General features: G+C 38.0%; 1 protein-coding gene across 1 annotated transcript; it reads right to left on the bottom strand.

The window, feature by feature from the left end:
• Positions 1 to 6,962: 6,962 nt before the first annotated feature.
• On the bottom strand, positions 6,963 to 82,659 carry grin2da (glutamate receptor, ionotropic, N-methyl D-aspartate 2D, a). Its single transcript, XM_073821476.1, has 14 exons — positions 82,465 to 82,659; positions 82,096 to 82,356; positions 70,686 to 70,952; positions 59,014 to 59,342; positions 35,632 to 35,746; positions 34,274 to 34,479; positions 30,963 to 31,131; positions 30,539 to 30,692; positions 27,697 to 27,822; positions 27,068 to 27,297; positions 24,940 to 25,100; positions 17,451 to 17,638; positions 15,922 to 16,154; positions 6,963 to 14,484 (listed from the first exon to the last, which is right to left on the bottom strand). The coding sequence occupies exons 1-14, from the start codon at positions 82,657 to 82,659 to the stop codon at positions 11,461 to 11,463; spliced, it is 5,658 nt and encodes a 1,885-aa protein (XP_073677577.1). The 3' UTR covers positions 6,963 to 11,460.
• Between the last annotated feature and the right edge of the window lie 45,440 nt (positions 82,660 to 128,099).

Here is a 128,099-nt window from a genome sequence, read left to right as displayed (position 1 = left end):
AGTGACATGTTACTAGTTTTTTTTAGCGATGCAAATTAAATTCCACCTCGTCATCATTACGTATCCAGCATAAGGGTAAAGAGATTCCACCGTCAAGCTGCCCCAGTTCAGCCTGAGAGCGCCCCGATGCTGTCAGCTGTGGCACAAGCGCAGGATAAATTTATCCACCACTCTGGAGTTTATTGGTATATTTAATGCGTCAAGACAGGCGGGCCATATTTTCTTTGTATGTTGTCTGCCACGGAGGTTCTTGCCCTAAATATGGCTGTAGTGGATTTAATAGGCGGAAGACTGTGTAATTGGTTGTCATTCCGATTTATGGGCTATGCTGTTAAACGTGTCCGTTTGGGAATTTCCTGTATGGAAGTATGGAAATGCTGTCCTCTTGTGGCATGGTATGAGAATACCATGATATATGGGCCTTTATGTATTCGTAGTTATTTAATGTCATTGATATAACAACACTGAACATACAGCGGGATCCAGACGTCTGAGACCACATTGAAAATCTGACATTTCTTTCTATTTAACATAATAATAAAGTTTTATTTAAATAATAAAAATAATGTAAAATAAATGTTTCAGAATGTGCACTTATCAGACGGTCAACCGTTCTCGTTTATGTTGAGGCTCAAAATGGATAATCGTTGGATTATTATCAAATCATGCTGGAGAGCATAGGTTTTACATGTTACTTTTTTACTCAGATTATGTCAATAAACTATTTTAGTCAATCATATTGCAAGAAATTTGAGCTCTTTCATTAGTGATCTCACTGTATACCAGCACAAATGATCATTTTGCTTATCCACCTTATTTTCTAACGCCGTTTTCTGTCAATGTGCGAGACTAATAATGGTAATAATAACAAAGTGCAGTAAACGGTAAAACTGTTTGCACTACAAACCAGTGTGTTCGTAATTAAGATAATACATTAAAATAATATGGTAAGATACACCAGTTTGCAATACTGAGAAGCAAAACGAGCTGTTTTGTACAGCTTAAGATAGTGTTTACTGACGGCACAAAATGTAAACAATGCCACTAAACCGAACGAAACTTGCATATTTTGCTGATTATTGCTGCTGAAAGTGGACAATTATTGTCATGTTTTGGGCTGTACTATTCGATTGGACTGGGAAAAACATTTGGAGCAATATAGACAATAGTAATATAGCCAAAAGTTAAAACAAATCATTGAGAAGAGTGCAAAAAACTACCTTGAGGCGCAAAAGACGTTTGTGGTTGGCCAGACTGAACCAGGATTTCCAGAACAAGAATCTTGACAATGACATTTGTGTTTGTTCTCATCGTTTCCAGTCAGGTAGGTGAAATATTAGACTAATCCCTGCTGAAAAAACAGCTAAAACCAGCCTAGGCTGGTTGACTGGTCGTAGCTGGTTTTAGCTGGTCTCCCAGCCTGGCCAGGCTCGTCAGACTGGTTTTAGCTGGTGGTTTCCCAGCCTGACCAGCCTGACCAGGCTGGGAAAGTGGCCAAAACCAGGAATCACCAGGAATATCGTAATTAATACTGCTCGTACGTAGCTTTGCCGCCTATTAACTTTAATTTAGTCTATCTCTATATGATTTAGCAGCTTTAGACAGCATAAATTAGCGGAACAACATATTCAGTAGTACATCAACCGTGCAATCCATGCTGTTGTTTACATCCGAGTATCTCCAATATGTGCAGTAAATGGTAAAACTGTTTGCACTACAAACCAGTGTGTTCATAATTAAGATAATACATTAAAATTATATATTGAGACACCAGTTTGCGATATCAAGCAGCAAAACACGCTGTTTCTTACAGTTAAAAAGCTGGAAGCGATGACACCAGAAGCCAGACACAGGTGGTGGATAGGCAAAACATTAATTAAATGTGTCAAACAACCTAGAAGATAAAAGAAGCTAATTTCTTGATAAACTTTTAAAGATGCCATTTGAACACAAATTAAACATTGCTACAAAAAATATCCTTGATACACCATTTGGGCTCGGATTTCCACGCTGTAAGAAACCTCTGGAGAACCTGTAAAATGGAAGTTCCTCTAAAAGACACTCGAGGCACTTGAAATACCTATTTGAAGTTCTGTCAGTGAGGAATAGGTATTAGAGGTACCTTCAAACGAAAGCCTAGATGTTCTCCAGAGGCTCCTGACAGCGTGATGATCTGAGGAACCCCAAATGGCGCCTAAAGTATCTTTTAATTTCCACCGTGATTAGCAAGCTCCTGCCCTCCACCTCTCATGGATTGCAGTCGGATAATCTCACTGCAGGCATCTATTTCCTGTGATGCTGTAATCCAGCTTCCACACAATAGCAGGAGCTCTATCAAGATAGAAAATTTCCTGAGTGCATTTCACCAGAGGCGGCAGTTTATCAGCGCATTTTCTCAAATCACACCGCTAAATTAATTTCAAATTAACGTTGATCATTTTATCTGACTTTCCCAGTTCCCCTAATCCCAGATTTCTCTCTTTTGTCTATACATCTGTCCTTTTCCCAATCTTTCTCAAACCTTCCTGCATGATTTCTTCATCTCTTATCTTCTTTCTCCTTGGCCTGATTTCTGCTCTACATTCTAGAGAAAAGGAGGCGGGAGAGAAAAATCTTTCGAAGTCTGGAGCTCTGGCACAACATCAAATAGAATTGGTTTGGTGATAAGGCATAATTGAAAAGCCAAACGTCACTCTTTGAATAACCTTCTGATCCTACAATGCAGTTCAGATGCAAATAAAGTTCGATGTATACTAATCAATACTGTATATAATCTTACAAAGTAACAAGCCTTTCTCAACAACATTCTGTTTCTTCACGCTCTCCAACTAAAGCTCTTAAAGGTAAAGATTTTCTTACAGCCTGTCTCTTATTTCCTCCATTAATCTCCAGTAAATGGCCCCCATCGGTTAATTATATTCCCTCTGTGGTGGCATGGAAACAGTGTGGTTACATAAATCATGCATTTGTAACTAATTAAAAAATGGGAGAGAGAGTTCACGGACTTATGATACCAAACAAAAAGGGAGAGAGATAGAAGTGAGGAGTGAAAAAAAAAAAATTGCGGCAGAAGTCTGTTCAAAATATCTGATGCTTGATAAATGCTCAATCTATTACTTAGGTAACCCACAGTAACCTCTCATTCTCACTTTTCTCTTTCTGGAAAATGAGTAATACTAGTTGCCTTCACCTCGGCGTCTGCTGAGACGAGGAGGCAATGCTTTCGGCAAACTTGCTGTCACCTGCATTTTACATGCTTATATTTCTCTTGGGTTGTACAATCTCTAATGTTCCTGCATACCCACAGCTTGCGTCCAATAGCTCTCTTATCTGCTATTTCCAATATTACCCACAGAATTTACTCACTCGCACAGAGCACACATGCTGAACTCGCTGCAGACGCTGACATATTTGGAATCGAAGAATAAATGGTAGATTCATCTGAAATCCTTTGCTGAGGATAGTGAATAGATAGCAATGCTGCTGGAAAGCCAACACCTGTGGACTTCATGCAATTCAATACGACCAAGGAGGTAGTGAGATAGATTTTCCTGCAAGATACGAATCACAAATTTGTGGTATTTACATGCCTCAATGTTCTGTAAAAGTAGGCTACTGTGAAGTCTGAATCAAATTTATCTAGAAGAACATTTCATACTTCAATAGACTTAATAGAGCCCAGACTTTGTAATGTTTCTCCTAAAAGAAACAAAGGCCTAATAAAAAAATGCCTAACATTTGAGGAGAAACATCTGAAACATAACTAGATAAAAGTAAACCAAATTGTATGTGTTTATACACACTGCAGTTTTGTTATTGTTAACTATAAACTGTTTTCGATGAATAAATTAAAAATATTTGACCTAAGTGCTGCCTTAGTATTTAAAAAATAAATAAATAAGTGTACATATTGAAGTATTATTCTTTTCAAGCTGATGAAAGATATTAGAAAATTTGAATTATTATTATAAAAAGAATTACATAAGTACATAAATTACTAAATGTAAAATTAGAAAACTAAAAGTACAAAATGTAATTTCTTATTTAAAAATAAAGAAATAATTTAAAGTATTAATAAATACTATACTATATAAATATTATACATACACACAAAATTAAAACAAAATAAAAATATAAAATAAGAAACCAAAAATTAAAATGAAATAAACAAAAGTGTTTTATTGTTAACTATTAAACCAATTTTGTTAAATAAAATAGCTGAAATAAAATTAAATAAGTGTAAATATTTTACATAATTATATATAATATAATTAAAAACATTAATAAATAATATGCTATATAAATATTATTATTACACACACACACACACACACACACACACACACACACAAATAAAAAAACTATGAAATAATAAGAAACCAAAAATTACAACGAAATAAACACTGCCATTGTATTAACAATTAAAACGTTTGTTAAATAAAATAAAGCTGAAATAAAATTGAACTTAGAAAAAGTTAAAATTTTAAAGTGTAAATGTTAAGTATTAATGAGTAGACTTAATAAAAAGTTACAAAAGGACATAAAAATACTAAATGTAAAATTAGAAAAAAACTAAAAACACAATGTAATTTCTTAATTAAAAACTAAAAACACAAATTAATGTAATTTCTGAAATAAAAATAAAATATAATTAAAAACATTAATGAATATTATGCTATATAAATACTATACATAAATACACACACAATTAAATAAAGCTGAAATAAAATATAAATATTAGACAAAAAACTTAAGCTTACAATTTGAAACGTCCCCTTAGTATTTAAATGGAATTAAATAAGTTTAAATGTTGAAGTATTAATATGAGTAAACCTAATACTGAAATTAGTTAAATAAAGCTGAATAGAAATATTAGACAATTATTATTACAAAATAACAAATAAAATTACTACACGTAAAATTAGAAAACTAAAAATACAAAATTATTTCTTAATTAAAAATAAAAATAATTCAAAATATTAATAAATACTATACAATATAAATATCACACAAACACAAATAAAGAAAGAAACAAAAAATGTAGGTGTGTGTATACACACCACAACTTGTTAACTATTAACCATTTTTATGTCAAATAAATCAGAAATAAATATACATATTCGATTTAAAAATTTCGATTTAAAAAATGCATCATTATTTTTTGAAGTATTAATGAGTAAACGCAATACTAAACACTGTCAAATAAAGCTGAATAGAAGTCTTAGTAAATTAGAATTACTATAAAATGTACAAAAGCACTTACAATTATTAAATGTAGAATTAGAAAAATAAAAATACAAAATAATGTAATTATAAATTAAAAGTAAAAAAACTAATTAAAATATTGAATTCTATACTATATAAATATCACACATAATGTATATATATATATATATATATATATATATATATATATATATGTATACAGTAGTCAACATTCGAAGTGGATCAAAAAAGTTCACCAAAAGTTGTCCTAAGATAAGAACGGGTATTCTTTTTGGTTTTAGAATAAATTTGATGAAAGGTTTTGATCCACTTCGAATGTTGACTACTGTATATATATATAAATAATATTAATATTATATATATATATATATATATATATATATATATATATATATATATAATATATACACACACAAAACTAAAAACCAAAATACTTAAAATGCAAATATTAATAAATACTACAATAAACAAATATTTAAAAAACACTATGTAAGGGAGAGTGGGGACGGTTGCAACAAGGGGCAGTTGCAACATTGCTTATTTCTTCAAGCAGGAATAAGATACAGAGATGATATTCATACTGCACATGCTTTATTGGCCCCTCATACTTCCTGGAAGAAATCAGCCACATGTGATCAGTCCTTCTACCAAAAATCATTTTCTTGGTAAAAAAAAGTCATTTTTTTTAAAGATGAGATTTTTGGTCATAGTGTCTAAGTTGTTTGTGTGACGCATTGTAAAAACATAACATTTTAATCAGTGCGTTCTTAGCTTCTAATAGGCATAGCTAGCATGTGTCAATGATATGTTGTCAAGCTAATATACCAATTTTTATCATGGCTATCACTGTAGGGACAGCTGCAACACACTGTTGAAATCGTCCCAAAATGCTGTCCCTTACCACAATATTGATTTAAAAGCTTGCCATAAAATTACATAATTGTAATTTTATAATGATAATACTAATGAACCCCTTTAATAGTTAGGTATCTCTACTTTTTTTTTTTAAGTAAATAGGTAAAAAATCTACTTGTTACTTAATGTTTCTCATTTACTATTCTGTTTTTTTTTTTTACAGCCAATTTACCTTATTAAAGACCCTGACTGTGCACAAATAAAATAAAGAAATTGCGTAATTAGATTTAAGAATGATTTAATTACATTTTATTGAATGTTGCAACTGTCCCCTATTGTGGGGACGGTTGCAGCATTTCACTTTGTCTATTTAAGTGTAAATTGTATGTATATTTTCATATGTACACATTTTAGCAATATGGGTGAGTAGCTGACAGATGTGGCTTTATTGCATTAAAATTTCGGCTTTCTAATACAAACAGTTTCTGAGAAACTAAAGGAAATGCAAAAAGTGTTGCAACTGCCCCCACTCTCCCCTATATTATTGTTAAAGAGCTCAGACAATTTTATCTATGCAGAGTTTGTGTTGAGGAAGTAGTGTTGGCCCTGTCTAGAAGAAACATCTGATTTGTGATTATAGCATTATAAAAGGGCTCTCCAAACTCTATTAAAACTTCTTTAAAATTCTCTGCATTAATCAAGGTAAAACGTAGGTGTCCTCACCAGTGCTTTCAAAAGGCTTTTCACTCTTTCTTTTCAAGTCCTCGCTCTCCCCAGAAACCTAGAAAACAAAGACTTACACAATTATTCACCGCGTTCGCTGTCAATCACAACCGTTCTTTGTTGAACACGCTGAAAACAACAAAACAGACCAAACACCGTTGTATTAAAAGTCTTTTATTCTGTTCTGCTCGCAGCACAGCATAGTATAGTCTCCCATGGTCGAGCGGCTCAGCGAGTGGCCCCCCTGTGAGGCTCCCCTACTGAGAGGAGTATGGCACAAGAACCTAACACAGTGGTACCGGGGGGGCACTACCTTCCTGGCACAGAGTGGCATAAAACATAACTGGCTCTGCTCAGCTACATTATCATAAAGTGTTACAGAGCAGCATCGCATGTGTTCGAATGTGTTTTCAGCATAACACACTGCAGCTTGGCACAGACACAGCGCACACACACACCGTTTCCAAAGCCAGACCTGTGTGACACACGTGGAGACTTCAAAAGATTTCGACGGAGCGAGGTCAAATCTGTTTAGATAGACGCTCGTAGTGTGGAGCCTACAGCTGTGCATCACCATGTCCCAAAACTTTCACCACAGTGACACATACACACCTCAATCACAGCGTTGGTTATTTGCAACATAAATTCACCGTGGTCGATGGTCGGCCATGTTATTCATAAAAACACAGTTGAAAACTGGTCTCTGATGTCAGCTGTTATGAGACGAGAGAGGACAAAGAGACAAAAGAAGACCAATTCAAAGATAATAAATTTAGTAGATAAACATTATATGTATATATATATCTATATATATATGCATGTTATTCATTGAAATATATAATTTATATCTATGTATATATTTAGATGCTGCTGCTTTGACTTATTCTTAGAGTAATAAACAAATAAACAAACAAACAAACGAAACATTTACAGTCAAAGACACTATCAACACAACAAGACACATGTCTAGAGAAAGGCCATTTTGAGATTCTCGGTGGCATTGGCTCCTACTGAAACTTGTGCAATATGCCTGATATTTTATCGTTTGAAAATGAAAAGAAAAAGACATTACCTTAAGGTCCTTGCTGTTTCAGCCCAAATGTTTGATCAAAGCTGTCTACTGACTTCAATGTGCACAATGGAACGGAAAGAGAATCGGAAATTATTTTTCGCACCTAATACATGAAACATCTTAAGTATCAAGTCTGCCGACAGAAATGTTTGAAAACAATACTCTTGTCTTCAGCTATACTGCTTTGCTGAACAGCTATTTCTCTATTGCTATCTAAACGTCACAAACACATATATGAGGTACATCTATATATAAAGTAATCCAGACACGTATTACACAAAGTTGGAGTCAAAAGGATATACATACATAAGCTGCCAAATATTCTAAATGTTAATGTCAAACTACTCAGAATTACTTGGAAAATCTGTGACAGTGAGGCAGAGTGTTATGATTCTGGTCAGAGTTGACAAGATTTGTGTTACTGCCCTTCCGATTTCGTCGTTGTTTAAAAATAAATAAATAAAAAGAATCACCACCCATTATGTTTCTAGTACTCCAAAGTCTCTTGACATTACTGTTTAGCCCACTGACAACAAAATATACCCCAATTAATTAGTACTACTTGTAAAAAGCTCAGCATACAACAAATAAGCTTAATATGGCTCAGATGCAGTTACAAGCACGCACAAAAAACAATTAGCCTGTTGGACTGTGCGTGGTTCTGTGTCAAATATGCACTTAAATAAATACATACATATATAAAAAACAACATACAGTGCTTCAAACTAAATTTAAATAGTCAAACTTTGCTGCTGGCTTGACAAAGCCCTGCCTGAAAGTTTACAAAGCCTTCAGTTTGAATACTTAAAAACATACACAGAATTGAGTTATTTCATTTTGGTCAATATTCTGTAGGGGAAAAAACGCAAACCTGATTAATCTGGAAAGCATAAAACATAGCATGAACCAGGGTCGAAAAATGAACAAGGGCTTGTGGGAAAAATTCCACCAAAGTGAACAAAAATGCCCCATAAATTCAAAAGAAAGGGGCAAAAATGCCCCTGCACTATTAAACGATGTATGCTGCTGTGATTATAATAAAATGTGAAAATAAATAAAAAGTGTCAATTTACGGAATTACATTTAGAACCGATTGCTTTATGCGCTGTTTTGTGCAGAGATGAGCCTTATAACCAATCAAACGCATTTCTGTTGAACTTAGGAACGCATTGGCTAATCAGAGGCGCTTAAATTAGTCAGCAATGAAAATGCCGGAGCTGTGTCTAATGCGCACGCTCACGAATTCCCTCATAATAAACAAGAGTGCAGATACAATGTAAAAAAATGATAAATTTTTCGTAGCTTCAGTAGCTGCGTTACCATTACCGCAAATTGAAAATATGCAATGGAAACGCATCAATTTAGCATATATCGCATACAAGTTTTTATACTTGCATGAGGTGGTTTTTCAGGCAATTCGAAAAAGTAATATTTCACAAAACTGCAATTTTTTAACATTAAACATATATACATAATACATTTTTAAGATGAAACAAGAATGTAGCATGTCCAAAATGCAGTCACAAAATCAAAAAGTTTTTAGATGTTTTCTTATATCGATATTACAATATAAAGAGCAATAATCTACCATAATGATTTTTGTAATAATATTGCAGCCCTATGAGTTCCCGTTTTTTACAAGTATAATTTAGATACACCATTTTAAACAGTCTGTTGTTATTGACAACAGTTTAAAATATTCATTGAAGTAATTGGGTAAATATAAGTATTTGAAATTGCCCTGGAAATCAATTCCAGTGGGCAAATATTGCCCCTTAATGAAAATGTTAATTTTCTTACACTGGTTCATCCTTGATTAGTTCAGATTTTTTAAAATCCTAACATAAATTCTTTGCAGTTATAGTAAGCTGGCTTTGTCAAGGCAACATAATTACAAAATTCATTCATATGAAACAAAAGAAACTCAGACAATGCTGACAGACATTTGAAATACTGTATAAACAAAATAAATAAAATGAAACATAGTTGACTCAGACCTGCTGCCAACACGCATTGCCCTTAGCAATATTCACAGTCAATTATAGCAATCACTTTAAAGATGCTAGCATTTGGCTAATGGTCAAAGCTAAATTAAACAAAAGATCTACCTGACTGGTTTGCTAATCAGTCTTTTCCTCACAGTTAACTTAAATCTTGATCTGGCTTTTTTTTTTTCTCTTTTTTTTCTTTTTTAACTTAACAGATATGTCTAGTAAAAGCATAAAACTGCAACTCTATTTTGCTCTCATTTGACCAGTTTATTTTTGCTGCTACTTGTACAGCTTAAGCAAACTTGCTAAGCAAGTATGAATATCATGTCCGAAGCTAATAAATGGCAGAGCAGAGCAGCTTGTAAAAAAAGGTGTAAAAACACAGTGTTAAACTGTAAACAGTGCTCTCCTTCGCTTATCGCTCTCCGAATGATGGCATGTCTTTCATCACGGTTGGTGAGTACAGTGCTGCAGTATGGCTAGCCCTGTCATCCTGGCACTCTCAACATCAGCGTTCAAAGCTATCCTAACTGGCTCCGATGAGAAGGTCTCCCCCGAGAAAGCTACGATCTTAAAAGTGTCTTGGTTGCAGCACACTGTGTTGTCATGGCAACATGTACATTCAGTCAAGAGGGGAAGGGCTGCCACCGATTATAGGTAGTTGAAACATTGCATGTGCCCTACGGTAATACAGCACAGTGCTTATATTCTTTTAATAACTCAACACAACTGTTTTGAACCAGATCACAAAACATATATATTATATATAATAAAATAACTTTTAAATATAAAATATATGTATTGAACGCTGTTTGTAGTTAATTATGTATTGCTCAAGGGACGAGAATGAAACATGAGGACCTGTGAAATGGTTTTTAACGGAACAGGACTGTACATCAGCTCTACTTTAGTTTGGCATTCAGCTTCAGTAAGCCAATATGTGATCAGTCATGGCTAACTTACCCTGTTGCTAGGAATACAAACACTGACAACAACACACAGAATGCTAGATGTCAGTTTGCAGAAGGTGGAGGTCAAAAAAAATGCTCTGAGAGGAGGAAAATGGTTTGCTACTTTCCTTTGTGAATGCTTCCCTTGAGATATTTTGAACAAATATACACAACAATTAGATCATGATTCAGAGCTCTGAGAGCAAGAGAGAAAAAGAAAAAAAACGATAGGTGTGGGGCGTTAGGGCTGTATTTGACCTTAGAATCTCCCTTCGAAAAATCGTTCCTGAGCCATCGAGCAGCAAAACACTCCAAGAGAAATCGCATTTACCCACATTATTGACGCTCCACCTTCAAGCCCCCAAGAAGTAAGAAAAGCAAAGCCAATCCCATACAAACAGCCTCGCTAACATCGACAAGATTTGTCAGCATGGCAGTATTCCATTCTTACACAAGTAAAGAGTAAGGGCTACAATTTATGTGACATCCCAATCCAGGTTTGTCTCTGAGCATTAGAGCTTTGTGCAAGAGATGGGTGCCAGCGAAAAAACAACCCAACTCGACTGCTATGAACAGTTAACAGTTTGTGGCATGAGCAGGTGATTCGATCGACTTGCTGATGTTCCTCGTTTATTCATGTTCCTCAGACCTCACTCTCCACACTGGAGAAGTGGGCAGAACCTCGACGGGAGCACAGGCTCTTGGTTTTGAGGGGAAGATGTGGGGATTGATACCTTTGGGGTTGGGGAACCGATCGCAGTTTCTGGTACTGGAGCTTAGCACTAGAGGAGGACAAAGAGGAGGGCTGTGGGGCGCCAGGTGTAGATGAGACAACCGAAGGGGAGGAAACTGACGAAGAGGAGGTAGGTGGAGGTACATGTATATGGTGTGAGGAAGAGGGTGGGGCTGGGAGTGCAGGGACCATTGGAGAGGGTAAAGATGGCGGGAGACTCTGAGGAGGGGATGGTGGTTGTCGGGACCGGTCTGAGCGCTGTGGTCTTTGTGCACTGAGGTTGGACTGGCTTCCAGATTTCACCTGGCTCTGAGCCCGATCCGGTTTGGATGATTGCCGTTTGGGTCTTACGCTGCTGCTGAAACTGTGGCAGTGTGGGAGTAGCTCCTCCTGGCTCCTAGAAGTCACCCGATTCCATTTGGAGTGAGTGCTGGCAGAGTGATGTGGCGACTGGCAGGAACAGGATGTGTGGGCTCGGCTCTTCTCTTGAGACCTGCTTTTAGATTTCTTTTCAGTCTTCACTGGTAATTTATCAACAGACCAGTATCTTCGAGGAGGTGGGGGAGTCAATGGAGTTGGAGGCCACTGGTTTGATCCTAAGCCTCCTGATCCCCACCCTGCTCCTGCTCCGAAACCCAAGCTACCCTCTCCACCACCCCACGCCAAAAAGGTGTCATCTCTACTGTTTATGCTGCCTCCTCTTTCTCTGGCAGGGTAGGTGCCAAAGAACCATCCTCCTCCTCCAATGCCTCCAACTGCCCTTCCTTCGTGACCCTCCCAGTATCTCTCAAACTTACCAAACTCTCCTGAGGAACCTTCATCATCTGTGTATATCTCAACAGTTTTTTCTCTGTCCCTTTCAGATTCAGAGTCCATTCCTCTGCTTTCTCGCCGTCGCCCCTGTTCTTCTGGCCTACTTCTTTCCACTTCAGACTCCTCGTCTTCTTCCTCGGAATCCCACTCGTGAAATGACAAGCCTTCTCTCGAGCAAGGCTTAAGTCTCTTGTCTTTTCCCAAAAGGGGCCGACTCTCTCCACCTCTTCCTCGCTCATCTCTCTCGGTTCCTACAGACTTTCGTCTTTTAGATATGGGAAGCAAGGGTACAAAAGATGATGGCGAATCGGAAGTTGGGTTCCCACTGCTCCAAAATTTGACGGTTGAAGGAGGTTTGTTTGAGCTAGAAAAATTCTTGTTGTTGGACCTTGGCCTGGACTGGCGTTGCGATTTTGGGCTTCTCTGATGTCTTTCCTTTCCTCTACTGCCTTCTTCATCTTCTCCGCCTTGATCATCCCTATCTCTCTTAACTCCATCTCTGATAACATCCCACTCATAACTCCTTGTAGAGCTTTCACTCTTTTTACGGAAAGAACTTCGCCTCAGTGCAGGATAAGAAGAGTATTCCTGTCCTATTCCTTTTTCAAAGACATCTTTTCTGTCCATATCTACCTCCTCTTGTTCAGATCGTTTTCCCCTCTCCCTTCTTCTTGATTTCTCCTCTTTTTTCTTTTTCTTTTTTACCTTACGTCTTTTACGCTCCCTCTCTCTTTCACGCTCTTCTCTCTTCTTTTTCTTTCTACCCTTCTTCCTCCGCTTTCTCTCTCTTTCCCTTTCTTTATGATGCCGCTTCTCCTCCTTAACATCTCTATCTCCTGCTGCTCTTCTATTCTTTTCTTTCTCTCCCCAAGAGGCCCACCACTCTTGGAGCTGTGCAATCTGGCTGCCTGCTCTGTCTCTCACCTGTGCCCTCTGTCCACAAGGTTTGCGAGGAGGTATAGGTGGTGGCGGAGGACTGCTGGGCAGGGATCGAGAGGACATTCGTGATCGACTTTTTCTCCTTCCCAAAAGCAAGCTTGACTCCTCTGTAAGCTCATCTGTGTCGTAGTCCTCGTACACATCTCGTACATCTGCCCGGTATCTAAAGCTCTGTGATGATGTGTACGATGATGAAGAAGAAGGAGAATTGGATCGGGAGACTGATTCTGAAGAGGAGGATGAACTGGAGGTGCTAGAGCTGCTGGAGGAAGTGGATGTGTAGCAAATAGATGGAGAAGGTGAGGGCGGAGTCTGTGTTGGGGAAGAGAGGGGCACAGGTATAGGCAGGGGAAGGGGAGGAGGACGACGTCCTCTTCTCCCACCGCCATCTCTCATTCCATATCTGCCACCACCTCTCCTTCCGAGCGGAAGGATGTTTTCGTAGAGTGGCCCCCCTGAGCCCTTCCTTTTTGAGAAGCTGCTTCTCCTCCACATAGATTGCTGAGGTGGAGAGGGATGTTGCAAAGCAGGGTTAATTGGTAAGTGACCAGAGGCTTGACCTTTAGGAGGTAACCGCGGGTTTCCAGAGGGTTTCGTCCCTCGATGTTTAGTTTTGGGAGTTTGGGTGCCTATGTTTTGAGGTTCAGCAGAGACCCCTAAACCTTCTGGATCAATTGGCCCATAGTATCTCTTGTACTCATCCAGACCCCCCTCTCCTCCACTTATACCTACACCCCAGTGAGGGGGCATGCCTTGGAATTGTGATAAGTCCGTTATCCCACTGCTCACACCGCCAGGCTTCTCAGGGCCCATTTTTGGACGTGTCCACCGATCCACCACAGCTAATCGACGATCATGCCGTGGCAGGAATGTAGAGCAAGGCATGGGTGCTCCAAGAATGGGACTGTTTGATGGCCCTAGAGCCATTCCAGAATGTACACCTGAAGGAGGGGAGCCAGGAAGAAGAGCATTGTATACCGGTGGCTGCTGGTGGTGTTGCTTTTGTTGTTGCTGCTGTTGTTGTTGTTGTGCCATAGCAATGGGGGGATTGGCCACGGCTGTAGAGATCACATGAGGCGGTGGAGGAGGAGGAATTGTGGAGACATGATGATACTGAGGAAGTGTGCTTTGGGAACCTCCAGGAGCTGTTTCATCCTCAAAATTGCAGCAGCTGTACATTCCCTGTAAGAGATAACAAGCAAAAGATTTATTTAGCAAACAGTTCAGAATATCATAATATTCCCCTTGGTGACATACAAACCGTTTTAGGCTCTTGGAAAATGTCTTGGTAAATACATGAAACATTACCATAATAATGAAATTGTGAAGCTCCCAGTGCTTTGATGATGCAAGAGTACACACTGTAAGCTCAGCTAACCTTTCTCTGAGGTAAAGGCAATGCTGACCTCACTGTTTGAGTGTCCCATCTAACCTAACCGCCTGACAATCCTCTCATAGAAAGTCTGGTTGCTTGCAAGGGGGATTTAAGGTTCTTCTTATTCTTTCTACAATGCAAGCAAAGACAGAGAGTGATAATACAGAATGAATAAATGATCCATCTTCTGTCATCCTCTTCCTCCCCTATTCATTACTATGAGAGAAGTTATGGGCTTTCATAAAATCCCCCTGTGTGTGCAGTGGAAATGCTGGATGTACCATCACATTTCAGAAATGACAGGAATTAAAGGAGTGTGCTGCAAAGTCCCCTTCAAAGGATTTAACGCCTGATTGCGAGAGATTACTGTGTGTCAGTCTTTGTTCTTGTTGCAAGTAACAACAATTGCAAAAAGGGTAATCTTTCTTTTTACTTGCAAATAAATTGAAATGATTCCAGTTTTGCTTCTTAGGTTTATTTTTACATTTCCTGGGCTACTGATTTCAGCTCGCAGAGCTGAAATAAAGTGATCACTATGACACAATTACTGTTTCTTAATGTATTTTATCACCTTCTGTAAAATTTCAGCACAGCATAAGAAATATTCATAAAATTTGTATATTTATAAGGACTGTGAAAATTAACATGTTATCGCTTGTGATTAATTAAATATGTAATAACTGAGAATAACACATTTACTCAGTTTAATATTAAATTTAATCCGTTTTAAATGATTTCTAAAAATGAACGGGAAGCTTTCAGAACGGACCGAAAAGGTTTGGAGCCACAGCACAAGTCTCTCTCACACACACATGCACAAAATTCCCTACGGAAGCTCCCGTTTATCACTGGCCTAAACGACTGAGAAAACCATTATTCTACAAATTATTTATTTATAAATCAAACCCATGTGGGACTTTTAACAATGGTGAAGTCATTTGCAGCCTTTATATAATGAAATTTAATTATCATCGAAGCTCAAAAAGTGAAACATCATCCACAAGTGGAACGGCGTCATTCATAAAAATGTTAATGCAATCACCAGCAGAGATGACTGTGGGTCAGTGGCAGTGGGGGGGCGTATGTACATATATTTTGAGTGCTATTAACATAAATTGAAGAACAAAAATTACATATATTATATCATTCTTTCCTTAAAAATGAACTGGATGAATGAACTTTAAACAAAATCAATTGACAGCCCTACTGTTTTTATTATAATGGCTTTTTTTTGGGTCACTCACCCGACTAAAAGCCAGTAGGAAGTCCAGTCCTCCAGAGCGGCCCAAACAATGGCGGAGCTTCCAATAGACAAGATGCTCCCATGCGAACACCAGCAGACTTAGGCCCATGGCAACCAAAAGCATATAGAAGACTCCTGCCATATTGTCTATGTCCAGTTTGGAACTCATCACCTCAATCTTATCATTATGGCAGATCCCAGACAGCCAGAGTCGTTCAAGCATGTCAATCTCATCTGAAAAGAAGAAAAAGATGCGCACAATGACAGGAGATAAGAAGAATGGAAGATAAGCAGGCCTACAAACAGGGAGCAAGACAGATGGACAGAAGGAAGAGAATGAAAGGCTTAAGAAAGCACTAGATTCGAACCCTATTGTTGCGAAAAGTGAGTCTTTAATTCAAATCTCCAGACAGTGGAGATCTTGGTTTAGCTTCGGTTATTATTACACTGTGTTCACAAAAAGGTGAAAATGGAAAAGAAAAAACAGAGGAAAAGAATCATGAAAGGCAAGGAGGAGGAAAGAGAGAAGCAGAGAAAGAGAGACTGAAGGATAATAACAGCTTTGATGGAGGTCTGAAATGGCCTGGTTTCGAGGCTCTTGTGATAAGACAGGCCCAGAGTAGTTTGGAGATGAAAGCTCTAGACTGATGGGCCTACCTCCCAACAATAGCCATTAGTGCATTTATCAGAGTGAAAATGTCACTGTGGAAAAAATAAAGGCATGACAAGGGCATGTTTCTGCCAGAAAAACGACATATGCATTTAGATGCTGGCTTTATATCGAGGATTATTTTCACTACGAAGGAGGGAGAGAGATAAGTCTAAATCCTCCTTTCAGAGGAAACAAAGAATAAAAACAAAACCCGCAGGTTAATTACGTGTTTCGATTTATGACAGCATGGCCTTGAACTATGGCTTAGGTAACTGGAAATGTAATCACTGGAACTGAAATCCTAATATTTTTCATTACGTTTATTTATTCAAACAAGCAAAAATCAGCCCAGAGAATTTCAATCCAAATTGGAATGCGGCAAAATTAAAAATCGAGGGGTTCGACTACCGCACTGTTTACTGAAGTGACCCTTTGGCTATTCTTAATTGTGTTCATTTACTGTGACATGCTTTCTAATATCATTTATAATATTTCAGCGAGACTCTTCCAGCTCCCTTTCACATTTATTCTTTAATCATTATGGGGCAACTCACTAGGTTCCTCATCAGCGAGTCTCATCAAAGAGAAACAAGCATTGCGGAAGAAAAGCATGTGAATGTATGTGTATGCCAGACGGAGAAAGGGGTAAGTACCTCAGGGAATCAGAATAACAAGTGTAACACCAATCAAAAAGGTTTAATTTCCAAAAAATTCTGCTCAGTCACTATGCAAACAAAACACTAGGAATGTATGTTTGTCATACTGAAAATCAGGGGTTGGAAACAACTGTTAGTATAGGAGAAACACCAAAAACTATTAGCAAGGGGTTAACATGTAAATGTGGGACCTAGGGTGTCCCTAGGTAGAAATTTCTTTACCGTCTCCAACTAACTGCAGGAGGGCGAGGTCCAGCGGCCGCTTCCAGCGTGAGTTTTTGTGTAAGGCAATGCCATATCCCGTTGTAGCGAATACTTTGCCAGAGCCGATGGTCATTACTTTACAGCCTTCGTCCTTACGAGCCATGTAGTTTAGGACAGCTGCATCATATATGAATGCATCCAGTTTTCTGCAGGGAGAAAAAGAAAATGGGAAACGAAACAAGGAAATTACTTTACGAGACCAATTATCATTTTATTGATTGTTAAATGTAAAGACGAAAACATTGATAATCTTCAGGGAAATCCTATTTCTAAGCTAAACAGTGTGTAATGGGTTATCAGTGAAGTCAGCCAAGCACCCTCACCAAGTCTACACCATGCATTTGTTTGAAAATCCTTTTCAGGATATGGATTTTTTTCCCCCTCTCAAAAAGTTCTTCATTGCTGCTGGCAGCTGCCTTAAAAGACCAGCGAATTTCCATGATTTTCCCATTACCTTTCTATGAGTTTTCCGGTTGGATTACTGTGTAATTTAAAAAAAAAAAAAAGTTTTATAGAGTTTCACTCAAGAATATTACAGTGCAGAGAATAACCAGAAAAATCTCCACTACTGTTTGAAAGTTTGGGGTCATTGTTATGTATTTTATTTTAAATACAAATTATGTATTTTAAATAAATTCTGTTCTTTTGGTTCTTTTTATTCAGTAAAAATCTTGAAACAGTTCCCACAAAAACAATTGTTTTCAACACTGATTATAATAAAAAATGTTTTTTTGAGCATCAAATGAGCATATTAGTAGAAAACGTACCATGTGTTATACTCGCAGGGACAGTATGCTTGGAAGTAATATTTGACATGTTCGATTGCATTCATTGCATCTGTAGTGCACCAACCACCCAACAATAGCAATAAGCTTTGTGCTTTTAATATAAAACAGTCTCATCTTTCAAAATCTGTCAGTTTTATGGAGAAATACAAACAATGCGTCTTGCAATAATGTGTTTTTCATGCTCTTTAATGTGGCGGGACAGATCGCTGTATTCATGTGAATCAATCGTCTTTTCGATTACAATGAGACATTTGTTTCATTAAATTATACTGTTTTCTTCGTGAAAATTCCACCACCTACTCTGCAAAAACGTCTGTGGCTTCCAATCTTTCATTCCTCACATGTATTTAATTAAGAAACAACAATAAAACGTCCTAAAGTTTGAAGTGGACTCCAACTCCTTAACATAAGCAATATTGTTGTCTTTTCTGACGTATATAATTGACTATTCACAAGCTGTTTCATTCATGATATAATACAGTAAATGATTGGAAATAATATTTAACGCCTTCCATTCATTATTTATAGTGCGCCAGCTGGAAAATCGCAATCAACTTGTGCTTTGTTGCTTTCATTATAACAAATTCTGTCAGTTTTATCACAATATACAAATTATAAATGTGTTTTTCCTCTTTATTTCAAGTTTATAGTGCAATATAAACGTGAAGGAACATCAGAAGGAATAAAAAAAAACAAAAACAGAATAGCCTAATTTAATAAAATGAACGTCTCATTGTAATCAGAAAGATGACTGATTCACATGCCGCTTAAACTGAGGCGAATACAGCGATCTGTCACGCCACATTAAAGAGCGTGAAAAACATGATTGTAATAGACATTTTTATTTTGCTATAAAACTGACAGATTTTGAAAGTTAAGACTTTGGAATATCTTCTGATGCTCCTAATCCAGGTAATTTGCATGCGCAATAGGCTAGAATATACTCTTAAAATATTATAAATTTAATCTCGTAATTGCTACAAATTAATTTTCATATTTTTGACTTCATTCTCAAAATATTTCGACTTTATTCTAGAAACACTTAAACTTTATTCTCATAATTTTTACATTATTCTCAAAACCTTTTGACTTCATTCATTCATAATTTGACGTTATTTTCGAAATATTTTGACTTTATTCTCTGAATATTATGACTGTAATCTCATAATCAATTTTTTTTTTTTACATGACACTAAAACACTGTCATATATTAGAACGATTTTTGAAGAATTAAATTTTTTTCCCCCTTTTCCCCATGTGCAAGATAAAATAAATAAAGTCCTGAATTTCGAGTGTGAATTTCGAACAGCTGAATTAATGATTTCTTAAGGATCATGTAAACTGAAGACTGGAGTAAGGTTTTCTGAAAATTCACAGGATTCTTTGCATCACAGGAATAAATCACATTCAAAAATATATTCAGATAGAAAGGTGGTTTAAATTTGTAATTTTATTTCACAACGTCTTAAATTAATAATAACTGCACCTAAACTTTTGATAGTGTACATCCACTGCAGAAATTTCCATTACTTTTTTGGATTTTTTTTAATGTCAGTTTTTAAATTAAGAATTTAAGGTCACCTTTATCTATGATTTGCATTAAAATCAAGTTTTTGGAGGCTGTTCAAAACAGAAACTTTCATGGTCAGGTGCACTTACAACCATTTCAATAACTGTAACAGGTTTTTTTTAACAGTCTTTTCACTACACTGGCTATCACTTCACTCTTTTAAATTTACAAAACTACAATGTTTCCTTAAAATCATACATAAAATACAGTGCGAAAACTGTAGAAAGTGAGAAAAAAAGGAAATTATAAATTATTAGGGTAGCATGAATAAGCCTACAGTAAACAACTACTTCATGCATGCATACCGTTTTCATATGCAGGTGGATAATCAAATACCTCAAGAGTTTTCTGGGACACGACTTGTTACTTTGCCATAAATGTGATAATATATGCGCACAGGCACTTTGCAGAATAGCTCCAAAGAACGCTGATATTGTCTGGCTGCTCGCTTTGCTGAAATGAGCAGCGCATAATAGAAGGGCTAATTTGTGCAGACACTGGTCTTCAAATAACCCCATGTAAAAAAGAAAAAGAAATACCACTTGAAATTGGGACCGGATTGGCTAGCAGCAGGTTTCCTGCGACGTCTGTGCCGTCACACATACACATTTCCTCCATGGTGGAGACTGTTGAGTAATAGTTTGAAATGTGATGCTCGGAATACAGCATTTTGCGCAATTACGTTTCTAAGCAATCAGACTGAAAACTTTCACTTGCCGCATGATAAAACAGGCACTCACGTTTTTCAAATGCTGCAGAAATCCACTTTAATCTTGTTACTCCATATTCACAGTGCTAAATAATTCATCAGGTGAGTCTCTTACAGTAAAGACATAAAAGTAAGTAGCTTTCAGAAGTCAAGGAAGCTTTGTGCCTTATCAGAGTCAGGTGCACCGGTATGCCTCCTTTCTTTGATCATATTTTACCCACCTTGTAACATGCCAACGTCTTTGCAGCAAAAACCCAAATTGACAGCTTATTACTGGCCACTCCTCAACCTCCTGCTTAGCACACCTTGAGGTTATTAACAAGCTCAACTTGGCCCTCCAAGACCAGCGAGCACCACATTAGCATTCAAGGTGGCTGCTTTTGTCAGAAGTGTTGTATCCAACAAAACACAGCCCTCGGGGGAAAATGAGTCACACATTTCAGTAAGGGTGAAACCAAACGAACAGAACACACACAGACAGGTGTTTGATAGCACAGCACACCGCCCCACAGTGAAGCCTGACTGAAATAGGAAGGCAGTAAAAGCAGTAGGTAGGCTGTTGAGGTACACAAGTGCCTTTGAGAATCAGCTAGAGCCTAGTTGGAGACCTGACTTGTTGACTTATGGGCCGACGGGCCTGCCTCGTATTGCGCGGCTTGAAATCGAAAGTCTCACTCTGCAGGCTACGACTATTACACAAACCAAGTGCTTCTGAATGACAGATGAAATCTTCACGAGAAATTGCAAAGCCTGAACACTGCGATTACACATTCTAGCCTGCAAACATAACCTTTTTTGCGATGGGATGCATATTCATGCCCTTTGTATGCATAATGCAGGGACTGGAGCTTTAGATAGGACGGCCGCAGACACACACTCTCGTGCACACAGATCCGAGGGCAGTGAGGCAGTGTTAGCGATACCACATTGCTATTTAATAATTCTGGAACGATCATGGCATCTTATGATGCAGAGCAGCGAATGAATAATACACAAGTGCAGAATTGCTCTTTTCGGTGATTAAACGCTACCAGATGAAAATGGAATGACATCAAATGCTCTTTGTATAACAAAGTCTGGCAAAGCTTTTTAAAAAGTTTTGTTTTCTAAACCAGCAACGTGCAGAGTGGTGTCAACTGGCTCGGCACATAAAAACATCATTATAGGAAAACTCCATGCTTGACCGAACAACTATAATACCACCATGCCTCTACATTAAGGCTGCCACGGCTGTGGTCACAATGTGGTACGAATAAAAACACATTCTGCTACTACAGTATAAAGCAGGCATCACTGTTTGCCTTCTATGTGAATACATTATAGATAATGACATCTCTGTCTAGATTTGCATTTCCAGAAAGAGGTATCTTTTAAGTACACAACTAGCCAACGATATGATTTGTTTTTAGAGCATGATTTCATTAGGTCATTCGAAGCAGTTTTTAAACAGCAAAGGTTGTATTCAGTGTGACAGCATTAAACTTGAACAGATACATTTACACAAAATACTAGGGCTGAATTTTGACACAAATGTCAAGATTCTAGTCGTTTCTGATTCACAGTTCAAAATGATTTCCGATTCTATGTTGATTATTTTGGAAATATATCAGGTACAGTACATGGCAAATTTTCTCAAGGAAAAAAAAATCTCTCAACTAATGCTGTAAAATATACATGAGACTCAGTTGGTACTACGATTGCTATAATATTGAAGGTTAAAATTAACTGATTTGTATACAAATGCTTAAATTACTCTCAGTTATGTTTTTATAATAAAGTTACAATTACACAATTATATTTCTATTTCAATTTGTTTTTTGAAATATAAACATTTAATTGTGGCTGTCATAAAAACATGACATTTATTTAAGCAATTATTTAAAAATAAATGCAATAAAACTAATAAACAATAAAAATTATAATGAATATGTTATATGGTGCATATGTTTAGCAAAATGCTCATCTCAACAGTTTATTTTTCTAGCTGTCTAATGAGTTTATGGTCATCGAATATGTTTTTCTGAGTTAAATGTGACAAGCTGTTATACTGACATCTTTCTTGCGGTTGAAACACTGATTGAGCGAACATATGAGACAGGATACGGATTTTGAAGTTGTACTCTTTCTTTTAACATACCTTTGGATGTTCATTTATGATTATTTAATGCTATAACTGGTTAAGGCAGAGAAGAGGATCAGTTCACGTGTGCTTCGCACTGCTGCTTCTCTTGAACTGAGGTGCTACAGCAATCTGTCACTCCACATGAAACAGCGGCAAAACAGCATTTATTGTTTGAATACTGTAATAAAATGAATTGTTTCATATCAAAAGTACCAAACCACAAAGGTTACTGTGATTTATTGTATCTTTCTTGTGGTTGAAACTGATTGAGCGAATATATGAGACAGGATAACAAACCAGAAAGGTTACTGCAATTTATTGGATGGGGAGTGCGCTACAATGATTCGTTCATTAACTGAAAACAAGCTAGAGTAATCCATTCTTGGGATTTAATAATCAATATCATTTCGTAAAAATGAGAAATCAATATTTTTTTTACCCAGCCCTACTAAATACAACTACCAAAAGCAGAGAGCGCCTGACTAATTAAAAAACTGAGCTGAACAGTGGCATTTAACTAAACATTACAACACAAACAACATAAAATGTTTTAATAAGCTTAACATAAGTCAGAGTAAGTCAAAAGGAGATTTTAAAATGTATTGTATTTTTTTGTATTTTTAGTCAATGTTTTTCTTGCTTTCAAAGAAATCTTTATTTGATAAAAACTGTATATTGATACAATAGAAACAGTAATATTGTGAAAATGTTTTAAAGAAAATGTTTTATCATGTAATATATATATATTTTTTTGGAATTTTAATTCCAAAGCTGAATTTTCAGCATCATTACTCCAGTCTTCTGCATCACATTATCTTTCAAAAATTATTCTAATATGCTGATCTGCTGCTCAAGAAACATTTCTTATTACTTTCAATGTTAAACACAGTTGTTAAAACTTTTGTGGAAAGTGTTTGTTCCATTTCAGCAGCGAAAATAATTCCAAAGAAAGACACGGCAGAACTACAGCGGATCTCACAGCAACCAATTGATTCATTGCTGAATGATTCAGTGTTTTGAACGAATCAGCTGAGTAAAAGTTTCATTAGCCCATGCAAAAACATCTGATGAATCAGAACAAATCATTTGTATGAACGACTCAATGACTCACTCATTAGATGCTCACTTGCCGTCACCTACTGCCGTTTTAATTTAATTTAAAAGTATAATTTTCCCACATCATTTCTTATTTGTCTATTCAAAAATCTCATATTATTTAATGCAGTTGTATTTTTTCAGCGTAAAGGATTTAAATTGATAATGTATAGATAACAACCACCACATTATGGTAATTCAATTTATAGATCAAATGTAAGAATTTGAAATAAAAATTGAAGTATTAATGAGGTTAGGGGGAAAATGCCCTCTATATAGGTAAAAAAAAAAAGCCCTTGGATTAAATATAAAAACATGAAGATTTATGTCACAGCTGAAAACTCATTCAGAGTAAATCATGGAGAGCTTTCTTAACTTTATAGATTATATTTTACAGCTGATCAATTGATAAGATTTTGTAGGCTTTGCATACACATGTGCACCCCTTAAAAGCCACACGCCATAGAGCAAGTTAACCTCCAAGTATAACTAGTACACACTGTACTTGTATGCTGTATATTTTTTCAAAAACTGCCCGTTATGAAAAATTGCTTGTGATGCTCCTCATTTATAAGTCACTTTGGATAAAAGTGAGTGCTAGATGAATATATGTCAAATCTAAATAAAATAAATGAAGTTTGACTGCTGTACATCAAGTGAGAGATATCAACGCCATGCTTGCACTGCAAGCACAAATCCAGTTAAAATAGTAGTATCATGTGGAAGAAGTAATGCCCGCTGAGTGGTTGGTCCTTCCAGTGACATAGCACCAAGAAGGAAAGTCAATCTTCACACCCTCCTTCAAAATGGAGACGAAAAGCGACAGCCAACAAAATAATTAACGCCTCTGTTGTGATCCATCATGTCACCCATATCAGTCAATTACTTGTGTGCACATCTGTTTTCCCCCCACTGCTTAAGAGAACATCTTGATTCACTGGGACGTAACAGTTTTGTGGTCTGATTTAGGGCCAGGATTAAAGCTAGAGTTTCAAGTTGGCTACTACTAAAACACTTCATTATACATACAGCTTATGCATATGGATTAACCTATTGATTCGTCCAAGGAAATGCGTACACCTTTAAACCTGGCTCACTCAATCAGATTTCAGTCATTTGCATCCTTTTAACATTGTCTTTCACAATATTCGTCATTCACTCACCCAGTTTTAAGGTTGTCGATGGCTTCTTCCACTCCTCTCTGATTGTTCCGCACCATGTACTGATGCATGTTGGGGTAATTGCTCCGTATATTTTCCTCCGTACTCCCGTTTGGAACGGTGCCGAAGCGTAAGGGAGGATACTGCTCTGTGGGGTGCTGAAACTAAAGACAACAGCAGGAGATACTTCATTAGGTTTCTGAAATATGAGATTACAGTTTAGGCCACTGAAATTCACGTAATTAATCATTCAGCTAACTATGACCGGAAACGCTAAAGTGTGTGGTGGGAGTAAAAAGAATGAAAATGAAATCATTGTTTCATATCATTATAGGCACATGATTTATTTGCATAATTTGGCCCCAACTTCCCCACACAAACAAATATCTGGTTCAAATACAAGCGAGACCCATTTAAAGAGATTAATAGCATGTATCAATATTACTGCAATGTCAGTTATTGTTATAAAGCCACAATTTCGAATTATAGAAAATTTTGCTCCAGCTCAGTTTAGTTTACATCAGGTCTAATAAATAGGAATGCACTGATATTAAAATTGAACAAAATAAAATAAAACAATAAATATACTAGATGTAAACTTAAACTAGAACGAAAATTTTCTAAATGTTGTCTTAACAACTAATGTAAATAAGTTTATGTACTAAAATGACATGACTTTAAATTAAGAGATTTATAGCATGCATCAATATCTCTGCAATGTCAGTTATTGTTATAAAACCACAATTTTGAATTATAGAACATTTTACTACAGCTCAATTTAATTTACATCAGGTCCAATAAATAGGAATGCACTATTATTAAAATTGACCAAAATAAAATAAAACAATAAATATACTAGATGTAAACTTAAACTAGAACGAACATTTGCAAAATGTTGTCTCAACATAATTTAATAATCTTAACTTAATTTAATTTAATTGATAATTGATAAGCTGTACTGATATTAAAATTGAACAAAATAAAATAAAATGATAAATACACTAGATGTAAACTTAACAACGAATGGAAATAAGATTAAGTACTAAAATTAAATAAAATTAAATAAAATAAAAAAGAAAAATTAAATTAAATTAAGAGATTTATAGCGTGTATTAATATATCTGCAATGTCAGTTATTGTTATAAAAACACAATTTCGAATGATAGAAAATTTCACTACAGCTCAGTTTAGTTTACATCAGGTCCAATAAAAAGAAAAGCCCTAATAATAATAAAATAAAACAAAATAAAATGAAATAAATAAATATATATATATATATATATATATATATATATATATATATATATATATATAAAAATAAAATAATATAATGAAAATTAGCAAAATGTTGTCTTAACAATAAAATAAGTTTATATTATTATAAAAAGATAAAGGAAAAAAATATGAAGAAAAAAAAAAATACATTTTAAATACAAACTAACAAAAATGACTAGCACAAATTTACTAAAAAAAAGGGTAAAAACTAATTTAAAAATGAATAAATACTAAAGAGTACTAAAATCAGCAATTAATGTGCAGAATGAATAATGAATAAATGAATCAACATTTTTCCTAAATACTTGCTTTAAGAAAAATGTGTTTTTAGGGTCCTGTTTGTACTATAATCTCTGAATATCCCTTTAAGTTAGTGATAAATGGTTATTGGTAAACACATTAAAACACACAAACTTAAAACAGGCCTAAACAATTAAATATCCAATAGTGTGATAATACTAATATAATTATTAGAAATTATGGTAACAATTTACAATAAGGTTACATTAGTTAATGAACAAACAATGAACAATACATGTATTACATTATTTATGAATCTTTGTTAATCTTAGTTAATAAAAATACAGTCGATCATTGTTTGTTCATGTTCACAGTGCATAACTAATGTTAACAAACACAACATGTGATTTTAATAAAGCATTAGTAAATGCTGAAATTAACAAATAATAAATGCTGTAGAAGTATTGTTTCTTCTTAGTTCATGTTAACTAATGTAGTTGACTAATATGAACTAATGAACCTTATTGTAATGTGTTACTGAAATGATAAAGCTCAACAAAGAAGCTCAAAAAAGGGCAATTTGTTACAAAGTAAAATCACTTGTATCATTGTCTACCTTCTTATCACTGAGGCCAGACACTGTATCGATGTACTCTTCTTGGATCATGAAAGCAGCCAAGTTAGCAGTGTAGCTGGCCAGGAAGATGACAGCGAAGAAAGCCCAGACCAGCACCATTATCTTACTGGTGGTGCCTCTTGGGTTTTCAACCGGAACGGAATTATTAAACACCAGAGCCCACAGCAGCCAGATAGACTTCCCTATGGTGAACTTTGAACCTCCTGCCTCTGAGAGAAGAATAACACAGGAAGGCCAAATAAGACATGTCTTATTATGACACAGACGTTGATAACAGCAAGTGTAAAGGGAGACAACAAAAAGAGACATGAGAAAAGAAAGAACACAGCTCGAGGTGAACTGTTGAACATGCTTACAATGATAATAAGTCCTTCATGATGATGATGATATCACTGAATTCATTGATGAACTGCCTTTAACTAAAATTTATTATCTTCAATAATGCGTTACTTACACACTATTGTTCTGTTTAAATACTGTGCAGTTGCTTTGACACAATCTGTATTGTTACAAGCGCTATATAAATAAAGGTGACTTGACTTGACTTCATTGTTGATTGCATTCATGAAAGTGCCTAGAGCAAAATCTTAAATATATAAACAACATACTCTTCCCGCTCTGTAAGCTTCGGTTATATCCGACAGGGCTGAAGAACTCGAATATGAAGACGGTCACAGCTACCACAGACAGGCACATGACGAACATCATCACCCACACAGCTGGGCTGTACGGCTCTACGACAGTGGAAAAATATAAAAATGAATAGATGGCAATCCAACAATTTTGCCCTGAGCTACATTTTCCACCCTAGAATTAAACAGCCTAATTATCAGCCTCTTTACGGATCCTGCAAAAACGTGCCACACAAACTGTTAAAAGCAAATGAGAAATGATCAGGGAACTTATTTAGCTGAACTTAATTCAGCTTTTGTTTTTAGATAGGATCCTTCACAGGCATTTGCAGAGGTGAAGGTGCTACACATAGCCAGGAACAATCTGATTAGCCAATACATGTCAATGACATGCCAAAATTCGTAATTTGTTGATGCATTAATCTCTGTACAGAATGGGTCATCTTTGTGATTTAGTTTGAAGGGTTAGTTCACTCAAAAATGACAATTCTGCCATTAATTCTCATGTTGTTCCAAAGCCGCAAGACCTTTCTACTGTTTAATAAAAAAAGTCGAGTGGTGAACCCGCTCTGAAGTCACGAGCTGAACAAATATGCTCCAAAGTTCTGATCTGAATTAAACTATTTATGAACCAGCCCTGAAGTTCCGTTCTGAATCAAAAGATTTGTGAACACGCTCCTAAGTCCCAAAGCGAAACAAATGATTTGGGTTCCGAAGTTCCAATCTGAATCAAAAGATTCGCAAGCCCACACCGAAGTCTTGATCTGAATCAAAAGATTTGCGATCCACGCTTCAAAGTGCCGATCTAAATCCAATGATTCGCGATCCCAATTTGAATGAGGATTTACAAGCCATCATTTCAAATCAGGACTCGGAATGTGGATTGTGAATCATTCAATCCACAAAATGTTTCACAAACCAGCTCTGAAGTCTTGATATGAATCAAAAGATTTGTGATCCACGTTTTGAAGTTCCGATCTGAATCAAAATATTTGTGAACCCGCTCCTAAGTCCCAAAGCGAATCAAATGATTTGGGTTCCGAAGTTCCAATCTGAGTCAAAAGATTGGCAAACCCACACCGAAGTCTTGATCTGAATCAAATCAGATTTGCGATCCACACTTTGAAGTTCCGATCTGAATCAAAATATTTGTGAACCAGCCCTAAAGTTCCGATCTGAATCCAATGATTCGCGATCCCAATTTGAATGAGGATTTACAAGCCATTATTTCAGATCAGGACTCGGAGTGTGGATTGCAAATCATTCAATCCACGAAATGATTCACAAACCCACTTCTGAAGTCTTGATCTGAATCAAATCAGATTTGCGATCCACACTTTGAAGTTCCGATCTGAATCAAAATATTTGTGAACCAGCCCTAAAGTTCCGATCTGAATCCAATGATTCGCGATCCCAATTTGAATGAGGATTTACAAGCCATTATTTCAGATCAGGACTCGGAGTGTGGATTGAAAATCATTCAATCCACAAAATGATTCACAAACCCACTTCTGAAGTCTTGATCTGAATCAAAAGATTTGCGATCCACGCTTCGAAGTTCCGATCTGAATCAAATGATTTGCGATCCGAAGCCCCGATCTCAATAAGGATTCACAAGCCATCATTTCAGATCAGGTCTTGGAGTGCGGATCGAAATTCATTCAATCCGTGAAATGATTCATAAACCCACTCTGAACTTCCGATCTAAATTAAATGATTCACATAACGCAAAGTTACAATTTAAATCAAATCATTCGCAATAAGCTAAGTTCCGGTCTAAATCAAAAGATATGTGCTTAACGAAAAAAGTAAACACTTACTTCACAGATACATTGTCTTTTTTAATAATTCAAGCACTTTTCAAGTACCTCTTCAGGAATATTGCTATTTTCAAGGGTTTTCCAGGCCTTAAAAAAAATTTAATTCAAGTACTTAAAGCACCTTGTACGAACCCTGTAGTAAGGACATAGTTAAAATAGTGACATGTGACATCAGTGGTTTAACCTTAATTTTATAAAGCTACGAGAATACTTTTTGTGCACAAAGAAAACAAAAATAATGACTTTATTCAACATTTCTTCTCTTCCGTGTCAGTCTTTGACATGCATCTCTCTTAGTTCATCGTCTGTATATTTTGGTTTGGACACGTAAGGTACAAGTATTCTTGTAGCTTCATAAAATTAAGGCCGAACCACTGGACTATTTTAGTGTGTCATTACTACCTTTCTGGGCCCTTGAACGTGTCAGTTGCGTTACTGTCTATGCAGAGTCAGAAAGCTCTCGGATTTCATCAAAAATATCTTAATTTGTGTTCCGAAGATGAACGAAAGTCTTATGGGTTTGGAAAGACATGAGAGTGAGTTTATTCAATTAATGACAGAATTTTCATTTTTGGGTGAACTATCCCTTTAAATAAATCGTCTTTTTAGACTGGGAAGGATGTTTATAGTATGTTTGTAGTATGTTATAAATCAAGGAAGTTTGATGATGACCAGACATCTTAATTAAAAAATGTTCATTATTCAATGTCAAGTACAAGATTGTTAAAGATCCTTAAAACACTATCATTTGACAGTGTGTATAAAAAGCATTTTTTTTTAAATAATCTGAATAGTTACAAATGCAACATTTAACATAAATATGATATATAACACTGAATCTGAAGTAATATGAAGCCTGTAGCTCAAAAGGTGCAGCATGGTCAAGGTCTTGATTCTCAAGGAAAGGTACATACTGATAAATTGTATTACTTTGCATAAGTGTCTGCCAAATGCCTAAAAGTAAAAATGAAGTTTGGTGCTCCCTCCTGTTCCCTTACCGAGGAAAGCAGATGGTGACACCGTGCCATTGCTACGAGAGACCATGACACTGATGCCAGTCTCCACAAACGGAACAGAGAACTCCACAACCTCCGACCTCTCTTCATTAATAGTCAGGGAGCCGATCGCCATGTCGGCCCGCTTGGACACCACCTGGTGGGGAAAGAGGCTAACAACATTACGAACAGAGAAAGTGTATATAAAAAGTGAAACAGTTACTTAGAAGTACTTAGTCTACTTGAATGTTGCTTAGTTGTTTATGATTTATATTCAAGAACATTAGCTTGCATATTACGACCTGGTGCTTTGTTGGTGCTACAATTCAACAGAAAAAGAAAAAAACTGCTGCACCTGAATTCAGTGGACTTTGTGATAATAAAATCAAGGTGAACAAACAGTCGAGAGATAAAATGAGGGCCTGACCTCCCCGACCATTCCATTCCACTCTCCATCTATGTTCTTTCCATGCCTGCCATTGGTCACCAGATAGAGGTCATAGGTGAAGCCCACTATTTTAGCCAGGCGCTTGAGAACATCAATACAGAAGCCTTTGCAGCAGTGCTTCATGGATTGAATGCCCTCAACAACCATGCTGTAATTGAAAAGAAGAAGAGGAGAAAGACATAGAAAAGGAAAAAGAAACAGAAAGGGGACATTGACAAAAGAAAGAAATAATGTAGAGAAACCAAGCAAAAGAAACTAGATGAACATCCCTGCTTAGAATTCAGTGCTTTGTCACCTAAGGCAAACACTTATAATCCGAGGTCTATCAGCATAAAGCATAACATCCTTTAAAGGAAATGGTCTGCTGTTTTAAAGACAAGGATTACTCAATAGAAACTGGAGCAGTGATTAAACGACAAAAGGTCATTATTTATCTAAAGGCTGCTAAAGCCATACATCACCCCAAAACATAATTGAAGCCATTGATTAATATTTTTCACATTATGACTGGATTGTCATGACAATTAAGCACATTTCCCTTTATTCTCATGTTCTTTTCTATCATAACCCATAATTATGATAAAATATACACTAGTGGCCAAAAGTTTCAAATAATTAAGATTTTTAAATAGTTGTTTATGCAATAAATATTTTCCAATAGGGATGCACCGATCCGTATCGGCCGATCACTTGAGCGTTTTGTCAGTAAAGCCGGTTCTGTAATCAGCGGTAAATGCCATCAGGTGCGTGATTTCACGTTGAGCCGTATATACTACACACAGCCGTTGTTCACTGACGAGCTGCGCACTTTCACACTGATAATGAACATTGATTTGCGCAGCTCGTCGGTAAACAACGGCTGTGTGTAGTATATACGGCTCAACGTGAAATCACGCACCTGATGGCATTTACCGCTGATTACAGAACCGGCTTTACTGACAAAACGCGCAAGCATGATCGGCCGATTCATATCGGTGCATCCCTATTTTCCAAGGATGCATTTATCTGATTAAAAATACAGTAAAACAGTAATATGTAATGTGAAATATTACTACAATTTAAAATAACAGTTTTTACTTAAAGCACTACTTTTTTTATTTTAAGGACTACAATTAGACAACTCACTTATCAAGCAATGTCTTATCATACAAATTCTAAAAACGATAAATAGATAAATACAAATATACTAATAAAAATGGCAAAAATAAAGTGAAGCACATGCAAAGTATCACTTAGTATTACAAAAGTATACTACACTTCCACTTTAGTAAAACCACGGTTAATTTTCTTAAGGGATTTGTATACTTTTGTTCTTTTTTCTTTGTTTTGTTTTTATAACTGGTTTGATTTTTTCTACTGTTGAAAAAAAAAAAAAAGATTCTCAAAATCGCTCCAAACTTGAACTTGAATGAAATGATTTGCAAAATTGCTCCGAAGTTCTAATCTAAAGCAAAAGATTCGCGAACCCACTCCAAAGTTCTGTTCTAAACCAAATGACTCGCAATCCACGCTCTGAAGTCCCGATCTAAATAATGATTCGCAAACCATCATTTCAGAGTGTGGATTACGAGTCATTTGCCTTTGACTTAGTTTGGAACTTTGCATATAGTGAATCATTTGATTTAGATCGGACTTCAGAGCGGATTTGTGAATCATTCGACTTAGATTGGAACTTCAAATCATGTATCATGAATCATTTGAATTAGATCAGAACTTCAAATCGTGTATCGCGAATAATTTAAAGTGGATCGGACTTCGGAGCAGATTCGCGAATCAGTAGACTTAGATCGGGACTTCAAATTGTGTATCGTGAATCATTTGAATTAGATCAGAACTTCAAATCGTGTATCGCGAATCATTTGATGTAGATCGGACTTCGGATACACAATTTGAAGTCCCAATTTAAGTCTAATGATTCGCGAATCTGCTCTGAAGTCCTGATTCTAAATCAAATGATTCGCAATACATGATTTGAAGTCCTGATCTAATACAAATGATTCATGATACACAATTTGAAGTCCCGATTTAAGTCTAATGATTCATGAATCTGCTCCGAAGTCCCGATCTAAATCAAAAGATTCGCAAATCTGATCTGAAGTCCCAATCTGAATCAAATGATTCGCAATACTCGATTTGAAGTCTCGAACTGAAACAAATGTTTGCTGACACTCAATTCGATTAGAATCATTTTGCAACGCAATGGTTTAACTAATTCAGGTTTTGAAAAGCTGTTTCACGCATCACTATGTGCTTTTTTAATATAATTACAAGAGATGTCAAAATTCGAAAATGAATATTTCTTTTAACTTGTTCTGGTTTTTGCTAGTGAATCGCTTGAAATGAAGTCACGAGTTTGAATCAATCGGAACGGTTCCAGAATAAATGACTCACTCAATTGATTTGGTTAATCTATTCCTCTTTTTGTGTCTTCGGCCATGTTTACACAACATTGTCAGTACTGACATCATTTCTGACATTAACTGAAATAATTGGAAAAGGTGTTTTTTGAACCGTGTGAAAAGAAGTGCTTATTAAAAACACTTATTTCATAGATAAATTGTCTTTCAATAACTCAAGCAGTTGTCACATATCTCATCAGAAATATTGCTATTTTCAAGGGCTTTCCAGGCCTTAAATGTCAAAAAGTCAAATTCAAGTACTTCAAGCACTTTAAGCACCTTGTACGAACCCTGCATTACTATATATAGCAGCCGTTTTTATATTGGTTTTCATTTAAAAAAAATTCTAAATGTAATATAATCAATGTAGATTTATTTAATTTTTTTTATATTATTATATTATTTTTTCTGGTAATGAGAATACGTGGGATATGTGTTTAATTATAATAAAAATGTCATGCAATTTTTTTTATGCAAAATGCTAGTTGGTTAAACAAAATCAAAATGCATCTAATCAAATAAAGCTAATTTCCACTATCTTGCTTTTGATTTTCGTAGTTAAATGACCTGGGCATGTTCTTGCTTTAGTGAGGTTCGCCCAGGCGCTGTACGCTAGACCAGAAAGAATTCTGAGACATTCTGCATTTAAAAAAAGTAAATGAAGTAAAGTGCTCTAACACAGAACTATCATTGATCAACCTCTTCCATTTCTACGTGCATTTCTAATTTATTTAAATTCCATCAGTGCTAGTGACAGGATGGGGAATGAATGCCCCTAGGGTAATGTGAATATAATTTGCAACATCTGCATATTCGCTGCCACATTTGCCAAAGTGATAACCTCAAAGGTTGAACATTTCCAGACTAAAAATCCACAGACTGAACCTTGACCTGTTGTTGAGCGGCAGACGGCACGGCACAGAGTCTCTGATGCAGGAGCCCGTTCCAGGATCAGCAGGCTCTACGATGACGAACGGCCTCTCCTCCAGAGTAACCACACGCAAGTGCTGGGAGTCATCCAGAGGTTTGAGGAACGGGCCATAGCGGGACCAGGGCGGGTAACGCAGGCGCAGCACTCCATTTTCCCACCAACCTACCTACAACAATAACAAGATGCCATTAAAATATTACAAAAACATTTCTGAGAGATTCAGAACGGTACTTTGAAGATTCAAATTGGTTCATTAGTGTTGGCATTGGCTTCCTATCTAACATTCTCAAGACAGACTGTGGACGTAGTGCCAACTGTTTTAAGCAAGAACTGAAGCTGAAGAACACATAAAATGCCTGTCTTCCCAAGTGACAGCTATTTTACCTTTAAAAAAGGCACATTATAAACCCAATCCTTTCAAAGCTACTGCAGCATGGCACCATTTTAACTTCACATGATTTCCCATCTTAAGTGTTAACCATCTGTCAGTGAACATGACAATTAAATATAATAAAAAAGACTTGTTCTAGCTCGAGAATGAATGATTTAATATTTCTGCAGCTCCACTGGCACAGGTCTGAAACCAGCCATTTCCAACTGTCAAAAAGTGCATGAATATCCAATACCAAAAACGTTCCAGCAAAAGTCTATTATTTCCCATGGCTTATTGACATTTGCCAAAATGCTGTATGTGCAATCATTTGCAATTGCCGCTCAATTGCATTCAAGTGCACTGCCCCGTAAACAATTTCCCTTTTGAGAACCATTTAAAATAACAGACTTGTTATTGGACAAACAGTAACGTCGTGAATTATACAGTAAAACATAAGCATATACAAACATAAGGAGTGAAAGTCATTTTCAGAATTCATTTTTTCAGATAGATTCAGATATTATAAAACTCTCAGTGCACAGTAAGTAATAATTTAGTAAACATAGTACTGAATCCAAAAATCAAGGTTAGTTAATAAACACCAAAAAAAGTTATCAAACAGAATAATCATTGCGGCCTTGATTTTCAAAACAAAGTTTGTACATTTTAATAGAATTTGAAGAATTGTGCCAATGCAAATTTTGGGCTTTGCAGAAAATGTACTGTAATGTAATGCGAATGTGCATATATTTATTCTTTGATGCACTTCGGTCTCTTCTGTATGCGACACACGGTTCATTTGGAATGCATTCTTCACATTTCATTTATATTGAATTTAAATGGCAAGGCAAAATGTGAACTCACTTGGGAGCAGCATTTAAAACAGTTCAATGATATCCATGAATATCCAAACACATTTAAGCATACTAATGGCTCCACCCCTACCTCCTCCCAGCCTCTTCCTGGAGTGTAGGAGATAACATCCAGGAGCGGATTTGCCAGATAACCGTCATTATTAAAGGAATAGTCCCGTCCGGATAGAGTTATGTTACTGAAGAACCTGCAGGAGGAGAAGAGGGCAAAAAAAAGAGCAGGGTGATAAAGGAGGAGTCTGAGTGAAAGTGATAAAGAGAAGGAGAGAGAGAGCAGCGAGAGATAAAGAGTGATAGATGGGAGTTCCATTAGTCACCTCTCCACTTGGGGTGGTGTGTGTGATTTGTGCTTAATGCTTAAGGGACTCTTAAGCAAACCTTCTCTGCTGAACATTAAACAGAAATGACAACACTGAATCTCAATGAACATAAAAAAGAAATTCATTTACAGAATGACCCAAAACTCAGGGTAAAACTGCCTAACCGAATGAATGAACCGATCAATTAATACAGAGGAGAATTAACTGTATCAAGGGATTAAGAAAACAAATGGACAAAGTAAAGCTGAACGAATAGGCAATTTTTTTAATGAAATACAAAAAAAAGTTGATGAATGAATGGCTAGGGTGAATTTACTGTATTTGTGAATCAATAAAACATATATATTAGATGACAAAGTAGATGGAGGTATAGCTGACTAAAAAATGAAGATAAACTTCACGAATGGATAAATTATTGAATTAATAAATAAAGGAAAAACTGTATGGACATTAAACAGAAATTACAACACTGTATCTCAATGAACATGAAAAAATACATTTATAGAACAACCAAAAAACAAAGTATGACTGAATGAACGAACAAACATATAAACAAACAAAACAAACAAGCTGTCACAACCCTGTCTGTCATTGGTTTCACCCATTGTCTCCCCCTGCCATTCTGTTGTGATTTGGTTTAGCCCTATGATTAGTCTTCGTTAGTGTCATCTGTATCACCTGTGTTTTCTTGATTAGTTTGCCTTTATAAGTCTGTCTTTGAGTTTAGTCTTTTGTCGGTCTTTAACGTTTCCTGGATGTGTGTGAAAGCCCTCTGTGTTCCTGCCTGTTCCTGCCTTGTTCATCTTGGAGATTTCTATTAAATTTATTGTTGATTGTAAATCTCGTCTATCGTCTCGTCTCGTCCTGCACACCCGCGTGACAGAAAGACCGACCCAAAAAAAAAAAATTCACGGCGTCTTCCCCTGCGTTTATTTTCCGTTTTTTTTGTATCAGTGTTTAGTTAATTTTTTTTCCCCCCCGTCATGAATGATCCCGCCGTCCTCATCCTCCTCCTGAAGCAGGGGAACCGCTCTCTCGAGGACCACACCAGAGACTTTATATTCCTCGCCCCGTTCACGCACTACCCGGACAGTTGCCTATGCACGTTCTACCGCGTGGGACTTAATGATAACATCCAGAGGCAGCTGTCCGGGGAGGGTCCTCGAGAGAGCCTCGCCGACTACATCGAGTGGGTGCTGGTGTCCAGCAGAGCTTCGTTGACCGCGAAGGATGACACCAGCCCCACTCCAGACCCAGAACCCAGCCCAACATCACCCCGACAAGCGGAGTTGCAGCCCGAGCCCACCGACGATGGAGAGCCCGAGCCGAGAGCGACAGAGCCAGAGCCGGACCCATCGGACCAGGTGCGAGAGCCGACTGCTACATCCGCGACGGTGGAGTACGACGTGGAGCAAGAGAGGGCTACAGAGAGCCCTGCCCACTGCACCACCACTGGGGGTGAGAATGAGCAACACTCTGGGGACTTAATAGACTTTTCCACAGAACCACTGGCCTGCCTGAACTTCCCACCCACCCGCCCTCTTCTGCCTATGCCTGAGTCTCCGCTGGTCCCGTCCAGCCATCCTGAGTCTCCGCTGGTCCCGTCCAGCCATCCTGAATCTCCGCTGGTCCCGTCCAGCCGTCCTGAATCTCCGCTGGTTCCGTCCAGTCGTCCAGAGTCATCGCTGATTTCGCCCAGCCTTCCTGAATCTCCGCTATCACCTGTCAGTCCCCCTGCTCACCCTCAGTCATCCACCTGTGCAGTGGGCTCGCCGCGGGACTGCCAGCTTCCATCGGCGTCTCGGCTGGAGGATTCCTCAGCTCCGCCTCCAGCCTCCGAGTCCTGGACTCCGCCTCGGCCCTTCGACCCCGCGGTTCCACCACGGCTCTCGACGCCCTCCTCTCCACCGTCGCCCGTCGATCCACCAGCTCCACCGGGCTCCATCGTCTTTCCGGCTCCGCCCTGGTCAGTCGTCACCCCATCGGCTCCTCAGGACTCTGCTCCTCCGGCTGTGCCTCGTCGCGCCGTCCCACCGGCTCCTTGGGACTCCTCCTTCCTGCGGGCACAGCCTCCATCCTCTGTCGCTCCGGCTCCGCCGCGGATCTCCGGGACTCCGCCTCCGCCTCGGGCGCCAGAGCCTGTTCCACCTTGGCCCTCCGGATCCTCGGCGTCACCCCGGATCATCGGCTCTCCGTCTCCGCCTCGGGCTCCTCCACCATCTGCTCCGCCTCTGTCGGTCGGCCCCATGGAGTCGGCACGCCTTCCTCCACCATGGTTCCTCCCTCCGTCGGCTCCACCGTGGGCCGTCATCATGGCTGTGGTCTGGGTCAGTTCCTCCTGCTTCAGATCCCTCCTGTTTCCTCCCTGGCTCCTCCCACCTTCGTCGCCCCCCTGGACTCTAACGACTTTGTTTGTTGTCCCCCTCCAGGGGTACCGTCCTCCGCCCAAGCCTCCTCCCTTATGTACTCTGTTGTTCCGCCCCTCTCGTTTTTTCCACGGCGCGAGGACGCGCCTTTCCGGAGGGGGGCGTGATGTCACAACCCTGTCTGTCATTGGTTTCACCCATTGTCTCCCCCTGCCATTCTGTTGTGATTTGGTTTAGCCCTATGATTAGTCTTCGTTAGTGTCATCTGTATCACCTGTGTTTTCTTGATTAGTTTGCCTTTATAAGTCTGTCTTTGAGTTTAGTCTTTTGTCGGTCTTTAACGTTTCCTGGATGTGTGTGAAAGCCCTCTGTGTTCCTGCCTGTTCCTGCCTTGTTCATCTTGGAGATTTCTATTAAATTTATTGTTGATTGTAAATCTCGTCTATCGTCTCGTCTCGTCCTGCACACCCGCGTGACACAAGCAGAATTTTGAATCAATAAATACAAAAAAGTTATTGAATGAATGGCTAGGGTGAATGTTATGTATTTGTGAATCTATAAAAAATATATTGGAAGAAAAGGTAGATGGATGTATAGCTATATAAAAAATGAAGGCTACTGAAAGATGAACTTCACGAATGGCTGAATTAGGGAAGGAATAAGTAGAGAGGAAAAGATGGATGAACGGACAGATAAAATATGAACGAGAGTAAAACGGATCAACTTCATGAATAAATGAACAAATCAGAAAGAAAAATCGGATGAATGGATAAAAAAATTAATAGTTTAAAGGGTAAAAATAATGAATGAATGAAGCAGAGGGAAAATTATATGAACATTAAACAGAAATGACAACACTGGATCTCAATGAACATAAAAAAGAAATAAATTTACAGAATGAATGAAAACTCAGGGTAAAACTGCCTAACCTAATGAATGAATCAATTAATTAATACAGAGGAAAATAGACTATGGAAGGATTAAGAAAACAAATGAAGAACGTGCAGGTAAATGAATGAGCTAAATTTTGAATGAAATACAAAAAAGCTGATGAATGAATGGCTAGGGTGAATGTACTGTATTTGTGAATCAATACAAAATATAGTGGATGAAAAAGTAGATGGATGTATAGCTGAATAAAAAATGAAGGGTACTGATGGATGAACTTCACAAATGGATAAATTAGGGAACTAATGGGCAGGGAGGATAAGATGGATGAACGGACAGATAAAATATAAACAAGTAAAAAACAAATTGTTTATTTTAAAGGGTAAAAATAATGAACGAATGAAATGGAGGAAAAATTGTATAGACATTAAACAGAGATGACAACACTGTATCTCAATGAAAATAAAAAAGAAATACATTTACAGAACAAGTAAAAACTCAGGGTAAGACTGCCTAACCTAATGAATGAATCAATGAACTAATACAGAGGAAAATAGACTATGGAAGGATTAAGAAAACAAATGAAGAAAGTGCAGGTAAATGAATGAGCTAAATTTTGAATGAAATACAAAAAAGCTGATGAATGAATGGCTAGGGTGAATGTACTGTATATTAGAAGAAGGGGTAGATGGATGGATAAAAAATTAAGGGTACTGAAAGATGAACTTCACGAATTAGGGGAGGAATAAGTAGAGAGGAAAAGATGGATGAATGGACAGATAAAATATGAACGAGAGTAAAACGGATCAACTTCATGAATAAATGAACAAATCAGTAAGAAAAATCGGATGAATGGATAAAAATATGAATAGTTTAAAGGGTAAAAATAATGAATGAATGAAATAGAGGGAAAATTACACGGCCATTAAACAGAAATGACAACACTGGATCTCAATGAACATAAAAAAGAAATACATTTACAGTATGAATGAAAACTCAGGGTAAAACTGCCTAACCAAATGAATGAATCAATGAATTAATGAAGAGGAAAATAGACTGTATGGAAGGATTAAAAAACAAAACAAATGGAGAAAGAACAGCTGAATGAATAAACAAACAAAAATAAGCTACATTTTGAATCAATAAATACAAAAAAGTAAATTAATAAATAGCTAAGGTGAATGCACTGTTTTTCTGAATAAATAAAAAATATATCAGAAGAAAGTGTAGATGGATGAATAGATTCATAAAAATTAAGATACTGAAAGATGAACTTGTCAAATGTATAAATTAGAAAACAAGTTGAGAGGAAAAGAAACAGAAATGACAACACTGAATCTTAATGAACATAGATTAATTTAGAGAACAGCCGAAAACTCATGGTAAAAAAAAAAAAAAAACGAAGGGAGAAAGTACAGCTGAATGAACGAACAAACAAACAAGCTAAATTTTGAATGAATAAATACAAAATAGTTGATGAATAAATGAATGGTTAAGGTGAATGTAATGCATTTGTGAATTGATAAAAATATATTGGAAGAAAGGTTTGACAGACTATTAGTATAGATTAATAAAAATTGAAGGGTACTGAAAGATGAACTTCACGAAATGTATGAAATAGAGAAAAGATTGTATAAACATTAAAGAGAAATGACAACACTGAATCTCAATGAATATAAAAAGAAATTCATTTACAGAACAACTGAAAACTAATGGAAAAACTGCCTAACCAAATGAATGAATCAATGACTTAAAACAGAAGAAAATAGAGAGTATGACAGAAGTAAAAAACAAAAAACAAAAAAACAAAAACAAAGGGAGAAAGTATTGCTGGATGAACGAACAAACAAACAAACAAACAAACAAACAAGCAACATTTTCAATCAATAAATACAAGAAAAGTTAGGGAATGGATGAATAAACAGATACAATATGAAATAGGAATATGAAGAGTAAAAAGGATTAATGAATGGATAAAACTGAAGGGATTAATTTAAAAGGTAAAATAATGAATGAATGAACAATAAACAGAAATGACAACACTGAATCTCAATAAACAAAAACAGAATGACCAAAAACTCAAACTCAAAAACACAAATGAATGAAACAGTTAATTAATACTGAGAAAAATACAGTGTGAAAAGATTAAAAAAAAACATGAAAGCAGAAATTAAGATGAAAAATAAATAAATGACAAGCAAACCTTTGAATGAATGAAAAAGAATGAATGAACAAATGGCTAGGATAATGGATGCATATAATATATATATATATATATATATATATATATATATATATATATCGTTTTTCTTTATATATATATATATATATATATATATATATATGTCAAATGATAAAAAATTTTAATCAGATTAATCAGACTTTTCAGTGGATTAATCATGATTAATCACTATTTGCAACGACACCTGAATCCTAACCATTTTTTTTTCTGAAATGCATACCAAAATATAAATAACAGGACACAGATACATAATTTTCACATTTTCATATTATGCCAGGGCCCGCATCGGGCCTGTTTTAGGCTACTCCTTATTTTTTATATTTTAGACATCCATCAATTATGTCGCGCTGGTGGAAACAACACGAGACTTTCGCTTTTACTTTCGACAACGGCTCGGATGGCGCAACTGGAAGAGATCCGCGTTCAATCGCACGCAGTAGGCTGAAACTTGCCACAAAATACCGGCAAAAATAAATAATAAATGTGTCGGGGAAAGAGTAAAGACATATCTGAATTATTTATTAATAAAGTGTATTCAATGTGAGTCAATGTCGCAAAGATCCTGCAATCTCATTTTTGGACGCGCCTTGAGAGAGAAATTTATCGTTAAGGATTACATATTAAACAAGTTTTTGTTTTCGATTTGTTTTATTTCGTTAAGTAATAATTTAAAACTTTCTATAGATATGTTTATCATGTCTGTGAGGCATGCATTTAGCTTTATTTTTGTTAAGCACTCCTGTTCAAGAACGAGACGACTGAAAGCGCATCATTTTTGTTTTCTTTATTTTATAAAAACACTGCAACGTTTTTTGGTGTATTACTTTTTCCTTTGTGAGCAAAAATGACGGATAATTTCAAATTGCTTCCACTGAAAAAACGCAAATGATTGAGCTGGTGCCTCGATGACCTGCAAAGCGGCTTTATGTATCTTCCACTCTCCACTCTGTCACTGTGTCAGTCACCGCTCTTTCGAGAATGAACCCAGCACAACTATGCAGATTTAATTCCCAAAACATAAGAAAAACGAAAGTTTCATACAAATTCTGAATGGATTATGGCATGGAAAGTGCAAAGCGCGCTCCCTTTATTATCACTAAAAGCGTCACAAATCTTAGTTCATAGAGATCTCACAACGTTCCGTTATAATCAATAAAGCTTTCTAAACTACACAATGAATCTTTTATTTACATCGCGTCTACACTTAGTCAGGAGATGAACAAGGCTGGATTGTTTGCCAGATCTTCAATTGGTTTGCTTTCGTTTGAGGGTATATAGCACCGTCTACCCCAGTAGAACCGGGCCTAAGCTTGGCTAACCACTCCAGTTGCAGAGGGGCTGTCGCCCAGCCAGGCTTGTACTTGTTAACTGTACCATCATCATTCTTTTTATATTTGAATCCGTCCATAGGCTCACCTTGCTCCATCTCGCCTCTAGCTCCCCAACCACTTTCCTGACAAATAATTCGTCACTCTGCGCATGAGTGAAATGCGTTAAAAAATTTGACGTAATTAACAACAACAAAATAATTAACGCCGTTAACGCGTTATTTTTGACAGCCCATATATATATATATATATATATACATAATATGTATAATTATATATTTGTTATATGTGACCGTGGACCACAAAAAAATTCTTAAGTAGCATGGGTATATTTAAGCAATAGCCAAAAATACACTGCATGGTTCAAAATTATTGATTTTTCTTTTAAGCAAAAAATCATTAGCATATTAAGTAAAGATCATGTTCCATGAAGATATTTAGTAAATTCCCTACCATAAATATATTTTTTGATTAGTAATATGCATTGCTAAGAACATTTGGACAACTTTAAGGCAATTTTATCAGTATTTTTATTTTTTGAACTCAGATTCCAGATTTTCATTTTGTATCCAAATATTGTCCTATCCTAACAAACCATACATCAATGGAAAGCTTATTTATTTAGATTTCAGATGATGTATAAATCTTAATTTTGAAAATCTGACATTTATGGTTTTGTGGTCCAGAGTCTATATTTATCTAAATTAGAAAATAAATAGGGATACTTTAGGAAGAAAGGGTTGATTCACAGATGCATGAAAAAGAGGGATAATGAAAGATAACCTACACGAATGTACAAATTAGCTAATTGATAAGTAGACAGGAAAAGATGAATGAATGGACAGATAAAATGTAAGAAAGTACAAAATATCAACTTCATGAATAAATGAAGAAACGAGAGAAAAATGGAAGGAATGGATGATAAAAATGAAGAACAGTTTAAAGGGTAAAAATAATCAATCAATCAATCAATCAATAAAAGTGTGAACGAATGAATATTAAGTGGGAAAAAAAGTGTATGAATAGATAAGTGACTAAAATGAACGTATTCATGGAATAAATTATGGGAAAAAAATCTGGATAAATTGATGAAATTTGTATTGTTCATTTTTTATGAAGAAAAATAGTGATGGATAGATCAAAAACGGTTGCGTAAAGGATAACCTTCACAGAGGAATAAATCGATGAATCTAAGGAGGAGGAACTGGGTGGATGGAGGATGAATGACATGCCCTAAGGCACTGCAGCCACGGCTCCGATTGCGCTTTTATCGCACTTCCAGATCGACGGCAGGACACGGCAGTCATCTCGCCAGTGGCTTGTTTTCAATATTCAGTGTTTGGAGCTCTTAGGATGCTGCCGAGATGCTCTTGTTAGTCACCATGACAACTAGGAGCACGAGAGTAGCACTGAAACTCTGGAACAGACGCCAAACGCGAACATCACGACGGAGTGTCTTTCTCTCGCTGGGCATTTGTCAGCAGTTTTCTTTTCACTGCTGATGTGGTAATGGCCAGAGAGAAAGACTCTTTCAACACGCTCGTTTTTCATTTTTTATTTTAGCCCGTCACTGCACGGGACGCTCTGATCGTTTTTATGACACATGTCTTATAAGTCTTTCCACTTCTGTCTTTGGGAGAAATTGTATTTGGTATCTGATCCATAATTTATGTCAGGCTCTATATAAGAGATTATGTTCAATCCAAAGTGTTGGTTGCAATGATGAGCACGGCGGGGTTTTGGTTTAATGTCCCGTTTAATAGAATGCGAGCGGTACTGCCTAGCCAAACTTCATTCTTCCATTGTGAAACAGCACACTAACCACTTTTAGAAATATGAAATGGACTCATTTTTTCATGCACACTCAGAAGGGAATCCTAATTGAGTTTACAAATCGTTCTTAAACTTCTTCGATCCGTCACACACGATATCTGCTGTGGATCGCCAATTAAAGAAAAGCGTCCGATCCGGCGTAATTAATTTATCTCGCACTCATTTCGAGAGTGCAATGGAGAGCGTGACAATCTTAACAACCTCGAGTCGGCAATGCCAGCACTCACACTTCCCTCGTTCCCTCGCTCTAGACCCCTGCAAGGTTGTCATAGCGACACAGCCATTGACATTACATGTGTTCCGCTAATGCCTTACATTGTGGGGTGAACAAACAACCTAAAGCACAGCACGCAGCGGAATACAGATGTCACTTGTGTCATCACAATGAAGACGAGAAAGAGAGAGGCAGGAAAAAGGGAGCGTGAGCCTGACACAAAATGGAAACGTAGCAGTGATGTACTGTCACACGGAATGTGAAATGAAAAAGCCTGGAGACACAAGGAAGAAGAGGCAGGAGGGGAAAAAGTGCAAGACGCACACACCAGGACAGGATAAGGAGAGATGCGGAATGTTTAAACATCAGAGGGGTGTTTAAACATCAGAAACATTTGAGGGGTTTTAATGTGTCCATTAAAGCAGCATTAGTATGGTGATGAGCAGAGGCACTGCCCTCTGCAGCTGTGTGTGTGTGTGTGTGTGTGTGTTTGTTTGAAAGAAAGAATGAATATCTTAAAGCAATATGGTTGGATACACTGGCAATATGGTTACCCTATGAGCAAAAGTCATAGAGAGAGACTGTTCCAATCTAAAGAGATTTAGACAGCATTTTCAGGGTTCAAAAGTTAATTGAAATGGCCAAAAATGCTCTGTAATAAAGTTCGAGCTCACCCAAGATGCCCAAAAATGAAAGCAGGGACATTCAAAACGCCTACTAAATTCCGAAAATGCTGTCGGAAGGAATGTTCAAGCTCATGTGCTATGCCCAAAAATGCTTTCTAGGCCCATTTAACATGCCTATGATGCTCAAAAAGGGCTGCTAAGGTTATCTAGACATGAGCGTATTAAAGGAAATGTGTACTGAACTAGGGCTGCACGATAAATCGGAATAAAATCGCAATCGCGATTGAGCAAAAGCTATGATTGTCATGCACATCTTGTCACATCTTCTCGTGCGGAAACTCCAAATACGTCCCGAAGAAGAAACCCAGGAAATTACGATCGCTGCAGCTGAATAAACATATTTAACTGCTTTCATTGATTTAACATGACTAATAAACACACGACTACAGCAACATTTTATCTGAGTTCTTCTTTTTATAATTTTCCTTATAATAAAGTAAATAATAACGCAATACCTTTATCACTGTGAAATATGTTGCGTGCCTTCTGTGTAAGAAGCCACATCATCTCACAGTAGGATTTGTGACACTTGACTGAAATTATGTGGTATTTTCACATGCTTTCGGATGTAGCAGCATTTATTATACAGAGCCATAGTTCACTGAGAAGCTACACAAACACCTGTCATTATTGTGTGATTAAATCGTCTGTGATCATGAATGCGATATAGCGTAGCTTGCCAGTAAACTACGGCTCTGTGTAGTAAATGCTGCTCCATCTGAAAGCATGTGCTGGAGATTTACTACTGATTACAGAACTGGCTTTACTGACAATAGCATTCAATCACCTGTGATGTACAAAAATGCTTTCTAGACACATTTAACATGGCTATGATGCTCAAAAAGGGCCTCTGGGGATATCTAGACAGGAACGTATTAAAGGGTCAACAGATGCAAGACATGAGTTTGCACAAGTTTCTTAAACATTAAGCAGTTAAAACACACTCAGCAGTGAAAAAAAACCTCATTTTGCTATGTGGGCGCTGTTTGAGAGACTGTTTCTGTCAGAGAGGCATGCACACGTGAAGACGGTGCTCAGTGCGGGAGTATTGAACTTGAGATATTTTCGCTGCTTTAAAGGCCTCCAACTGTTAAATACACAGACTTGTATTTGTCTAAATGCCTGTCTTTGCACAGTAAACATAGTAATTTAGGTCTTTAGTAAAAGCAAACCTCTAAAAAAGAAAACATGTTTAACAGTGGCTGCATCTGAAAGCCTAGGTAGCTTACTTGTTGCCTCACTGCCCTATCAGGCAATGACTTTGAAGGGTGTGAAGGCATCAAAAATATTGATAAAATAAAGACCTTAACCATAATCATAAAGACATTAGCCTAACCCCTAAAAATAACATGCATATGATCCCCAAAAATATTGGCTAAGTACAACTAATGTGCCCAAGCTGCCCAAAAAATGCAGTTTGTAGGAACTGTCTAGGTTGGAGTCTTCAAATGCTTAATGCTAAAAAAAATCTGTCAAGTTAAAAGAATTCAAATGTGCCTATAAAAAAAAGGCCTGTAAGGTTATCTAAAGCTATCTAGGCAGGAACATTTTAACAATGCCTAAAACTGCTGTCTTGAACATTCAAAACTCAACTATTATGGCCAAAAATGTTCTACATATGAATGTTAAAACACACCCATGATGCAGTTTGACAGCAATCACAATGCCCCAAAAAAACTCTGTAAAAATGTTGAATGTACCAAAATGATATTTGAGTATTTTGATACAAAAAATGAAGCCTATGCAGGAATTCACACACATTAATAATGCTACAAAAGTAGGAATATTTTAATGCACCCATATGCCAATATAGGAAAGTTCCAATGTGCTTGTTATGTCCAAAAATGTAGTTTGTAGTAACAGTCTAGGTTGGAGTCTTAAAGCTAAAAAAGCAGTCAAGTTAGAAGCATTCAAATGTGCCTATAATGGCAAAAAAGGCCTGTAAGGTTACCTAAAGCTATCTTGGCAGGAACATTTTAACAATGCCCAAAACTGCTGTCTATGAACATTCAACATACCGTGCTGCTCTAAACTGCTGCTTAATGAAATGGAATAGGTCAGAGCCTTCAAATATATCTATAATTCCCAAAAAAGGTCAATTTAGGAATGTTTGAAGCACACATAAAAGAACATTTGAATGTGCCTAATGACAAAAATATAATTTCGAAACATTTTAACATGTCCATGATATCCAAAAACTGGGATCCTTCAAATGAATCTATAACATAGAGGCCGAAAAATGGTCTATGTTGAAATATTTCAAGGTAGAAATGTTCAAATATGCCCATAATGGCCAAATTGCAGTCGCCTGTTGACACCAAAGACAATAACTATAAAGATAATGATATAGTTCTATTGTTTTCAATATTAAAGAATAGCAGAGGCCACACCACAGCTATAACAATAAAAGCACAGAGAAACAACATCATTGGAAACACTTTCAGAACGATTTTTTTTTTTTGCAGCTGATGAACAATGAAAACATTGGCACCTAATCAAAATCAATTCTGCTATAATGACCTTGATAATTCTACACTAGTGGACGCTAAAATAGTTATGTATAAAGTTATCCTTCTTGGTGTGAATGGGCCTTAAGAATGTGCAGCAGTCCAAAAATATTCTTTGTAGAAACAACCTAGGTAGGATTCTTCAAACTCATCTATTATGGCCAAAGATGTTCTACATATGAATGTTAAAACACATCCATGATGCAGTTTGAATGCAGTCACCATGGCCCAAAAAATGCTGAATGTACCAATGATATTTGAGTAATTTGATACAAAAAAATGAAGCCTACGCAGAAAAATTCACACGCGCACACACACACACACACACACACACACACACACACACGTTGGGTTTACATGTTTTATGGGGACATTCCATAGGCGTAATGGTTTTCATACTGTACAAACCGTATTTTCGCCTATCGCCCTACACCTAAACCTAGCCCTCACAGGAGATTGTGCACACTTTTACTTCCTCAAAAAAAACTCATTGTGCATGATTTATAAGCCTGTTTCCTCATGGGGACCTAAGAAATGTCCCCACAAGGTCAAAATCTACTGGTATTACTATCCTTGTGGGGACATTTGGTCCCCACAACGTGATGAATACCAGGTACACACACACACACACACACACACACACACACACACACACACACACACACACACACACACACACACACACACACACACACACACACAAATAATGCTACAAAAGTTGGAATAGCACCCATATTGCCCATATAGAAAAGTTCCAATGTGCTTGTGATGTCCACAAAATGCAGTTTGTAGTAACTGTCTAGGTTGGAGTCTTCACACACTTGATGCTAAAAAAGCAGTCAAGTTAGAAGCATTCAAATATGCCTATAATGGCAAAAAAAGGCCTGTAAGGTTACCTAAAGCTATCTTGGCAAGAACATTTTAACAATGCCCAAAACTGCTGTCTATGAACATTCAACATACTGTGCCGCTCTAAACTGCTGCTTAAAGGAGTAGTCCACTTTCAGAACTACAATTTACAGATAATTTACTCACCCCCCTGTCATCCAAGATATTTATGTCTTTTTGTCTTCAGTCGTTAAGAAATTATGTTTTTTGAGATAAACATTTCTGGAAATTTCTCCATATAATGGACTTAAATGGTGCCCCGATTTTTTAATCTTCAAAATGCCGTTTAAATGCAGCTTCAAATGGCTGTAAACAATCCCAGCCGACGAAGAAGGGTCTTGTCTACCGAAACGTTTGGTCATTTTCTTAGAAAAATATATTTTTACATACCTTTTAAGCACTGAAACTCGTCCAGCACTAGGGCTTGTAGTGCGCGTTCCCGACTTTACGTACTGCGTCCACCGTGCTCTGCAACGCAGCGAATGCTTGAAGCAGTCCCATCACTTTACTCGCCGATTGTTTGTAACAGTGGAACAGATGTGGTCCAGTCGTGACAGCACTGAGATTCCTGCTCCGCTGGAAATGGCTGGCATTTTCCACACTTGCACCACCATCTCGTCTCGTTTGAACGCGGTCTGTTCGAGGCTTGCGTCGCCGCCGCGGCTGTCGCAGTTCATCGTCTGTGTAATCCGGCTCAAAAAGGTAAGAAACGGTGAAAAACTCCATCTCATGTGCTCCTCCAGCTTCAAAGTCGTCCGACATTGTTGTACTTTATGTTGTACTTTGTTGTTAAAGAGTATTTGATTGCGTTGCATTTCTCTCTTCTCAAGTTCGCTTTGTAAACACTGGGTCTGTAGTTAAAGTCGGGAACGCGCACTACAAGCCCTAGTGCTAGACGAGTTTCAGTGCTTAAAAGGTATATAAAAATATAGAAAATAGAAAATGACCGAACGTTTCGGAAGACAAGACCCTTTTTCGTCGGCTGGAATCGTTTACAGCCATTTGAAGCTGCATTTAAACGGCATTTTGAAGATTCAAAAATTGGGGCACCATTTAAGTCAATTATATGGAGAAATTTCCAGAAATGTTTATCTCAAAAAACATAATTTCTTGACGACTGAAGAAAAAAAGACATAAACATCTTGGATGACAAGGGGGTGAGTAAATTATCTGTAAATTGTTGTTCTGAAAGTGAACTATTCCTTTAATGAAATGGAATAGGTCAGAGCCTTCACATATATCTATAATTCCCAAAAAAGGTCAATTTAGGAATGTTTGAAAGCACACATGACGGAACATTTGCATGTGCCTAATGACTAAAAATGCATTTCGAAACATTTTAACATGTCCATGATACCCAAAAACTGTGTGATCCTTCAAATGCATCTATCACATAGCGCCCAAAAAATGGTCTATTTTGAAATATTTGAAAGTAGAAATGTTCAAATATGCCCATAATGGCCAAAATTGCAGTCTAAAGGCCTATTGACACCAAAGACAATAACTATAAAGATAATGATATAGTTCTATTGTTTTCAATATTAAAGAATAGCAGAGGCCACACCACAGCTATAACAATAAAAGCACAGAGAAACAACATCATTGGAATCACTTTCAGAACGATTTTTTCCAGCTGATGAATGATGAAAACATTGGCACCCAATCAAAATCAATCCTGCTATCATGACCTTGAGAATTGGACACTAGTGGACGCTAAAATAGTTATGTTTATAGTTCTTTTTATAGATATCGTTTTTGGTGTGAATGGGCCTTAGGAATGTGCAGCAGTCCAAAAATATTCTTTGTAGAAACAGCCTAGGTAGGATTCTTCAAACTCAACTATTATGGCCAAAAATATTCTACATATGAATGTTAAAACACATTCATGATGCAGTTTAAATGCAGCCACTATGCCGCAAAAAAATTGTTGATTGTACCAATGATATTGAAGTAATTTGATGAAAAATGAAGCATGCAGAAAAATTCACACACACTATTTAATAATGCTACAAAAGTAGGAATATTTCAATGCACATATGCCCATATGGAAAAGTTCCAATGTGCTTTAATGTCCAAAAAAATGTCTAGATAAGCAGCTCGCTAGATTTTGAAACACACCCAGAGAGAGAGAAAGAGAGAGGAAGTTGGCGAAGTTGGCTGAAGACGTCAATACTGCTGCGACATCCTGCACAGACAGCATGAGTTAATAGAAGGAAGTGGGCGTAAGAGTGAGCGAATGAGGGATGGAGCAGACCTTGAGTGAGTGAATGAGTGAGAGTAAGATTAAGTTTGAGTGTGCGTGTGGGTGAACCCGAGTGGCTGCGAGATCAATTCCATTGGTGACAGTCTGTGATATTTCCCCCTGCATTCGGCGCACCATAACCAATTATCCTATTTACATGCAAAACGACACCGCATGCGTGCCTCTTTAGAGCCGCCCGCAGGGGCAAGACGAGAGCGGAGAGGAAAAATGAAGGGATGAGACAGTGGGGGCCAACAAAAGGATGGGAGAAAAAGAGGGGGAAAGGAAAGAATGAGTGCTAGAGAGAGCGAAGAGTATGAGATAAAGAGATGAAATTAGAGTGGGGACAATAATGTCGACATGATGAGAGAGGAGAGTTATTATAAAAGTGGGCAAGTGTTGAGAAATGCATGGGCATGAAAGAGTAAGAGGACTGGAAAAAGAGGCAGAAAGAATGACAGAAAAATAAGTAGGGGGGTTCGAGAGACTAAAAGAAACCAAAACAATGAGAAACGAGAAAGAACCTGGCTTAAAAAGAGGGTGAAAAGGTTGAAAGGAGAAAGGCGATGAAGAGTGAATAACAGTGGGCAGGAGCGCAGGTGAGCATTCATCACACTCCATTAACTTAAGCAGTAACAAAAAGTTAGCAGTAGGGGGCAACAGGTCTGTTGCAGTATGCTTACTCATGGTAACACCAGCACTCTTGTTTCCTGCACCAGCCTGTAATGACTGATTTAGGAACAGCTCTCGGCACATCTGCTTCCATATTTAATCTAGAGTGACTACATTATACTGTTCGCAGAGCAGGCGGTCATATGGCGCGGCGGTCAGAGACGAATCTGTATAATATACAGCAACCATACGAAGTGTATTCTGTGAAATAGTGCCATTGATTGAACTGCAGATAACGCTGGGGTATAATGAGGACAAAGAAATATAAATCAAAGCGATATTTTATTATTTCATCAACTCAGAAGTGGATCGTAGATGAATCTTATTCATACTAGAAGCTGTATTGTAACTTTCCATTATCCAGCTGACCACCATTATAATAATCAATTCAACTTCGCTAATACAAGACCACAAGCTCAAATATCAAGGATGGGTGGTTCATAGCTTAGAAAGCTTGATCAATATCAATCAAAATAAGCCAAGAGACCACATGAATCTCAGCATACTTAGAATAAAACATTTTCAGGTCCACCATGTTAAATTGCAATTTATTAATCTTTTTTTTTTTTTTGGTATGGAAGTGCAATAATGACATCAAGACTATGAAGAATTCGCTGTTGGTTCCTTCAAGATTTTCCTATAGGATTTTATAATGAAATAAAGCCTGTGGTAAACATAATATTATGTAAACTGTCTTAGGTTACCTATTAGAAAGAAATACCTATTTTCAAAAATAAACATAACAGCTTCAAAATGTGCGTTTTCAGTTAAAGTAGTTATCCAAGATGTTCATGTCTTTCTTTCTTCAGTCGTAAATAAATTATGTTTTTTTGAGGAAAACATTTTAGGATTTCTCTCCATTTAGTGGACTTCTATGGTGCCCCCGAGTTCCAAAATGCAATTTAAATGCAGCTTCAAAGGGCTCTATACAATCCCAGCTGAGGAAGAAGGGTCTTATCTAGCAAAACGTATGGTTATTTTCTAAAAAAAAACAAAAAAACAATTATATACTTTTTAACATCAAATGCTCGTCTTGTCTAGCTCTGCGTGAACTTTGTGTATTCTGTCTCATTTTCTCCTCCAACTTCAAAATTGTCCTACATCGCTGCAGAAGTACCGACCCAGTGTTTACAAAGTGAAAATCAGATTGCCCTTCACAAAAAAAGGTAAAACAGCGAAGTAGGATGATTTCGAAGTTGGAGAAGAAAATAAGATGGGATTTTTACCACAACTTTCATGAAGCGGAATACACAGAGTTCACGCAGAGCTAGACAAAACAAGCATTAGAGGTTAAAAAGTATATAAATTGTAATTTTTTAAAAGAAAACATCGCTTCGCTAGATAAGACTCTCATTCCTTGGCTGGGATTGTGTGGAGCCGTTTGAAGCTGCATCTAAACTGCATTTTGGATGTTTAAACTCGGGGGCACCACAGAAGTCCACATCCTAAAATGTTTTCCTCAAAAATCAAATTCTTTACGACTGAAGAGAGAAAGACATGAACATCTTGGATGACAAGGGGGTCAGTAATTATCTGTAACTTTTTTGCTCTGGAAGTGAACTTTTCCTTTAAGTTACAGTAGGTAGTCAACCAAAATGCCTATTACTGCCGCGCTTATCGTCATGGTAGTGCCGTAGCAGCAAATACAAATCAGTCAGATGTGAAACTCGTTTGTGAAATCACCACCAGGTGATGCAAAGGAACAGTTGACACCATGCAAACGTGATGTTTTTACTTGTGAATAAAGATAAAAATAATGAAATAAATTAATAGTTTAATAACAATAATAAATGTAGCACACACTTTATTTTACTCATAAATTAAAAAACTCTATTATAAAATCCCACAGGAAAATTTTGAAGGAATCAGTGGCAAATTAGACTTCCAGGTTCAGATACCTGCACCACTCTATAGTGAGATAAGTCACAATTACCTTTATTATTTTATTACATAGTGGAACCAGGCTTTCATATATGTGACCCTGGACCACAAAACCAGTCTTAAGTCGCTGGGGTATATTTGTAGCAATAGCCAAAAATACATTGCACGGGTCAAAATTTTTGATTTTTCTTTTATGCCAAAAATCATCAAGAAATTAAGTAAAGTTCATGTTCCATGAAGATTTTTTGTAAAATTCCTACTGTAAACATATCAAAATGTAATTTTTGATTTGTAATATGCATTGTTAAGAACCTAATTTGGACAACTTTAAAGGTGATTTTCTCAGTCTTTTCGATTTTTTTGCATCCTCAGATTTCTGATTTCAAATAGATGTATCTCGGCCAAATATTGTCCTATCCTAACAAACCATACATCAATAGAAAGCTTATTTATTGAGCTTTCATATGATGTATAAATCTCAGTTTTGTCAAATTTAACCTTATGACTGGTTTTGTGGTCCAGGGTCACATATTTATTTTGTACTGTTACGCCCACTTATAAGATTTTTACATCCAAAAAAATCTGAATTTAGCCATAATAGGCTGTGTCGGGGGTAACACATTAAAAGAAACTCGAGTTACTTAATCAGATTACTTTTTTCAAGTAACTAGTAAAGTAACGCATTACTTTTTCATTTATAGGAAAATATTTGCGTTACTTTTTGTTTCCTTTATGTATTTAATCCCATTTTATTAACCAATGTCTTTGCTGCTGACCTTTGTTGATCCAATTCAACCATACTAATAAGCAAAACCTACTTTAGATTAACTAACATTTGTGCTTCATTTTTCTCATTGCTGAAAAGTGTTGAACTTCCTTTTCCTATAGTTCTACTGTACAATGGTGAATTTACTTTTTCTGCAGCCTTAGGCTTATTTCACTTTTTGCTGTGAAAGGGCTTTTACATTTGCTAAAAATCAAGCTTTTTATATTAAAAAAACAAACAAGCAAGCCCTTCCCAGATTTAAAAAGTAACGCAAAACTGATGTAATGCATTACTTTCTATAAAAAGTAACTAAGTGACGTAATTAGTTACTTTTTTTAGCGAGTAACGCAATATTGTAATGCATTACTTTTAAAGGTACCTTTTCCCAACACTGGTAATAGGCTAGTTTTATGGAAGCCAGTTTCCACCACTGAATAAAAAAGGTAATTGCGGCTTTTTATCTCACAATTTGAAAGTTTACAACTGGCAATTGTAACTTTTTTTTCAGAATCGCGAGATACAAACTCGCAGTTGCGAGTTATAAAGTCAGAATTGTGAGATATAAACTCGCAATTCTGAGAAAGTTGCAATTCTGAGAAATTAAGTCAAATTTGAGAAACAATTCAGAGAAATAAAAATCAGAATTGCAAGATACAAACTTTTACAAAAGCATACAAAGCATTTGCGAAAAATAAGTCAGAATTGGGAGTTTTTTTGTGAATTCATATCTCGTAATTGCGAGTTTATATCAAGCAATTCTGACTTTGTAACTCACAACTGTGAGTTTACATCTTACAATTCTGAGAAAAAAAGTCAGCATTGTGAGTTTCTATCACACAATCCTGAGAAAGAATGTCAGAATTGCAAGACACAAACTTGCATTTGCGGAAAAAAGTCAGAATTGCAAGTTTTGTTGTAAATTCATATCTCGTAATTTCGAGTTTATATCACGCAATTCTGACTTTATAACTGACAATTGTACACAATTATATCTCTTAAATCTTTCTAGAAAAAAAGTCAGAATTGCGAGTTTGTATCATGCAATCCCGAGAAAAAAAAGGCAGAATTATGAGATAAAAAGTCACAATAACCTTTTTTTATTTTTTTATTCAGTGGCAGAAATGGGCTTTCATAATTTTCTGTCATTTTTGACCCTTCTCATCAGAACGCTCTGTTTAAATAGGCAAGGCGGATTGTAGACTCAGTAGAAAACACCCATTGTAAGATTAACAGTTTTGCATTTTTTCATAGATTTACTCTGCTGTGATTTAGGTTAAAAATCACATAAATACTCAGTACATATCAAACAATCTGTAATAACAAAGCAATAGTGACCATGTAATAAAAACTTAAGCGGTGGGACATTACTGTTGGCTCCAATATATTTGACAGCATCGTCTTTTAGTTTCCATCTTTTTGCATCGAATTGTGCCTTGGTTGTAAATGAATCCGTGGTTAAATGTGAACAAAGAACAGTCAGAAGGAAGTGTGCAAAGACTTTGGCTTTAGACTTGACTAGTTTGGCTTCTGCATAGACCTGCGTTCACCTCTCGTAGGGCTGGACAATATATCGAACGATATTGTGAGGCGCGTTTAGTCAATGAAGCCGGTGCTTTGATTAGTAGTAAATCTCCATCACGTGCGTTCCGCTCAGCATTCGATATTAAGATGGTGATGGAGATTTACTACTAATCAAAGCACCGGCTTCATTGACTAAACGCGCCTCATAATATGGTTAAATATATTGTCCAGCCCTAACCTCTCGTTATTTAAACCATGTGTGCGAATCAGTGCGTGAGGCTAAATAGGCAGCGATGTATAAGCAGGCGTTGATCTTCTGTGAAGGCAGTGTTTAGCCACATTCTACAACATTGGCATTTTGGCGGATTGGCTTCAATATAAGCTGTTTTTAGACTAAGGAGAATGTTTTGAGTTCTCAACTTGCAGGATGTTTTATAGTACAGAGTCCTCTTATATGTCAAAAGATCAAGGGGATTTTGATTCCTCAGTTCATGACCCCTTTAAAGAAAATGCAGACTATTTGTTAGACTATTGAATGGATAGTTCCGCCATCATCTACTCACCCTCATGTTGTTTCAAACCTGTATGACTTTCATTTCTTTTTGTCCACACAATTAAAGCTGATGGAGTCCAAATGAACATTGTTCTTGCGTTGTGACATTATTTTCATGACAATTTCCCCCAAATTCTCATTATCACAACGTGGCAAAAACCTCTCATTACCGTCCTTTACATAAAAAAAAACCTAATGAGAATCACCATTGAAAGAAATGAGAATTACAAATAAACACAAAAGTAAAATATCCTGATATATTGCTGTAATGAGAATGTGGAAGGAAAATATGCTTATTTGTCATGAAAATAATCTTAATGGTTCTAAAAATAGAAAATATGCAAACTATAATTTCTTATTTTTTGTTTTGATTTTAAAACTGAAATAAGACCCAAACATGGCGCATCCAGACTCACACATCCATTTTAAAAAATGAATTAGAGAACAAAAATTGTACTCTGTGACTATCCAATAAAAAGCTATGCAGAATGTGCTAATGGCATCGTATTCCCCCTCTGCTTAAATCAATATGAGAGCATGAAGATCGGATATGAGTTTGTTCAAATGCAGTTTGCAATAATTTCAAAATAAGGAAAAAAACATTTGGAAACAGTGGAAAAAGGCTGTACGAAAACACTCGTAAAGGATCTATAGACGTGATCCCGTGCTCAGCGCTAATGAATAGAGATCAATGGGAAAACCTTGAGCAAAATATAGCAGCAACTCAAAGTGTACAGGCTGTCCGTTGGCTCCCTGAAGGAATAGATGTTGCAATACTTTGAGGAAGAGACGCAAATCCCTCTTCAGGCGAAGAGTAGACACATTAATTTTAAAATATGGATCATTTTGGTTACACCTAGTATGCAGATGTCACATCAAACAAAATCTGATGATTGAGAACACTGCTTGTGAAGTGGCCTTGAGAGAATGCTCAATATGAAAATGAACTGGCCGGGTCAGCTAACCAAACCTGATGGCATGTTTAAGTGATTGACTTTTGAAGGTGGTTAAAAGATTTATGATTCTCTCAGTTCATGGCTGAGTGACACGAACACTTCCGAAAGCGCTCCCCCCACCATAAAAGACAAGTCGACGGTGCTGTTTGAGGCCACAGTTTTTTGGAGATTGAGTGATTTGTGAGAAGCATGACTGACAGGCAGCAAATCCCTGCAGTATGGGCTGTCAAACACAAATCAAACGCAGGTTAAGGGCGTGTGTGTGTGACTGAACACATGTGGCCTCATTGGGGTGATGGGTGAAAAGAGACCCAGGAAACCGACAATACGCGTTTTTGATACAGTCATCACAGTCGCACTGTTTGGCACCGCACTTTGAATTTTGTGCTGCAAGAGATGAAACAGGAACTCGTTAGACTTTTTTTTTTTTTTTTGCCGTTCATGATGCACCCGGTTTAGGGCCATTTCCTCTAACACTACAAAGTCAATGTAGTGTTCAAACATAATTAACATGATGCACGGCCTGAAATAAAGATTTCGTTTTGTGTTAGGAGTCTGTGGGGAGATATATTACAACCAAAATGTAATAAATATTTATTAGCAAATGAATGCTTTAACAAATTTGAGAAGAATGAGTCAGAACTGCATTTGGGTCAGTACTTTCATTCTTTTTTCAAATGCAGCTGGACATTTTTCTCCCTGCACAATTGTGAGGATCATGGTTAAAAATAAATAAACACTTGTTAATGATTATCTAAAGACCTCATAAAATTAAAATACATGTTTGTGGATCAGAGTTTCAGCTTACACTGAAAATGATTTAGTGGTAAAAGTGTTTTCACTTAGAGGCTGCTAGTAAATTAAATATTTAATGTTTTTAAAATAGTCTCTTCTGCTCACCAAGCCTGCATTTATTTGATCCAAAGTGCAGAAAAAAACAGTAACATTTTTATATATTTTTACTATTTAAAATAACCATTTACATCATTTATATATTAAAAATATTTCAAAATTGTACTGTTTTTGCTGTACTTTATATCAAATAAATGCAGACTTGGTGAGCAAAAAACACTTCTTAAAAAAAAAAAAAAAAAATCTTACTGTTCAAAAACTTTTGACTGGTAGTATACTTCAAGAATTTATTTTTAATTTTAAAAAATAACATTTACTTAAAAGGTTGTAATTAAAAATGATGTATTAGGCCTTTAAAAAAATTAGGTTCTTTCAAAAGTTCGTGGTCAGTAAGATTTCCATACAACTGTTCAACAATAAGACATGTTTTTGAGCAGCAAATCAGCATTAGAATGATTTCTGAAGGATCATGTGACACTGAAAACTGGAGTAATGATGCTTTGCCATCACAAGAATAAATTATATTTTAAAATAGATTTAAATATTAAAGTTATTTTAAATTGCAATAATATTCTACAATATTACTGTTTTTATTGTATTTCATTAAGAGACTTCTTTAAAAAAAAAAAACATCAAAAAAACTTACTGACCCTTCTTTCTTCTTTTCGTTTTTTTGGATAAGACTGTGATGCACATACAAAGCCATACATTTATTTTAAAAATTAAGTAGATTTTCTCACCTGATTCTATCTGGTACCCTCTGTGTTTGATTTCCATCCATCACGCAATTCCCAGCGAAGCTCGTCCCTCGGGCCCCGCCATACTCCCTACGTAAAGCCATAGCACCGTGCGTCAGTACTGACACACCTTTTGCAATCCGCCGCCTCGGCTCGTCTCTCCATCCCTGGGGTCGCACAGCGAACAGAGCCTTAGGTAAACCCTCAAGACCAAGTCCAGAAAGACCCGGGCCCACCGCGAACCACATATGTGAGGGAGTAGCCTGCCCTGATGCCCATGCAGCCCTAAAAATGTGCTCCGCCTCTTCCTGTGAGCAATACAGCAGTCGCACCTGTAAAGAGTAGCAGAGCAAGAAAGGAATAAGTAAGGGACCTCTTTTTCAATTTAAAGTCCACATAAAATCAAAACTTAATGCATTTACTTAATGCTCATTCCTTTTTTATTGCGCATGATGATAATTGGTGTAAATTACTGCGAAGAAAATTCTTTTTAATGTTTAATGAAAATGAAATAACTTAATCTACTTCTTTCTCATTAAATGATTAGTTCACTTCCAGAATAAAAATCACCCTCGTGTCATCCAAGATGTTCACGTCTTTCTTTCTTCAGTAGAAAATAAGTTAAGGTTTTTGAGGAAAACATTCCAGGATTTTTCTCCACTTCAATGGGAGACAATGGGTTGAAGGTCCAAACCGCTGTTTTAGTGCAGCTTCAAAGGGCTCTACATGATCCCAGGCAAGCAATAAGGGTTTGATCAAGTAGCAACCTCCCGCTCTCTGTATTGAAACCAACACGGAAGTGACCTACACTGCAATTCATCGACTGGCCGCTAGAGACTGTCTGCAAAAGGGAGTCAATCCCATAGATTCTCATGTTAAAATGCCCAACTTTACAGCAGAAAAAATGTTTACAATTAATAATTAAGGTGTGGCCACTTGAGTGACAGGGGGATTGCTGCTGCTGTCACCACTGTTGCACTAGGCGGACATGGTTTCAGGAACCAGCTCCACCCACGTCCCGCCTCTTTGCCCATTTTTGATTATGCGCGATGACGCGATTCCAAGATGGTGACAGCCGAATCCCTGGGTCGGTACTTTCTGACCTTTCCAATGTAACTACGTAATGCGTTAAAGTCGAGCTACTGCAAGACGAGCATTTGTGGTTGTTATTTTATTTTTTTTTTAGAAATTGGTTCACTAGACAAGACACTTATTCCTCAGCTGGGATCGTGTAGAGCCTTTTGAAGCTGCATTGAAACTGGACCTTCAACCCATTGGCTCCCATTGAAGTCCACTATATGGAGAAAAATCCTGGAATGTTTTCCTTAAAAACCTTCATTTTTTTTCAACTGAAGAAAGACAGACTTGAACATCTTGAATGACACAGGGGAGAGTAAAGTATCAAGAATTATTTATTCCGGAAGGGAACTAATCCTTTAAATATACTAATTTACTTTAAATATGCCATATTGAGAAAGAAAAAGAAGGGTTGGGGTTTATAAAAACATCTTTGGCCACGCAAATGATACTGAAGGTTGCAAGCTAGAAAATGAGTATCAAGCTGAAAATAATCCTCAATATGCTCTTTCTGACTGTTCATGACACTTCTATCATTTTTAAGATTGTCCTATCGGAACAGAGGGATCCGGTCAGCTAGTTATGCATGCGCTAACTCGTGTTCTTCAATATCCTTAGCATGACCAAGGGTGTTTTTGTACACCTCAAACCAGGAAAGTGGTGTACAAGGGCTTTTTCTTCACACGTTTCAGGAAAAAGGTCAGGGATGTCAGACATCTTAAAATTACTTTGATGTGCAGGGGTGTTGTTTTTCTTGCTGGAGATGGGTTGCTTATCCCACTTGTCGACATGTAGCCACAGGCTCCTGACAGGGAGATAAAACTACTCTTGAGAGTTGTTGACTGGTGACCTGCACTCCTCCACCAATTCCTACACTATAACAACTGTAGCGAAAGTACAAGTGTGGAATCAATAGACCTTCCAGCAGGGGCAAGACTAGGCTCTGGCTGGTGGACTACACCCCCAGATGTTTTTTCAGATCTTATTTTCGGTGTAGGTTGTTTTTTTTGTTGTTTTGTGTTTTTTTTTCTCAAAAGAGCAATAAATGTGCAAGAATTAATGAAAATCCTTACATATAAACAACATTGTTGACACTGCTGTTGGCACTGTAGATGCCATTCATTCATTCCATTCATTTTGACCTTAGTGGCCCAAGCACTGATATTCGTAATACAATATTTTTAGCCTTTAATCATGTCTTTAAAAATCTTTCTAAAAGACATGTTTAAAGGCAAAATATCCTTAGCATGAGCAATTTTTTATAAACCTAAAACAAATAAATAAACACTTTGCTTATACATTTTGCATTGGGGTATAGTTAAAACATGCAGAATTGCAACACAGTTTTGAAATAAAAAAATACAGTCATGATTAAAAGATTTCATTATTTGGAATAATTATTCAGATTTAAGCATATTTTAAATATAATGTTTTTTTTCAATACCTCTTAATTAAAAAATGTATTGTAAACCCTAGTAGAAAAAACTAAAAAAAAAATTATGCTAACTATAGTTCAAATGCATTTACATATTTATGTACTTAATAAAAATACCTAGCAATTGTACTTTTGGAAAAACTGATATACTTAAACTCCGCTAACTTGAAACTAATTTTGTACTTAATGCACTTTAATTGTGTGGAAGTAGTGCTGACGTACAACTAAAGATATACTTAAGTATATCTGATTGTGCTAAAGTGGAACAATTGCAAGTTTACTTTAGGTACACTTTAAATGTCTTGCATTTCAAGACCAAAGATCATACAATCTTCATAAGTATAGTGACATTAAAAATTTAATATTAAGAAATGTGCATTGTGCACAAGTAGTACTCCGAATGTAGTTTAATAAGGACTATAATTTTTATATCAATAAGTCTTACGCGATATGTCGATAAATGTTAAATAGATTTGAACTATACTTAGTAGAAAATAAATATATTTTAAATACATTACTGATATACTATGGATAGTAATGTGAAAATGACAAAACAGCTGGAAAAATGGAATAAATACATTAAATAATTGATTGAATAGGCAACGTCTAGGTTACGAAGGTAACGTCTAGGTTACGTACGTAACCCTCGTTCCCTGAAGGAGGGAACGGAGACGTTACATTGGGATCTCGCTTGAGAGACCAATCATCTCTGAGCCTTATTCAAAAGGCCAATTGAAAATTGGCGAGTGGACGTGCGTGCCGGCCACGCCCCCGTACATACGGGTATATAAGATGGCGGCGCGCACCACTCAGTTAGGCTTTTGCTGAAGAGCCGATCGAGCCGGCGTCAGCGCAACTTCAGGTCGTGGCAGGGGAATGTAACGTCTCCGTTCCCTCCTTCAGGGAACGAGGGTTACGTACGTAACCTAGACGTTCCCCTTCAGTCGAATCACTTCGACGTTACATTGGGAACCAGACCCATGGAAAAGGCCACGACCCTGACGCCGCGTTACGCACAACCCCACGTGCTGGCAGGCGGACGTGTCAGCAGATGGAATTTGTAACGTAACCTTCCCAACGCCCTGAGGCCCAATAAGGGGGGCCTTACAGGGATGCCAGTCGTACTGAAGCATGGGTTGGGGGGGGGGGGGGAGCACATGGAATTTTTACATGTGGAAATGAGAACAATTCAATATATCCATAAAGGTTCTTAGGGATACACGAGGGAAACAGCGGTCTCCTCCGCTGGAAATATTGAAAAGTATAGCCACAACCTGCGGGGCGATGGACCCAATGGGCCAACCTCTGTTTGGAGACAGCATTCCCTTTCTGCTGACCTCCGAAGCAGACAAAGAGCTGCTCGGTGCGTCTGAAGTGCCGAGTACGGTCTACGTATAAGCGCAGAGCACGAACAGGGCACAGCAGCGCAGAAGCTGGGTCTGCCTCCTCCGGGGGCAGAGCCTGCAGGTTTACCACCTAATCGCGGAAGGGCGTGGTGGGAACCTTGGGCACATAACCGGGCCGGGGTCTCAGGATAACGTGAGAATCTCCGGGCCCGAACTCAAGGCACGTTTCGCTGACAGAGAATGCTTGTAGGTCCCCTACCTTCTTGATGGAGGCCAGGGCAGTCAGGAGCGCTGTCTTAAGGGACAGGAATTTCAGCTCAACTGACGCAAGTGGCTCAAAGGGGGCCTCCCGTAGGCCACGGAGGGCGACGGAGAGGTCACAAGAAGGTACGAGGCGCGGTCTGGTCTGGGAGGGTTAATCCTCCTAGCGCCCTGTAGGAACCTCACGATGAGTTGGTGCTTACCCAGGGATGTTCCATCTACTGCATCGTGGTACGCTGCGATGGCCGCAACGTATACTTTCAGAGTCGAAGGGGACAGCCTGCGCTCCAACTTCTCTTGCAGGAAGGAAAGCACTACTGCAATTCCAGGGAGGGGCTGCCGCGAGGGAAATGAGTTCTGGAAACCAGGTCCGGGTGGGCCAATGTGGCGCAACCAACAAGACCTTCTCCTCGTCCTCCCGGATCTTGCACAGGGTCTGTGCAAGGAGGCTCACTGGGGGAAAGGCGTACTTGAGCCCCGGAGGCCAGCTGTGTGCCAGAGCGTCTCTGCCGAGGGAAGCCTGGGTCAGAGAGTAAAAGAGCTGGCAGTGGGAGGTTTCGGGGGAGGCGAACAGATCTATCTGAGCCTGGCCGAAACGGTTCCAAATCAGCTGGACTGTCTCGGGGTGGAGTCGCCATTCTCCAGGGTGGGTGGACTGCCGTGAGAGCTGATCCGCTGCACGGTTGAGTTCGCCTGGAATGTGAACGGCACGTAGCGATTTTAGCCACGTTTGACTCCAAAGGAGCAGACGGCAGGCGAGTTGTGACATGCGAGGCGAGCGGAGGCCGCCCTGGCGATTGATATACGCCACAGTCGCAGTGCTGTCGGTACGAACAAGCACGTGCTTCTGGCGCAGCGTCGGTCGGAAGCGACGCAGGGCTAGAAGCACAGCCAACAACTCGAGGCAACTGATGTGCCACTGCAGCTGGGGTCCTGACCAGGAGCCCGAAACTGCCTGCCCGTTGCATACAGCACCCCAACCCGTGGTGGAGGCATCCGTGTACACCACGACGTGCCTGGAGACCTGCCCCAAGGGAACTCCGGCCCGAAGGAAGGCAAGGTCTGACCACGGGCTGAATAGGCGGCGACACTGCGGGGAAACGCCAATCCGGAGTGTGCCACGGTGCCATGCCCGTCTCGGAACTCGATCGTGTAACCAGCGCTGAAGCGGTCTCATATGAAGCAAGCCCAGCGGCGTGACCGCGGCCGCAGCTGCCATATGCCCCAGGAGCCTCTGAAATGTTTTGAGAGGGACCGCTGTCTTGTGTCTGAATAAGTCCAGACATCTCAGCACCAACTGCGCGAGCTCGTTTGTGAGGCGGGCCGTCATATTGATCGAGTCCAGCTCCACACAAAGAAAAGAGATCCTCTGCACTGGGGAGAGTTTGCTCTTCTCTCGGTTGACCTGAAGGCCCAGATGGCTGAGATGCCGAAGCACCAGGTCCCTCTGTTCGCACAACAGGTCTCGCGAGTGAGCTATGAGCCAGTCGTCGAGATAGTTGAGGATGCGAAAGCCCGACTGCCAAAGAGGGGTCAGGGCTGCTTCCGCAACTTTGGTGAAGACGCGGGGAGAGAGGGACAGGCCAAATGGGAGAACCTTGTACTGATACGCTCGACCTTCGAAGGCAAACCGAAGAAAGGGTCTGTAACGAGGAAGGCTGGCTGCCCCGCCATCGAGAGTGGCGAGGGGAGAGGAGCTGGAGCGCGCTCCAAATGAATAAGGAGCGCGCCACGATTTTGTCAGCTCCTCATGCACCTCCGGGAAGAACGGGACCGGGGGAGAGCGCGGCGCTGCCGCCGGTGCCCTCCCCAGGAACCAATCGTCCAGCCTAGAAGGATCGGCCGGAGGCTCATAGGGAACCTCCAGACCGATCCCCCTGGCTGCCCGGAGAAGCATAGCCGACAGTTCGACATCAACCTCCGGAGGGGCAGCGACCACGGGTGGGCGCTGCGCCGCGGGAAGAGATGTGTCACCGTCTGACTCTCCCTCTGATGCTGTGACAGACATCTCATCCTCTGCAAGAGCACTGAAGGAGACGCTCGGCCCGCCAGGCGGGGAAGCGTACTGCTGCGGAAACTCAACGGGACCACGCTGAGACAGAGAAGTCCGCTGGGCTTTTTGAGCCGGCGGAACATTCTCTACCATAATTTGAATGTCCCCCCAGGCCTCACCGCTGTGGCCGAAGCGCATTGGCGGCTCAACGGCTGACCGCGGGAGGGGGGCGGGGGGAGCCGGCTCGCGAACGAGCGGCAGGACTTCAGCGTGGCCATGGTCATGCTTTCACAGTGTGGGCATGAACCATTCGTGAACGCCGCCTCAGCGTGCTCAAAACCTAAACACGTGAGGCAGCGATCATGTCCGTCTGCTGAGGAGAGGAAACTACCACACCCAGAAACGCACGGCCGAAAAGACATTCTGAAAAGAACGTCTGAAACGGCAGCTAGAAATTGCTCTTTTGTGATCCTGGTTGCCCAGGGAGGCGCCGCGGGGGCAACGTGCACTCCCCGGGGCTGCTCGCTGGAAATGCAAAGGCTTTATATGGCCGTGAAAACGGCCGCTCGCAGGATCACGCTGGCGGCTGCCAAACAATGCTCTTTCTGTGAAACACTCTTTTAGTTTTGGCAGCGCACCAGCAGGAGGGAGCATGAACTCTGAAGAACTCTTCTTCTTTGTAGTAGCAGTCAAGAGGACTGAGGCTCGAACCATTGGCTCTGAAGCAAAAAGTCTGACTGAGTGGTGCGCGCCGCCATCTTATATACCCGTATGTACGGGGGCGTGGCCGGCACGCACGTCCACTCGCCAATTTTCATTGGCCTTTTGAATAAGGCTCAGAGATGATTGGTCTCTCAAGCGAGATCCCATGTAACGTTGTAGTGGAACGACTGAAGGAGAACTCTCTGTAAGAACAACAGAAAGAACTAATGCCCAGCATTGTATTTTTGCCACTAACATATTTTAACTAAGAAATGTGACCCTGGACCACAAAACCAGTCTTAAGTATCAATAGCCAAATATGGGTCAAAATAAAAAAAAATTTATGCCAAAAATCATTAGGATATTAAGTAAAGATCATGTTCCATGAGGATGTTTTGTAAATTTCCTACCTCAAATATATCAAAACCTAATTTTTGATTGATAATATGCATTGCTAAGAACTTAATTTGGACAATTTTAAAGGCTATTTTCTCAGTATTTAGATTTTTTTGCACCCTCAGATTCCAGATTTTTATAGTTTAATCTCAGCCAAATATTGTCCTATCCAAACATATCCTATCCTAACATATCCTAACAATACATCAAGGCTTATTTATTCAGCTTTCAGATTATAAATAAATCCCAATTGACCCTTATGACTGGTTTTGTGGTCCAGGGTCCTAAATAATATTTATAATTTTTTATGTTCAAAATTTTAGGGCATGTAAGAATTGTCCCATTACTAGAATATCATTAACAACTGCATCAACTAGCTTCAACTTTAGTGTCAACAAGCAAATTTTTCTACATTTCGCCTACTCTTATCTGTTGTTTTTACTCACATTTAGTGAAAATTATTTATTAATTTATTGCTTTACACAACTGTTGCATTTCTTCTATGCTGGGTCTCTGAGGGTTAAACACGTGTAAAGGAGGAACATATTTATTCTGATAGCGGTTTTGATAATGGAGCAGTTTACATTTTACATTTACAATTTATTATCATGCTGGTCTTTTTGGTAAAGCTTATTAAAAGTTAAATACAGCTAGTAAACTTATGTTTCAAAGCAAATCACTGGAGGCAGAGTTTTTACATTTATAACAAAGCTTGTCGATAACATCTGCACTTTTATGTAGAGGGTGCCTGTTGGGCCCTTACAAAAACCGAACTGACGTTTAATCACCACGAGAAAAAACGAAAAAGTTCCTATCACATTGCATCAAGTTGACCCCAATTTTTTTCTCGTTCTTTTCTATGCGGGAAGTGTGACAGGCACTTTGAATGTGCTCCGGTATCAGTCACTGATTAGGGTCTGAAAGTCCAGGTGCTTGGACACTGTGGAGAATTAATCAGTCAAGTCGCTGAACGTCGAGGATGTCTGCTGGCATGGACAGTCCTGTAGGGAATTGAGTTGGCCACCTTTGGGTCAGATGGAAACTGTCATTTAATGTCACGCTACTCAGTAACATTACGGATGCCATCTCCCCTTTCGTAGGTCACGCGACCTTCTTCTCTTTGGGAGCCTTCACGTAAAGGCCAAAGAACGCAGGAGAGTGAGAGAGCGAGAGAAAGAAGAAAAAGAAAGAGTGGAACAGATACATGAGCGATGAGAGAGAAGGTTAATCGAGAAATCAAGCTGGGAATATGGAGGAAGTGACTTGGCGAACACATGAGGAGCTTTACCTTATGTTGCTGATTTTGGAGTGCTATGGAATAATTGCTCTGGGGCATTAGAGCTGTCTTTTCTCTTTTCGTTGCCTTGTTCATACTTCTATAATTAACCAAGACTGATTTGGTAATACAGCTGTTAATTGCGCTGCCAGAGAAGCCACTTTGAATTAAAAAGGAGAAAAAAATGAAATGGGAGCCGGTGGAGTGGGAACGATAGTTCAATGAAAGGAAACGAAAAAGTGGAAGAGAATGAACTGGACAATCACAATAGAGAGAAAGAGCTTCCAGAGCAGTTCACAAAACAGATTAGTAACAGATTAAACAAGAATGTCATTTGAATTACAGAGATTGTGAGCTGTCCCAATAACAAATAAAAAACACTTTCTCTCTCTCTCTCTTTATATAAACAATTACAATACGATTATAATAATGATAAGACATTCAAAATATATAAGATATTAAAGATATTAATAAAAATTTCTCATTAAAACTCTGTTATTTACCTGGAAATAAATATTTTGAAAATAGTATAAAATATTAGATCACATTAAAGATTTTTTTTAGTTTTTGAACCTAGAAACAAACGTTTTATGATTTAAATAAATAAAAATAAATAAAAAAGTCCAATAAAGTAAACTTTTGAGATTTGAATGAATAAATGAATGACAAAACATCAGAAAATCTAGGATTTAAATCTGGAAAAAAATAAAATAATTAAAAATTAATAGATTAATTAATTAATTAAATTTGATTTAAATATATAAAAATGATGATATGTGAAATGATGTACGAGAAAGTGACATTTTGAGATTTTATTTGATTTAAATGAATGAATGAATGAATGAATGAATGAATGAATGAATGAATGAATGAATGAATGAATGAAAGAAATCTGCGAATTGAATCTGGAAAAAGTAAAAAAAATTGGTAACACTTTACAATAAGGTTTCATTAGTTAACATTAGTTAACTACATTAGTTAACATGAACTAAGAATGAACAATATTTACAGGATTTATTAATCTTAGTAAAATCACAAGTTGTGTTTGTGAACATTAGTTAATGCACTGTGGACTAACATAAACAAACAATGAACAGCTGTATTTGTATTAAAAATATTCACAAATTGATAAATAGTATAATAAATGTATTGTTCATTGTTCATTCATGTTAGTTAATACATTAACTGTTGACACAAATTACATTTTTTGTAAAGTGCTACCAATAAGATAAATAAAAATTTAAAAATGAAAAAAAGGATAAATAAATAGAAAAAAAGAAACAATATTAGGAAAAATTAATAATCCTGCACAATTTCTATATAACTAATCCAATGCAAGTAAATTTGTAACATGATCATGTGACTCCTTTGTACAGACAGTCAGATGTTCTTGTTTTCATTGATGCTCAAGATGCTCTTTGATCATTCTCAGATCATGCTGGAGAACATGATCATCAGGTTTTACACAAGCTTGTTGAGTTCAAGCAGCTGCTCGAGTGCTGCTATCATTAAAGCAAAAAAAAAACAAAACAAAAAAACAAGCCAAACACTATTCTGATGTGTTTATTTTTAAACTAAAATGTTGACTTTTCACTAACAATTCTGCGCTGATATAATTTCTATCATGACAACTCAGAAGATTTTAGCTTGGTAATGGATATTGCAATGTTAATGCATTTGGTGTTGTCGGAATAGATCTGCTACGCTGCTAAATGGCTGCTGCTTATGGTTATTGCTGTTGTTATAGATTATTGCTGCAGCTGCTGCAAAGCAAGTACAAGAACTTTCGACTGCCAATACATAAGCAGTTATGGTGCTGTGAGTATTTAAGACATACTGCCGCTGCACAAGTAGCATATATAATAACCGGCAGATCTATACAGGTGGAGCTGGGGAAGTGGAAGATTAAACAGCCATTTAAATGTAAAGCAGCAAGTGATTGGATGTGTATGCAACATAAACCAATCATCTTGTGCTAAATAAAACATAACATAAAAGGTCTTTAAGTTGTGTTTCGAGCCATTATGCCAGGGATCACCAAACTCGGTCCTGGAGGGCCGGTGTCCTGCAGAGTTTAGCTCCAACTTGCCTCAACACACCTGCCTGGAAGTTTCAAGTATAAATATTAAGACCTTGATTAGCTGGTTCAAGTGTGTTTGATTAGGGTTGGAGCTAAACTCTGTAGGACACCGGCCCTCCAGGACCGAATGTGGTGACCCCTGCCTTATGCTTTGGCACATGATCTGTCAAATGAACTAAAACCAAAATCACAATATGGCTTAATCCCTTCATCAAGTCTGCTTTTGGATCAGCTTGTGATCCAGTGTTTTCTGTGACTCAGAACAGTTCAGTTCACAGAGAATGCTGTGAACTTGTTTATTGCATGCGCTGTAGGTTTAGCGCACATTTGGGAACACAATGGCCACTAGTTATGCTTTATTTTCGTGGCAGATAATTACAGCATTCACTAGATTTGTAGTGAGATTGTTTTACTGAAGCTGGAGTTTCCCGTCAAAATAAAAGCTCTACTGCCATTTTTGTCAAAATAAAAGCTTTTAGGAAAATTAGGAAAGTAGTACTGTAATTTCCCTACTGTATTATAAAGCAAAAATAATATATCATTTTCATTTTTATTTGTTTTACAATATTTGGCTATTACTGTCATAAGAATAACAATAATATAAAATAGTTATTTCTATTATTATATTCTAATTTGTTTGGCTTTCTAAAACACCAGTGTGAACATAATTTAGACTGAGACAGTATAAAACAAATTAAAAAAGAGGATTTTGTATGCCCTTCAGGTACAAGTCAATTCACAAAGACTTTTTTTTCTGACTAAAGATTTCTTAGGAACATGGGCTGGAGCTCTTAATTTTTAACTCTCAAAGTGCATTAGAAAAAGTAATTTAACTTTAAAATGTACAAAATATTTTCCTTTTTTCCATCTTCATTGGTCTTTTTTTTAAATATTTCATATCAACAGATTTTGATATCGTTACATCCCTGTTAACAACCCATCAGCACGTGCCATCTAGAGTTTAATGACAAAACTTAGCATTTGTAAGTCGAATGCAAAACGTGACGAAAATGAAGTGGTATGAATACTTTTGCAAGGCACTGTAGAAGCATTTTCACTAGTGGTTTGAGATTTTCACACTTCACTGCATTCATATTCTCACTCCTGACCTGTGCTTCATTCTCTTTCAGCAGCCTGCGTGTGCGAGCCCCTCCCGGGTCATCAGTCAGGTTAAGCATCACCACGCTCTTTCTCTCCCAGCCGATGAAGGAGCCATCTATCATGCCTTCTACCATGGCCAGGAAGTCCTCATAGCCGTGGTGGCGTGTGTAAACCACAGAGAAAGCAGTCCAATCAAACTCCTCCAGAACTTCAAAAATGACCTCCAGCTGCAGGCCAGTGGAGCACAAGAACTGCAAGTAGACAGAGCCACTTTCCTGAAAGAAGAAAATATGGGACATGCTAAAACTTTTTGACATATTATGCATAGAGGAACATCTGAAAGGACTAGGGCATCACAGATTCCACTTCTGTTTCCAGCCTAAATTTTCTCTGAATGTCAGTTTGTAGTTTTAGATGCACCATCTACTAGCCCTTTGTTTCAGTACTTCTCATTCATCAGGTCTTTTTTTCTTCCCTCCATTTACCCTCTTCTTCTTACTCACTCAGATCAATACAGTCATTCTTAATACCCACACAGCATGACGTAAAGGATTCATTGCTATTCATAAGCCTGCGTTTCAGGTGACATTAGTGTCCTTGGCTGCTTCGGGATTCGAAACAGTCAGTTCGGCTTTGCTTCAGCTCATCTCAGCATCTTTTTTTGTACATCCCGGAAGGTGACCATTCCACTGTACAATGGAGGAGATTTATGACTCTGACATAAAGCCATATTTCTGATAGTGAAAAATAGCATCGCTTAGTCTGACACTTGCTAATGCATCATAATCATGATCAAATATATCACGAATGTGGCATGACACCTGTTTTGTGACTTCTGGTGACTCTGGACATTTAATGAGAAATGTGCTGGTTGTATAATTGACTTTATTTCTTGAAAATTCAGACGAGCTAAGTTTGACCTCTGAAGGATCATTTCTGGGCAGATGTTTTCTGTATACTGCAGCTGCTAAAACAACACATTAGAGTAAATATTGTAATTGCAGCGATGCAAATTATATACAGACAAATCATTCATTTCCACGTCAGCTTACTTACATCTGCATGTAAACAATTTGAACTGAAAAAAAGATTAGCTTATAGAAAACATTTCAAGCGTATTTATGCCTGTAGTGAAGTTTACGTAGAGGAATGTATGTGTGAAGAGCTCTGCTGGAATGAGGGCTTTGTCTGTATGCTTTAAAAACCTCTGGGTTAATACGCCTGCACCAAAATGTACTCAAGTCATACAATTTATTTGTCAGTTTGAATTCATTTTATAAATCCGCTGTGTCAGAGCGAGTAAAGAGATGTGGCCATACAAGATGGCCCCCGTTACAATCAACAAAGCTGTCATCGCACACAGTTACCATATAGAGAGCTTTGTTGATCATAATGGAGGTGATCTCTGATGTCTCGACAGGAGATGACACACTGTAAAGTGGTGCTATTTTTACTGTTATTTTTTCCATAGACATCCATTTGTAAAAGTGAATTTTAGCATAGATTTAAGCATATATTTCTTGGTATACAACATATTAACACCATATCTGTCCACAGATATTATTATTTCTGGATTTTAATTAATTTAATTTTCAAAGCTAAATTGTCATTAAATATTGATTTAAAGGGTTAGTTCACCCAAAAATGAAAATTAGCCCACGATTTACTCACCCTCCAGGCATCCTAGATGTGCATGACAAAAACGAGTTTTATTTAAAAAAATATCCTAGCACTTCCAAGCTTTAGAATGGCATAGGTTGGTGTTTCTCTTCATCAGTCCAAAACAAGTCCAATAAAGTGCATCCATCCATAATAAAAAGTGTCCATAAGACTCCAGGGTGTGAATAAAGGCCTCTTGTAGCGAATCGATATCTATATTTAAAACGAATTATCACTGTAATCTAGCTTGCGTAAACTGGTCGAACCCGGAAGCAGCTCCTGGTGAGTCTCCTGAAAACCAACATTTGTTTACAGGAGCAAAGGAAGCAAAGTTTCCTTATTTAAGCAAAGAAAACCCAGTCTCTTCTTGGTTTATAACAAAATCCTCCGACATTTTCCTTTACAAATTCTCGTTTTGAACTTCTAATTTGTGACCATTTTGTTTTGATCCTCTCCACGGCGCGTTCACGTTTATCATTCGCCTGGAACTGCTTCCAGGTACGACCAGTAGGCGCAAGCTAGATTAACGTGGTTCTTACATTTTAAATATGAACATTTTTCTTACAAAAATGCATCGATTCACTACAGGAGACCTTTATTCGCCCCCCCATCCCCCATCGATCGGTCACACTTAGCTCGTCTAAATTTTTAAGAAATAAATATTTTATGGATAGATGCACTTTATTGGACTTGTTTTGGACTGATGAAGAAACACCTGCCTATGCCATCCTAAAGCTTGGAAGTGTCAGTATTAATTTTAATATAACTACAATTGGATGTGTCTGAAGGAAGGAAGTCATATACACCAAGGATGCCTTGAGGGTGAGTACATGGTAGGCTAATTTTCATTTTTGGGTGAACTAACCCTATAAAGAATTAGGTCACTTCCAGAATAGTAATTTCCTGATAATTTACTCACCCCCATCTCATCCAAGGTGTTCATGTCTTTCTCTCCTCAGTCAAATAGAAATTAGGGTTTTTGAGGAAAATGTTCTAGGACTTTTCTTCATATAGTGGACTTTAATGGGGACCAAAGGGTTGAAGGTCCAAGTTGCAGTTTCAAAGTGCTCAACACAATCCCAGCCGAGGAATAAGGGTCTTATCTAGCGTTAAATAAAAAAAGTTATACTTTAACCACAAATGCTCATCTTGCACTAGCTCTGCAATGTGAGTCTGTGACTTCAACCATTACATAATCACGTTGGAAAGCTCACACATGGTTAGTTCTCCATCTGTGTACTCAGGTTCAAAAAAGTAGGATAAGGTGAAAAACTCCACCTCATTTTCTCCTTTAACTTCAAAATCATCTGACATTATTTGCTTTGTAAATATTCAGGTCGGTACTTCTGCCTATGTCATACATGTGTGATTATGTAATGTGTGAGGTTGAACTAGTGCAAGATGAGCATCTGTGGTTGAAAAGTGTATAAATTATATTAATTCCGCTAGATGCGACCCTTATTCCTGGGCTAGGATCATGTAGAGCCCTTTGAAGCTGCATTAAAACTGCAATTTGGACCATCAACACATTGATCCCTATATGGAGAAAAATCCTCAAAAACTTTAATTTCTATTTGACTGAAGAAAGAAAGACATGAACATCTTAGATGACATAGGGGTGAGTAAATCATCAAGAATTATTATTCTGGAAGTGAACTAATCCTTTAATAATTTTTGTGACGGCAAAAAACAGCCTATTCAAGTTCACCGTTAATCACTGTATTTCTAGAGTTACATAAAGATTAAAATAATACCCATTTTAGGAAGTCAAATCAACTCAGGATTTTAGTCAAAACAAGCTACCATCTGTGTTAAATGTGTAACCCAGCATGCTGGGTAAACGAGCACCCCAACTTATCAGATAAGATTAACACAGCATGTCATCTATCTATTATTTACCTGACATTGTGTTTAAAAACTACTCAAATTGGCTTGTTTTTTAACCCAGCTTTTTTTTGAAAAAGAAGAAGAATATAGACACCTGGCATAATAACACAATAAAATAGCGGCCATGGCAACCACAAACAACTTGCTGCTGAATTGAATTTGTCTTCATCTGGAATAGTACACTTCCTATGCAAATAAAATCTCAATTAACACCACAGTGCTTTTCCCTTATGAATAACTCCCCCCAAGGCGTTACCTAGGCAATCTGGCATTTTTTTGTCATAATTACACCTACACTGTTAGTATATTCATGATACATACCTGTAAATAAGAGGGGAATTTTAACATCTCTGTCAGCATTCAAGGCACTCAGTACGTTTTCTAACATGCTCATTACAACACAACACCTCAAACATGCAAAACAAGTGTTCATACTGTGTGACCAAAGGACAAAGCCAGGCTATTACGTTGAGTCTTTCACATGATAACCAGACAGAGGAGCCGTAAACCTGGCGAGGAGAAAAATGTCATGACTGCAGAGCATTAACCAGGCGTAAAGGCTCACCTCCGCTCTATATTTAAATGAAGACTAGCTTGTAAAAGCTCAAAGAGCTTACAGTAGTACTGTAACTTGCAGCAGTGAGGCACTTAAATGGGTCAGGTTACATTTTCCACACTTCTACTTTTCCTTCAACGCCGTATTGGAATCAAATACCTTGATAAATTTGATACGTCAAAATGGGGGCAGGTATACATCTTTTATTATATTTTGCTGGAAGAAAGAGGGAGGGAATGTGTCAATTCAGACCTTCCTGACATACACATACAGTGAAATTAAAATACATAAAAAATTGGATGGAATTACTGTATAATTAATAGTGATTTTCCTCTTTTGCATTTGTTTAGGACTGAAGCAATACTTCATTTCTTTTTATTCTATTTTTAGTGGGTAGAGCGAGCACCTTAGGTGTTTGTGTTTTCAAAAGAAACCCAGTACTAAAAGACTTCAGTCTCTTCTGATGTCGCAGCTTTGATTCGGCTGAAATCAATCCACATTGAGCACTTGAAACTGGATTTGCTGCATGCATTAAATGCATTGCAGGTGGGAAGGTTTAGATTAAATTGCAAAACAATATACAGTATATTAAACACTACTAGATCAATTTCAGCTCTAAATGACCCCAGATGTAAATCTATATGTGCTAATGAAGTACCTTCTGTTAGCAATTACATTCTGCACATAGAGAATTGGAACAGCCTGCTCTGTAACCTCTCAGCAACCAAACTAAACTTGCCGTATTTTTGGAAACGTATAGATCAAATCTATATTGGTAAGGATATAAAATCAATTCTTTTTTCCTCTCAGAAATGACCTATTTAAATGTGACACAAAACTTTTTTTATTTGAACCGGATTGTGAAAATTTAGACGTGCCAATTTCTCATATATAGATAACTGAAGAGTTCAACCATTTAAATAGGTTGAGTTTCTTAAGGGACATTTCAGCAGCTATTAATATAATCTTTTTAACATTTTCCCACTTGTAATCAGAGGTCGCAGCCTTTGAAATTACTGGACTCCACGATGATACATTTAACGCTGTTGCTAGGGAGATGTGTACGGTGGCCGAGAGAGGTCAATGCGCTGCAAACTTAAGAAAACACATGCAAACAGAAAAAACGACAACAAATTAAGAAAACATCTTCCTCAGTTTGACAACACAGGCGCTGCAAATCCTCGCAACGGAAACACAATACGGAAACGCGCTGCAAATTCTCACAACACAACCAAACTCAGAAACGCGCTGCGAACACACGAACGCGCTGCATATAGCACGGTCCACAACGGAAATGTTTCAGGGGGACTTCAAAAAGTGACGAACTCATCTGGGACCTGATTATTTGTTCAGTGGCTGTTGGTCAGAGCAGAGATGTTATCGGTGAACTATCACCTTTTAGTGATAGTATAGTATCACTTAAAGGTGATAGTGATATAAATAATCAGGTAATATAGTGATATAAATAATCAGGTCCCAGATGAGTTCGTCACTTTTTGAGGTCCCCCTTAAACATTTCCGTTGTGGACCGTGCTATATGCAGCGCGTTTGTTAGTTTGCAGCGCCTTCGTGTGTTCGCAGCGTGTTTCTGAGTTTGGTTGTGTTGTGAGAATTTGCAGCGCGTTTCCGTATTTGTGTTTCCGTTGCGAGGATTTGCAGCGCCTGTAGGGTTGGGAATCGAAAATCGATTCCGATTCTGGAATCGGATACTTAAGATAAAGAATCGGATACTTGTTATAATATTAAAATTTCGATTCCTCGTTTCGATTCCTGGTTGCATTTTTTCCATCTAGTGATCTGCCAGGACCTTCCGCGCGTGCAATCTGCCAGGACTTTACGTGGTAATGTAAACATCAGTCGAAAAGATGGATCACGGTAAGCGTTTAAAAGTGTGTCTACGCTTTGTAAAAACCGAAGACAAATCTACCGCTGCACGCAAACTTCATCTTAGAGATCTGCAAGGGACGGATTTTAGTCCTGCGCCCGCCCACTCTAGAAGGAATATATGTTATTTCGTCCCGCAAAAGCCCACATAAAAGTCACTTATACCCCCGCGGGAAGACAGGTATCTACTTTATCTCTTTGCTACATGAAACAAACCCTCCCGGTAATGTAAAAGCAAAGATGACCAGAGTAATAGTAACGAACTCGCGGGTGCCTAATGTATTCATTCTTGTATATCGGAGTCGTACATTAGGCACGCATAAGTCCGCTGTTGATTCACAAACTATTCATGCTTTCGGTGCTCTGATCCATAGTATTTTTGCGTGAAATTTCAAAATATTTGCATAGTTTTCAAAATGAATGTCCTGTGAGTTTTTTATAATGAATGCTTACCCATAGAGGTGGATCTTGTAAGGGTCAGTGGTGTTTAAGCACATATGAGCACCAGCATAAACAGATTTACAATGTATTTACTGTATTTTTCATTTATATGTTTATTTTATAATGAATACAAACAGTAGATATTCAGTCACTTAAGAAAGAGTACTCTGAAGTTGTAAAGAATGTCTGAATTAAATAATTTAGGTGCTTTAAATCTGTATGTGTGTATTCATGTTAAAAAGTTAGAGCAGAGGATTTTCTTTTAAATTCAAAAGTATAGCTTTAATTTAAAGTTTGCTTGATTTTTTTTAAAGACATGCAGGAGAAAATAAAAAGGCAAAACTAATGTTTAGGTTAATAAAAAAGGTTAAAAAATAAACACCTTTAGAGGAAATGTCAGGCATAGGGGGGCCTTGCAAAACTGACCCGAGAAGAAGGGGGCCCTGATATAAAAAAGGTTGAGAACCCCTGTAATAAAATAATATGTTGCAAGCTAGCACTGAAAATAAACATGTTTAATATATTAATGTTTGACTTTTGTGTTTGTTGTTTTTTTTTTTTTTTACTAAATCGGAATCGAAACTGGGAATCGAAAAGAATCGGAATCGATAAGTGGAATCGGAATCGGAATCGAAATCGATAAAATTCAAACGATACCCACCCCTAAGCGCCTGTGTTGTCAAACTGATGAAGATGTTTTCTTAATTTGTTGTAATTTTTTCTGTTTGCATGTGTTTTCTTGTTTGCAGCGCGTTGACCTCTCTCGGCCACCGTAGATGTGAAACACTTCAGGATGTATTTCAGTGTTGCATGAATGTCACATATTTTATAGCATCGTATAGCTTTGAATTATAATGTCATAGTGACCGAACCCTGCTGGTTTCATATGTGAGCGCTATACTTGAACCAGAAGTTGTGCATGTGCAAGCTTGTGCCCCTGAGACGACAATAATCATCTTTACTGCATTATGTTCCATATTGAAGTCCAGATGGACCAAGTGATTTTATTTTATTCAAAGCTTCCAAAGAATAAAACGGACCCTGTAAGGCCATGTTTTAAAAATGACTCCAAAAAATCTGCCTAAAACAGAAGCGATATGCAATCCTACATGTATTTTTCATTCTTTTAGGGGGAGAGTGAGCGCCTGAGGTGTTTGTGTTTTCAAAAGAATCCCAGTACTAACAGACTTCAGTCTCTTCTGATGCCGCAGCTTTGATTCAGCTGAAATCAATCTACATTGAGCACTTGAAACTGGATTTGCGGCATTAGATTTTGCAGCTCTGGCAGAGTGTGACGGGTGGCAGAATAGTGTCTGAAACATCTACTTTCTTCTCACACAGAAATATTTAACCACATGATGTAATTAATTACTGTCCTAATTAAAATAGTTAAGTGACTCCTTTGTGCCGTGCTCTGGTTGGCGGTTAGTGAAGAGGTAAAAGAAGTCTCTGGAGACGTGCCCTGCGAGAGAGAGTTAACTCCATGGCTCCAAACCCACGCTCTCACCAATCCACAACACATGAGCCTTTCTACGTGTAGTTAATTAAAGCCTAAGCAAGCAAATGAAAATGTAATGTAATATTTTTCCACAGGAGAGAAATGCGGTGGCGGAGAGGCTGCCTCCCAAGTGTGAATAAAACAACATAGGTAGCCTGAAACTTATTCCGAGTTTAATTGGTCATCTTAATTATGCCGAAATCTTATTAAGTAGTACGACACGGTGAATTTTTAGTCCACCGTCACATGCGAGTGGCAGATCCCGGTTGCTGCCGAATGAATAATTTAAGTAGGGATTTTTCCAAACAAGCCCAGACGGTGTTTGTTCAAAGGAGAGAGGGAAAGTGCGAAACAGACAGAGATTTTAAATATTGTAAATCCAGGGCATGCGTTGACAGCATGAGGCTTAAGTGACAAAAGAGACCTTCAAAAGGCCTCTGACTGAGTCATTTCTGAGCATAATAGATGTACCGGATGTGTTTGTGTACGAATAACACTCGCTCACTGTAATCACAGAGTGGGTACAAAACCATCTTCACAAGATTTTCAGTTACTGATGGCACCTTGCTATGAAATACAATGTCATTTTAATACTGTACATACTAGTTTACATTTAGATTAAATGTGCGTTTGCGGTTTTCTTTGGAATGCATCAAATTAAATCCTGACAATCACTAAAATGTAACCCTGGAGTACAAAACCAGTCTTAAGTAACAATAGCCAAAAATACATTGTATTCTTTTATGCCAAAAATCATTAGGATATTAAGTAAAGATCATGTTCCACAAAGATATTTTGTGAATTTCCTACCGTAAATATATCAAAACTTCATTTTTGATTAGTAATATGCATTGCTAAGAACTAAGTCGATTTTCTCAATATTTAGATTTTTTTGCACCCTCAGATTACAGATTTTCAAACAGTTGGCCAAATATTGTCCTATCATAACAAACCATACATCAATAGAAAGTTTATTTCAGATGATGTATAAATCAATTTTAAAAACTGGTTTTGTGGTCCAGGGTCACAAATGTGTCCTGAAATATCCTACCTGACAGCCCTAGACTCTATAAACAGCAAAAATGAATCTGGGAGTGGCCCACACTTTTTCAGCCCATAATAGGATACAACTTCTGGATTCAATTTTCTCAATTTATGGTCGAATGACGATCATCACTTTTGCAAACCTCTGCATTTTCTCCTTTAAGCCAAAACATATAAATCCCAGTGTGTATAGACACCGTAATTCAAAAATTACCTACTATAACACTGGCAAAATATTTTACTATTGTACACAGGCTTCTTACACAACATTTTGTTCTGTTTACTGCCCATTCACTGTTTAGAAAAAGCCCCGGGTGACCTGTATTGTTGACTAATGCTTAATACTTTGAATAATTACCCACTGTTTCACTAAAATTAGAAGAGGCATATCTGGGAGACTGCTCAGTGCTTTTCCAGGCCGCTGAGAGCAGTATACATAGAGAGGACAACTGAGGTCATGGCTGAAAAATGACCAAATACTCTTACATCTCTGGGGGAAAGTGCTATTGTGCATTCCAGGGAAAAAAAGAATTAGGTCTAAAGAAAATGGTAATGAGCTTTAGTTTATTTTCAATTACACTGCACCGAGGGGTCAGGGTTTGTCTGGCTAGTCTAGTCCAGGTAGCACCTTCCGTAACTACAAAAAGCATCTTTCTCCATTGATGCCAATTTAAAGCATCTGTGGATTCTAAAGGAATACATTTTTTTTGCAGGCAACAAATAAGTCACTGAAATTTTACCCGTGCCTATTATGTCTTAAAAAATCATGAACTGCCTTTATTATTATTCTGTACTGTTCTCGGATGTCCACTTATAATGTTATAAGACTTGACATTAAAAAACATCATAATTTAGGAGTAATGGGCTATTTTCTGTCTTTTTTTAACCCCTTGGAACACTCTGTTTGGATAGGCATTGGACTCAGAAGTTGTTTAGTTTCTGCGTAGACTCGCGTTTGCCTCTCTCTATGTGCGTGAATTGGTGGGCGGGGCTAAACAGGCAGTGATGTAGAAGTAGGCATTGATTTTTTATGCGGAGGCGGGGTTTAGCCACACTATTATGTCATAAAGTGGCACATTCCACAACCTGTCGTCCTAGGAGATAAAGCTGTTAAGACTAACTTACAGGACGTTTTTATAGTACAATGACCTCTTATATATGTCTAAAGATCAAGGGAATTTTGAAAGTGCTATCAAGTGTATAAAATTACCTTTATTTTATGTAGAACTTACACATGAAATTATACAGAGGCACAGAGTTTAATAAACTTGTTGCACGAGTTTCACAACGCACTTACATAATGCTTCACAGAGTGCTGAAAGCTGGCTGGAAGCAATGGTTTATAAAAGCTTAAAGGTCACATATTTTACAATTTTCTGGAGGTTTATTTTAGTTGTTGATGTCCTTAAGAATATATATTTGCAGCATAAGTGCCAAAAACCATCTGAATAAATTTTACAGCTCCTCTCTTAGAAGCTCTGACAAGAACAGGTCGATTTTAGCCTGTCTTATTAATATTCATGAGCCTCTCTTCTGATTGGCCTGTTGTTTTCTAAGTGACGCACGGCCAGGCCAACCACAGGTAATAGGGTCATGTATGCTGTAGCCTGCTGTGGCTTGGTGATACTCAACAGGATGTTTCAGAACGGTAATTAATGTTTTTTTTTTTTTTTTAAACACAGAATGCAGTAAGCTACGTGACTCTTTTACCGGCCTATAAATGTTCACGGCAAAAAAATATGTGCAAACTGGAATGAAGACCCTTATTCAGCCGCATTTGGGATCGTTTGAAGCTGCATTTAAACTGCAATTTGAAAGTTCAAACTCGGGGCACCATAGAAGTCCACTATATGGAGAAAAATCCTGAAATGTTTCCCTCAAAAAAACTTTTTTTAAGACTGAAGAAAGGAAGACATGAACATCTTGGATGACAAGGTGATGAGTACATTATCTGTAAATTTTAAAATCTCCTTTTGATTTCCACAGAGGTAAGAAAATCATATTCATCTGGATGAGTAAATAATGAGAGAATTCTCACTTGTGACCCTGGACCACAAAACCAGTCTTAAGTAGCACGGGTATAATTTGTAGCATTAGCCAAAAATACATTGTATGGGTCAAAATGATCGATTTTTCCAAAATATATCAAAAGTTAATTTTCGATTAGTAATATGCATTGCTAAGAACTTCATTTGGACAACTTTAAAGGTGATTTTCTCAATAATTAGATTTTTTTGGCACCCTCAGATTCCAGATTTTCAAATAGTTGCATCTCAGCCAAATACTGAAAGCTTATTTATTCAGCTTTCAGGTGATGTGTAAATCTCAATTTACCCTCATGACTGGTTTTGTGGTCCAGGGTCACATTTTTGGTTAGAGAATCAATATGTTCTCAAATTCATGAAGACCCATTAAATCTCAGGCAACAAGAATGAATCTTAACTCTTACCTGTGGCTCCCTTCCCAAGCCAGCCCCTCCTCCCACGGCAATCACAGGCACTCCTGTCTGGGCCGAGACAAATTCCAGCATTGGTGCTAAAGGTGCCCGGTTGGGCGGTGGCGGCTTCTCTTCCTCAAACACAAGACCTTGTAACGGAGTGGTAGCCAGTAACTCGCACAACTGTAGCAAGAGGCTCCCAGGACTGCTCTCGTTGACGGCCAACCAGATCACGTTCGCGGGTCCCCATGGCGTCATCACGCTCTCACCCACCTGTCCCGACCAGGCCCGACTCAGAAAACCCGTCCCCGAGTTGCTACTGCTGCTGCTGCTGCTTGGCCCGGCACCAGAGCCGGAACCCGCCGAAGAGGCGCCGCCCACGCCCCCCACCCCGGCGCTCGTTTCCGGGAGGTGGGAGGAGCCGGAGTGGACCACAGCGATGTTGACTCCGCCCGAAGCCCCTCCAGAGTCCCTCTCTCTCTCCCGGGGGCGGAGCAGCAGTGGGGGGGAGGGCTGGGCCGGCCCAGTGCACGCCAGCACAGCCAATAAGAACGAAAGGGCGGGCCTTGCCGCCATGACACGGCCAAAGAGTCACTTGGGTGAGTAGCGCTTTATGCAGGAACAACACCTTGAGGGAGAAAAGAAAAAGGAAGGAACGTTAGAAACAAACATGAAAGGCAAGCCGTCAGCACACAGTCCATCAGCATCAATTAGGATGCCACCGGGATACATTAACCTGGCAGAGGTAGTTTAGTCACTGCACAGGGATTGGAGAGGAAAGCTAACACACCTCACCTCCCTGAACCCCACCATTCCCCAGGGAACATGGGAAATCATTACTCCTCCTGCACTGATTCATGCGTTAGATCCGTCAACGCAGGAGAGAGTCTCGATTCTCCGCTATAAATCAGCCTGGTCGTGAAGCGTCCATCTCTGCCTGGGTAGATCCAGAACAAACTGAGTAAATAAAAGTGAATATAAAAGAAGAGCAGAGGGGATGAGGCCGCCCTCCGCGCCTTTTGTTTGTGTTCCTCGCACAATGAGCGAAAAAGCGAGAGCACACAAGAACGCGAGAGGGAGGGAGAGACAGCGCGCTTGTGCTGATACAAATGGCAGGCCATGTAAGCGCCAGCAACACCATGAATCATTTTCAAGTCACTTTGTACGCCAGCCATCAAAACCTACCCACCCATCCCTCCGCCTTCGCTGTAGACGTGCACATACACTCTCTTTAATTAACCTCCCACTAAACACACTTATTTACACACAAACAGCGTGTACGTGAGCGCACAGACAGCCAATAGTGTGATATACCGTGTGATGTATAGCACAGACGTACCTATACTCACACTAACGTGCATATTAAGTAAAGCACTGACTCAGGGCTTGGCAGCACACTCACACACCCACAAACGCAAATGCACATCTATCTCTCCGTCATACTGGCTACGTTTCAGCGCCGGAGCTGCTAATGTCATAGCTTTGAACCAGAAGGCACGCTGACGTCATAATTTCTTCTCTCATTTCCCTTCCTTCTCTCTCCCCCATTAATTCTCCTTGTGGTTCTTTTGACACTGGGGAGAAAGACACACAGAATGGGGGATTAAGACTTGGGAAAGCAAGATCCGTTTGGGAAAGACCAATAGGCAGAGAAGAGGGGGTGAAAAAAAATGAAAGAGATTTGGACGTTTGGATGGAGAGCAGAGTGTGTGAAGTGGGAATGATGGGCGCAAAGGAGGTAAAAAGAGAAATATTGAAGAGTGAGTTCAATAACGTAAAGGACAGATGCCTGAAAGGGAGTTCTGAGTAAAGGCAAAAGGGCCTATCAGAGGGGTCTGCTGCATAATTCAGCAATCATTACTGCATTCACACCGGCCTATGGGCAAAGACTGCAGTGGCGAGTAAGGGGGAAATACTGCGGACTAAATGGAAGAACACAAACAAAATTTATTTGGCTCTTGTGTTATGTCTAGCACACAGCACTTCAAGTGGATGGCAGGCTTCTGAAAAGGGCTATAGGTTTCAGCTCTCATTCGGTGTGTTGAAATCCAAAGGGATTGTGGACCAGAGAAGGTGACTTCTTGGTGCATCAAGCATAAAAATCTATTAAAATTATAATTCCGCTTCAAAGAAATACGAAGTAACGGATGGATAGGAAAACAATAACCTGTACAGTAGATAGGAACATCTGTTCTGGATAGTTAACTACGATTATAAATGAAGCTGTGGATGTATAAAGCTCTTTATGTTTGGTTCAAATGAGTTATTAGTAAGAGAGCAGAAAAATAATGTTCTTTAAAACACAGTAGAGTAGGAAGTCCAACACACACCTCAGGCAAAATCATTAGACTTACTTCTAAACATGCAGTACATTGAAAGGTGGTTATTATTTGAGAGGTTAAATATCTATAGGCACTACAGATATTTCTTAAGGTGTTTTTTATATACCACGCTAACATGGCAAAGTAATTATGGTCAATTATGAACTGTGTAAAGGTCCAAGTGTCAAAAATGTTCACACTTTTGATTGGTATACACCAAGGAACTGCATGACTTCTCATGAAAATGAGGTTGAGGGTTCTTGTCATCTAGGCCAATGGTTGCGGCACACAGCATGACTCTGGAAAATAAAAATTTGTATTTTTAATATGCAAAAATTATGAAAACATTTACTTCAAAATGTCATTTCATTCAAATGTTATTTCTAAAAGTCTATTTTTAATTGAATGATTATTTATAAGTAATGTTAATTTTCTATGTGCTGATACGCCCACAAGTGTGTATATCACAATTTTACTCGATCGACCAAATGGCTGGATATTATTCTGTTTGCCCTAAAGATCTTTGAGCTTGACATTTTTGAAGACGAGCTTAAAGAGTGGGCTGCTTTTAACTCTGGTCCACTGAATTTGGTTACGATATCGACAATGAAACTAGACAGCAGTTCAAGCACTTCTAAACAGAAACGAAAAGCTTTAAGACACAGTACAGTACAGTACATTGCTCCAAATGCATAAATATTAATTTATTCGATATGTGCTTGAAATAGATGTGCAAAGCCTAGAAGGTGATTCTTTTTATATGCATTTACAAGCTTGTTGCCACATGTTGATGACGGAAGCCGTTCAAATCATTAATAAAAAAAGTGTGAATGCAGACCAGGGGGGAACAATTGAAATTGGGTATGGACTGGAGCAATCGTACAAAATGTGAAAACACTCTAAGTCAGGCAATTTGGCCAGTCACTGTCTCTGTGAGTGGCCGTCTGGTGATTAAGACTCTGTGCTGATAACATAGACGTCACAAATGTGATTCTAGGCAGGACTGACACATAAACCGGTGAGTTTCTAAGTGAAGCCTAACACAATCAAGCCTTTCATCAAGACACTTAATACCATGTTGCTCTAGGGAAACAGCTCGTGCCATTTGGGTACTATTGTAGAAATTGTCTGCTAAATGACAAGTAACCTTCAAGAAAGCACACTGGCGACTAACCCTGCAAATAGAAATAAAAAAAACTGCCAAGAAGTAACTTCACTATTACTATTTTTTCAATTTTACTTAAGAAAATTTACATTACTCAAAGCTAGATGTGACAAAGCAGCTGCTAAAAGACAAATAAGAACTTAATGATTCTAAACCAGCTTTAAATATGTCTCAAAATAAGCCACAGCTCTAAAATAAATCAACTGCCACCCACAATTTAACATGTTATTCAAAATATGCTACTTTAGATGATAAAAAAACGTAAATGGGATTCTAAAGAGATGGTAAATGCAATTTTACCTTCCCCTGTGGGGTATTGTTGTGTGAGTTCATGTTGTTTCCCCAAGAGTATGATGGCAATAAATATTTCAGTCTCGACACACAGGTTGCACAGTGCAAATCCGTTCAGGGTTGATAAGTAGAATTGACTCATTCTGGGGCGAGTGACCTCATGATGAAATGAGTCAAAGAGAAAATGTCTTGAGATTTCTGTGGCGTACTGTAAAGGCAATATACGTTTTCTGCATGGTGGCCACATCTTAGCACATCACTGCTCTCCAATATGTACTGTAGAGACCATTTCTAGTGCTCAAGAAGCTGAAGCAATAATCTTCAAGGAGAAGTTCACTTTCAGAATAAAAATATCTTGATTATTCACTCACTCCCATATCATCCAAGATGTTAATGTCTTTCTTTTTTTCAGTTGCAAAGAAATTAAGGTTTTTGCGGAAAACATTCTATTTTTCTCCAGATAGTGGACTTCTATGATGGTCAACGGTTTAAAGGTCCTTCGAAGGGCTCTACACAATGCCAGCCAAGGAATAAGGGTCTTATCTAGCGAAATGATTGGTCGTTTTCTGAAAAAATTTAATTACTGTTTTACTTTTTACCCACAAATATTTGTTTTGCACTAGCTTTGCAATGCTGGAAACGTCATACACTGTTAATTCTTTGTCTGTGTTCTCTGGTTCAAAAAGGTAGGGTGTGGCGAAAAACTCTTTCATTTTCACCTTTCAACTTCAAAATCATCCAACATCGTTGTTTTACCTTTTATGTAAAAGGAATTCAACTTTCTTTGGATGTTCACTATGTAAACACTGGGTCAGTACTTCAGCCTATGTCACACGTGACCTTTCCAACATCATTACGTAATGCGTGAAGTCGGGCTAGTGCAAGACGAGCATTTGTGGTTAAAAAGTATATACATTTTTATTGCTTTAAGAAAATGACCAATCGTTTCGCTAGACAAGACCCTTATTCCTCAGCTGGGATCATGTAGAACATTGGTCTCAAACTCAGTTCCTGGAGGGCCACAGCTCTGCACAGTTTTGCTCCAACACCTAATCCAAAATCCTAAAAAACTACTGAGCAGGTGTGATTTGGAGCTGGTAGGAGCTAAACTCTGCAGAGCTGTGGCCCTCCCGGAATTGAGTTTGAGACCACTGGACTGTAGAGCCTTTTGAAGCTGCACTGAAACTGCAATTTGGACCTTCAAACCATTGGCCACCATAAAAGTCCACTATATGGAGAAAAATCCTTGAATGTTTTCCTTAGGTTTTTTACGACTGAAAAAAGAAAGACATTAACATCTTGGATGACATGGGAGTAAGTAAATTTTCAGGATTTTTTTATTCTTTAAGCAAAGTAATCTGAAGCAAAATGAGACAAGCTGAGAATTGAGTTCTCAATTCGATTAGATTCCAATTCTTTAGTTCTCAATCTGAACATATTTCGGGTATAAATGCTTATTTTGTTTACATATGAAAAAAATCATCCAGCCACTGAAAACAGGGTAAAAGACCAAATTTTAGAATCAATATTGGGGTTGCTGAAATAAAGATTTCATTTAATTGGAATTTTTTTTTACCCCATTATAAACATCTTTTTTGAGTCTTTTTTTTTTTTTGACCATTTCAATCAACTTATTTCGTGGTTCTCAATTTTGGTCGTCGGGACCCACTGTTCAGCACATTTTATAACTCTCTCTCATCTGACACATTCAGTTCAGGTCATGATGCTCTCTCCTAATGAGCTAATGATCTGAATTAGGCATGTTAAATAGGGAAAACATACAAAAAGTGCAGAGCAGATTGTTCCCAAAACTGGAGTTGAGAACTACTGGTCTAACGCGTTCTTATGATTCAGATCGTGCATTCATCTGACTCACTGTTTGTTACACCAAACTACTGTGTGACTTCAGAAGACTTGGAACATGCAAGTTGTTTGAACCACTTTCATACAGTGCTTCTTTTATCATTTTGGAGCTTGACAGCCCCAGCCTCAATTCACTTTAAATATATGGAAAAGAGTGGCAGGATATTCTTAAAAACTCACCGTTTGTGTTCTATTAAAAGAAAAATCACACCGATTTGGGATGACACGAGGGTGTGTAAATAATGACAAAATTTCAGAAGTGTTCTTTTAGTCTTTCAGAACCACATCAAACAAGATAAATGGTGGAATTGTCAAGGTAACTGAAGGGCGAAAACCAAATAAGAGCTACTCGCTGCTCAACAAGCAGGTTCTTTTCAGCGTGGTTCAGCTCGAGGTACTAGCATACGCGGCAGTAAATTTGTGGAGCTCTGTATCCGACTGACTGACTCTGAGAAATTGACTGGCTTGGAATCCGTTCTGCTAGTCCTCATGACTTGCCAGCATGCGTATGACTTGGCATATCCTAGAAAAACAGGATCTATTCACAAAGCTAACAAGAATGTATTGCTCTTTTTGTCACAGGTATTCTACATCCGAAATTGCGCTCTTTTCAAAACAGCAATTTGTGCTTCTGCGAACATTTAAAGCTAAGTACAGTGCTTTGACAAGCATCGGTTGTGCTTTTGGTATCCGCAGAGCAACCTCCGTTTTTTTTCTTGTCAAAAAAAACGCTTTACTCAGAGCTTTGGAAAATGCTGGCTCTTCAGGGCATTTTCATGTTAATAACACACCTTTAAATAACATTCTGTCTCTAAATGACATCTCTGGGATCATTCACTCTTCAGCTGTGCCCCAATCCCTCCACCTCATGAGGATTTTGCTGCAGGTAAATTTACAGCAGCACACTTTCATCAGCCTTGAATGACTGTAAAAATCATTCAGTGTTCCTCAATGAACCCCTATAAATATTCCAGTATGGCACTGTAGCATCTGCGCCATGGGTTTTGAGTAGCTTGCAAATTTCTTACATGTGCAAGTTGCTTGTTGGGGGAAAAATGGAGGGCTGAACAGATGGTCACTTGTTCAGATCATAGGTCTGCAGTGCAGTGCTTTCCAGAGAGAAGCACTTATCCGAAATGACTCTCATGGGGGAAAAAAGGGGAAAATAAATAAATATATAAGAGATGTTAATCCGGGTAGCCCCATGTCAAGCATCAGCATCTGAAAAAGCCCACTATGAACCTCTTCCATTGTCTGGGTGGTATTGACTTCAACATCTTCACTATCAAAGCCTCTTTTTTTTGTGAAAGACCTGGATGTTGTGCAAGCCACCATCCCTGCAAGTCTTTTTTGTTGTTGTTGCTGCAAGGGATGTGGGTAGATCACTGTCTGGGTTGCGCAGCGCTGTCTAACATGCGGTTGTCTGTGATTTGGACATGGAGATGAGTTATGGTGGAGTCCGCTGTGTCTCATCTAACAGCACGAGCCCTTCATCATTCACAGCTCATGGTGGAGGTTTCACAAAGACTTCTCTGTATGCATTCAACATTCCTATTGTTTAAAAAAAAGTCAATGTTAAAACCAACAGTCATAGCCCATTTATTTCTGTAACATTCTGAGTTGAAGTCGAATGTTTAAAGGATTAGTTCACTTAAGGAATAAATAAAAAAGGTTTTTGAGGAAAAGATTTCAGGATTTCTCTCTACATAGCGGACTTCAATAAAGCCAGCGGGTTAAAGGTCTAAATTCAGATTCAATGCAGCTTCAAAAGGCTCTACACAATCCCAGCCCAGGAATAAGGGTCTTATCTAACGAAACAAGACATTTTCTAAAAAAATAAAATGATATACTTTTTACCCACAAATGCTTGTTTTGCACTATGCGATGCGCATCCCAGACTTCACGCATTACATAATCATGTTGGAAAGGTCAAGCGTGGATCTTTCCAACATGACTATGTAATGCGTGAAGTCAAGCTAGTGCAAGATGAGCATTTGTGGGTAAAAAGTATTTAAAGTTTTATTTTATTTAGAATTTGGACCTTCAACCCTTCGGCTCCCATTTAAGTCTACTATATGGAGAAAAATCCTGGAAGGGTTACTCAAAAACCTTATTTCATTTCGACTGAAGACAGACAGACATGAACATCTTGGATGACATGGGGTAAGTAAGTTATCAAGAATTTTTTATTCTGGAAGTGAACTAAAATGGGATTTAAGCAGCAAGACTGTAAAAGTACTATTTTTGGTGCCCTTAATAAACTTTCAATGCAGAAGAACCATTTTTGCCTACTTTGTCACTCTTAAAAATAAAGGCTCTTTGTAGGCATTGTGGTTCAATTAAATTATTAAAAGGTTCTTCATACCAAGAAAAACTCTCTAAGAATTCACTGAAATGGCACTGGTATAAAAACCCTTTTTAGTTCTTCCTGGCACCTTTATTTTTAAGAGAGGGAACATTTTGTGCAAAGAGAAAGTACTCAGAATGTTAAAGTTTCCTCATGGTAGAATACTTTCCAACAAAGAATCACTTGAAAACTTTTACTCTTATCAGTGAAAGGCAGAACTTAATTTAATCCAGTGGAATTGATTGGATTGTGAAAAGTGGGCGTGGCACGTCAGAATGGGGCCAGGTGGAAGTGGCCGAAAAATAAGAGGAATTGGCAGCATCAACCGAAAAGAAGCCGTTTCAGAGGTCATTACATTTTGATGGAAGAACACAAAGAAAATAAGAACGCAAAATTTTTTCTTTCTTTCAAATAACGTGCATCAATGAATCATGCAAAATGAGAGCCGAAATGTGTATCAAGCAAGTAAATAAGGTCAATTTTGATTTCATGTTGACTTTAACAAAGACGGATCCCACTGCCCTTTCCAACAGTTCCTATTTCACAGTGCATAAGCCTACATGTGGTTACAACACAGAGTTCAGAGCGATATTAGTGTACAATGCGGTACATGAGAAAATGTCCACCCACGGTCACTCCAGAGGTTGTGCAGTCCACCACCGTCTTCCGCACGCCTTCGCATAGGAGAGGTTTAATGACATAATAATATGCAATACCTTGAAAACCTGCTGTTAATTACTTGGGATAATTAGCAGAGCAGAGACCCCATTCATTGAGTACATTACAGAGAGGAACCTTGACGTAAGCCAACATCCCCTCGGCCTTGCTAGTGCAAAAGAGCACACACAAGTGCTCTCGCCGCAGTGCAATAACCTTCTCGGTGGAAAAGGATTCTATAGTGAGGTGTTATCTTTGGCTTCACAATCAAGCTGAAGATCCCCTCCCAACAAAAACATCCTCTTAGCAACATATTGCAAAACCTCCACCCAAAAGAAAGGAGGAGAAAAGTGAAGAAAAACAAATTAAATTCTGTCAAGACCGAACTGCTTTTCACAGCACTGCAGGGCCCCTGCTCTGACAGAGATGGAATTTCATGCAGCTAAAGATGGCTTCCTCTCACTCAGGCCCAGCCTTGTCCCTCGCAACAGGGGCGACACTCTGTGCGCTACACGCACCTAAAAAATACTAATTCATATGCTGACGTGCCACTCCGCTTCCTATGCAATTTTAAAGCCTATCTTTAGAGTGTTAAATTAATATTTAATCGCATATTTGTTTTGCGTATAAGATAATGCCATCATTAGTTCCTTGGTGCAAATTGCCATTTCCTTTTCAGAGACCCACCTGGCAAAATCAGTCCTGTCATTTCACGAAACGATATCTTCATTCAGTCTTCCACACAGTTTGGCACAAGTCCATCGATGTAAGGAGCACAGAATTGCAATTTATTGCACCACAGACATATTACTTCAAGCATATTCTTCAAGAGCGTGTCACTGCGAGAGAGCAGATTGTACCTGAGAACCAGCAAGCCCCGAAGCACAACCAAGTCAAAGGAGGCGAAATATAAAACGATACACTGTAGGTAAAAGAATGTCTCAGTTGATTGGGCACTGGTGCAATCTTTTGCACGCACAAAAGGACGACGTGATGAAAAAAGCATTGTTGTTGTAAATGAGGTGTTAAAAAAACTAAACGAAAAAAGGGTGTTACGGTATCTGTGAGGCTCCAAGCATCCAAGCATATGAATCGACACATGCCGGCCGGCTGGCTCTGCTGTACTCTGCAACAAGGGGAGAGTAATCAACAGGCATCAGTGTGACCTTGTTTCCAGTGTTCTTAACAATCATTTAGTTAATTAGATTTAAAAGAGGCTTGGGGAAATGAGGGCGAAATTCAGCATGGCTGTATTTTACAGGAAATTACAGATTACAGAAGGTGAAAGAGGTTGCGAGCAGAAGGAAAGAGTGAAAGCAAAAGATATAGGCCACAGACAGGGAGGAACAGACATACCAAAAAAATAAAAAAAATTCAGGGAGTGAGAGAGGGGGAAAGAAACCGAGAGGGTTGGAACAATAAATATGAGGACAGACCAAGGACAGTAGCAACAAGGTCTAATACAGGAAAGAAAAACAAGCAAAAATATGCTAGAAGAATGCTAACAAAACTGTTTCCTACCTTTTCCCTTGCAAGTGTTTCCTGTGTTTCTCACTGGGACTTAAATGGATTCAGTATTCTCTATTTCCCTTACTGTTTTTTTTTTTTATATTGCAGTCCCATTTGCCTGAGCTAATGAGTTGATATTTAGCTGGCTCAGACACAGGCTCTTAAAGAGAGCTGCTGGGAATTGCAGGCTGGCCGGGGGCCTCGGGGCCCACTCCACCATGCAGATGGAACTCTCACACTTAAACAGGGTCAGTCACTGGTTTACAAACACTGCATCATTTCAAATTTAGCAAAGAAAATGCACTCAAGGTGAACCACATTCAGCACATGCTGAGTTTCCTTGCACAGCTGGCATTATATCTGAGAAATAGACAAAAAAAAGGCAACTCACTTCAGGCTTTAATGAACATTAGATTTTTTCTAAATATGCAACCTTTAATTAAAACCGGATGAGTCTCACAAAATCTAAAACATGTCTGATTCATATTTTACACCAAAATGAAAAGAATTTTTGCATAAAAAAATTATAAATCATTATTTTCAAAGCATCTTTCTATCTAGTATGTCTAATGTAGGGCTGTCAGTAATGATCATTCTGACGATTAATAGAGTAATCTGATAATTCAACTTTTTTTTCTCTTAGACCCAAGCGAACAAAAGCCTTTAAAATAATTTAAAAAACATATATAATAGCAATAAGGCAACAATAATTAGTTTAAATAAAGTATCAAAAGCAAGTAATGGTTTTATTAAGCAAAACCTCATAAAACCTCCTGAATCATATCATGTATTTGATTCGTTCAAACGGCTGATTCATTCAGGAATAAAGCAAGTGTCTGTCTTTATGACTGGGAAATTGATTCATTTCACTAGATTCGTTTAAAAACGCACATTCATTCATAAAACAAACACTGCTGTGTTTGAATGGATATGCGCAGCGGCTCAGTTGTGACTTGTTTCAGGCTATTTTTGAAGATGAAATAGAGAAAAATCAGGCAACAGTGTTATAATCAGACAATGTAAATCACTTAATAATAACTTCTTTTTTATTTAACTGATGTGTTAAATCAATATCTCATTTACAAACTCCCTTAAAAATTATAAAAGCTATCACTCATCTTAGTTCATCGCAATCTCACAAAGCTCCATTATAATCTTCGAAGATCTCTACACTGCATAATCAATCTCTTATTTACGCTCTCTACAATTAGTTTATGAAAGGACTTGTGAAATATGTCTGCGATACATTACTCAACGTTGCTGACATATCTCACAAATCCTTTCACTGTAGAACCCTGATATATGACGTTTTTTCCTGAATGCAGAAGTCACGTCCCAACGAGAAACCAGACTGCATTTGTCCCAATGGAAAGTGTAAGTGGAAATGCAAATTTACACTGAATTACTCTGAATAGTTCCCTATCGTCTACATGGCACTACATGCCATTCACCATCTAGAAAACACTAACACTGTGAACAAGTGACCGATCTCAGCCGCAGCTTCAACGTCTATTATAGAGTTGGGGGCGGGATGCTACGGATTCTAGTGAGCATTTGATTGGACAGAACTTTTAAAAATCGTTGATTCATATTGGCGGAAGTGAGAGACTTATGGTGCGTTCACACCAAACGCGAATGAAGCGGCAAGCGCGAGTGATTTACATGTTAAGTCAATGCAAAGACGCGAATAGCCATCCTGCGGCACGAAACGCGCGAATAGCGCGAATGCAGCGGCGCGAATTGAGCGTTTCAAGTGTTTGCCGCGCGAGTTAAAAGAAAATCGGAACTTTGGCGAAAATTCGCGCCGTGTTAACCATTCAGGAGCTTGCTCTAGTAGTGACGGAGGCAGAAATCCGAAACAACAACGGAGGACAAAATCACCGTTGCTGTCTGTGGTTACTCAGAGTTGTACGATCTTTGTACTTTTATAGAAACAGGAATAAAAAGGATCTTGCTTGGAAGAAAGTGAGTGAAGTGGTCAGACAATCTGGTAAATTAAAAAAAACGCTCTTTACTCAATCTGACCTACATATATATACATATTGAGACTACAAGCAAGCTAAAGCTGGCAAATTGAGCTCATTCACCTATTTTACAACTGCTTTCCCGCTGACAAGTGGCAGACGCCCCTCCCATGACGCGAATTCGCGTCTGTTGTGAAGTAAATGTCACGAGCGAATGAAGCGAGTAAACTTAAAATGTTCAAGCGTCCAACTACGTGCGAATAGTAACAAAAAGTCCAACAAGTCGCGTCTGGTGTGAATGCACCATAAGTTTTAAATGCTCATATCGTGTAAACAAAAATCTTGTCATTGTTTTGGAGCACACTAGCTTATAGATAACCTAAAGGCTAACATATTCATACTAAAATTTTGATTTCATGGGTACTTTAAACCATAGCGCCATCACTCTGCAATGTCGCAATGATCATTTGTCAGTGCCTCACTCCTCAAAGTTTAATGAGTGTGTACAAGACACGAAGCTGCCGATGTTAGCTACATTAAAAACAGATGGGCGCTATCTGAATGGGTCACTATGCAGACCGGAACAGAAGAGCATCCAATCTGATGTTAGAATTCATAATGGCGACGCTTATCGTTAACTCAGGAAAAATGTCTATATACAGTTGTGGTCAAAAGTTTTGAGAATTACATAAATATTGGAAATTGGAAAAGTTGCTGCTTAAGTTTTTATAATAGCAATTTGCATATACTCCAGAATGTTATGAAGAGTGATCAGATGAATTGCATAGTCCTTCTTTACCATGAAAATTAACTTAATCCCGAAAAAAAGTTTCCACTGCATTGTTAAGAAGGCTTCAGGGCGTCCAAGAAAGTCCAGCAAGCGCCAGGATCGTCTCCTAAAGAGGATTCAGCTGCGGGATCGGAGTGCCACCAGTGCAGAGCTTGCTCAGGAATGGCAGCAGGCAGGTGTGAGCGCATCTGCATGCACAGTGAGGCCAAGACTTTTGGAAGATGGCCTGGTGTCAAGAAGGGCAGCAAAGAAGCCACTTCTCTCCCAAAAAAAAAAATCAGGGACAGATTGATCTTCTGCAAAAAGTATGGCGAATGGACTGCTGAGGACTGGAGCAAAGTCATATTCTCCGACTGTTTGGGGCATCTGGAAAAAGGCTTGTCCGGAGAAGAAAAGGTGAGCGCTACCATCAGTCCTGTGTCATGCCAACAGTAAAGCATCCTGAGACCATTCATGTGTGGGGTTGCTTCTCATCCAAGGGAGTGGGCTCACTCACAATTTTGCCCAAAAACACAGCCATGAATAAAGAATGGTCTCTCCAACAGCAACTTCTTCCAACAATCCAACAACAGTTTGGTGAAGAACAATGCATTTTCCAGCACGATGGAGCACCATGCCATAAGGCAAAAGTGATAGCTATGTGGCTCGGGGACCAAAACGTTGAAATCTTTGGTCCATGGCCTGGAAACTCCCCAGATCGCAAAACTTGTGGTCAATCCTCAAGAGGTGGGTGGACAAACACAAAACCACTAATTCTGACAAACTCCAAGAAGTGATTATGAAAGAATGGGTTGCTGTCAGACAGGATTTGGCCTAGAAGTTGATTGAGAGCATGCCCAGTCGAATTGCAGAGGTTCTGAAAAAGAAGGGCCAACACTGCAAATACTGACTCTTTGCATAAATGTCATGTAATTGTCGATAAAAGCCTTTGAAACGTATGAAGTGCTTGGAATTATATTTCAGTACATCACAGAAACAACTGAAACAAAGACCTAAAAGCAGTTTAGCAGCAAAGTTTGTGAAAACTAAAAGGTCATTCTCAAAACTTTTGGCCACGACTGTGTGTGTGTGTGTGTGTGTGTGTGTGTGTGTGTGTGTGTGTGTATATATATATATATATATACACACACACACACACACACACACACACACACACACACCAGTCGTGGCCAAAAGTTTTGAGAATGACCTTTTAGTTTTCACAAACTTTGCTGCTCAACTGCTTTTAGATCTTTGTTTCAGTTGTTATAAAGAAATTGCTACATTTTGAATTTTACATGAGTGAGTACTCAATTTTGCTATTCAACTGTAGATTAAAGGGGCTATATGTAACTTTTTCCCCAAAATAAACGTAACAATAGCCTTTTTATTTGACCATTTATGACTCAAACATCTCCTGATGAGCATACTGACACCTTGTCAGCTCACAGTGGGTGCACCTATAAGCCTGTATCCTATTTTTCCTATTTTCTGTCGGGTCGGAAAGCGCGTTAAACGTTTCAGATCACTCTGCCACCATCGCTAGTCATGTATATTGCAAACAAAGTTTAGTTAGTTTAAAGTTAGTTTATCAAACAATATATGTATTTGACGGTTCTTACCTCTGTAAACATAATGTTGACTTCTTTGCAGCGGATGACTTGTGAAGTGTGTACGTATGAGCGCGCACTGCGAGAGCGAGCAGAAAGGAAGAGCAGTTCCGTTTTTTGGCCACAGGTGTCAGTCGCGAGTTTAAATTTCAGAAAGTTACATATAGCCCCTTTAAGTAATAGATGTGGTTATGTATAGTAACAACAAATATGGTGATGCTATGTAACATGAAGGTAGAATTCAACAAAGTGACATGCACGAGGCATGCAGGCTGATACTGATGGAACCGATTTTAGACAACATTTACCACATCAGGCCACAACACTGCAATCTCCAAGGCTGCAGCTGATCATGAGGCTGTCGAGTATTTCAAATAGAACTGTCCCTGATGACATCCACTACTTATCTGTGGTATGTGGGAGCCACAATGTACCATTCACTTTTCTGATGTGAAAAGACACACACACACACACACGCACGCACACACACACACACACACACACACACACACACACACACACACACACACACACACATATATATATATATATATATATATATATAGTGTATGTATAGAGAAAGAGAGAGAGAAAGAGAGATACTGCTCACTAGAGACCAGAAGATTTAATAAATCCATGCATTATTCACTGCATACATGACTTTTGGGTCAATATATGTATTTTTCATCAATAAGGCTGTATTTTAAAGGTTAGGTTTGAGGTTGTAGAGTAGCTTTATGTTTGTTAATCTGAAGCAAGTTAAATGGCACACTATACATGTTAGTTTCCTTCCAGGGTCATCACAATAACAAAATTATAGTACTTCAGTAGTAAACACACACCACACTAAAAATTACATGTAACCAATTAACACAACAAAAACTAGTGATGTTAAATACTTTATTTTAAAAAGTCAAATTAAAAAAAATATTTCAGCTTTAAGCATTTCTAATAAAAGAGAGAGAAAGGAAAGGAGAGAGTAGTGCTGGGCGATATGGCCTAAAAATAAAATCCCCGATTTTTTCACAAAAAATCCGATTTACGATTTAAATCGATTTTTCCCCCCTACTACTTTTAGCATGTAAAGAAACCCCAGCTTTTCCACAATATATATGGGCACCATATATTTTGCAATATACATTGCAACTGCATCAGTGATCGCTTTCCACCAGGCCCCATTCTTATCATACCAGACACAGTAAATGTTTGTAAGACAAATAAATATGAGATGGGAGGAAAATATATATTTCCATGCTTTTCTCTTGCACTTATATCATATACAAAAATATACAATTTTGAACACAGAAATATTAAATGATTTAAATAATTGAAACGATCTGCCAGCAAGTGGTGGTAAGACACTGATTTAATTACTGAATCATTTCATTCATTTGATTCGTTCGAACGGATGGTTCATTCAAGAATAAAGCAAGTGACTCTTTATGAATGGGAAATTGAATCATTTCACTAGTTTAAAAACGCACGTTCATTGATAAACGAAACACCGCTGTGTTTGAGTGGAGATGAGCAGTGGCTCAAATGTGACTTGTTTCAGACCACTTCTGACGACGAAATAGAGCAAAATCAGGCAATAGTGTTATAGTCAGACAATGTAAGTCACTTAATAATAACTTCTTGTTTATTTAACTGTTGTAATAAATCAATATCTCGTTTACAAACTCCCTTAAAAATGATTAAAAGCTGTCACTCATCTTAGTTCGCAATCTCACAAAGCTCTATTATAATAAACAAAGCTACTGCCCATTCAGTCTCTTATTTACACTCTCTCTACACTTGAGATACATTAGTCAACGTTAGGGATGGTTCGATACATGTATCGGTACCGTTCGGTTCTCGGACAAATTCCAAATGGAATTGATCATCCCTATCACCTTTGTGGGGGACTTGGGGCACGTGCATGTCATAATGTAGTCGTTTGCAATGCACTTGGCGAAGGGACGATGTAATTTCCTCATTATTATCTTCAGCTGGGATGTTTACGTGACAACACAGCATGGTCTCTGTCAGCAGATGTCGCTGTTTTAATGTCATTAATGTCTTTTTACTGTTAGCATAACTAAGCGAATCTGCTTAGTGCTGACAGACACGGGTGTGTTCGACTTGAAGCGGCGCTGCAGCGACCAATCTGTGTATGACATCAAAATACTGCGAAAGCGCTTGACAGCTGATGGTTCCATATTCTCGTTATAATCACTCTCGCGTTGCTCTGATGTCATAAACCGATCGGTGCCTGTAGCGCCGCTTCAAGTCAAACACACCCGTGTCTGTCAGCACTAAGCAGATTCGCTTAGTCCCCTCACAAAGGTGATAGGGATGATCACTTCCATTTGGAATTTGTCCGAGAACCGAACGGTACCGATACACGTATCGAACCATCCCTAGTCAACGTGCAAAACACATAGAAACCTTTGAAGCTCCACTCAGCGCAAACGCAAATATGCTGGTCGGGTCAGTCGCACATGGTGCTCCTAAATATTTTTTCATAGTCGCACGTAGTAGTTTTTTTTTGCCCTTGAACGGCTGGTCACACCATTGAGAAATTAGGTCGCACTCTAGAGCCCTGATATGCAAATAATTCGCGATTGTCTTCAATCATCTCTCTACTCTGTTTATGTGGTAAGTGAAATTGTATGTACTGTAATGTAACAGGCTAACTTGCTAGCAAGCAGCTAATCACCCTTAGTGACTCGCGTTATTTTACCAGAACGCGTTATTTGTTTTCCGTTCTGAATATAATATATAAAATATTTTTATTTAAAAAAAAAATCGCGATACCTCGATTTAATAAAAAATTAAATCGTCTTAAAACATAACTTCAAATTAATCAAAAAAATCGAAAGAATCGCCCAGCTGTAGGAGAGAGTGATTAATTAAGAACAGCAAGTGGCTTTCTCATCAATAGTGTTGTTTGATTAAAATAAGATTAATTAACACTATGCTACATTTACATATCCAGTATTTTATAGAAATTCCATTTCTGTTCCAGCAGCATTAAAATGAGGTGTAAGCACTCTTCTCAGATCACGCACATAAATTCATATGACAAGGTTCAGAAGCAGCTGGGAAGAAAACTACCAATACTTTTGACATCCCTGCTCCCTACTGTAATACAATCTATCAAATCTGTTGTCTTCATTTGAATGCCTAATGAGCCTTGTATTGAATAATATCACTATTTTAAAACTATGCCTACTGCGCTATCTGCACTGTTGCTTTTATTGCCTTGCTCTTCTTTACCCACTAATAAATGCTAAATGTATGCACGCTTTATAGATAACTATGACTGCATCATTAATAAATTAGCTGTACCCATTTATGGGTTCTGCAGCTAGATTAGAGATGCCACTAAATCTGGAACAGTGCCATCAATGAGCGTTATATCTTTGTTATGTTTGGCTGTAACATTAAATTTACTGACGGCCTGCCAGTAGCCTACCATCTCGGTTCGGCGACCTGAAGCGATAGCTTTCCCGGCATCAGCGGAGCGGGTCGTCTCGCTCACTGGTGTATGAAACTGGCAGCTGCTCAGTTAGAATTCCTACAAACTGAGATCTGTACAAATTCAACATTGTAGTGAGGGTTAGATCTGTGAATTTAAAAAAAATGACAAAATGGTTAGACTCACCACAAATATTGATGAAACAAAAAGGCTTTCTTGCCATAAGCAGACACATTTCCCAAATCACAAAGCATCTGCTACATGGACATAAAAATCAAGAAGACAAGATTTGGCACAATCAGTATGCACCCCAGTGTCTTTACACAAAAGTGAATCTACCTCGACTCTTCGTGATTGATGTGCTCTCCACTTTAAGCCTTGATTGACTGATGGCATTGGAGCGAGTAACGCATGTTAAGATAAAGCCAACGTGGGTCACTCAAAATTCAAGCTGCGGTCTCAAAGTTTTCTGCAACTTCACTTTTACTGTTGATGTAAAATACATAACCCCTAAATTCACATAATATCTATTTTTATCCTGCAATCACATCTTTGTTTTTGAAGTCTCCCATCTTAACGCCGTCTCAAAAAAAATGCATCTCCAAGAACACTGCCCATATGCATCAACTAAAAGCAACACCGTCAGTCCCTGAACAGATAGCATTCCCAGACCCTGAGATAACATTGAGGCACTGAAAAAAGAAATTGTACACAAAGGACAAATTCCGGCCATGTCGAGTATGACAGCGCAGTTACCCTGTTTGGCAATGCACTTTAATGAAGATGGTGAGTAATGGACTGGGCAGAAACATCTGGCTGTGATGCTCTACTTCAAGAGCATTGTTACGGCTAGGGGCATTGTTAGTGTGAAGAGGACTAAAGTAATAAAATGGGGGATGATAAATAATAAACAGAAAAGCATTGACAACACACCTGAAGGCTTATTTCATTACACAAGGACCCTGCACTTTATTAGAGCTAATGAGAAACAATCCCAGGGTGAGTGTTACAGTTGAATGCTTCGTAGTCACTCTTCTTGTCCTTTGATACTGATGTCATTGGATTTATCTGTCAAATGGGCTTCTTCATCTTCCGTACAATCACTTTAAGTGTGGCTTTGACGAGTAAACCGTGTGGCTTCTGATTGCTAGCCTGACATATGTTCCAAGCTGTAACACGTTTAGAGAACTAGCTGGTAAAAAAGAAAAACAAAAAAAGAGGCCTTAAAAATAAAAAATAAATGCTCCAAAGGGGTGTTTTTGCAGTGATGCCATAGAAGAACCATTTTTGGTTCCCCAAAGAACCTTTCAGTGAACAGTTCTTAAAAAAAACATTTAAAGATCTTAAATATCTAAAGAACCTTTTCTGCTTTGAAAGGTTTCATGGATGCTCAAGGTTCTTCATTGAACTATCAATGCCAATAAAGAACCTTTAGAGTGAGTGATTGAATAGAGAGCAAATGGGGACTTCTGTGAAAGTTCTCTGGATTTTTTCCCAATCAATCTCAAGTGTTTTCTCTAGTATTTCACAGAGCTCTCAACAATGTCACAAAATGCTCTAAGATTTATCCAGTAAACAAAGTATTGAAATCATTGCCATTTAAAAGCTTAAACAGCAATTTTTTCAAGACCAAATTATCTGAGATGTGACATCCACATTCATTAGCTACAAAAACATATACACCGAACAGGCATAACATTATAACCACCTTCCTAATAATGTGTTGGTCCCCCTTTTGCTGCCAAAACAGCCCTGACCAGTCAAGGCATGGACTCCACCCAGAGGTCGTGTTAACCAAAAATTGTTGATTTAAGAATCGATATTGGTTCAGAAAAAAGAGAGTCTATTAAAATAAAGAAATTAATTATTTTTTACCTAGCCCTAGTGTATTTTGTTGTTTTTAGTGTCCTCTGTGTTCACTGCAGTGTTGAACATGAAAAGTGACCCAAAGCAGTCTCTGTTTAACTGTTTTCTTCAAAAAAAAAAAAAAAATGCATAAAGCTATATCATCCTGTAGGTTCATGAATAAAAATTTAAATTAAAAAGCAATTAAATGTGTTATAAAGTATGAAAATTTTAAATGACAAGTAATAATAGATTATGACCAAAGTTTTAAAAAAAGTAAAAAAATAAAAAAGGATAATGTTAAAGTCTAACGCAACCTCTGACTCCACTAGACCCCTAAAGGTGAGCTGTGGTATCGGCACAAAGGTGTTAGCAGCAGTTCATTTAAGTCTTGTAAAGCAGTGTTTTTCAACCTTTTTTGAGCCAAGGTACATTTTTAACTGAAAAAAAATCACAAGGCACACCAACAATCGAAACTGTAAAAAAAATGTAACTCTGTAGCCTATATTAACAATATACAGCCATTGTTATCGAAGTGTCTTGAACAGGAATCAAATAAACACAAAGAAAAAAAGTATTTTATGATCTTTCATATTCAGGGCTCGAAATGAACTTTTTTACTTGGTAGCACTCAAAAAGTAAGGAGCACCAAAAAAAATTTAGGAGCACCCACTGAATATTAAGGAGCACCGCAACTGCCAATTGAGCAGATCAGCCAGCACTCATCCTGGCATTTCTTTTTAGTAATGCAACAAACTTAATTCTTCATGGCTGATTCTGATTGCTGATGCTTTACAAGCAAATGGGCTGACTCTAGATTCTAAAAGGCTTTTTTTTTTAATATTTATTTTAAACCTTAAGCAAGGGACAAGAATATATTAAAATATGAGTACATGAACAAGATGTTTATATTTTCTCTATTATAGGTAGAGCCATTTAAATTAGAGGCAACCACTGCATTTTTAAACAATCTATGGTAGAAATAACAAAAAATAAACTACACAATTCTTTCTTAATCCTATTAAGTGCAAACAATAAAAGCAGCCATAATCAAAGTAGGCTACTCTCTCAATTTCAAAGTGCAAATAGAGACCAAATTTTTCAAGCATGATACAGAGCTATTGACAAATACACAACCTATGAACCTATTATAACCCACATATATAACAGCCTAGATATGTTATGTAGCCTAATTTGCGTACATTGGGGAGTCGCTCTCTAAACCCGATGTATCAAAATTGCCTTTGATTGCGCGTGCGTGTTTTGCTTTCGGTTTCGTTTTGACGATCGCACGAAACTCTAGGCGGTGCTGAGCATGCAATAACGCATTAATTTAACAAAAGAATTTGAAAGTGGGGGACCACAAACGGGAATTCGAAAAGTCTGATGTGAATGTATGCCTTGTACATTATATACTGAGGCGCCAGAATTGCATCTGACAGAATGTGCACGATTCTATATTTCTTCATAAGCATATTGTGAAGAGATTTTAATGGTCCACAATCAAAAATCACAATCAAGTCACATCACACACCCTTAATTGCAATGCAGTTTGTGCAAATCCGAAACGGAGGTTGAGAGAGAGAGAGAGAGAGAGAGAAAGAGAGAGAGAGAGAGAGAGAGAGAGAGAGAGAGAGAGACATTTGGAACAAAAAACCGTTCGGTTTCAGCGGAGCAGAGCGCAGTGTCAGTGATGGAGTGATTTACGGCTAATATCTCAAATCTGAATTTAAGCTAAGAATTTAAAGATTAGCCTACGTTTAATTGGTTATGTAATATTGGAGAGAGAACGGCGAGGCTGACACTGCATCAGCTCACAGCAGTCTGTGCAATAGTTAGACTAGCGAAAGTTTTGTAAAGAAATGAATCTGCTTGATCGGATCACAGTGATCGCATGTTAATGCCAAGTGTAAACGCAGCCACTGTTATGCCTGATTAGAGTATCTATTTTAGATATATAGATCTACTTTAGTCCTCTTCACACTAACAATGCCCCTAGCCATAACAATGCTACTGGAGTAGAGCATCACAGCCAGATGTTTCTGCCCAATCCATTACTCACCATCTTCATTTAAGTGCATTGGCAAACAGGGTAACTGCGCTGTCATATGCTTTGTTTGCAATAATTGTCAGATTTTATTTCATTTTTATTCCTCCTAAGGAACTTTAACTTAACGAAATTGGCACTTCAAGGCATATTCTGGGTTCAGTGCAAGTTATGCTCAATAGACAGCATCTGTAGCAATGTTTCTAACTGCAGAAATTTATCTCCACTTGTCTTTCCATTTCTTACAAAAGGTGAAAAATGTGGGTTACAATGAGTGACTTACAAAGGAATTCAATAGGGGCAAACAAAAAATGTTAAAATACTCACTTTATTATAGTAGCCACAGGTAAACATATACACAGATATACACAGATATACATATATATATATATATATATATATATATATATATAAACTTCTTTGTAAATTTATATTAAACTTTTACAACTTTAACCACCATGACAATATAAAATCTAAAACTACTGTAAAAACTATTTAAACAGCTTTACAACTCTAATGATAAACACATTAAATTTAATGTTAGTGTGGTTATAAATTATGCTTCACATTTCTGCTTTTAAATCCTCTAAAAACTGGTCCCATTCACTTCCACTGTAAGTGCCTCAATGCAACCTTGACTGAACCTTGAATTTCACTGAACTTTGGAAAAAAAAAAAAAAGGCATAAATAATTTTTGTGGTAATGAACATTATACTACAAACCTTTTTGCTTAACTTGTACCAGGAATATTCCTTTAAAGGAATCTGAGAGTCTCCCATTAAGTCCCCTGAGCTGTGACGGAGCAACCTCCGAGCAATAAAAATTTCCTGTGGATGTCTTCCTTTGGATGTACCACAGTATACAACACATTTTCCAAAAATCGGTGAAACATCAAAAAACAGCCATGTCCAAAACAAAGAAGCCTCTCGCTGTGAATCCATGATAAATTAATGCCTCCTCCTTGAGGTACAAAATGAAAAGAGCTGAAAAAACTCATCCATCTCATCAAACACAGAACCATATCCCACTCAGGAGACAAAAAAAAAAAAACTCGCAAAGGTGAGGAGCTTAATTTGAATCATATCCCAAAGCCCAGTGGGAGGGAGGAGAGAGTGGAGAACCAAAGAGTAAAAGTGACAGTGGCAGCAGCAAGCCATATTGCCATACGTTGAAAATCACATCTGTGGAGACCCCTGAGATTTAATTTCGGATGCTCACGGGAAGCCGGTTTCTGTCTGTCTCGCTCAGGGGAAAGAGAAGGAGGGAATCCCTGCAAACCCCACCCTACCATCCGCCCGCCCCCACGAGACATCATGTCAGATTAATTCGAACCCAGGATGAGCTTGGCTAGCTTCAGAGGCTCTGGACTCCACAGCTTAGACTTCATCAAGCTCAAGCGCACAGATAAAATGTTGGTTTACATTGGAACAAAAAGGGATTTACAATCAATGGCCTGAGAAAGAAAAAAAAACATTCACGCCTGTCCGATAAGCAAGGGTAATTTACAGCTGATTTCAAGCCCCGATGTTAACAGAGTGCGAAATAGTGCTTCGCCCTTGTTCCCTTTTCACTAAGGCACTTATTTAGATGAGCAATCAAGCCCAGCGGTCGAAAGACAAAGACATCATTCCACCACATATCACTTGAGATGGAGGGAAAAATACAACTTGACCAACAGCCTACAAATTAAGGACAAAATTCAATGGGCATCAAGTTCATACCAAGTCAGTGCATGAGGGTACTGGAATTGAACTAAAAAATCAGATGAATAAATACATCTGGGGAGTCTCTGTTGGTACTGAGAAGGAAGTGTGGAGTTATTAATTCACAGTGATCAGAGCGCATCTGGGTCTGGGCGAGATTCTTCAGGGGGTGGAGAAAAGACCGGCGGGAGAGAGCATGTGGAATGATGCTGGCTGCCAGACAGCCTAGTGCAGGACCATTAGACAGAAAATGTCTGTTGCGCATTGGGAGAGATTGTGTTTAAATATCATGTCACTCTGTCACGGTATACAACGGGGGGTCCGAGTGTTTTCACAGCCAAATAAAGCAAAAACAGGACATCGAATAGCTAGAAGAAAAGCAGAAAGACTAGTCAGAAATACATGGTAAATTGAACAAAGAGAGGTTAGATCTTTTCACTCACTTAGTAAAATGTTTAATTTCCAATTTCTGGTTCAACAATCGGGGCTTTGATTAAATGTTAAAGTATATGGTGATATATGTACTTTCTGTGACAATCAGAAGGCTGTCACTGAGAATGCAACGCAAAATGATGGAAGGCTTAAGCTATTTGGAATTGTGGCTTCGTTGCACCATTGACTTCCTGTCGCATGCCTTTGAGGTCGACCTTGCGGAAGAGCCAAAACCCTGCCTTGACATAAAGTTGGATCGAAAGTCGAATCTATTGTTTTCTGAGAGTATCATGGGAGGGTGGACGGCACTACAACTATCTGGGGACAGGAGTTTATAAACAAAGATAAAAAATAAAAAGTAAGGTGAAACCATGTCTAGAATTGTCATTGAGACTAGGCCTAGGGGTGTGCAATATTGACAAAAAAAATTATATCTCGATATTTTCTGGGATTTTATTTATAACGATAATTAAATGATATTTTGCTGAGAGTGTTGTTGTGCTGGTATGTGTGGTCAGTTCACAGCAGTGATAGGAATTAATCCTTTTCAGTAAGTTTAAATTGAATTTTACCTTTTATGGGCATTTTCACATTTATAAAGCCATTTTTTTTTTCTAAAAGTGTGCATCATCTTTTAAATCAAATTCTTACATTTAACCATCTAAATAGAATAAGATTTGGGCTGTTACCAATCAAATCAAATCAGTATCAACAAAATCCATCTTTGCAATGCAAAGGAAACACATAAGCTGCTTCTGATGTGGCATTTAGTATTTAATTACTGTTTAATGCAGCTCAGAGGGACATGGAATGCTTTAACCTGCAGTTACAAATACATAAATAATGTTTTGATATTTTTAACATAAACACAAATACTGGTATTTTGAAATTTTAAAATGAAAAGATACTTTAAATGTGAAAGTAAAACTGCCAGTAGGTAGCAGCAAGTTACCGTTAAGCGAGTCATTGCAATTTAAACGGTCGATTCATTCAGGAACGAAACACTGTCGTGTTGTTCAGAGATGCAAAACAGTGCTGTGGCTTTGTTTGGAATTATTTTTGATGGTAAAATAGAGCAAAAATGAAAGAAAAGTGTCTAAAATGTAAGTCTTTATCAAATTAATATCACGTTTGCTGACTTTTGGAGAAAAAAACGGCACTTTTCATGTTATATTGAATAACTATATGAAATTATATAAACGTGTGAAGCAGGAGCAGTCATAAGGGTAATTTTTTCTTATTTATACATCATCTGAAAGCTGAAAAAAATAAGCTTTCCACTGATGTATAGTTTGTTAGGATAGGACAATATTTGGCTGAACTTGAAAAACTTACAAAAATCTAAATATTGGAGAAAATCACCTTTAAAGTTGTCGAAGTGAAGTTCTTAGTAATGTATATTACGCAACCAAAACATTTTAATATATTTTATGGTTGGAAATTTACAAAATCTCTTCATGGAACATGATCCTTATGTAATATCCTGATAATTATTGGCATAAAAGAAAAATCTATTGGTTATTGCTACAACTATACCTGTGCTACGTGACTGGTTATGACTGGTTTTGAGGTCCAGGGTCACATTTACATTTTTTGCCCACATATCTTAAATTAAGTGATCATTCTAAATGCATTTTAATAGACTGAATCATGCAGTGAAAGAACGCACTCTAAATGCGCATATGCAGTAGTTTAATCTAACTTGCTAGACTTCATTACATAATGTATGCGTGCATTAGGTAGGTGTGTTTTGTTTGCCTATTAATTCGCTTATTATATCAGTTATGATATTAAATCACAGATAGATATATATCGCGCACACCTAATTGATACAGCGGCTTCTATTATTGAAGTGCTACATGTGTACAATGAGGGCCTCCAAAAGATTTTGGTACATCACTGAACATAATATCACTTAACGTAACTACATTTATTCTCATTAGCCGTAAATGGACAATGCCTGCTCTCTTTGGTGCATCCATAATGCTGAAATCATATGAAAGAAAGACAAATCTCCTCAATTTCGCAGTGGGCCGGCCCCAGGCATCAATATCTAGGTAAAAATATATCACAGACATAAATATATGTCTCGCGTACAAGCATATGCCTTTATGTGCTTCAAAGCCAGCAGTTTTGCTGCTTCAGCGTCTTCCCCCGGTAGCATACATTGAGTTTTTTTTAAAAGTAAAATGCCTGCTATTTCCAGATGCAGCCAACGTCTGAGTTGTTCCTCCCAGTGATCTCACTGCCGAGCAGTGAGAAGACAACAATCAACAAATACGAACCGTGAAGGAGAAGAACAGGAAAAGCAGGAAGCAGAGCTGCTGAAAATCATTAGCACTCTAGTTCTCCGAGAAGCTACACTGTCAAGATTTTAAGTCTCACTTTGCATAGTGATGTTGACAAATCCTGTGGTACCATGGGAAAGTAATGCTGACTGCTACCATCCTCTTCATTTAGATTCACTTCCAGTTTTACATGCCTACGAGCTCCAGACAGCAGGAACAGAAGGCTATAGGGGTTATTTAAACCGCACCATGGTGAAAAGGTTTGACGAGCATTTACCGGATCTGGTTATAACATTCATTTGCCCGTCTCATTTCACTGGTTAAATAATAGATATAGAAATATTCAGTATCTCTGTGGATTTTAGAAGCCCATTTTTGGACACCTGTTGAGACATGTTTTGGAATATAGAGAGGCTAATTGCTTCTATATCTCTTTTTTGACATTTAATTAAGTTTAAAGGGCAAGGCAAGTCCTTCTGGGGGATTTTGGGTATGATTAAAATCTATCGTGTGACCGATATTAACATACTACAGACTAAAGGCAAATACAGGTGCATTCTGCTGGGGCCTTGAAAAGAGTATCCACACCCTAATCCAGCACAACCCTTCTGTTCATCACAATTAAACAATGTTTTGCAAAATATAACCAAGGTTTTAAATCATTAAATTAAAATAAAAAAAAGAATAAAAATGTCAAAATATGTTATCTTCATTCAGTTCAGGCTGTTCTTCAGACCTAGATATCGTCCTGACGCAAACAAATCGACAATTGCTGCGTGACGTTAGATAATGTAGTAAATTTTCAACTGCTCTGAAGTCTTGTGAAAAAAAAATATATCAGTCAGTCTCAGTCTTGTACATAGGGTGATGTAACACAGCTCTGATGCATAGACATGACAGGGCTGGACGTAGGAGGTGGCTCCTCAGAACAGCTGGGGTCTGGCAAGCACCGAATCCCGTAGGGAGGGGGCTTGAAAAGGCGAAGGGGAAAACAGGACGCAATTTGGCTTCTCTCTCGCTTTCTCCCTGGGATGTGCCTTTTCAAGACCTCTAGGCCAGCTTCCTGTTGGGCAGCCGTCCCAAAATGCCCTCAAGCTGTGCTGCTTCAACTGAAGCAAGTGAGTTTTTTTTTTTAATTTGTGTATGTGTGGTGTGTTTATGGTGGGTGGTTATGTTCTTGGAGTCAACAACTATAACCCAGGGAGAACTTTGAAGCAGCAGCAATCTCTGAGACAGCCCAAACGGTGCCAGTATCACCAGCACCTTCAAACCTGTCATACGAGCCTTTAGGAGGCTTCTTCAAAAACCTGGCTTTCCCATGGGGAATCTTCTAAGACTGTCAAACTCTAGTGTCTCAAGCAGGTCACCTGCAGAACTTCAACATTTAGGTAACGTTAGGAGGTGGCTGAAGGCTTTGTGAAGTGCTGTCAAACACACTGAGCTGCCTATATAAAACCTGAGGAATGAGTAGAACGCCAGTCACACCAAAAGTAATTGAACCTATGACACGTATTTGCGGCAATGTTAAAGCCCGCCGAACAATAAACGCCAGTTTATTCCTTCTAATAAGCCGGAGACATGCAGATTCCTTGGATCTTGATTGCCCAGTAACAAGTGGCACACAAAAGGAGGCAATCTGAGCTACAAGAAGGAAGGCACCTCAATTACTAAACTCAGCACACTGGCTCTGATATTAGAGACCTAATGCAATTTGATTCTCGCATTTGAAAAGCATGACATTTATTAAAGCTGTTTTAACATGCTACACTTCTAAAACAAACTATATTCCTGTGAGTTTCAGTAATTATAGCATTTCTGTTTTATATGAGGAAAAACGCTGAAACCTTGAAATGTCGGCGTATTTTTGCACACAACATGACGAAAACTGATTAATCATTTGATCGCAACTCAAAATAAAAAAAAACCACAAGGAGAAACGAATGACTGCATTAAAACTGCAGTGTCTTCACAGGAAGGTTAAAATATTTAACAGTTAATATTTAAGACTATTTATAACAGTCTGTCAAGGAAATTCGTGCGACCACTTGTCACACATATCACCGGAATACGGAATGGCTATATATACGTGCTCTCCCCCGTGCACTGCTGCTCTCCCTGAGGAAGCATACTAGGCTCTACCCTTGTCAGTGAGGTAAAGTTGAGAGCCTATTCGTGAGCCTGTAGGGTGAAAGTAACTATCCTATATGCGTTTAGGATGTCTAGGTGATAGTCGGGTTAGCGGGAGAGAGAGACCTTGCGTTACGTGCACGCGCATCAATGACAGAGGGGTCAAACCCTTCGCGCACCGGCCGGTTGTCTCCTATCCATCAAAGTGGATATGCGTTCAGGAGCGTTCAGGCGCTGACGCAGAAGCGTGTCTAACGCTTGCCGCCTTTTGCCGATTTGAAGGGCAAAAATCCGTTGAGGACTTGACCAAACACCCCACAAGAAAGCAAAAAAAAAAAAACAGCATACTCACTGTTTTCAGGATCCAGACACTCTGTTCTCCCTGCGGCACTTCGTCACTTGTATATCCATTCCACAGCTGCCCATTTCCACCCGGTATGTTTCACTGAGGTAAAAACGTAAAAAAAAAAAAAATTGTACGTACACACAGTCTCGACCTCTCTTTACTCAGCCTGCCTACATGTTGCTGACTAGCTCTCTCCCACCCTCCTTACCTCCCCACTCCTCTCTCTTTCTCACTCACTCAGTCTCTCTCTCTCCAGTTATTTTGTTAAAATTCAGTATATACGCCCCGTCACCTAGCAACCTCTCTCTCTCTCTTCATCACTCCCGCGACACGTGTTGAATGCTAAACTTGCCGTTGTGGACGGTTGCAGGAATATTTTAAAAGCGCATGTACACGCGCCGGTGGCGTATCACTATGCAATCAAGATAGTTATTACAGCCCGCTTCCTCACACGCCTCCTCCCGTCCCTTTAACCCCAGCCGGGAATGTTCCCGCTTTTTTCCCCCCTAACAGACCCCGGAGACGCAACTTAGCGTCAAGCCGTCAAAAAGGAGAGGCACCAGAGATATAAAACGCGACTAAATTATTCTCTAACCCGAGATTATCCGTTCATCGTGCTCCACAGAACACTAACAAAGTCATTTCTTTTTGTACAAATGGTTAATTTTTATCCATCCAGATTGATGTTTGCCCGGCGCAAGGAGAAAAGGTGAGCTATATTGAGAGCGTAGCAAACTCTTGAGGATTTTTGTCTGTTTTATCGTACTCCTCCATCCCCCGAGCCGGTCATTTTGTTGTCCTCTGCTGGACATCTGGGTGTTGAATGCTGCAGAGAACGTGAGTGCTCAGCACTCCGCTGTCCTATCTGAAGGTAATCACTTTATGCTGTGTATGTGGACTGACTGGGAGATGCAGAGCGGGTTCGCGTGGGTGGAGATGTTGTGTGTGTGATTGAGAAGGTGTGTGAGTTTGTAAAATTGACTTTCGTTTGGCCACACCCCACAGGAAGCTTAATTAAATTGACAGGAAGATACATTTCTTGAATAGGAATTAAAAGTCAAAAAGAAAGAGAAAAACGTTAATTACTGAAATAGCCTCTAATATTCTAATATAATTACTAATTCCTTTTGTTGGCATTTCAACACTACATCAATTTTTGTAAAAATGTAAAACATTTTAGTTTCCTATAAAAATTAATAGAGGGTTTGCACTTTGTTCCCGATTTGGTCAGTTATCAGGATGTGCGGCCATATTGCCGATACTTAGATGTAAACAACAGTATGGATTGCACTGTTAATGCACTATTGAATACGTTGTTCTGCTAATTTATGCTGTCTAAACCCTTGAAAAAAATGTGTGGAAGCTGCTAAATCACATGGAGAAGGACTTAGCAAGTAGGAAAGGGCGCAATATTTTGACAAACTAATGTTAATAGGTGGTAAGGATACGTACAAGCAGTAATAACTAAGATATTAGTCTAATATTTCACCTACCTGACCAGAAATGATAAGAAAAAACTAATGTTGTCAAGATTCTTGGCCTGGAAATCCTGGTTCAGTTTGGCCAACCACAAATGCCTTTTGTTCCTCTGACAAAAGTTATAACAAATCAAGAGAAGGGTGCAAAAAAACGTCTGTCTATAGACGTTTTTCCTGAACACGGAAGTAAGTCCGACTCTTAACTGAAAGAATGCTTTGCATTTCCGGTCTGCATTGTTTCTAGTCAAATTAGGGTATATTCCGAGCTAATAAACTAATGTTAAACCTATTAAAATGTTTTTAAAAAGCACATGGCTCCATAGCGCCATCACTTGGCAATGTCGCAATGACCGTCATTTGTCAGTGCCTCACTTTAATGAGTGTGTAGATGACACGAAGCAGCGGACGTTAGCATTAAAAACAGATGGACGCTATTTGAATGGGTTCCTATGGAAACCGGAACAGAAAAGCATTCAATCTGACGTTAGAATTCGTAATGGCGGCGCTCATCGTTTACTCAGGAAAAAGGTCTATAGTACTCCAAATGTTTTTCCCGGTTCGATTAGTGCAGCCCAAAAAATGACAATAATTGATCATTTTCAGCAACAATAATTACCTAAATATGCGAGTTTAGTTCGGTTCAGTGGCTATTGGTTAGTATAACTAAAGTCAGCTTTGCCTTAGGTGGAAATTATAAATGGTTTAACATTAGATTTAATTTTATTTTATTTACACATAATTTTGTTGTAAAACGTATAGTTTTTATTTTATTTATTTTTTCATTTTCATTTTAAAGTTTTAGTAATTATGATGTTTTTGTAGTTTTTTTAGTCTGTATAGTTTTTTATACATTTTCTTTTTACTTTATTGGAGTTGACATTTAAATCCATCCATCCATCCATACCTCTATCTAGAAATATTTCAATCTACATCTAAAGCCCAGTTCAGACTACACAATTTTTTTGTTGGTTACGGCAGTCACTGTTCCGGATTATGCGATTTTGACTGATAAACTCTTGTAGTGTCGTGAACAAGAATCACGTAAGACTACACGATCATCGCTTGCCATCTTTAAGGACGTGCATGCTGTCATCGATAGCGCAAGACTAGACAAGGTACTATGAGTGTAAACAAACAATGGCTAGCAAACAGCTTCTTGTTGTCAGAAAAAAGACAGAAAACATGACAGTGGACACAAACCTGCATTGCATGAAGAAAGTATGGAGTGTCAAAGAAAACTGATGTAAAGTAGCTTTTATTTGACCTTTTTCCACTCTCTCACTGTATTTACAAATATTTTCTTCATTGAGTGTGGCTATTAGCGGCACTGAACATAAACAATGCCAGTGAACCAAACAAAACTCACACATTTTGCTAATTATTGTTGCTGAAACTAATTGGTCGGATACACTGGCAAAAGTTATAACAAATCAAGGAGAAGAGTGCAAAAACTGTCTGAGGAACAAAAGGCGTTTGTGGTTGGCCAAACTGAACCAGGATTTCCAGAGCAAGAGTCTTGACAACATTCATGTTAGTTCTTATTTTTTGGTCAGGTAGGTGAAATATTAGGTTAATTAACTTTAGTAAGTCACAATATATCTCCCTTTCCTGCTTACTAAGTCCTTCTCTATATGATTTAACAGCTTCCACACATTTTTTTCCGTGATTTAGACAGCATACATTAGCAGAACAACGTATTCAGTAGTACATTAATCGTACTTAATCGTGCAATCCATGCTGTTGTTTACATCTGAATATTGCTAGTTTGCCTGCGCATCCGGGTAACTGACCAAATCGTGACATAAGTGCAAACCCCTTTATATTAAAATTCCACCTAGCAGGACCGGTACCATTGTCTCTCTTTTTCCATTTCAGCATGTTTTGAAAGACTGTACGAAGGCGCTTCCATGCTCCTATTGGCCAGTGTCACAGATGTGATAAAACTCATCACGGACAATAACAGGAAAAAAAATTAAACATGCTGGTCTTCTGTGGTGACGTTGTGAAGCACAGTGGTGGCATCGAATGCCGTCCACTATGACACACTACACAAGATGAAACGATTGAATCTTGCGTCCTGATGCCATTGTCATTTACAAAACCCTTCGACACCCTGCGCCAAGCAGATCATGCCAAAATCGGGCTACAATTTTGTAGTCTAAACCAAGCATAAAATGTACATTATGAAACCAAATTGCAACCTGATCTCGTGACGAAAACTTACCTGTGGGAACTTTTTCGCAATACACGAAATACATACCGCCATGTACGTTTCATGACATATTTGATGTGAAATGTCCACTAAGTGGCACTAAAAGAGTGCTTGTTTGTTTTCTTCCTGAAACAGATTAACACACATACGGTACGTTTTATGTAACGTTTTGTATGTGTTACCACAGTTCTAGTCTCGCGTAGCCAGACCTTTAGACTGACGGCTGAAGGTCTGGAATCTATGGCAGCTTTCATTGGCCAAGTCCCGCCCATAAGGCCGTTTGACCGACATGTCAAACAACCAAATCACAGTTCATTTCGTTCAGCGTCACATTTCGGGGCGTGGAAATGTCCCAACAACAACAGATTGGCGTGCAACCAGTCAGTCATTGAAATAAACAGCATTGAAAGATAAATAAGAAGAGGGAGAACGAGCTGTAAGTCAGTCATTTGTTCGCGAACATTGCAAAAGTGTATAACAACAATGGCGTCTCCATAAGCACCTCTTAGCAAAACACAGAGTAAATCAGTCTGCACTTTGTTTCCCGGCGGACTGAAAATAAACACGACACTCGCGTCTCCTAAGAAATCCGATCAAATTCAACTAATCAGATGACGACTTCGAAATTCCTGAAGTGTTTCCAGTTAAGTGTACCATATGCATCAGACGCCATTAGCCAACGTTCCATGGGCGTGACGTGTGAGGCTGAGACTACCACAGTTCTGACTTGAAATGTCTGTTGAGTGGTGCTATAACTCTAATGCTCCATGGCGTTTTAAAATAACGTGGGCACTACACCTAAACTTACCCGATAGTATGAACAAAAGCGAATGTAACGTAAAAACGTGATCGCAAGCGTGCCATTATAGCTTGTTTTTCGATCTCTCATCCTTCGACACAACAACATAAGGCGAAACATATAGAGCTGTAATCATAACTGTGTTCAAAAAACGATTACAAGTGCTTGCTGTTTTAGGGTTCGTTTCTATTGGAAACTGCAGTGATAAGTACTTATTGGTACGTATTTCACGTCTTGCGAAAAAGTTTCCACCGGTAGAAATCAGGGAGCCAAATTGCTATTTTTTTTCTTTACAAAACCTTCAAACAAAGCTGTCAAACCAAAATGAAAGTTTGTCATGATGAATCTTTTTTTTTCTAGTTAAAAATGATATGAATATTATATTGCTACAGTTATGTCAGTTCCTTTCATTTTAATTCAATTTCCTCAAACTCGGCATTTCTGAATCCTGTTGTTCAGTTCCTATTCAGAATTTAAAAGCCATTCTCAATTCACTTCTGAATGGCACACAACCCTGGTGTGCCTGTGGGTGTATGTGTGTGTGTGTGTGCAAGCGAGCAAGCGAGAGACGCATGGGCCAAGAGGTGTGTATCAGTGTGTTATATTTGTGTGACAGATTGACAGTGTGAGCGTGTGTGCGCACAAGTGTGACTGAGAGAAGGATTGCGGGTATGTTTATGTGTATGCTGAAAAACTACACACGGTTGTATTTCCACCAGTCTGTATTTGTCCGTAAATACTCAGCAGCCCTCAATTTCCTTCAAATATTAAAAATAGCTCTAATTAATTTAAAAGCACAGGACTCGCATCCCATTTTTGTATGGTCTAGCCAGTAATTGGAGGACAGGGCAGTGACCTCTGTTGGCAGCAGCAGTATGATGATGAACATCGGAAATATTTTTATACGGTGGCGACTAAGCCAAAACATGGATACATAAATCAGCAAATACTGGTACAGTCAGGCCAGTATACAGTTCTGAGATGGAAGTCCCTTGTGTGGCACCAGAAAAGGGGATTATGCAGGACGAACTGTATAGAACTAATGTGAATATTATGAAAATTGCAAACTACTTCCATAAAATCTGGATATAAAGCTTTTCTAGCCATTTCTACGGCTTCTACCAGAGGCAAGTGAATAATTTATCTATACAGTCCAGTAAGCAGGTCTCTGTATAGTCATTATGAATCATTCATGTCATAATCATTCTTTAAAGATACTCATGGAAATATTAGTGGTACAAATGGCTCTTTTCTTATTTTCAGTGGCACTGTCTATTGAATATGTGTCCATCCATGTGTATCTATAGCTTGTTCATCTCTGAAGCTACTTCAAGCCAACAGCCAAATCAGCAACTTTTCAGGATTACAGTGGAAAACCATTTTATCAGCAGTCTTACTTTCAAGCAAAGAATGAGAGTGCTGTTACTGGATAAGTTTCCCCCATTACTAAATCACTATATATGTATAGAATAAAAAAAGTAATCCCAAATCAGCACCACTGTCTCTTCATGCATGCAGTCTTAGGTTGAGCATAGAAAGAGATCAAGGTTTGAGTTGTATATTTAAAGGTATATTTAAAAAAAAAGGTATATATAGGTATATATTTTTAAGGTATTTATTAAATAAAATGTACTCTACCAGTCAAAAGTTTTTGAACAGTAAGATTTTTTAAAAGTTTTTTAAGTCTCTTTTGCTCACCAAGCCTTCATTTATTAAGTACAGCAAAACTATACTTTTTAAACATATATTTTTACTATTTAAAATAACTGTTTTCTATTTGAATACAGTTTGAGATGTAATTTATTCCTGTGATTTCAAAGCAGATTTTTTGCATCATTATTCCAGTCACATGATCCTTCAGAAATCATTGAAATATTCTGATTTGCTGCTCAAAAAACATTTATTATTATGTTGACAAAATGCTAAATAAAAGTATTGATTTCTATAATTTCTTCCCCCAAATAATATACTGACTCCAAGCTTTTTAATGGTTAAGTGTATGTTACAAAAGCTTTTTATTTCAGATAAATTCTGATCTTTGGATCTTTCTATTCATCAAAGAATCCTGAAAAAAATTACTCAACTGTTTTAAATATTGATAATAATAATAATAATAATAATAATAATAATAATAATAATAATAATGTTTCTTGAACAGCAAATCAGCATAATAGAATGATTTCTAAAGGATCACGTGACACTAGAGACAAGTAATGATGCTGCAAATTTAGCTTTGATCACAGGAATAAATTACATTTTAAGATGTATTCAAATAGAAAAGTTATTTTAAATAGTAAAAATATTAAAAGTTTTACTGTTTTTGCTGTACTTTGGATCAAATAAATGCATGATGAGCAGAAGAGACTCCTTTTAAAAACATTAAAAAATCTTACTGTTCAAAAACTTATGACTGGCAGTGTATGTATATATATATTTTTTAAAACATATCAAGGGAGTCATACATAGCATAAAATATTAAGCATTTTCAGTTTTGCATGAACTACTCCTTTAAGGCAAAGTAATATGAAAAGTAATATGCGTATGCCTAAAAGGTGCATGTTAATACTTCATAGAAAAGTGTGACATTCTCGGATATGTATTGACATTCCTTTGCATCACTTGTTCCTTGCAATTTAGCTTTATTATTTTACATGCTCAGACAGGAATTATGTGATTTGAGTTACAGCCTCGCAGCCTATTTATTAGTTTTGTCATCTTCTATTAGAAACGGCAGAAATTTCTTATTTAGGTTATTGATTTACTCAAATACAAACAGCTAGGGGGCTTTAGGGCTTTGCACGAATCATGTGCATATTATTTTGTTTACAGTGAGTATATTATTTATGAACCTTGGGATTGCATATACAGGCAGAATCCCCAGAAGTGAACTTGATTTTGATATTGAGGCAGCAGTTGGCAAGCGTGTCTTATTCATATCAGAGATAAAACTTTTACGTGTATTCAGAGTTCAGAGAACAATGTTCAGAATTGATTGCCATTTTTACATTAAAGACATATACTAAAAGCTGTCAATGAAAAATTGTGATAAATATTATATATATATTTTTGTAGTTAACACATTCTTTTGCTTTTTAAAGAAAAATATGTAATTCCTGTTTCACTAGTGTTACCAAACAGAATAACAGAAAGAGTCCTAGTTGTTCCAAACTTCTTCCATTATGGATAATGGAGACTACACGCTTCTGTGAACCTTCAATGCAGCAGAATTTTTTTCTGAACCCTTCCCCAGATGTGTGGCTTGATGCAATCCTGTCTCTGAGCTCTACGGGCAGTTCTTTTGACCTCAAGACTTGGTTTTTGCTCTGATATGCATTTTCAGCTGTTAGACCTTTTAGGTGTGTGCCTTTCCAAATCATACCCATTCAATGGAATTTGCCACAGGTTAACGCCACTCAAAGTGTAGTGACATCTTGAAATGCTCCTGAGCTAAATTTCAAGTGTTCTAAAAAAAAAAGGGTATGAATACTTACATATCAGTGTAAGTATTCAGATATCAGATATCAGTTTTATCACAGTTCTATATTAATGTGCCGCTTCCATTGACACACATAAACACACACTGTAAAAAGTTTTTACCAGTTTCAACTTAAAAACTTAAGTTCAGCAGCTGCCTTAAAATTTTTAAGTTAAATCAACTTAAAACTACTATTCATTTCAGCTCACGATAATAAAACTAGTTAAAATTACTTGTACTTTAAAGTTAATTTAACTTAAAATTTTAATGCAGCTGCTAAAAGTTTTTAACTTGAAACTGGTGAAAACTTTTTACAGTGCACACCACCTTGCGTCTTTTATTGATAAAATAGATGCTGAATCGCTAAATTATATTTCTTAGAAACGAGCAGATAAAATAGCTGTTTTAAAGTACAGCAACTAAACTGACAGCTTCATTGTTTGTAGAAAGAGATGCACAGATGCAGGTAATTCACACACACAACTTCCGCACCTCTCTCTCAAAATGGCCATATTTCTGTTGTAAAACAGTTGAGTAATATTAAATTATGTGCAACGTTCATCTTACCTCGCTCTCTTTCAACATTAAACTGACAGCAATTTGCGCTCTGCTTCTGTGAACAGTAAACTCAAACTTTGATTTGATTGGGCATCTCAATTATTTTGACATCGACAAGCGCTGTTTTGCCCGCTGAGGCAGACCACGCTGACAATATAATAGTCCATTTTAAGGTTAAAAGAAACAGATAATGGCCTGGCAGAAAATTACTAGACCCTTTTCTGTTTTACTACTGTTTTGTTTCTTAAAGTGCAGTATATTTTTTGGGGGGTTTTATGAATATCTAGTCATTCCCATGGCTAAAGTTTTTTAAACGCCAAGTTACTTCAGTCTTTCTGACCCATCCTCCAGCACAAGTTCTCCTCAAGAACTCTTCTTATTCTCTGTATATTATTGCTGAGTGGCTCTCCAGAGAGTCAGTTTTATGCTCAAGCACCTCTATTATGGACAGCCAACCAAAACTAGCTCTCATTTTCCACACTCCACAACGGCCTCATGTGCTTTAAATGAACATAAAATCCCGATTCAGTGCATAAAAGTGATTTGAGATACAGTTGACACTTTATAGTTGATTTCTAGACACCACCCCATATTATTTGGTTCAGTATATTAACCTATAATTTTTACTTATTAAAAGGGGTGCTCCGAAATGAAAATTCTTGGCCGAAGACCGATTACCGAACACGTTTTTTTTTTCCCCCCAATGTATTTTGCCAATTTTTTTTCACCGTTGCATAAATTAAATAGCCAAAATGTGCTTTTTACAGTTTTGCCTTGCTTTCCAAAAAAAAAAAAAAAAATCAACTACAAAACAACAAAAACTATTTAACACCAGTGTTGGGCACATACCTTTAAAAAAGTAATTAGTTACAGTTACTAGTTACTTCTCACAAATAGTAACTGAGTTAGTAACTGAGTTACATCATTATAAAAGTAACTAATTACCAGGCAAAGTAATTATTGCATTACTTAAAAAATCTAATTAATAAAACTGTAAAATATAAAACATTGTACGCTAATCTACACTAGTTTAATGTTGTTGTGGGACAACGTGAGAGACAACTATCAGATTCAATATATTATTATAAATATTATCATTACTATAGTGGAACAATACAGCACAAATAACGATGGTTTAGAACTTTAAAGATCGTTATCACCTGCGTTCTTAGTCACTAATTTTGTGGCGGCATGTGACGATGTGAGGTGCTTCAGATTAGAATTACTTGTCACAGACTCAGAGAGACTTTTTTTTCCTGCATAAGTTGCACGTTACATAAATATTTTTGCCTTTCACCTCAGCGAGGGAAAAGTATGCTTATACTTCCAGTTTGCAAAAACTACCTTTGAACTTGTTGGACTTGCCATCGTTGTGACTCCTGGATGTCGGTGTGTGCGACTAAACGTGCGCGTGTGTGAACACCCGCGCTACTCTGTCCCTGATTGGCAAACAATGGAAATTTACTCAATGTAAGCCAATCGTTCTCAGTTACACCACGTTTACAGCCACACCAATCATCATCACTGGTTATGGGTCCCGCCTCAGCCCCGATCATACACAAACACACACACACCTCAGAGAAAGAGAGGTCCTATGGCTGAGAAAGACGCTGCTCGCATGAAAACCGCTTCAGTGTTCTCTGTTATAGTAACGCGCATTTTATTGTCAGTAACGGTAACGGCGTTGTAACGGGAGAAAGAGTAATTCGTTTGATTACTCGTTACTGAAAAAAGTATCGCCGTAGGTAACGCCGTTTATTTATAGCGCTGTTATTCCCATCACTGTTTAACACTGAACATTTTTAGCATTCTAGTAGACATTATAGCCTACCAACAAAGCACACTTTAACTTAAAATTAATAAGTTAGTAAAATAATATTCTTTGGTCATTTTTAAGACCCCCTTCTTGAATCAGGCAGTGTTTTTCAATGTACAAATAAATCCTTGCTGAGCAAAGGAGAATATTATAATAAATGCATTAATAGCGCTGTTGTAATTATTATTATTACTTTTGTCTTCATTTTTTATTTAATTCTACAGAACAACAGTAAAATTACAATGCTAACATTTATGAATGCTGATTTTAATTTTGGCGGAAACCCACAAGACCTCAGTACTACTTTTTGCTGACAGCAGCAGATTTATGAATAATTCTAATCACGCAGATTTGACTCACGCTTTAGACTTTGAACCCTGGCTAACAAGCTTGTGCAGCGCTGTCAGAATAAATACAGTTTGTGTGTGTATTAGACAACATGACGTTCTGTAGTTTATTGACTAATGGTTTAAGGCCATTTTGCAATTTCAGTCATCATACAGTAACCAGCAACAACCCCCCTTTTCTCTTCTCATGGAAGACATGCAATGAGATACTAAACAGTCTTGTGCTGTCAGTGCTTATGTAACCCCTCACACCCGGGTCCTACCGCACCCGCTCCGAGCTGGTCTCGAACCCGGGTCTCCGGCACGGGAGGCGGACACACTAACAAGGAGGCTAAAGGCTGCAACCTCTAGCATCGGTCGTTAGTGCGTCTCTTGAGATCGGGGAGTGAGGTTTACTTGCACAGCATCTACTAGCTGGCCTCCGTTACACTTGTAATGATTTTTGTGTCTTTCTCGGACAGTTTTACATGCTTCCACACTGCTGACATGTTTGCTGCATTAGTGCGCACCTCTGTTTGATCACGTCATGTCATTGTTCGGTATAATTTATTCTGCCTTTTTGCCATTTTCGGCAGAATAATTTCGGTTGCCAAACATTTGGTGCATCCCTACTTATTAACCTAAAGAAATGTCAACTGAGCCACACACAGAAATATGTTACACATGTGAAATGTTAAATAATACAGTTCCATGGATGCATCCTTAATTGATTTAAAAGCAAACAGCATTTATATACTTGTTCTTATAGCCTCTTTTAGCTGTGTGATGGATTTTACAAAGGAGGAGTTTTATTTCCTACGAGAAAAGTTGTTTCTAATTAGAGATTCAGTTGAGCAAAGGCACATTTTTTCTGTGTCTTTTGCACGTCCAAACATATTCCCAGAAATGCTCTGACTTGTCACCACCCCAGTGCTAATTACCAATGATCAGATTCAATGAGCGCGGAAAAAGAGCAATCAAGTGCTCTGGTGTAATGAAATTCAGAGAGTGATTTGCCCTGATAATTTGTCTTAGAAAATCAACACGGAGCTAGGCAGCCATATTCGTCAAAGGCGCTCACAGCTTTATGCATCAGAGGCAGTCTCGAAGGTCCTGAACCTGTAACTGTATGCTGTAATAGCCTGATGGGCTTCATGATTAGCCCATCGAGCTGAAGACCCAGGCCTGTTCCCTCAGGGAATGCAGCTTAATCTGCCCCTTTCCCTCTGTTTTCTCTATCTCTCTTTCTTTGCTTAGAGCAGAGCTCATCTTTATAATGCCGTCTGCAGTGGTTTCTATTAGGAGAGAGCTCATTTAAGTTCATGAGGAAAGTCTTCAGATAAGTATATTCTGAAGAGGAGTTTGTCAAAGGAGAATTAAACTGAAAACCTTGACAGGTGAGTTAGAGAATTAGCATTTCCTTAAAGGGGCCATATTCTATACTTTCACCATTGTATATTTTCAAAATAAAGAGTGTCTGTCTATCAGCCTACTTTCCATAAATCAGCTATATGGACTGGGTGAAGGAGCTTTGCATTGTTAATGTTAAAAGTATGCGCTACATTGAGATCATTTATTTACCCCTTGTTTACTTTATAAGCTCTTTAATTAAATAGCAGCACACCACTCAAAGAGTATTTTGTGCACTGAGCTGTTGACCACACACTGCAGAGTGAATCTGTTGCATTATATAGAAGTAAATTCCTTGAAATGGTGCTATTACAAGGATGCTTTGCTGTCAGATGTCTAGTCGCCACTCCAGTGTGTGTTTTGTCAAGCCATATTCAATTCATTATATTGATTACAGTACTTAGGGGAGTGCCAGTTAGTGCCAGAATACCTAAATGAAATAATTCATATTCAAAGCAACAGCCCTTCCCTCAGCTCACCCCTTCAGTGAGAAGTCATTTTCCTCAGAGTCCATTTTAGCATCTGCCAGTGATAAAAAAAAATAAAAATAAAATGCATGTATACGATTTCTATGAGGCCAATCTAAAATTGGATTTTCAAATCTAATCAGGTCTTTCAGGCATCAGTCATTCACTGTTTCAGCCAAGTTCAACTCAACTTTTCTCTGTTTCACCTTAAACAACAATAAACATGTAGTGTTATATTAGTGTTTAATAATATGATAAATTAGATTTCAATTTTATATTTTCAGTTTTTATTTTAATTTGTAATTTTTATTAATTAGTTTTTTTTAACCATATTTACAGTTGATGTCAAAGTTTACATACACCTTGCATAATCTGCAAAATGGTAATTATTTTAGGAAATAAGATCATACAAAATTTTTTATTTAGTACTGACCTGAATATGTTTACATATATTCCACAAGAGAAAATAATAATTGAATTTATACAAATGTAAATATAAAAAATCCCATTCAAAAGTTTACATACACTATTTTTTTAATACTGTGTTGTTACCTGAATGATCCACAGCTGTTTTTTGTTTTTTTTTTAGTGATAGTTGTCCATGAGTCCCTTGTTTGTCCTGAACAGTTAAACTGCCCGCTGTTCTTCAGAAAAATCCATCAGGTCCCACAAATTCTTTGGTTTTTCATTATTTTTGTGTATTTGAACCCTTTACAACAATGACTGTGTGATTTTGAGATCCATCTTTTCACACTGAGGACAACTCAGCAACTATTACAGAAGGTGCAAACGCTCACTGATGCTTCAGATGGAAACACAAAACAAATTTTGTCTGGAAACATGCAAGTATTTTCTGTAGCTTGTGAAGTGCAGTACTAAATGAAAAAAAGATGATATTTAGGCAAAATAAGAAAAATGTACATTCTGTTCAAAAGTTTACACCCCTGGCTCTTAATGCATTGTGATTCTTTTTGGAGCATCAGTGAGCATTTGAACCTTCCGTAATAGTTGCATATGAATGCCTCAGTTGTCCTCAGTGTGAAAAGATGGATCTCTATTATTTTCTCTTGTGGGCTATATGTAAACATCTTTTATGTGAAATATCTTATTCAGGTCAGTACTAAATAAAAAATAACATGCATTTGTATGATCCCTCCTATTCTGATAAAATAATTAACATTTTGCAGATTCTGCAAGGTGTATGTAAACTTTTGATCTTTGCTGTATATTAACCTGTTTAATTTTTTACGACTTTAGTTATTTTCGTACTTCTTCAACTTATTTCAGTTATTTGCCAAACAACATTTTTAAATTTCTTGTAAGTTCTTCATCTAATACTTGTATTTATGTATTGTTTTATTTAGGCTTTATTTCAATTACCGAAAACGTTTGCTTAACGTTACAATAACTTTTTTGCAATTAACTTTAGTATGATTCCAAGTTTTGTGTTTTTAAAATAAACTTTTCCATTAGGTTTTTCTCCAAATACCCATGTTCACTCAAAAATTTCAATTAAGTTGTTTACTCGGGTTTGTTTCCATGCCATATTTAAAGGGATAGTTCACACAAAAATGAAAATTCTTTCATTAATTACTCACCTTCATGTTGTTCCAAACCTGTAAGACCTTTGTTTATCTTTGAGACACAAATTAAGATATTGTTGATGCAACGTGAGAGCTTTTTGACCCTACATAAACAGCAACGCAACTACCACTTTAAAGACCCAAAAAAGGTAGTAAAAACATTATTAAAATAGTTCATGTGACATCAGTGGTTCAATTGTAATTCTATGAAGCTACAAAGATACTTTTTGTGCGCAAGGAACAAAAATAGCGACTTTATTCAGCATTTTCTTCTTTTCTTTGTCAGTCTATGCCATAGAAGTCTCATGAACATGCAGTGGAGACTAAAAGAGAAAAGAAGAATTGTTGAATAAAGCTGTTATTTTTGTTTTCTTTGCGCACAAAAAGTATCCTCGTAACTTCAAATTATTATTTAACCACTGATGTCACATGGACTGTTTTACCAATGTCCTTACTACCTTTCTGGGCCTTGAACATGTCAGTTGCTTCGCTGTCTATGCAGGGTCAGAAAGCTCTCGGATTTAATCAAAAATATCTTGATTTGTGTTCTAAAGATGAACGAAGGTATTACAGGTTAATGACAGAATTTGGGTGAACTATCCCTTTAACTTTAGTTGGTAAAGATTCAGTGGTCTATGTGAAGGTTCTTTAAAAATAATGTGTGTGTGTGTGTGTGTGTGTGTGTGTGTGTGTGTGTGTGTGTGTGTGTGTGTGTGTGTGTGTGTGTGTGTATTCCACAGAAAAAAACAATCACTGCAAACAAATTTGGGACAACATGAGGGTGAGTAGATAATGACAGAATTGTCATTTTTGAGTGACATATTCCTTTAAAGCCTGTTTCAACATGTTCCATTGTGATTTTTTAATGCTTATTTAGATTCAGTGTCAACTATCTGCCACAGCCTCCTCTTTAATACACATGGTTGTTCACATGATTCACGGGATTTTTCTATTGTTGGACACTGTTCGCTCCCAGGCCTTTTCCCCTCATTAATCTTAATTAACATCATGCTGGAACGGATTCATTAGCATCTACCTCCGTTGCACCTGCGTTTCGAGTACGTCTCCATCTCCTCGCAGGGCCGACTGGCCGTAGCTGCGTGAGGGGACTGGAACAGAGCAGAACGTAATCATGCATGTGTCACCTCCATCTCTCATCTCACAGTCCCCAAGAATGTTTTTCCCCCCTCCCGCTCGCTCTCTCACCGAGTCTTTCTCTCTGACAGTTGCTGGAGGCATCCTAGCTGTGATTGATGGGCCGATATCCTTTGTCATTATCAGATAACAGCACAGATATCTTGTGAAGAGAGTACAGTGATGGTTTGATGGGAGCTCTCGTCACACTCGCAGGCATCTGTGAGCTTTTCCACCGGCGCATTGACAACGCTTTACATTTTCCCTCCATTCGAGTTCGTTAGAATGACACGTTTCGCAATCGCCTGCCTTGTTCGCCTATTCACTGGGTGACGCTGTGATCAATAGCTTATCTTCGCTCTATTAAAATGTGATCCTTAAAGTGGGTCATTGGGTAGAGCATTTGAAATACAGCTGAGAAACACACGAGAGCCATTAGACAGTCATAGACTTCACATGCTGCGATCGTAAATTAACTGTCAAACGGAGCAGCTATTCTAAAATATCATGACTCAGTTTTTAATTCAACCAAATCTGCACGCCGCTTACGAGCTGCTCCGAAATTCCGTCTGGCGGCTCTGGGGAACTGACCTGCTCGGATGTGCTTCAACCTCATACAGTGGCTTATGTATTGCTTGAGGGAATTTCACCTCTGTGGTTTCATTTCCTTCCATGAATCTCAGTAGTATCTCTATCATCTCTGAAGTGACTTGTACAGCAGATTGAAACGTCAGTGCAGCGTTTAAATATTTACTGTCCTAAACTATCCACCTTTTTCTTTAACGTCGTAGCCAGCCAATGGGTGAGACTTCCGGTTCATTATCCGCTATAGGGAAATAATGACAAGAATAACAACGTGCAGTCAACGGTAAAATGTTTGTTCATTATTAAGTTAATTAAATTAAATTAAAAACTTGGTAAGACATATCAATTTGCAATATCAAGCAGCTGTTCTTAAAATACCGTTCTTATTCTTAAAAAAAAAAAAGGTTGAATCTAACTGTTGATGCATTTGCAAATATGACTAGTCCACTGCATCTCTGGGTGTGTTCACACTTGTCATGTTTGGTTCGACTGAAATGAACTATGGAGTGTTACTATTACTGCCACACATGTTCGCAATCAAGAAATCACTTAAATAGGACCTGCCTGACAAAGTGAAGTAGACCAAAAGATCCTCAAAAGCTACACATCATGTTGAGATTCAAAGAAATTCAGGAACAAATGAGAAAGAGAGTAATTGAGATCTATCAGTCGGGAAAGGTTATAAAGCCATTTCTTAAGCTTTGGGACTCCAGCGAACCACAGTGAGAGCCATTATTCACAAACGGCAAAAACATGGAACAGTGGTGAACCTTCCCAGGAGTGGCCGGCCAACCAAAATTACCCCAAGAGCGCAGTGACAACTCATCCAAGAGGTCACAAAAGACCCCACAACATCTAAAGAACTGCAGGCCTCTCTTGCCTCAGTTAAGGTCAGTGTTCATGACTCCACCATAAGAAAGAGACTGGACAAAAATGGTCTGCATGGCAGAGTTCCAAGACGAAAACCGCTGCTGAGCAAAAAGAACATAAAGGCTCATTTCAGTTTTGTCAGAACAGATCATGATGATCCCCAAGACTTTTGGGAAAATACTCTGTGGACTGATGAGACAAAAGTTTAACTTTTTGGAAGGTGTGTGTCCCATTACATCTGGCGTAAAAGTAACACAGCATTTCAGAAAAAGTAAAATAACAGTAAACTATGTAAAACAGTAAAATATAGTGGTGGTAGTGTGATGGTCTGGGGCTGTTTTGCTGCTTCTGGACCTGCAAGACTTGCTGTGATAAATGGAACTATGAATTCTGCTGTCTACCAAAAAATCCTGAAGGACAATGTCCGGCCATTTGTTTGTGACATCAAGCTGAAGCAAACTTGGGTTCTGCAGCAGGACAATGGTCCAAAACACACCAGCAAATCCACCTCTGAATGGCTGAAGAAAAACAAAATGAAGACTTTGGAGTGGCCTAGTCA

This window comes from Garra rufa, chromosome 17 (genome assembly GCF_049309525.1).
Source record: "Garra rufa chromosome 17, GarRuf1.0, whole genome shotgun sequence".
Lineage (NCBI taxonomy): Eukaryota > Metazoa > Chordata > Actinopteri > Cypriniformes > Cyprinidae > Garra > Garra rufa.
Note: the sequence above shows the minus strand (reverse complement) of the source record. Positions and strands in the feature narration are given on the sequence as shown.

Bases quoted from the DNA above. Each gene is read 5' to 3' on its own strand.
- grin2da (XM_073821476.1), bottom strand. From the start codon at position 82,659: ATGGCGGCAAGGCCCGCCCTTTCGTTCTTATTGGCTGTGCTGGCGTGC. The intron at 82,357-82,464 runs GTGGGCGGCGCC...TGGTCGGGACAG, and splicing joins CGAGCGCCGGGGTGGGGGGC to GTGGGTGAGAGCGTGATGAC. The intron at 59,343-70,685 runs GTCAGGAGTGAG...TACTCTTTACAG, and splicing joins TGAAAGAGAATGAAGCACAG to GTGCGACTGCTGTATTGCTC.